Source organism: Schistocerca piceifrons, chromosome 2 (genome assembly GCF_021461385.2).
Source record: "Schistocerca piceifrons isolate TAMUIC-IGC-003096 chromosome 2, iqSchPice1.1, whole genome shotgun sequence".
Classification (NCBI taxonomy): domain Eukaryota; kingdom Metazoa; phylum Arthropoda; class Insecta; order Orthoptera; family Acrididae; genus Schistocerca; species Schistocerca piceifrons.
Window position 1 is genome coordinate 270,110,372 of NC_060139.1, and position 144,179 is coordinate 270,254,550.

At 41.9% G+C, this 144,179-nt stretch overlaps 1 protein-coding gene and 1 non-coding gene across 2 annotated transcripts; one reads left to right on the forward strand and one right to left on the reverse strand.

Annotated features, from left to right (window-relative positions):
• Nucleotides 1-10,550: 10,550 nt before the first annotated feature.
• On the reverse strand, nucleotides 10,551-86,658 carry LOC124775319. The gene is made up of 6 exons (XM_047250153.1): nucleotides 86,531-86,658; nucleotides 67,160-67,284; nucleotides 39,027-39,155; nucleotides 35,079-35,210; nucleotides 28,456-28,509; nucleotides 10,551-10,805 (listed from the first exon to the last, which is right to left on the reverse strand). Exons 1-6 carry the CDS (start codon nucleotides 86,656-86,658, stop codon nucleotides 10,666-10,668), a joined length of 708 nt encoding a protein of 235 aa, XP_047106109.1. The 3' UTR covers nucleotides 10,551-10,665.
• On the forward strand, nucleotides 15,065-15,139 carry Trnas-gga. The gene has a single exon. It is a non-coding gene; the product is annotated as a tRNA-Ser (tRNA).
• Nucleotides 86,659-144,179: the final 57,521 nt, after the last annotated feature.

Here is a 144,179-nt window from a genome sequence, read left to right on the forward strand (position 1 = left end):
ATAGCATTTGACTGGACGTTGTCCTGAAAGCTTTCAATGTCCTTAAATTGATTAATCAGTGGGTTTCATTAATTGCGATGCTGTTGCAGTATTGTCACTGTACTCCTTCTATCCATACAGGTGAGGAATACTGCGTTATAGGTAATGTGGACCATTTGTTAACTGTTCTTAGTGGTTCATAGCATTGTAGTTTGGTGAATATGACTGTTAAATGGAAACTGACTAATGGTTATGGCCGGCCGAAGTGGCCGCGCGGTTCTGGTGCTGCAGTCTGGAACCGCGAGACCTCTACGGTCGCAGGTTCGAATCCTGCCTCGGGCATGGATGTGTGTGATGTCCTTAGGTTAGTTAGGTTTAACTAGTTCTAAGTTCTAGGGGACTAATGACCTCAGCAGTTGAGTCCTATAGTGCTCAGAGCCATTTGAACCATTTAATGGTTATGACTCCCAGATACTTTAGATGATGCATGAGTTGAAGTTGTTTCCTCTTAAGGTAAATGGTAGTTTTTAACGATTCACATCGCCATTTCCTTGTGATGAGCATAGCTTTTGATTTCTGTTCGTTGAATCAGTGTTTGTTGTTATCGGCACAAGTCGCAATTTGTTGCATGATTGTGTTGCAGACGCTATCGGTTGCAAGAGCGCTATTCCCTGTAGTAAGAAGAATTACATTCAGAGCGAAAGCAAGTATGACAGAGTGCCTTGGGAAAGGCAAACTAAGTAACGAATTATACAATGTCATTCACAGATGTGGACCACAACAAGACCAATGTGGCTGTCCTCTGGTTGCTGCCCTCTCTTTTCGAAGGTTCTTGACAATTAACGTTGAAATTCTGTGGCAAAGTAGCTGCGTGTCAAGTTGTACATGTTCCCAGGACATTTAAATTTTCGCAGATTTTTAAAATTCATTTCCACCATGCGTCAAGAGCTACTTGCACATCACGACTTACCACGAATACACGCGTTGTGTGAGGCTGCTAATGACAATTATCTTCCTGCCATTAATGATTCATTCACGCCTGATTGCAGTATAAAACAGTTCTGATTGTTATGTAGAAGATCTAGCTGAAATGCGTTACACGATTCATTTAATGTTTCCCCGTATCTTCGCATCGGTGTATAAATTACGACTCCGCACTTGGTGAATTCTATGCTACGTTCTGTCTCAGTTGTAGCCATCGTTATTATTTTAGTTATCTTCCAGAGTTGTGGAAAGCAGCCGGTCTGAAGGCAACCATTGCAGACTGTCATAACAAAGTGCAGAGGTCCCTTCTTTTTTGTATCTGGTATGCGGATAGCTTTTCCTCTTATTCCGGCACGATATCCATGAAAGAGACCGGATGTAGATTGTTTCGGTTTGGTCGGGACTGCACATCTACATGCCGCAGCGCCGATATTGGTCAGTGTGCTGCTCCAATATTTGATGGAACGCTGGATCACGACGTGACGTCACGAGAGCCGTTGCAGTTAGCACAAAGGGTAGCTGGTATTTTACACGTTTGCATAGTTTCAATGTAAAGCACAAAACGTTAGTTTGTTCGGAAGGGGTGGATGACAAGTGTTTTCCAACTTTAGAACGGTCAGCGATGACAGAACCGAGGCGCACGCCCTGAAATATTTCTCAAACGATTTTGCGGTAATTATTCGTTAAAAAAATTCATTTTTGCTTTATTTATAGCTTCATATGTCATGTTTATGACAATATGCTCATCATTTCATTAATGGTCATAGTTACTTTGATATTTACATGGAAGTAAGATACTGCAGGAAAAGTGCTCGATGAAAAGTAGAAGTTGCTTTGATTTTGCGTCTGATGCATATTGCGTAATAAGTTGTTGCATATGAGATTTAGCCAATATATTGAATTTTTCTTTAGAATTGGCTGGAGGTCTCTATCTGTCGCCAATCTCGAGAAAATTAATCTGATGTAGTGCACACATCTGCGATCGCGTCGCGCCAGCGAATAAGGCCAGAGTGAAATATCCACATTTCTCATGTTTCATGAAAGGTTTGAGATATCTAAATGTGATTTTGGCAAATGATGGCACGCAAGGAGGAGAGTATTTTACAATGTGATTATTATGTAAAACTTCATTATATACCGTGTTATTCCAATAGCTACAAACTTTTTCGAAACTCTCTGGCAGATTAAAACTGTGTGCCGGACCGAGATTCGAACTCGGGACCCTTGCCTTTCGCATGCAAGTGCTCTACCATCTGAGATACCCAAGCACGATTCACGCCCCGTCCTCACAGGCAAAGGTCCCGATTTCGAATCTCGGTCCGGAACACAGTTTTAATCTGCCAGGAAGTTTCATATCAGCGCACACTCCGCAGCAGAGTGAAAATGTCATTCTGGCTACAAACTTTTTCGATGAAAGAATGTAGTTTTTAAGGACCACCGATAGCTGGTAAAACGAGAAATGCTATGGGTTTTGGGACAACATAAGTGAAGACGTTACACGTTTTTTGTGCCTAGGATGTGGTTTTTCATAAGCTGCTGACCTTGTTTTTGCTCAGTTTCTCATTTAATAAACACTGTTTCAGAACTGTGTTGCAATTCAGTCTGCATAACAGGTTAGTGAGGTGAGATTGTGTAAACTCCACTGTGTTTTGGCAAAAGAAGCTAAGTTTAACATGGCAACCAGAGAAATATGCAGCTTTTATTCAAAATTCGCCACTCATGGCACTTCTCTGAAAGTTACAAATAGTTAAGCCAGGCGAAAATGAATCGCTGCATTTTCGTGCGTCGCGGCGTGGAGTCAAAGAGCGCCTGAATTGCTGCCTGGAAATACTCTGCCACCCGGTTTGTAGGCGCGTCCACAAAGCTTCAACTGTGGCTCCAGGAGGTCCTGAACGAACAAGCTGAAGATCTACCAAATTCCAAAAAGTTTTTGTGCGTCCATCCTTCTGATTTAAGGTCTGACGGGCTTCGTTCACTTATGCAATAAAATGGAACACCTACTGCCGTCTTTTCGATGTTATTTATTATAGGCTAGCTGTTTCAGTGATTCAATACACCATCCTCAGACCTCATCTGGCGCCGAGGAGGTTAACTCCAATCGTGTACATGATTCGATCATTGACCAACATCTATGCTATGAACTGGTATCAGTAGACTGAGCAACGATATTGTATTGATGGTTGGGACACAACATCGTTGTTACGGTCTACTGAACCCAGTTCATATATGTTGGTCAATGATCGAATCATGTACATGATTGGAGGTAATCCCGTCAGCGGCGGTCAAAAGGTGAAGATAGTGTGTTGAATCACCGAAACTAGTAGCTATGTAATAAGTAACATCGAAAAGACAGCTGTAGGTGTTCCATTTTATTACGTATGTTCCAGACATTTTCGATGGGCGACACGTTAAGCGAACGGGCAGGAATCAGTGGTACCCGTCGTCCTTCGAAGAAGGCTTGCACATTCCTCGCCACATGCGGGTGGGAATTGTCCTGCTGAATATGTCCGTATGGAACGGACTGCAGGAGGAGCAGTGCCCCACTCTGTGAAACCTCCATGATGTAGCGGCAGCTGTTCAGATTGCCCTCAAGACGTAGTAAGCGAGATCGCATGTTAAAAGCAATGGCGCCGCGAACCATCCCACCTGGCGTTTGTCCGCTATGTCGGCCAGCAATAAAATTTACCCGATTACGTCCACGATGACGGTTGACGCTGTCGAGCGCATATGCTGCCATCACTGTAGGACAAGTTGAAGCAGAACTCATCCGAAAACACTGCATTTCGCCACTCAGCACTCCAGGGTCGGCGTTCACGTGCCTATTGCAATCTGTGGCGTTGGTGAGTCCTGGTCAGTGAAAGCCTATGGAACGGCTTGCGTGCCACCAGTCCATCCCACAGAAGACGGCGTCGAACCGTCGACGCAGACATTTCTATACCTGAACGGACTGAAAATGTAGTTGGTCACTAATCCATACCAATGTCACATACGGCAAGTGCAACGGCTCTTCGTGCGCAGCACGCGGTTTAACAGTACACCACATTCGGCAGATCCGTGTATTAAGGGAATCCAGTACTGTAAAAGGCAGCATGTCACTCCATAGAATATTGCCAGGCCCCATGTCATAAACTTCGATCGGTGTAAGAAACCGAACAGCCAATTGAGAACGTTGCTGCACCGTGTGGATCTTGTATGGGTACCAGTGTAAAATAGATCACAAAACTATCCGTACTGTTCAATATGGGATAGATAATTCTCTTGGCACTGCCACAAGCGCTGGCACTACATGGGGCATGTGCTGAATCGTCAGTTACAGCAACAACAACCTCGTCAAGATTCCTCTGGGATTGGACACCTTCCTGTTCCAGGTGCCACACCAAGTTCACCCGAATTTTCGAATTTCACTATCATCCTCTTTAAACCGTTTAATGACATCGGACCTCTTCTCAGACTTCTGGGTTGGCGATATTCTCCCAGTGCAGTACTTTAGTTGCTGGCGTTCACATAAAACAGTTGCACTGATAGCACATGGCTTCTCTTCTCCTTAGACATACTGTTCACACATGTTATGGCTTGTCAAATGATAACGTGGATGGCATAACGCTATACAAATACTGTACACGCCAGATTTGTGTGTATTGGCTGCAACTGGCGCTAATATGTTTTTCAGCGTAAGTCGTTTCTGCATTAATGTACTGGAACATCTTCCAGTTTTTGCTGTCATACGATAACTACATCCCACACTGGACCTAAGTGAGTAGCTGTATTTTAATTATAAACACCCGGTATTTACTTAGTTATTGAATGACGTATGTAGCAGTAACTTTTTACACAAATTTTAATGAAATTTGTACTCACAAGGTTACAGAAATTATCGACGTACAGTATGAAAGCGCTCATTCAGAAAAAAAAGTTGAGTGAAATATAAACATGTTTATTTCTGTACTCAATTAGTGTTTGAATCAAGTATTTAATTAAAGTCAGAATAGTTAATTGTGCAAGACGAAAAAATTAAATGCATGGGCAGCATGTGGTCTCTAACGTAAGCACAAATAACAGAGAATATTTAAATCGTGGGTTTTCCGTGTTGAATTACCGATTTTAAATAATTAATTTCAATTTCTCACAGTTTCATACGTAGCTTAAACTTCGTTAAAGGTACGTATGATACATATATTTGGAAAGCATCATCTGGTGCGACTACTTTCAAGAGAGCACCCAAGGATCAAAAGTTGTGTTTAGGACTGACGAAATCTCCCACCAACTATACGACGTAAATTCACAGAAATTGCAAACCGTAGCTGAATTGTAAAAGGGGGCTACCATCTTCACTTTAGGCCATTTGTGTGGGCACACTGCAAAGGGCAGTATCTATATCTCTCATCATGTGGGTTTAGTTTGCCGATTCCTTTGAATTTAGATGATTTTGCAGCAGCAGACTCTCGACCTTAGATAATTTCGAAATAGGACAGTGCAGATTTGTGTACATTGCTTACAGAACCGATATGAATTACTTAATTGTACTTGCCTTCAACTTGGGAATCTAATTCTGGCACGACATTGCTGACTTGGAATATTTTGCGTCGGTCAACAGAATAATTTCATCGATTGTCAACAGGGCTTGCATTTTTCTTCAGTAGTTCCAGTATGGACTTGGAATAATTTGCAGCGAGTTGGATGCTAACTCAGACTCACAACATTTTGTGTTTGTGCACACTCAGAACTCTCTCACCGTGAGCTGATTGGTTTTGCGTTTTACAGAGTAGTGCCGGCCTGGATTTAAAATAAGTGTGAACACTCCATCTTAAATAATTTTTCAACGTTAGAAGATTTCTTTAAAATTTATAGTGGGTTTCTAACCAGTAGTTACTCTTAGATCTACTGGTAGTTAGCTACAGCAATTAGGTTTTCACAAGTCTGCAATTTAATTTCGATTTTGTTGGAAAACGAAGAGAAAACCTATCCAAATATTTGTATCTGGAAATACGATTTGACTCTTCCCAGGAGCTAGGATCGCCTCCTGCGTCAAGAAATTATAAAGAACAATTTTTTTCTATATTTTATGACAAGCGAAAACTAACAGTCCCAGTGTAAATTTTTCTGCGAGGATCAGTGTGTCTGCCTTCTTTAACACATTCATATATTTTTCTAAAGTCGTGCTTTGCTAATGTCTCACGAATGTTGGTTTTGCGGTCTAGGTGAATATTTCATGGTACTTGCGAAAAGAATACAATGTAATGCTAACGTTTTGTTTCTTGTAAAATCACCGATCTTTTCGTTTTCCTTACCACGCTCTGAACAATTTCTGTGAGGTGTGGATGTGTGCGTGAGTGATTTCAAATGTACCAGTGAAGATCCGGAAGTTTCTTTTCCTGTGAGTATACTAACATGTACACTCCTGGAAATGGAAAAAAGAACACATTGACACCGGTGTGTCAGACCCACCATACTTGCTCCGGACACTGCGAGAGGGCTGTACAAGCAATGATCACACGCACGGCACAGCGGACACACCAGGAACCGCGGTGTTGGCCGTCAAATGGCGCTAGCTGCGCAGCATTTGTGCACCGCCGCCGTCAGTGTCAGCCAGTTTGCCGTGGCATACGGAGCTCCATCGCAGTCTTTTAACACTGGTAGCATGCCGCGACAGCGTGGACGTGAACCGTATGTGCAGTTGACGGACTTTGAGCGAGGGCGTATAGTGGGCATGCGGGAGGCCGGGTGGACGTACCGCCGAATTGCTCAACACGTGGGGCGTGAGGTCTCCACAGTACATCGATGTTGTCGCCAGTGGTCGGCGGAAGGTGCACGTGCCCGTCGACCTGGGACCGGACCGCAGCGACGCACGGATGCACGCCAAGACCGTAGGATCCTACGCAGTGCCGTAGGGGACCGCACCGCCACTTCCCAGCAAATTAGGGACACTGTTGCTCCTGGGGTATCGGCGAGGACCATTCGCAACCGTCTCCATGAAGCTGGGCTACGGTCCCGCACACCGTTAGGCCGTCTTCTGCTCACGCCCCAACATCGTGCAGCCCGCCTCCAGTGGTGTCGCGACAGGCGTGAATGGAGGGACGAATGGAGACGTGTCGTCTTCAGCGATGAGAGTCGCTTCTGCCTTGGTGCCAATGATGGTCGTATGCGTGTTTGGCGCCGTGCAGGTGAGCGCCACAATCAGGACTGCATACGACCGAGGCACACAGGGCCAACACCCGGCATCACTACACTAGCCGTACACCACTGGTGATCGTCGAGGGGACACTGAATAGTGCACGGTACATCCAAACCGTCATCGAACCCATCGTTCTACCATTCCTAGACCGGCAAGGGAACTTGCTGTTCCAACAGAACAATGCACGTCCGCATGTATCCCGTGCCACCCAACGTGCTCTAGAAGGAGTAAGTCAACTACCCTGGCCAGCAAGATCTCCGGATCTGTCTCCCATTGTGCATGTTTGGGACTGGATGAAGCGTCGTCTCACGCGGTCTGCACGTCCAGCATGAACGCTGGTCCAACTGAGGCGCCAGGTGGAAATGGCACGGCAAGCCGTTCCACAGGACTACATCCAGCATCTCTACGATCGTCTCCATGGGAGAATAGCAGCCTGCATTGCTGCGAAAGGTGGATATACACTGTACTAGTGCCGACATTGTGCATGCTCTGTTGCCTGTGTCTATGTGCCTGTGGGTCTGTCAGTGTGATCATGTGATGTATCTGACCCCAGGAATGTGTCAATAAAGTTTCCCCTTCCTGGGACAATGAATTCACGGTGCTCTTATTTCAATTTCCAGGAGTGTAGATCTTTCCTGGTCGCTACGCCCAGGCAGTGGAATCCTCCCCTACTCTGTAAAAGAAAAGGGCAAATCTCCAACGGCCATCTGTTGACTGAAACCCTGTTTTTTGAAACATGGTCTGTTTTAAGTTCAGATTGTTCTGTTTAGTCCAGAATGTGGATGGTGAAGAAGGAATCAGTGAGTGTACATCGATTCGGTAATCAGTAATGTTTTTAATGAAGACCACATTTTGTATACAGTTGCATTTGTGTTTAATGCATGAATTTATAGGTGTACTTTGTATTCAGTCCAAATCAGACCATATGCCTTCAGTGCAATCGCTTTTCATAAGATCAGCGTTTGCCCCCACGGCTAATAATTAATGTATGCGGTTTTACGGAGTAGAAGTTTGTAGTAACATGTAATATAAATCAAAACTGATCAGATGTAACAGATAGTATGTACCATGAGTGATAGGCCCCTGATTTCTAGTAGTCTACATTCCATAATAATTATTCTATAAATGAAACCCTCTGCATGTGCAGAGCTCATCGGTTCATCGTCCTTCTCCTACTATTCTCTGTCTAGGTCGACATCGGCCTTTGAGAGATACCGACTACCAGGTGTTTATGAGTATGTGATTTACTGCTAAGAAGCCTTCAGTTTCGAGTGGGCTAAATTTTTTGAATGTAACTAACCACTATCAAGATGGTAATAAATTCATGTATCAAGTTTTATTTCAGTAAATGTGTTTTTTCTGGGTTTCTCTGCTCTAATTGTCCTCACTAAGCAAAAGGACCGAAATTTATGCCGTAAAACGAAGCCCTATATGTATGATTATGTTTCGACATATCGAAATAAACTGGAATAATCTGGTATTTGTCAGGTATAATGGACATGGTTACCCAACCTTTGTAACTCCATGTAATCGAGGGAGTCTTCTTGTAGTAGTGTAGGATCCAGTAATTTCAGTTGTACCTCCTGTGTGATTGATTATTTGGTGCAATTCAAAACTATTAGTTCTTGAGCTACTCCTGAAAGTCAGTCCTTAATCATCCCGATAGGTCTTGATTAGCTTAACGACGTGTATTAATGTTTTCTGTGTGTTTGATGAACCGCATAGTATCAATATTTGTCCAAGGTATATATATACTGTGTATTGTGAAGTAGAGTTTTGTTGGGTGCATTTTGATCGTACGAGTACATGACCTACAGTTGGTCTAACTCACTCTCATGATCTGTTTTACCTTGTGATCTCCGCGGCTTTAGTAAGAAGAACCACCTACTTCATTACGTATTTTCTTGTAACAAAGAAATCCAAAGGGTTTAATTAAGTCGGTTCTGTACCGTAAATTCTCATGGAATCGATCGCCACTGTATTGCCATGGTGAGACTGTAGCGTTTTTCCCCTGCCTGCCTTAATGTTTGGCTGGGAAAATCGCCATCCCGTAACTCAGTAACTTTACCACTATTTTGTACGACATTGCATATACAATTACAATAAGAAAGAAATGAGACGACTAGAATTCCTTCCATATACTGAAAAATCAAAGTTCTCAAGCAAACCAATGTCACGGATAATGCTAAGGAAATTTAATGACCGGATAGTACCCCATACTCATTTAGCATAGACCGATTTAGTTATTATTATTAGAATAAAGATAGGGGGCGCTTTTATTTGATGAATGCTAACCTAAATTGAGAATCTGAATGCAGCATATCTCGTCTACTGTCACTCCCTATAGTTTTAAGATAACAATATGGTGTACACTAGCTCTTTTCACCGTTGATCACAACACCAGTGTAACACAGAACTACGTAAACACTACTCACGGCCATCCGAATTCTCATACTACATCTTACACATCCCTACACATCCATTGGAAGAAGGAATTGCCAACTCCTTCCTTTAGTAGATTGGCGATGCATCAATGTGGGTGTCCAAATTATTACAACGAGTAACAAGACACGGTCAGTCAGCTTATATGAAGTAAATTGTCGGTATTGTACACATGCGCCATATTTATTTATTTACATGTACACTCACTGGAAGAACCATTTTGTAGTTGCACTGAAAGCTGTACTTTACTACACCTGCATGGTACTACAGAATTTTGTCGTAGCATGAGGCGACATCAAAAGGTAAGTTATACATGTCCCACACCAAGACCATTGCACAGCTTCTGTGGCGCATTGTCAGAACATTGTACACGTTCCGATTCCCTGCAGACATCTTATTCAGTGGTACGGTTAGCATGTGCATCATCAAAGAATTCCAATCAGATGACACCGTAACTGGAAACGTTCTCTAGTAGGCCTTGTAGCTCTTCTGGGCAAAACATCTAAATTGTTCACAGATTCACATGAAATTAAAGCAGTGTATGGATCAAATGCAGGTTCACTTACAGTTGTAGTGAAATGGTTTAAACAAACTCACCAAGACAGCACAGACATTTGTTCCGCTGATCAGGAAAGAAAATCCATCGACGTCAACCACAGACAACAATGTCCACGCAGTCGAGGATCTGATCCGCAGCAGCAGCAGATTTACCAAAGACGAGGACGTTCACTCGGCTGTTCTCGAATGGCTGCAAGTAACGCATTTCTAGGAACTGGACGACCGGTAATGAGTTTGGATAATCATTTACAGAGGCTGTGTGGAATGTTAATATCGAGTATCTGAGTCACTTTGAAGTATAATGCAGTTACTGGTCCAGAATAACAATGTATACCTTCATTTCTGAAATACCTTCGTGGTACGAGGAGGGCGGAGGGAGGGATAGTAATTTACTTCAAATATACTGCTAGCAGAATGCAGTTGTTTGTTTGTTATTTATTAGATGCTTAGTTTTCTTGACATAGATAATTACATGTCTTTCTATCGTTTTTCCCTCTGAAATGTGTTTGTAATGCATGATCTCATTTACATCACTCGCATGCGGGATCTGCTCTGTGGGTGCAAGTTATGAATGGAGGAACGTCGCATCTGCATTTGACGCAGCCGTTGGTGCCGACCAGAAGCTCATCGCAAGTGTTCAGTCTGTGGTCTCCGAAAGAGCACTGGCCACCTGCAGTGTAACAGAAAGCAAAGTGTATTCCCGTTTGCCATTTATACATATGTAGTTGGTCTTGCCACATCCACACAAATGCAAACACACACACACACACACACACACACACACACACACACACACACACACACACAGGTAGCACTAGAAACATAGTCATAGATCCAAAATACTCGATACAAACTGATTATGGAAGCTGGAGATACCAACACTGCCGATGCAGCTGTCAGACGAAATTCCTTCTCCTGGATTGGGTATTCTTCTCTTTGAAACAACCAGTTTATTTAATTATTTTGTGAATAGCTAATTTCGCCCCCTTAGGCATTATAAAGCAAAATCACAGCAAAAAATTTAAGATGTTGACCACACTACCAGTATTTCCATTTTAAATAGTTAAATAGTTGCAATGTCTTGTGTGATGTCATAGTAACAAAACCGACATAACGATTGCACTGTTTTCTCATTTTACAAATCTACTCAAGGTCTGCGTTAATAAGATACACAGGTTGAGCACGTAACTACAGTACTATGGTTATACGAAACCGTTATGAGGAACGCTACCACATGATAGTCCCTCAACATGCATATGTGGAGTATATTTGCTGTATGGGTTTCAACATTTTCTTCTTACTGCGTCATAATAACAGATAATAACAATAAGAATAATAATTAATAATAATAAAATAAAGTGATTGCTTAAAAATAAAGCAAACTATCCAGGAAAATGACTTTCCTCGAGAAATTCATACCGACTGTTACCCACAGATACAGAAGACTGTTGACAGATATATTGTTGATTTTGAGTTATTTATCTTGCATGCTGTTGATTTTTATTAGTGGTGTTCACAGGATATGAAAGAAATCAGTTGTACCAAGTCTATTCTTTTGTTTAGTAATTACAAACCTGAAACGTATGCTTGACAGAGTAGGGTAGAATTTATCGATGCAGTTACAAATCACAAGGAATTTTTCATAACAGCTTTCCTCACACTGACAGATTTAAGAAATGCACAATAAATCTTTCCACTTGAAGTATGTTATGTAGGGTGTTGTAGAGCGATAGTAACTCCACCGCACTTCGATGCTGAACTGACGGCTGAAGGTCCTACATTGGCATGGGAAACACATGACATGACACATATGGGTTGACTATATGGAGGAGCAAGATCCTTTGGTAGCAGTAGTCTCATATTCAGCAATGTCAGAAAAATGTCTACATTATAAGCAACAATACTCCCACGACAAAACATTTCGGTAGTTCAGTACATCTACATCTACGTGATTAGTCTGCTATTCATAATAAAATGCCTGGCTAAGCCTTCAGGCTGTCTCTCTACCGTTCCAATCTCGAAAGGCGCACCGGAAAAACGAGCACTTAAATTTTTCTGTGCGAGCCCTCATTCCTCTTATTTTATCGCGATGATCATTTCTCCCTATGTAGGTGGGTGCTAACAGAATGTTTTCGCAATTGGAGGAGAAAACTGGTGATTGAAATTTCATGAGAAGATCCCGTCACAACGAAAAACGCCTTTGTTTTAAAAATTGCCACTCCAGTTCAAGTAGCATGTCTGTGGCACTATCTCCCCTACTTCGCAATAATACAAAACAAGCTGCCTTTTTTTTAATTTTTCGATGTGTCCGTCAGACCCATCTGGTGCGGATCCCACACCACACAGCAGTACTTCAGAATAGGGCGGACAAGCGTGGTGTAAGCAGTCTCTTTAGTAGACCTGTTGTACCTTCTAAGTGTTCTGGCAGTGAGTCCTAGTCTTTGGTTTACTTTACCCACAACATTATCTGTGTGATCGTTCCAATTCAGTAACTCGTCAGTTAATAGAATGAAACAGCCAATCACAATCTTGACTATGTTCAAACATATCTGAATGATGTACATTTTGTATACACTTCAAAAGTATCTGAACAAATGGAATTTTGCTTTATTTATTACCATGATCAGAAGTATCAGGAAAATCTGAAATTTGTATAATTTGTGCTATGTTCAACAGCATCCCAACGGCTTGAATACAATGTGTCCTGTGTCCAAACGTAGCCAAATGACCTGAAATTTGAGTAATTGGCACAATGTTCAAAAGTTTGTGTAAGCTACTGCCATGTTCATAACTATCTAAACAATCTAAATTTAGCATAAACTTTGCTTTGACATAGTGATGTATTATGTAATTTGTTAAAACGTTTCAATAAGATTGTGAAATATGGCACAGTTTGTTATAATTTCACTTAATAATGGTGATGTATTTCACACAATTTTGCTGTAACTTGTTGAAGTGGGGACAACTGCGTTACAATTTTGGTGTAACATCATGATTTATAGGCTAATGTGCTAGAATTTTGCTATTACATGAATATTTGGGCGCAGTTTTTTTTTTATAATTTTGCTGTAACGTGAATAACTATGGGACAATTTGTTATAGTTTTACTCTAATATGACTATATATGCTGGGTGATGGGTCATGTAGTCTCCACTGCACCGTTACATCAGTTAGCATTATCATCAGACGATGACAAGCTGCTGGGTGACACTCTTGCATGAAGTCACTATAGTGTGTGACTGGCTCTGATATTGGCTTTGATTGAACCAACACACGTTTTTGACAAATAATACAGACAATTTTGGTACGGGAGTAAACAGCATCATTCCCATATCTAAACTGACAGTATTGTTGTCAAAAACTTCATTTAGTTTGCTACAGAAGTCGAACTATTCTCATTGATGAACGTGAAGAATATCAGAATCCAATAATCTCAGACTGTTTAGGGTTCCAGAGCATAGAATACAGACGAATGAGTGACTGATGAATCTTGTCTGTGAGAAGCTAGGGCTGGTAGGTGACACTGCATGTCACTGACAGACGTCAGAGAGTGGGACATAACACGCTACGATCTACAAAGCCTGGACCTGTAGTAACGAAGTTTGTGTCCCAAAGCAAAACATCTGAAATCTTCAGAGAGAAGAAGAAACTCGAGAAGTCACACCTGGTGGATAGGAGAGGATCTCATCTCTCAAAGATAAACATTTTGTACAATGCAATTGCGAGATACGGGCCACAAAACGTACAGGCAAATATTCCGAAAATGGAAAAAAGATCAGTTAGTACCGCAAATAAACTCGAAAGGCTCTGAATTAGAACATAAGAAGACGTAAACTCGTTCTGCTAGAAGTTTGTATGTTTACATGGTTTTAGTAGATATTAGTTAGCCATAACTTAACTAATGTGTTAATTTTGTTTTGAACATATGTATCTACATGACTACTCTGCATCTAAAACCAGGCAGAGGGTTCTTCAGATCAGCTTCTGACTATTTATCTACTGGTCCACTCTGTAACCGAGTATGGGAAAAAGGAACACCTAAATCTTTCTATACATATCTTATTTCTCTGATTTTGATGTGATGATCATTTCTCCCTATGTGGGTTGACGACAAAAAAATATTTTTACGTTCAGAGAAGAAAGTTAAGAATTCAAATTTCGTGAAAATATCACCACAACAAAGAATGCCTATGGTTTAATTACTGCCATCCCGACTAGCTTATCAAGACCTGGCTCAAACCAAGTATTCCCTAAAGTTTGTTAATACTAAATGGCTATAGCTTTCTAAGACATGACAGACGTAACAGATTTGGGGTTGGGGTATGGGAATAAATATGCTCTAATTTATCACCTACTTTGCTACACAACTCTTACAGTAATAAAGATAAACAAATGGAATATATGTTTATAGAGATAAAATCCTTCAATCGAAAGTGTGTGATAGGAATCTTCTATACACTTCCTACTGTAGGATGGTTGACCTGCTTCGAAACTGCACTTTCATGTCTCGAGTAGACATGTGAGCATATCATTATAGCTGGTGATACTAAGATAATTTTTTTACAACAACCTCGTTCCAGTGTGCAATTTAAGCAGATGCTTTCTTCTTCAAATGTATCGCTTCTTCAGCTTGCTCTCAGTCATCATATGAACAGTAGTCACACTTTCATAGATATATTTGCATAAAAATCCTCAAAGAGAGTAATTTATAAAACTTCCTGGCAGATTAAAACTGTGTGCCCGACCGAGACTCGAACTCGGCACCTTTGCCTTTCGCGGGCAAGTGCTCTACCAACTGAGCTACCGAAGCACGACTCACGCCCGGTACTCACAGCTTTACTTCTGCCAGTACCTCGTCTCCTACCTTCCAAACTTACGAGGAGACGAGGTACTGGCAGAAGTAAAGCTGTGAGTACCGGGCGTGAGTCGTGCTTCGGTAGCTCAGTTGGTAGAGCACTTGCCCGGGAAAGGCAAAGGTCCCGAGTTCGAGTCTCGGTCGGGCACACAGTTTTAATCTGCCAGGAAGTTTCATATCAGCGCACACTCCGCTGCAGAGTGAAAATCTCATTCTAGAGTAATTTATACTTTTAAAATATCTGTGCCTGGCATGCCCTCACATTACATAGTTTTTAAGCCTTACTCATTAGAATGTCCCAGAAAGAAAGCGCGACTGAGTCCATGCCGAGACTTCCAAAGCCATAAGCCATCTGAACCTGCTACTTAGGCGCTGAAAACACAAGGGTGCTTCAAATGAAACCTTAAAAGTACTATAACAGTTAAATTGTAAAAATGAACAAAAAATTTACATGTCTTTTTTCGACGTGATGTACCTGATGTTGAATGCGCGTATTCCACGACTTCAGAAATGCGTAGATACCATGACGAAAGAATTCTTTTGTTCATGTGTGTAGCCAGTCGTGCACTGTGGTTTTCACCTCTTGGTCACTTCTGAACTGTATGGCTCCAACTGCTTTTTTGAGTGTATTGAGCAGATGAATGTCACTAGTCTCAACAGTCTTACCGGCGTTGTCATGTTGTGGCAGTACTTCTGACGACAGAAGTACTCACCGTTTACTCCTGATTGCATGACTATGTTGGTTTTTCAGCATGTTTGAATAAGAAGTGCTGGTTACTATCGTTCCCCTATCCATGTAATGCTCTGCTGTATAATTACTCCATTTGCGTCCCAGAGGAGAATGAGCATGGCTTTTCCAACAGACAGTTTCGTGTGGAATTTATTAGGTTTTCGCGATCAGCTGTGATGCCATTCCCTGCTTGACCTTTTCATTCCAGAATAGTGATGGTGGTCCCAACTCTTATCGCCAGCAACAATTTTTCCCAGTTCTGCATCACTTGCTATGTGGGAATAATGCAAAATTTCTTCACAGGCGTCGACGTGATGGTCTTTCAATTAGGCATCACCTGACACCGGTACACATTTTTCAGACAGGTTATCGGAGTGCAGTTTATCCTGAACAATATCCTACGCTGACGGTGCATGTTGACAGTGGTGTGGCCATATTGTTGAGGACGATACTACATTATCTTGCGTTTGTTGCATCACTCCTACCACATGTCCGTCACCTTCTGGACCTCCAGGAACACTACTGCCCCATCACACAACTCTCCGATATTTTATGTGACTTTTAAGGTTATCATTTGAATCGCTCTTGTAGTTTGGAGTCGTCTTCTATTTGCTTATCGACCGGAAAGAGGAACTTCATGGATTTACTAACAAACGTACTCCCCCAAAGACCGGGAAAATAAAAAGGCAACCTGCGTATTTGATAACTGGTCGATTAAAAAAGCTTATGCATCTCAGAAACGCTGCACATATGACATACAAATTATGCTATACATATGAAAATCACATTGATTATAGGCAGATGCGAAACAGAGTCAGTCCAGATACGACAAATGCGAAACTCTGGCATGCCCATACATTAACCTACAACATAAATACACTAGGTGTCCTGTGGAGGAAACCTAGAGTTGATCTTATTGTCCCGGCTGAAAAACTGAAACGGTACTTCGTATTATGTACAACCACAACTGAACCGCCAACGAAGCAGAACCTCACTGATTACTTGATGGGGATAAAGTCCGCGGCTCGTGGTCTTGCGGTAGCGTTCTCGCTTCCCGTGCACGGGGTCCCGGGTTCGATTCCCGGCGTGGTCAGGGATATTTTCTGCCTCGAGATGACTGGGTGTCTGGTATGTCTTTCATCATCATTTCATCCTCATTCACTCGCAAGTCGCCGTAGTGGCGTTAAAGAACTTGTGGAGCGGCGGCCGAACCGCCCCGCGAGGGGTCTCCCGACCACGAATTCCATACGCTCATTATTATTATTATGGGGATAAACGACTGTAACCCCGAAAAACTCTATCCAAAGCACGTTATTTGCGACATCGACAATAACGTCTTCGTGCTTATTACATCAGCATCTACTGGACAGTCGAAATGATAAAGTTTATTATTGGTTCTGACCACTATAGCAAATATCTTCAGCCACTCTTTAACCACTAGTGTTCTCCCTGAGGCCTCGAAACACGTATTACTTAAGGTGCTAAAATCTTTTCATTATACGTCAATGATGTGTCATAAATTTCGTATTACTGCTAACACCACATGTAAGCTGATGACCTCCTATTGCATCCAAGCACAAAACCAAAGTACCTAAAGACAGCTATCGAGAATCTCAGTAGTGATCTGTGTACACTACCAAAATGGGCCCAGAATTTAGGGTTAAAACTCTACTTATCCAAACCCTAAGCAGTACCGGTTGATCATTCTACGTTCATTAGCCAGAGATACAGGGAATCCTTACCATCTTTAATCCTATCAACCTATCCTGTCCGCAAAAAGACTGCGAATAATAAAAGATGAAAATCCAAACTGGATTAATGCGCAAGAAGGTATCAGCATCTCTCTCTGCCCTACAAAAGTACAAAAAGCTCTTTCGTCTTGACCTGAAAAAGAAAATTGTATAAACACTTATACTTTCAATGATCGATTGCAGCAATATTATCCTGCATGGTCTCTCAGGAATTCTTCCTGTGCCTGGAACTGGTTATGTATGTCAGTGTTTGACATACCTGTCATATTCGACTCTTTGATCATACAGGGTGGCGCACGATAAGTCACCCGATTGAATTTTGATCCTTCAAGTATACTATTGGGACATTAGCGTTCAAATTTTACGGTCAATTTCGTGCAGTTCGTAGAAATTACGCCAGATGTCGTTGCGAGTTCATCGCTTCCGTTGTGAGTCCGCCCTTTCAGTTTGCCGCGATGGCGGACAAAGGACGGTTGACCGTCGAACAAAACACGAAGACGTGTTACTTTACGCGGCGGCAAACAGCGTTACATTGACACAAGGATCCGTTCTCATTTCGGCACACGGTGGGCTCCAGCCCACAGACAATACTCAGATTACATAAAAAATTCGAAGGTACTGCATCTGTTTTGGAGTGTCAGCGGGCACATGCACGTATCGTACGTTCGCCGCAATACATTGGAGCAGTTCGAGTGGCTTTGACTCGTAGTCCGAGCAAATCAACAAGAAGAGCCAGGGCCGAATTGGGAATTTCACGCCGATCTGTACAAAGAATTATTCAACCCGACCTTCGCTTGCATCCATGCGACTGCGGCGCATAAGCTTACTGCGAGAGATAAGGAACGGAGACTGCAGTTTGCAAGGTGGGCAATCGAGCAAGACCAAGAGGCTACACAACACAAGGTTTTCTGACGAAGCTTACTTTTGCGTGTTGTGAACAAACAGAACGTTCGATTTAGGGCACGTGAACCTCCGCGAATAATCCACGCGGAAGACACCTACGGGGAGAAAGTGTGCGTGTAGGTCGCGATATCAAGGCCACGGAATCGTCGGTCCGTTCTTTTTCGATGCTAGAGTAACCGGTGAACGCTATTTACACATGCGGCGAAACCAGTTCTTTCCTCAACTCACGGCCTCATGTCTTCCATTGCAGACACAATGGTTCCTTCAGCATGGAGCGCTCCCCATACTTCCAACGTTTTGTTTGATTTCCTACACAAGAAACTTGGTTAAGGTTTTGTCAAACAGATTTCCAGAGCGTTATGCAGGAGGAGGAATGTGGCCGCCCCACAGTCCGGACATTAAGCCATGTGACTTATTCCTTTCGGGGTTCCATAAAGAGAAGGTGTACCACAGAAAACCCAAAAATGCAGTGCAACTTAGGACCATCATTGTGGAGTTATGCCACGCCATTCAAGAAGATTTGTAACGGAGAGTCAACACAAATACACATGTGCGACTTGAAGAAGTTGTAAACTAAAACGGCAGTCATTTTGAATATGTGATTCATTAGGTTGTATTTCCAAGCTGTATTCCTTACTTCTGCATCAATAAATTACAAATCACGTCAACAACAAATGTGTAATGCATGGTCACTTATCGTGCGCCACCCCGTATTTCACCAACACAATCGCTGCTACCCTGGCTGCATACAGAGAAGTGCAGAGATATCGATACCCTTTATCTTTGCTACTATCTTACCAACGTAAAAGTTGTTCCTCACATCTTTCCTCGACCTTAACCTTGTTGTCTGAACAACACGGGATAAGCACCCATTACCGTCAGAGCAAAATCCTTTCTGTCCCACTCCATCGTCCAGCCACTTTCTCGAAGTACTTCTCAGCAGAGGGGACGTGACTCGGAAATAACCTACCGCATTGTATCAGAGGTGGATAATATCCTCATCTTCGGAAAACATTTAATGAAGTATCTAATGAAGCAACAATAAGGATTACCGTTGTGCTTGTACACATTCAGTACGCCCGTACAGACTTCTTTTCATTCAGATCTCCATCATTTGCCAGTATTCGTAGGTGGTGCAGTCTCATTAAATTTTGTTCCCCCAGGATTCGTTGTATGAGAAAGCATCTTTTTCTTCACCTATAAATTCTTATTTATATTTACCACTTTTATTATTGTCACTATTGTCTTTATTATTATTATTATTATTATCAGTATTACTGGCAACAACGACAGTAGGAGAAGTACTGCCAACATTAAGTGTATTACTAGACAGCCAGTGCTATTTATACGCACTGTTTCTACAGACAGTCAATTTATTTTACACCGAAGCGCCAAGGAACTGGTATAGGGATGCGTATTAAAATACAGAGATACGTTAACAGGCAGAATACAGGGCTCCGGTCGGCAACGCCTATATAAGGCAACAAGTGACTGGCGCAGTTGTTAGGTCAGTTACTGCTGCCACAATAGCAGGTTATCAAGATTTAAGTGAGCTTGAACGTGGTGTTATAGTCGGCGCACGAGCGTTGGGACCAAGCATCTCGGAGGTAGCGATGAAGTGGGGATTTTCCCGTACGACCACTCATGAGTGTACCGTCAATATCATGGAACCTGGTAAAACAACAAATCTACAACATCGCTGCCACCAGAAAAGGATTTGGCAAGAATGAGAACAACGACGACTGAAGAGAATCGTTCAACGTGACAAAAGTGCAACTCTTCCACAAATTGCTGCAGATTTCAATGCTGGGCCATCAACAAGTGTGAGCGTGCGAACCATTCAATGAAGCATCATCGATATGAGGTTTCGGAGCCGAAGGATCACTCGTGTACCGTTGATGACGGCACGACACAAACCTTTACGCCTCGCCTGAGCTCGTCAACACAGACAGTGGACTGTTTCTGACTGGAAACAGGTTGCCTGATCCGACGAGTCGCGTTTCAAATTGTATCGAGCAGATGGACGTATACGAGTATGGAGACAACCTCACGAAACCATGGACCTTGCATCTCAGTAGGGAACTGTAAAACTGGCGGCGGCCCTTTAATGGCGTGGGGCGTGTGCAGTTGGAGTCATATGGGCCCCTGATACGTCTAGATACTACTGTGACAGGTGAGATGTCACTAAGCATCCTGTCTGATCACCTGCATCCATTCATGTCCTTTGTGCATTCCGACGTGTTTGGGCACTTCCAGGAGGACAGTGTGACACCCCACACGTCCATAATTTCTACAGAGTGGCTCCAGAAACACTCTTCCAAGTTTAAACACTTCCACTGGTCACCAAACTCCGTAGAAATGGACATTATTGAGCATATCTGGGATGCATTGCAACGTGCTGTTCAGAAGGGGTCTCCACCCCCTCGTTCTCTTACGCCACCGCCAGACCACTTTTTTTTATTCATTTTGTTCGATATTGTTCGTTGCATTTGGTCTGGGCGGACGTCACTAGACATCAGTTCAAGTTGATCGCCGATCTCTGACTCAGTTTTTTTACTACACAGAGCATGCAGCCCTCTGACCGAACACGCTGAGCTACCGTGCCGGCAGACCACGAGCTACGGACGTTGTGTCTACACGCACAGTTGTTGAGGCATTGCACGCGCTTTCGGGCGCACATCGGTTCATATCTCCGTCCAGTCATTTACAAGTAAGTTTCTTTGGTAGTCCCAAATCGCTTAAGGTGAATGACAGGAAGGCTACTTCATAAAGAGTTACCAGTCATCCATGTCTGAGAGTAGGTCACTGCACAGGATAATCTAAACAGTCTTGTAGTTCTACACACAAACCGTGTATGTTCACTGGAAGTTCTTTGGAGGCTTTACTATTCATTTAGTCTTCTCAGAGAGATTGCAACACTACAATGGCACCTCGTGTATTTTACAGCCACTTTATTCAATGACTTTAAATCCATTTTTTTTGTAACTATGTGTACTTAGTAGTCTCGTCAGGATTTAGTGTTTATGAAATTGTAATATGATGCTAGAAGAAAAGGTAGTAATAAATTATGTCAAAGGTTTGTAGTACACGCACTGGTGATGTCAGGGAAATCTATAGTCTACGGAGACCAAAGAACATCTTTTAACGTAGCAATAGCATCGTTGGCACGGCGTGCGCAGTCGTAGTAGGGAAGGCGAATTAGAGTGTTGTGAATCATCTCTGGTGGAATACTAACGTGAAGTGTTGGCGCGCTAATGCCAAATGGACAGTTCTCTAGAGTCGGGTTCGTAAAATGTGGGAAGGCAAAATATATAAATGAGTGAGCACGTGTATGAGCGCAGTACATGGTTATAACAAGATCTGATAATTAAAGAAGATTATTGTGTCGCCCACATTTATTCAAGTTGCTTGCTAACTGAAGAGCCGTATGACAATAACAGATACCATAAAAAGCGTTTTATCGCACGAGAAATAACACATTGTATTGTAAGATCAAACCAGTTACCTTGTAGTTCAGAATAAGGCTTGCCGGTGTAGTTAATTTTTTTAACATTGTAATATAGTTTAGTCAAATCATAAACATAGTGACTGAAGCTAATTGACCCAAGTCATTAACCATCAGCAGCGTCCCATCCTCTTAAGAAAACTTTCGAGAAAATCACAAGTTAAAGGAGTAATTGAAAGAAGATAACGTCAATAAATTTTGCAGTTAACATTCATTCAGATAATTATTGGATTCAGAGGCAGTAGTAATTATAGTTCTTCTTGCAGTGTTGCACTACTGCTATAGACAATATGTTGTTGTTGTGGTCTTCAGTCCTGAGACTGGTTTGATGCAGCTCTCCATGCTACTCTACCCTGTGCAAGTTTCTTCATCTCCCAGTACTTACTGCAACCTACATCCTTCTGAATCTGCTTAGTGTATTCATCTCTTGGTCTCCCTCTACGATTTTTACCCTCCACGCTGCCCTCCAAAGCATTCAACGAATTCGAACATAAAACATTGGCAAACAATCTAAACAAGAACCCTAAAAAGTTTTGGTCATATGTAAAATCGGTAAGCGGATCTAAATCCCCTATTCAGTCACTCGTTGACCACGATGGCACCGAAACAGAGGACGACCGAAGAAAGGCAGAAATACTGAATTCAGTGTTCCGAAACTGTTTCACTGCGGAAAATCGTAACACGGTCCCTGACTTCAGCCGTCGCACGGACGCCAAAATGGAAAATATTGAAATAAACGATATCGGAATTGAAAAACAACTGCTATCACTTAGTAGCGGAAAAGCATCCGGACCAGACGAGATACCCTTAAGATTCTACAGTGATTATGCTAAAGAACTTGCCCCCTTTCTGTCAGCAATTTATCGTAGATCGCTGGAAGAACGTAAAGTACCTAGCGACTGGAAGAAAGCGCAGGTCGTTCCCATTTTCAAGAAGGGTCATAAATCAGATGTGAATAATTATAGGCCTATTTCGCTTACGTCAATCTGTTGTAGAATAATGGAACATGTTTTGTGTTCTCGTATTATGACGTTCTTAGATAATACAAATCTCCTTCATCATAACCAATATGGATTCCGCAAACAGAGATCATGTGAAACTCAGCTCGCCCTATTTGCCCAAGAAATTCACAGTGCCGTAGACACTGGCGAGCAGATTGATGCCGTATTCCTGGACTTCAGGAAGGCATTTGATACGGTTCCGCACTTACGTTTAGTGAAAAAAATACGAGCTTACGGAATATCGGACCAGGTTTGTGATTGGATTCAGGATTTCCTAGAAGAAAGAACACAACATGTCGTTCTTAACGGTTCAAAATCTGCAGATGTAGAGGTAATTTCGGGAGTACCGCAAGGAAGCGTGATAGGACCTTTATTGTTTACAATATACATAAATGACTTAGTTGACAACATCGGTAGCTCCGTGAGGCTATTTGCAGATGACACGGTTGTCTACAAGAAAGTAGCAACATCAGAAGACTCGTACGTACTCCAGGAAGACCTGCAGAGGATTAATGCATGGTGCGACAGCTGGCAGCTTTCCCTAAACGTAGATAAATGTAATATAATGCGCATACATAGGGGCAGAAATCCATTCCAGTACGATTATGCCATAGGTGGTAAATCATTGGAAGCGGTAACGACCGTAAAATACTTAGGAGTTACTATCCGGAGCGATCTGAAGTGGAATGATCACATAAAACAAATAGTGGGAAAAGCAGGCGCCAGGTTGAGATTCATAGGAAGAATTCTAAGAAAATGTGACTCATCGACAAAAGAAGTAGCTTACAAAACGCTTGTTCGTCCGATTCTTGAGTATTGCTCATCAGTATGGGACCCTTACCAGGTTGGATTAATAGAAGAGATAGACATGATCCAGCGAAAAGCAGCGCGATTCGTCATGGGGACATTTAGTCAGCGCGAGAGCGTTACGGAGATGCTGAACAAGCTCCAGTGGCGGACACTTCAAGAAAGGCGTTACGCAATACGGAGAGGTTTATTATCGAAATTACGAGAGAGCACATTCCGGGAAGAGATGGGCAACATATTACTACCGCCCACATATATCTCGCGTAATGATCACAACGAAAAGATCCGAGAAATTAGAGCAAATACGGAGACTTACAAGCAGTCGTTCTTCCCACGCACAATTCGTGAATGGAACAGGCAAGGGGGGATCAGATAGTGGTACAATAAGTACCCTCCGCCACACACCGTAAGGTGGCTCGCGGAGTATAGATGTAGATGTAGATGTAGATGTAAATTTGTGATCCCTTGATGCCTCAGAACATGTCCTACCAAACGGTCCCTTCTTCTTGTCAAGTTGTGCCACAAACTCCTCCCCAATTCTATTCAATACCTCCTCATTAGTTATGTGATCTACCCATCTAATCTTCAGCATTCTTCTGTAGCACTACATTTCGAAAGCTTCTATTCTCTTCTTGTCCAAACTATTTACCGTCCTTGTTTCACTTCCATACATGGCTACACTCCATACAAATACTTTCAGAAACGACTTCCTGACACTTAAATCTATGCTCGACGTTAACAAATTTCTCTTCTTCAGAAAAGCTTTCCTTGCCATTGCCAGTATACATTTTATATCCTCTCTACTTCGACCATCATCAGTTATTTTGCTCCCCAAATAGCAAAACTCATTTACCACTTTAAGTGTCTCATTTCCTAAATTAATTCTCTCTGCATCACCCGACTTAATTCGACTACATTCCATTATCCTCGTTTTGCTGCCATTTGGTTTCTGTATAAATTATAAATAGCCTTTCGCTCCCTGTGTTTTACCCATGCCACATTTTGAATTTGAATAAGTCAAACCGAAAGTTAGTTAAACGCGATTTATATTTCATTGACAAAAGTATGTTAACGCTTTTGTAGCCACAGTAATTTTATGTTCTGTTCCACAATTAATTGGATGTGCTTATATCTTCGTAACATTGACATTGCCAGAACGTTTTTGCTGTACATGAAATCATTTACGATTTTAATTTGAGAAGTAGCTATTAAGGAACAGCATTAAATGCTTTTGCAAATTTTCATACAGAGAGCATTCCCGTGAGTTCTGTAATTCAGTAAACTTAAAAACAAAGCATTGCTGATCATTACCTGTAACTGCTGTTCATAACTATAAATAGTATCAGTGTATTTATCAAATTAAAATAATTTTGTTCATATTAGACATGGGTTTAACATCGAAGTTCCTGCGAGTGTATTTTGTTCAGTTGCTTCATTGTTAATCAATCGCAGTTATCACGTGATTTCTAACTCACGTCAGTCATTACCCAAATTTAGCTTTTGCTCGTTTTTGTGATGGCTACCATAATTTTCTGCAATCTAAATCTATTCAATCATTTGATTATACAAAATTATTACTATTTTCTGTGAATAATTAACTTATTAACATTTCTATATTTCGATCGTTCTTGTACTTAATAGAAACCTTTGCGGTAACGATAGGGATATAAATATCTGTATTTGTGCGTTACAAAATCTTCTTCTGACGTAATTGCCAACATTCATGTACATGCGTTATAAAATCTTTTATACATCGGAGAGTAAAGGAACGTTATAGATCCTTCGAGTGTTATAGAGTGCGGAAATAAACAGCACAAATTTCATCTGGTGGATGGGCCATTAGTGCGCCATGATTGAATATTAAGCACTAACTTCAGGATCCAACTGGTGTATTCCAAAAGGAAAGTCTTAGTTGAAAGTGTAGACGTGGCTACTGAGTTCAGCATTTAGTGATTACTAGTTGTAGTGGCAAAGAGAAGTGATGCACTGAAACAGTAACGTAAAACACGACATACGTTCATAGGTGACGTTTCGCCATCTTTTGCTCAAATTCACACTGATTACTTTGCCGTTTCTGTTCATTGTTAGCATTGTGCACGCAAGATTGCGGTATTTCGCGAAGTGGGAGCTGGTTAGCTGCAGCTAGTGGTGTAACCAGTCGTCCCACCTCTGATGAGTGGGGACCAGCGACATAAACATCTCTTTAGTTGCCATCCACAGCATGCTAGTCATTTGTCCGAGAACTTCGTGGGTGAGTTTTTGCTGACGCAACATCGTGGCCATTAGCCTTTATCGTTGGAAAGAGCGAGGGTAAACGATTGGATTTTAGGAAGGTAGCGTGCAGCGGACTCTTGCAGCTGCCATCTGCCTTTCAGAGAATGGGGTAATGTTGCTGCGTTTTTACGAAAGCAGCTTTCGTTTTCACAAAGCTCAGTGGTTTTTTAATGTCGCGGCCACGAGAGTTTACTTATTATATTTAATTTGGATTCGTATTCTGGATATGGGTTCTCGAGGTAGCACATGTCTCATGGACAAGTGCTACCAGTTGTAACTGTGTAAGCCGTCAAGACAGTGACAACTATCCCTCCAACCGTTTTACCCCACATTAACGTAATTCTAAATTGGTTATCGATAAATAGACTTTGTATTACAGAATGAGATTTACACTCTGCAGCGGAGTGTGCGCTGATATGAAACTTCCTGGCAGATCAAAACTGTGTGCCCGACCGAGACTCGAACTCGGGACCTTTGCCTTTCGCGGGCAAGTTGAAATACGGTACTTGTGGGCCCACGGGGTAAAGACTAGGTTTTCTTTCCTCGAGAATCCGATAACTCATTTCCTGAACTATAGCATCGCCAATTTGCTTTGAGAATATACACTCCTGGAAATTGAAATAAGAACACCGTGAATTCATTGTCCCAGGAAGGGGAAACTTTACTGACACATTCCTGGGGTCAGATACATCACATGATCACACTGACAGAACCACAGGCACATAGACACAGGCAACAGAGCATGCACAATGTCGGCACTAGTACAGTGTATATCCACTTTTCGCAGCAATGCAGGCTGCTATTCTCCCATGGAGACGATCGTAGAGATGCTGGATGTAGTCCTGTGGAACGGCTTGCCATGCCATTTCCACCTGGCGCCTCAGTTGGACCAGCGTTCGTGCTGGACGTGCAGACCGCGTGAGACGACGCTTCATCCAGTCCCAAACATGCTCAATGGGGGACAGATCCGGAGATCTTGCTGGCCAGGGTAGTTGACTTACACCTTCTAGAGCACGTTGGGTGGCACGGGATACATGCGGACGTGCATTGTCCTGTTGGAACAGCAAGTTCCCTTGCCGGTCTAGGAATGGTAGAACGATGGGTTCGATGACGGTTTGGATGTACCGTGCACTATTCAGTGTCCCCTCGAAGATCACCAGTGGTGTACGGCCAGTGTAGGAGATCGCTCCCCACACCACGATGCCGGGTGTTGGCCCTGTGTGCCTCGGTCGTATGCAGTCCTGATTGTGGCGCTCACCTGCACGGCGCCAAACACGCATACGACCATCATTGGCACCAAGGCAGAAGCGACTCTCATCGCTGAAGACGACACGTCTCCATTCGTCCCTCCATTCACGCCTGTCGCGACACCACTGGAGGCGGGCTGCACGATGTTGGGGCGTGAGCGGAAGACGGCCTAACGGTGTGCGGGACCGTAGCCCAGCTTCATGGAGACGGTTGCGAATGGTCCTCGCCGATACCCCAGGAGCAACAGTGTCCCTAATTTGCTGGGAAGTGGCGGTGCGGTCCCCTACGGCACTGCGTAGGATCCTACGGTCTTGGCGTGCATCCGTGCGTCGCTGCGGTCCGGTCCCAGGTCGACGGGCACGTGCACCTTCCGCCGACCACTGGCGACAACATCGATGTACTGTGGAGACCTCACGCCCCACGTGCTGAGCAATTCGGCGGTACGTCCACCCGGCCTCCCGCATGCCCACTATACGCCCTCGCTCAAAGTCCGTCAACTGCACATACGGTTCACGTCCACGCTGTCGCGGCATGCTACCAGTGTTAAAGACTGCGATGGAGCTTCGTATGCCACGGCAAACTGGCTGACACTGACGGCGGCGGTGCACAAATGCTGCGCAGCTAGCGCCATTCGACGGCCAACACCGCGGTTCCTGGTGTGTCCGCTGTACCGTACGTGTGATCATTGCTTGTACAGCCCTCTCGCAGTGTCCGGAGCAAGTATGGTGGGTCCGACACACCGGTGTCAATGTGTTCTTGTTTCCATTTCCAGGAGTGTATATGCAATTATAGACAGGCTACTGAGATTGTCTTTTTTATGAGTACTGATGTTGAAGATACTTCTAAAATGATCCAATGAAATAAATGTATATTTTAAACAGTGATAATGTGTTCCGTTTTGCCCAATATTATCGTGTATTTCCAAGGGGTACAAAAACATAGAAGCGCACTAAGAGGTCAGAAAGTGTGCTGTGTTTAGGTATTGGAACTAGTGCCTGATGAAATTCATTGCTATGAAAATACAAGTTGTCACATGATTAGACTAGGTACTAATAGGGTTCTTATAATACTTCATTGAGTCCGTATCACATTATACTTTGGCCTAGTTTAATTAGAATCAGTATTACAGTCACATTGCTTGAATAATTCATGCAACACTCTATTATGCCCTCCACCAAATGTTATACAAATACTACAAAAGCACGATTCGAAGCATTACGGTCAGTGTTAAAAGAGGGGGACTGACCTTCATCCTCTGTTGTAGTCTCCGAATGTCTCACCACGCTGTCATCGGCTGAAGCTGTAAAAAAGAAGAGCCAATAATAAATTTAATACACTGACACATATAAGAATGGTTTTCGATAGAGCTCTAAATTTTAATTAAACGAATTTGGGTTACTGATGAAACTGTTCGTTCTGAATTGAAAAAGAAAAATTGAAGCTGATTACCTAAAGTTCTGGCATGATGTCTGCATTTTTTCTTTTGCTTTCTCATCGAAAGTTCATACATGCGCTATGATCCACATGACTACAGAAATATGCTGGATACATCAGCTCACTTTTGACGCTCGATGGGAGTTACAGGATTGTTCTCATAAGAATCAAGTATACAATCCGACGTCGCAAGCAGAAGATGGAGAGATAGAACGGGTAATTCAGTACCCAAAGGGAGACGAAAATCTAATAGTAATGGGGTCTGCAATGCGTTTGTAGGGGAGTAAGTACAGAAACGAATTACGGAAAATATGGGCTTGGTAGGAGGATTGATACGGGAGAAAGACTAACAGATTTCTGCAATAAATTTCAGCTAGTAGAGGCAACATTCTGTTCAAGAATCGAAGGGGAGAATGTATAGTTTGAAAGGGCCAGACATAAAGGGGGACATAAAAAGTATACTAGCACAGACAAAGGGGACATGCCGACCAAGGGAAATCCATCGGTATGAAACATAGCCCTTCATTTGAGGAAGAAATTTCTGAGAATCAACGTTTACAGCACAGCATTGTATGGTAGTGAAATTTGGATTGCGGGGAAACCGAAACGAAAGAGAATCGAAGCATGTGAGATGTGGTGCTACAGAATAACGTTGAGAATTAGCTGAACTGATAAAATAATGAATGAGGAGGCTCTGCGCAGAATCGGCGAGGAAAAGAAAATATGGATGATAGTGTCAAGAAAAAGCTAAAGGACGACAGGACATTTGTTAAGGCCTCAGGGAATAACTTCGATGGTTCTAGAGGGAGCTGTAGAGGGTAAAATCCGTAGACAAAGACAGAGATTGGAATACAACCAGCAAACAACTGAGGATGTAGGTTACAATTGCTACTCTGAGGTGAAAAGGAAAATGCTGGCAACGAAGTGGAATTCCTGGCGAACCGCTCAAACCAGTTAGAAAACTGATGATTAAAAAAAAATACGACAGTTATAATCTTTTGAAGAATGGCAATATATCCCTGAAATCGACAACGAAATAAAATTTATTTTGTGCAACTGGTGGCTTATGTAAGACGTAGGTTTCATGTTGTAAGCACGTTTCCTGCTACACAGTTGTTTCCACATATTTGATAGACGTTTCTCACTATCATTGGGCATACGCAACATTAACCCTGAAGAATAATTGAGCATATTACATTCATTAGAATGGTGCTTAAAACAAAATAGTTTTTGTTTTACGGAGAACTATTACAAGAAATCAGATTGTCGGACAAACGACTCATCGCTAATAGCTTGCTAGCACAAATTTCCTATACAAGTGATGATCTGAATTTCGTAGAACTGAACCACTGGAAAAACACGTAATGTATTGGTACATATATATTCAAGACATCTTTCGTATGTGAAAAAGTGTCTGTTAGGTAGCTCCCGAAGTTCTCGGATATTATGGGCCAGTGGTGGCATGAGATGAAGACCAGTATCGAGTTAGGAGGTTCCACCTTTAATTTCCTAGATATCAATCTGCAGATACAAAGCAGGAAACACAAATCTAAAATTTACAGTAAATTCTCCTGTACTGACACTTTCGAAGCAGCTTCTTCTCCACATGCAGTGACTTACAAACATGCTACATTACACCACACTAAAGCCTTTTTCCTTTCTAACCCCGTACCCCAAGGAGACTATGGCCAGGACCATATCAAAACAAAAACAATAGCTACAAGCACTGAACTGAAATCCCAGATTACTGACAATATTCTGAATAAAAGACAAGAATCAAGCCTGATTCCTACGGTACCCAGTGATACTGACATAGCAAAACGAAAATGGTGCGATTTACTTTTTATACGTAATATTTCTGATACGACAAAAAACTACTTTAAGGAAAAATATTTGTGCTTTTATGTGTCCATCGGACATTAGGTAGATGTTTTTCAGTTCAAAGTTAAATACCCTACCATCGTTTAAAGTGGGGTTTATAAAATGACACGCCAAGAGTGTGATATATGACAGACTAGGCGGTCAGTCTGTAGCATGCTCGTGAAACCCCACAGGAGCTGGAAATTAAGGAATCTTCATCCATTGTTAAAGATAACGTTGGTCAAAAACACAAGAATTTAATAAATGTAGAAATCCTAGACATAGGAGGAAAGGATGAAAAGTTGACTATCTCAGAAAGTAAAAAACAGATGCATGTATCCCGGCACTTATTACTGAAGGAGTACACTCATTTCAGTTATTCAATCCTTTTATACAACGGTGCAAATTTTAGAAAGTAGATTTAGAAAATGGTAACATCATTAATTACAAGATACTATCTGCTGTGAACATAATTCTATTCCAGCCTATGTTCGGCAGTAGTGACGCCTGATGAACGTCATTTGGCTGCAGAAAATTGATTTCTCTGTTTTGTAAGAAAATTGGTCAACAGAGACCCCTTTCATTGTGGAAGTCCTGAAGCAATATATTGATGAGTGCTTGGGTCCCACCTTTTGAATCAGTAACGTACTGGAAAACGGGCTTAAAATATGAAATCTGTGTCGTACGAAATTAAGTTTTGTGAAACAAGGTGAAATGTGTTTCGTTTACTTCATGAAATATCTACATTTAATCATAAGTTTTTTTGGAAATTTATGGTAAGGTCATCGGTCCCTAAGCTTACAAACTACTTAATCTAACTTCAGCTAATTTATGCTAAGGAGAACACACACCCATGCCCGAGGGAGGACTCGAGCCTCCGACGGGGGGAGCTGCGCGAACCGTGACAACGCGCCCTAGACCACTCGATTACCCGGCGCAGCGATCAGAAGTTTACAAGTTATTTAACAGAAATTATATGTGTGAAAAGGTTTGAGAACTTCTTTCACTATAGGGGCAATTCATCACTTGTAACTCTAGAATATACAGTACGGTTGCAAATTTGCTCACTGATCTTTCAGGAGAAATCAGGCAGATCTCTTACGAAATGTGGAACTCGTTTTATGCTAGCAGTTTATACTCTCATATTAAGTGGAGTGAAGCAACAAGGTGCTGCTACGCAGTATCGACGCGGACCGGAGTATGTGAAAAACACTGACTAGAAGAAGGAACAGGGTGACAAGTCATGTGTTACAACGTGAAAGAATAACTTCCCTGGTTCTAGAGGTAGGTGTTGACCGTAAAAATTATATGGGAGAATATCGAGTAGAGAATACATCATACGGTTAATTGTGGACATTGGGTGCAAGAGGTACTCTGAGATGAAGAGATGAGTACAGGAGACAAGCTGTGGCGGCCCGCATCAAGCCAGTCCAAGACTGAAGCCAAAATACCAGACCTTTTCAGTTAATGAGAGTGATATATATAGAAATCGACTTCGATTCTGCAGACAACAATGATATTGTAAAATTGTTTGTGAGTGACGCTATTACGCCTAAGAAAGAAGTAACATCAGAAAATTATAATTAAATGGAAGGACACATGTAGGCGATCGACAGTTGCTGCAGGGCCTAACAAGCCACGGCATGAATAAATATGTTGCAATGTGTAGACATAGACGTAAGTAACAATTACTGTCACATCACTCAGTTTGAGATCTGTCGCTAGATACATTAACAACCGCAATATACTTTAAATGGTGTCACAAATAAAATTAGTTATCGCGAAATCAACCGTCAGTCAGAGAATATTGATGGGCCTCTACGGAAACGCAACTCCCAACAAAGAAAAAGCCTAAAATGAACACTCGAGTGACTTATTGATGAACAGAACTACTGCTTCTTTACCAAGATGGGCTAACAGAAAAACTATGCTTTTCGACACGAGTTCATTTAGTAAGTACGAGAGCATCACGGAAATGTTGACTGAATTATGAAGTGTAGACTCTACAATAGCGTAATTGTACATTATGAAGAGGTCTATTGTTAACATTCATAGTACTTATGTTCCAAGAAGAGGCCAGTAACTGCAAAACGTTCATGAGAGGGAAAGTCGGAAAAATCTGAGCTCATATGCAGTGTTACGTACATCCGGAAAAAGGAATCATCATTCGAGAACATGACAGGAGAGCGAGAAAAGGGTTGTATATCAAATGTACTTTGCTCCGTATAAAGTAAGATAGCTCATATAAGTCTAGGTGTATCCCACATCTACCTCTTCCGACTTATCTCCACAGAGAATGTTAAGGTTGATAAGCTGTATAGCGGTTCTGGCGCTGCAGTCCGGAACCGCGGGACTGCTACGGTCGCAGGTTCGAATCCTGCCTCGGGCATGGGTGTTTGTGATGTCCTTAGGTTAGTTAGGTTTAAGTAGTTCTAAGTTCTAGGGGACTTATGACCTAAGATGTTGAGTCCCATAGTGCTCAGAGCCATTTGATAAGCTGTAGTTTTATCTTGGAATATAGCTGTTGTCTCACATACGTGCCACGTTATTAGGCTACACATTGGGCCAGGACATTATAACGGCAGATTCAAGACCACCATCCTCTCTGAGTCTTAATAGTGTTATATCGTCCAATAATGTATTTGAACATTAAAACTTTTTACGTGATTTTATATTACAGTTAAAAAATAAGACTTATCGTGATGTTAATACTGCTGTGGTGTAATAATGGTGCTGACGGTGCATGAAAATGATTATGATGGAGGTGTAATGGAAAGTATAGCTATGCAGTTCCATGGAACATGAGGTGGCGACTGAAGGTCATTGAGCCACAGGGAGGAAAGTTGAAAGGTGCAGTGAGGTGGAATGTTGCAATTAGGACTGGAAGAAAGGGTATATTTCGGGACGAAATTCGTTGTTGGATACTGACAGCTGGTTCATGAAGGAACACGGATGTGCTGGTACAGCAGGACTCTGGGAATGGTGCTTAGTGCATGGGATACTACGTGCCGGAAATGACTTTTTCCGAATGTGCTCCAACAAAAGAAGGTGTAGAAAGTCGATGAGGTGGAATAGGATGCGCTTTGGGGAAGGTAGGCGGATGTGGAAGGCGAGGTGGAGTGCAAGCATTTGCTCGATTTGAAGGGGTATGTGGGATTTAGAGAAGGTGGAGATCCAGGCAGTGTTAGCATAAGCTAGGATGCGAAGAATGAGTAATTTACAGGTGAAGATAATGGCAGAAGTATTTAAACGTCAAGTACAGTGTGTTAGTAATTTTAGTCGGTTTTGTGCTTTTCTGTTGGCTGACAAGAAGTGTACTTTCGATGTTAGCTTTTTAAGTAGGTTTATACCTAATTAACTTCGTGTTAGTCATTGCGAAAGGTTGGTTGTTGATGGAGAAGTATGAAACTGGACAAGGGAAAGCAGAGTGGTGCGACCAAACATGGTGGCAGAGCTATTCTGTGCATTTACTTAAATCGTATTACGTGACTCGATCATGAGACTCAAGTGGCGTTGGAGGAAGAAATGAGAGTGGTAAGGGGTGGTGAGTAACAAGGTAACGGGTGTTGTCAGAGTATTGCAGGAGGTACGAGGGAGGGGTGGGGGGAAGGGGGGAGGCTTCTGGGAATACCTGCGGTGTACAGCACAGTCTGAGGTGGGGGCGGAGGGGTGGGAATGAGTGGCTTTTGGCACATGTACAGTAGGGTGAAAGATGTACTAGCAGCTGTGGTTGATAACGAAGACCTACCCCGTCCCACAGTTGATTAATGCACTACATATACACCATGCATGCGTAAAGATCATGGTGACACACAGACCGTGACAACAGGTGGGAAATGACATCACTGGTGGAATGTAATCTCAGCTGTCCTTAGAGCTTCAGCTGTGGCCATCAATGTATTGCCATATACGTTCACAGTGATTCGTGGAAATAAGGTTCTACGGATTATGCAACAAATAAAAGAAAAGCTAGGGATTTTGAGGGCGTATTCTGTTCTTTATCGACTACCTGGAGTTCGGCTTTTGCTGACGGTGCCCAGTTTATATGCTCTGTGGTATATTCGTTTTTCTACGGACACTTTCCTTAGGTGAGCAAGTTCTTAAGGAAAATTACCTGCATCCGAGAATTTGTGAGCCAACCCAACTAACTGAAAAATAAGGAATGCAACCACGAATCAAAGATAACAGTAGGTAAACTTGGTAATCCGCTATAGTGGGTTCACACGCTCAAGTATAGCAAACAATTTGACACAGTCCTTTCATTGGATAGTTGCTGCCCTCTGCAACACTGAACTGATTGGTTCCAAAAGTTTTGTGTCAACACTGTGGAGACCGATGATTTTGAATTTGTTTGTCTGTCACCACCAAAACGTTGGATACACCTAAATTTTCATATCAAAATAACTGCGAAACATTTTCAGTGATCATTCTATCATACAGATATATTGCCACATTTATCATCACTGACTCATTAAACAAGGAATCTTATGTCCAAACGAATATTAAGTGGCACTTTAATCTTATTGGTTAGTTTTTAGTTGAAGTAATTACGGTAAACTGAGTAGTAATACTTACGACAGTGAAATCTGAAAGCACAACAGTTATCGCCCTCACGGAATACCGGCGCACATCCCCTTAGTTCAGAAGCTGTGTGAGCCAGGGAGTACTCACACGTCTGTCTCTTGCACCATGGTCCATCCAAGGTTCCTGCAAAAGTGGAGCGTCCGTAAAACTGTTGCAAATGCAATGGCAAAGAAAAAAAAATTTAAACTGAAAGACTTTCCTTATTAGCAATAAATGCAAGTTCAACTCACTTCCTTCTGAAATTCCTCATGTTGATTTCATCTGTTGTGAAAGTTTATTTGAGTAAAGACATGCTCAGATAATTTAGTTAGGAAATTAAAGTTTTTGTATTGGTACAATTATGTTTAGTTTTCGCCGTTCACAATCACTGAATTCCGTGATGCAGAAATTACTATTCCCTTTTTGACTTTAGCTGAATATTCTGCTGTTTACGGAATTCAGCCACACTCTACACAGCTGTTAGGTAGTGCTTACTAAACTTTGAAATGATGCATTCTTCTTCTTCTTCTGCGCCCTACATCTCATGATGAGACTTTGCCTCTTCAACTATCTCCTTCCGTTTATCATGGTCTCTTGCACATTTTGCAGTTACTGTAGCGCGTCTTCCGACGGTCTTCTATGATTCCGTCCTCCCATCTAGTTTTCAATCTGCCACGTCCTCTCTGTCCTCTGGCTTTCCTTGTAAACCGTTTCTTGGTGTTTCTGTATCACTCGTCAGTGGCACGCACCAAACCCACCTCAGCCTAGATGACTTCGCAGTTCTTCTAATAGGCTGCTCTTTGTTGATGGCTTTCAACGCATGGTTGTATCTCCTCCTCCATCTTTGTCTTTCGGAAATTGGGTCTATGATTCTCCTGATTATCTTTCTCTCGAATGGATCCAGCGATTCAGAATTCTTTGCTGTTAGAGCCCAGGTTTTGGAGGTGTGTTTAAGCACTAATCTGATCAGTGTTTTATACATTGTTAGTTTAGTGGTACTAGTCAGGATCCTTGAAGGCAGAGAAGCTTTGTTAAGGCGAAATGAGCTTTATTGGCTGCAATTAGTCTCTGCTTTATTTTATATGAGGTATAATTTAGCCTGATTACAATCGAACCCAGGTTCTTGAAATGACTGACTCTCTCAAATGTATAAATGACTACCCATCGTTATTTCGGCTGGCATTTTCTCCCTGTAAGTTTCCCCAGGAGCTAGGTATTTTGTTTTCTGCTGAAAATGAAATGAAATGTCGTGTGGAGAGGGCCTCCCGGAGTGTAGACCTGATCGCCTGGTGCAAGTCTTCTGTTTTGAGGAGACGCCACTTCTGCGACTTGCGCGTCGATGAGGATGAAATGATGACGAGGAAGACGACACAGACACCCATGCCTTAAGCGGAGACAATCTCCAACCCAGCCAGGAGTCGTACCTGGGCCCCCCGGCATGACAAGCTGGAGCGCTGTCCACTCAGCTACGGTGGCAGACTGTTTTCTACTGATTGATATTTAGTCCTATATTCCTGCCAGCCTGTTCAAGTACAGTGAATGTTTCTTCCATTCCCTTGCTACCATGTCGCTTAGGCCAGTATCTGCACAGATTTATAAAAAATCGTTCCCTTATTCAAGATATTTGCTTCTCTCATCACCTTCTCCAAGGCGGCGTTGAATAGGAGGCATGCTAGCTAATCACCTTGCTGTACTCCGTTTTGACTTTCCAAATTATTTTGTACATTTTCCCAGTTGTTATGCAACTTTGCATTTCTCTCATTGTCTTCTTTACTACCTTTATCAGTACTTTTGGAATGCCCAATTCACCTTGAGTATGATATAGTTGCTCTCTGTCTTAGGGTAAATATCTGGTTGATAGTTGACTTACTGGGGATAAATCCACATTTGTACGGCCTCGTTTCCCTCACCGTTATTGGGAGCAGTCCATCGTACAGTATGTTAGAGAGGATTTTATATCCCAGATTAAGCAGTGTGATTCCCCTACATTTATCGCATTTCATCTGGTCTCCTTTCTCATACATAGGGTATATAATTGCCTCTTTGGAAGTTTGAGGCATTTCCTTTTCTTTCCATATTAGATTAACCAGTTTCAGGTTGTTCATCTCCAATTCAGTGTCTTCTTGCTTAAAAAGTTCTACCGGAATGCCTTCCGTTCCTGTCGTCTTGTTGTTCTTTAATTTCCTCATTGCTGTTCTCACATCTTCTAAGTTAAGTATGTCAGTACCGTTCTTCCTCCTGTACTTCTGTTGAGTTCCTTGGTAGTACTGGTCTCGGACTAAGCAGTTTATCAAAGTAGCGACGGCACCTCTCACATATCTCCTTCTCTTCACTTATAATTTCGCTGTTCTCATCTTTTATTAAACTTGTTCTGCCTCCAAAAGGTTTCCATGCCTTATTCACCTTTCTATAAAATTTCCTTGCCTCGTTTGCACTTCTCAGAAGCTCCATTTCTTCAGTATTTGCTTTAATCTACTCACTCTATTTCCTTTGGTGGGTCCTATATTTAATTCGTTTTTCTTTATAGCCTTCCACTGTTTTCTTCGTTCAGTGTGGTTGTAATGTACTTCTGTGTGCTTAATGTTTTTTTTCATTTGTTACTGTTTCACATTAGATATCGAACTACGAAGTTCTTGTTTGCCTTACGCTTGCTACTGTCTGAACTGTCTTTTTTATCTTTTCCCATTGATCCTCAATGTTGTTAAATTCTCCAGCGTTTTCAAGGTTCAAAAATTGTTCAAATGGGACTTAACTGCTGAGGTCATCAGTCCCCTCGAACTTAGAACTACTTAAACCTAACTAACCTAAGGACATCACACACATCCATGCCCGAGGCAGGATTCGAACCTGTGACCGTAGCGGTCGTGCGGATCCAGACTGTAGCGCCTAGAACCGTTCTTCCACAACGGCCGGCGCGTTTCCAAGGGCCTGAATTATTCTCTCCTGGTATCGTTCCCTTGCTTCCTGTGAATCTAAAGCTGCGATGTCATATTTCTGTGTCTTGGGCCAGGTTCCTTTCACTGCGTTAGGTATTGCTGCTCTCATCCATGTACAAACTAGGAAGTGATCCGTGTCTCTATCTAAGCCTCTTAAACTCCCTACATCCAGTAAGTCTGACTTGTACCTTGCATCAATTAGTATATGGTCATTCTGATGTATTGTGTTTCCATCTGGTGCTACCCGTGCTCCCTTATGTATTTCCTTGTGTGGGAACAAACACAAATTTTCATACATTTATGTTCAAAAATGCTCGCCTAATGAAATATTTCCATAAAACTTTTCATCCCCTGTCTCACCATCATAGAGGCTGAATTTCCAAAAACTGTGAATCACGTATTTTTTGTGGTAACCGAGAAGTCAAATACCGAATTTCTAGATATAGTTTTAAAAATGCCTTAGTACTTCTTTAATAATGGTTTATTTTAAAAAATAAAAAAAAATTGTACCCAATACTTCACCACAATTCAGGTTAAATTTCTAAAAACGCTGACACGTGTATTTCTTTATTTCTTACAGGGAGACGAAATACCAATTCCCGTAATCCTACCTTCTAAACTGCCTTAATAGTGACGTATTTTCAAAGCACGTTTCATTTCCTATTTCGCCCCATTTGGGTATAATTTTGAAACATCTCTTCTTCAACAACCCTTACAGTAGAACATAAACACAAATTGCACTATACAACTATACTATATACTATAACGAGTAATTTTTAAATTGAATTACTAACGTGTATGCAGATAAAACTTGTCAAAAAAGCATAATTTTGTGAGAAGAATCTGGCTACCAACAAAGAGGAAGACAAACTCTTATAGAACTTCTTGAAACAAAATCAACATTCAACATCCACAGCACACACTGTTGTACCATTTATATATGGACTGGCTACATCTAATTAATCTGTAGATCATCGATACCATTGTGGATGGCACGTCTGTCGGAAGGCGGTCATTCACTTACCGTCAAATCCTTCTTTGCAGACGCATTTCTTGCACTCAAAATAAGTTCCATCTATACGTTGGTCTTCGCGGTATGTCTTCTCTTTATATGGACACTCGGCCAAATCCCGGGGATTCTCGACATCGTTTACTGTAAAAGTAATTATTATTTATTTTAAGACAAAAATACAGTAATGTTTCTCAGTGGAATGAAAGGAAACCAAATTTTCGTGGTGTGTGGTTACGAGCACAGTCTAACCCACTCAGGCGAGACACTCCAGCTTGTATTTGTTATCCACAGTGACAACAGCGCAACCAGCACTTTGCGAGTTACACTGTTGTGTTCTTTGTCAGGTAAATGTGAATTGTGTAGTTTATACTGCATAGTACCATCATTTTAACAATGGGACCTTCTTTATCGCAATAAATTATAACACCAATGCAGCACATTAGTTTCGCTAAGGAGCCAGACAGGACACTCCGTTCGATAAATCCAATATGAAACAGTGGTAAGCAACAAAATTCTGCATAATCTCATAAACTACATAAACATCAACGATATTAATACCAAGGAAAGAGAAACAACAGCTGCTTGATTAACAATAAGGTCAAATATTTTTCCATCTCATTTATACAAATAATTCTGTGGCACATCTATTTAATTTATCGACATTAAATGTTTATTTATGCTTAGTATGACATAGTCGGGGTACACGGAAATAGCCTCCTGGTAGATTGTTCAGTTAATGTCATGAAAAACCAAACGATCGGGCGTACCCTGGGCAAAGCTGGAAGATATTCCAGCGGCAAATCTTTCCACCACCAGAACACTATGTTCTGGACACGAGTAAATAAATAAAATGACATGGGCAAGAGATCACCCTCTTAATATGTTGAAGTTGGCTTTTAAGTACATAAGGCCAAAAATATCGAGTACAATATTTTTTTCATAACACTACCAATCACTATTAATGTTACATTTATTATACTTAAAATAGTTATTTTGCTGTTATATATTCGGGTCCCATTTCGCCTGTGTCACATACTTCTACTCGCAATAATACACTGAAGTAAACGAGATTTTAAGTAGTACATCTATCAGCACACAGGTGCAACTAGTCAAAAACTTTTATACAACACATCGAGAAAATCAATGAGCAGGGCAATATCACTGAACGCATTACGTAATCTTGTCCCACTACACGGCCCTCCACCTAACCACCCCTCCTTCTCCCCCATCCCCTATTCTGCCTTCCATCTCTCCTCCCGTTCCCTCGGCCGCCCGCCTCTCCACCGCCAGGGTAATCCCAGCGTACTATTTTAGCGGTCAATAATATGAAATTAAAAATTAAGCAGTCAATCACAGCCTACAGTTACAGACGACTTTAAAAAGTAGCAGCCATCTACAGCGTAACTGCCAAATTAGGTAACCTGAAATTAGATAAAGTGGAATTGCATAAAAATGGTGTTATGTTAAAAGATAAACACTATTATCATACAGAAAATTACGTAACCTTCACTTACAATGTAAAAAAATGGTGCCATATTCAAACATATTGGCTGAGACTACAGTATTCCTATACCAAAATATTACTTCAAGTTCACTTGAATTGTGGAAATTAGGCGTCATGATCAAAGTACTAATTTTCAAGCGGAGAATTATCCAACCTTCATCTAAACTGTCATCATGTTCAAATATGTTTGGAAATACTGCAGTATTTCCATGTAGAAAAAATACGTAATCTTCACTCGATTTAGCAGCATGAGAAAAGATGTTGGCAAGCTTTCTGGCATTGAGTGTGTAATTTGGCGCCATTTGTCACCCATCCACTCACCCACCCACTCAACCCCCCCCCCCCCCCACCACCACCACCACACACACACACACACACACACACACACACACACACACACACACACACACACACACACACACAGAGAGAGAGAGAGAGAGAGAGAGAGAGAGAGAGAGAGAAAGAGAGAGAGAGACAGAGAGAGGGAGAGGTGTAGAGAGAGAGAACGGTGAAACAAAAAATGGACTTCCTATTTCTATGAAATTACATAAGTTTCAGCCAAATTGCGTAAACTACCGCTGAGCTAATAAAGAGAAATAAGAAAGAGAAATAGATTGGTTATCAGCAAGACAAGACTGTCATAAAAGTCAAAATGTTCAGTCAGCGTATTCCGTCCCTCAGATGCCTTGTGAAACGTTGACAATCATCATAGAATAATTTAGCTTTGGAGGCTCCACTGTGCCTTATACCATCTTAATTTGCGTGTCTGCATGTGAAGCTTAATGTAAATTTTGTGGTTGTATACTTTCGAATAAGGTGCTAAACGTTCAGAGCGTTCAGATACATTTGAGCATCCTGTAAAGTACTTTGAAATACCGAAAGCTTTACGTAATTTTATGGATGCATAACTTTCAACGTGACGTAAAAAATAAATCTGTCTTTCAGGTAGTTTTCAGCACAGCTGGAAATTTATGTTGACGAGGCAAAATTTTGCTGACAAAGCAGAACTTTTGCTAAAAGCCTCCTGTGATCGAATTGTGTCTTTTGGATGGTGCTCTTGCAGAGCAGTGGAAAGTGGATGGTTGGGTGACCTCCAAGTGTAGTCGAAACTAGGACGTTGAAATCATAGCAACGATCGATTTGTACCTATATGAAGCTTGTGGAAATAATGTATTGTCAATGGATACTTTCGAACACGACACAAAAACGAAGACATTCGCGCACGCTGTTTTGTGTGTGTGTGTGTGTGTGTGTGTGTGGGTGTTCAAAAATGTTCAAATGTGTGTGAAATCTTATGGGACTTAGCTGCGAAGGTCATCAGTCCCTAAGTTTACACACTACTTAACCTAAATTATCCTAAGGGCAAACACACGCGCGCGCACGCGCGCGCGCTTGTGTGTGTGTGTTTGTGTGTGCTGAATGGCTTCAGTTTACACACTTAAAGTGAAATAGCTTGGCTGTCAATGTCAGGACGCTTGGTAATGTCTTTTTTCATGCCACCAGTTCAAGTGAAGCTTACGTATATTTTCTACTCGAAAATATTGCAGTATTTGCAAATGTATTTGAATATTATGGCATTTTTACACTATTCGAGTCAAATTTTGGTATTTTTTATACGTAGAATTGCCAAATACAAGGATAGAACAGAAACAGTGATAATAGCGTAGTATTGACAAATAAAGCGACAGTTAAACTGGTATAGAAATTAGTATTCAAATAAATAGATATGTAAACGGGCAGAATACGGCACTTCGGTTGGCAACGCCTATATAAGACAACAAGTGTCAGGCGCAGTTGTTAGATCGGTTACTGCTGTTATAATGGCAGGCTATCGAGATTTAAGTGTGTTTGAACGTGGTGTTATAGTCGGCGCACGAGCGATGGGACACAGTATCTCCGAGGTAGCGCTGAAGTGGGGATTTCCCGTACGACAATTTAACGAATCTGCCACGAATATCAGAAATCCGGTAAAACATCAAAGCTGCAGCATCGCTGCGGCCGAAAAAAGATCCTGCAAGAACAGGAACAACGACAACTGATGAGAGTTGTTCAACATGACAAAAGTGTAACCCTTCCTAAGATTGCTCCAGATTTCAATGCAGGGCCATCAATAAATATGAGGGTGCAAACCATTCAACGAAACATCATCGATATGGGCTTTCGGAGCCGAAGACCTACTCGTGTATCTTTGATGACTGCACGGCACAAAGCTTTACGCCTAGCCTGGGCTCGTCAACACCGACATGTGACTGTTGATGACTGGAAACGTGTTGCCTGGTGAGACGAGTCTCGTTTCAAATTGTATCTAGTGGATAAACGTGTACAGGTATGGAGCCTCCATGTCAGCAGCGGACAGGTCAAGCTGGTGGAGGCTCTGTAATGGTGTGGGGCGTGTGCAGTTAGTGATATGGGATTTCTGACACATCTAGGAACAACCCTGACAGGTGACACGTACTTGAGCATCCTGTCTGATCAAGTGCATCCATTCATGTCCATTGTGTATTACGACGGACTTAAGCAATTCCTGCAGTACAACGCGACACCTCACACGGCGGGAATTGCCACAGAGTGTCTCTAGGAACACCCTTCTGAGTTTAAACACTTCTGCCGGCCACCAAACTCCCCAGACATGAGCATTATTGAGCCTGTCTGGAATGCCTTGCAACGTTCTGTTCAGAAGACATCTCCATCCCCTCGCAGTCTTACGGGCTTATGGACAGCCCTGCAGGATTCACGGTGTCAGTTCTCTGCAGCACTAACTCAGACATTAGTCGAGTCCATGGTACGTCGTCTTGCGACATGTCTGCGTGTTCGGGGGTCCTACACGATATCACGCAGGTGTATTAATTTCTTCGGCTCTTTACCGTAAAATGGTCGGACAGAAATATGGAAACAGTGTATTAATGCATGCTTCAACATAAAGGCGCTTTTGTATTTGGCTATGAATGACACCTGTGCAGTTTGCTAAGTAGGTTTCAAATGTTGGTCGTGGGCAGAGCAGTGCTCCCACTGTTTTGTGTAGTTGTGAGTGTATAATGTGGGAGTTAAGTGACGTCGAACAGGGCCGAATTGTTGGTGCTCGTATGGTGCTTCCTTAACCTAGGTAGCCAAAGTGTTTGGTGTTTCAAGAGGTACTATATCGAAGATATACATCTATAAAGGGAAGGGGGGCAAACACCTTCTGCTTAGTTATAACGCGGACGAAACTGCGTTAAGTGATCGTGACAGAGGATTACTGAAGACAACTGTGACGAAAAATCGTAGGACGACAGCTACAAAAGTCATTTCAGAACTAAATGTCGCACTCACGAGTCTTGTCAGCACTAGAATGAACCGAAGGGAGCTACAGAAGCAAGGAATTGCAGTTTGAGCTGGACTTCCAAAACCAGTGGTGTAAATGCCAAACAGGAAAACGTGGAACCAAGTTCACTATACCTGAACAGTAGAGCAATGGGAGACAGTCATTCAGAGGGATGTGTCAGGTTTCACAGTTCACAACTAGTGGCCACGTTTACGTCCCAAAGATGGAATTTGGCTGGGGATTGGTGATGATTTTTACAGCGATATCGTAGTATTACATGTGCCCCGTGGTTACTCTTGCAAGAACACGTTAGTGCCAAGGATTATGTGACCATTTTGCCTTATCAAGTCCACAGTACAATGTTGTTCCCAAATGTGATTCTGTGGTCCCAGATAAGCAGGTGTTTGTTCACATAGCTCACGTTGTCTAAGACTGATTTTGTGAGCACAATGAGCAATAATGAATTTTCACACCTCCTCTGGCCTCAGTCATCATATCTCCGTATCAAAAGCCAGAGTATAATTGAATGTCTGAGGATGTCCTGGAATTCCAAAACAAACTGAAGTCTCCTTTAGAGAGAAAGTTGAATGAGTGCTGTCCACATCTGTCATCGTTACCTGAACCTGACACGATTTTGCTGTAAGAAAGGTATAATATGCCCTCGGAAACAATCCAGGATCTGTATTAATCCATTCTGAGACAACTGGAACCTGTTATAAATTCCATCAGTTTTCCTACACCATATTAGACATTGGTAATGTGTACTGTTTTTGATATTTCTCTATTTTTGTCCAACTCATCCTATCTTCTGATATGATGGGAATTCAACTGAAAGTTACACTTTTTTTTTTTACAAGACAGCACTGTATAATTGGCAAATAACATTTAAAAATAGTACCATATTTATACAATTAAATTAAAATTAGCGTACTTTGCAACATGGAAATACGGTATTATTGGCAAATATATTTGAATTTTTACGTATTCCAAGTGAAGGTTGCTTAATTTGACAGCTACATTGTGACTGGGTGATTCATTTTAAAGCTCATCAGAATACTGTATTGGGTGTAATGGCTGTTTCATTTTAATGACAGATAAAATGATAAGCTGTGATTGGCTTTTGGGTGATCAGAGAGTGGTGGTAGAGGGGAGGGTGTGGAGAGGGGTGCTAGAGGTGGTCTGGGGACAGGTCAATGATTACATGACGCTTTCAAGGTCGTTGCTCTGGCAACCTGATATTTTTTCAATGTTACAATTTATTAAAAGGTTTTGGTTATATCCACCGGAATAATTATACTAATTTTAGGTTTACATTCATCAGGCTTCATTTCACAAAATACATTCTTGAAGGATTGAGATATCTGCGCACCAAGTTTTTCGTAACTAAAAACTAATTTTTTCATTTCCGACTGTTTTAACAGCTGGGAAGCTTATGCTGAGTCACACTGAATAAAATCGGGACCATGCTTCAAACTTGTTTCACGCCTTTCTCAGCTGCAGCTTCCCTTTCACTTTCTTCGACTCGAAACTAAAATTTGGTTTCTGTACAAGATAACCTTTCGTTACCAGTCTTTATATATATGAGCTTGAGGTTTTTACTGGATCCCAGTCAACGTTGTCAAAACCTTTCCATAAATCTATTGATGATGTAAATGTAGATTAGACTTTCATCATCGACAGTATTTTGTGCTTTCTGTGGCACATTTTTTAAATTTGAAATCAACTGCTATACAGAACGCAAGGATGAAAACAACCTTTGCATGATCTGCCGCTCTCAAGTAAAATAGCTCAATGAAACTTGGACCATGTATAGAAAGAGCTGCTACACTATAGTATCAAAGGTAACTGAAAGAAATACCCAACAAGGGGAACATAAATGGCACTTTTATATCAAAACAATAGTTGCACTGCAGTCAAAGCATTTCATGGTGGTCACCTAGGCATTACTAAAAGTGAGACAGGGTCCTTTACTAGCTGTGTGTTCACAAGAGACGGCAGTGCATAATTGCATCGTGCTCCTATGCTATCCAGCAAGTTGGTATGGAGTTCTTGTGATAGGCCGTTCCGTTCATCCTCCAGCATAGGTGCCAACTGCTGAATGGTGTACGTGGGGACGCAGCACTATGTCTGCCCTATGCATCCCACATGTGCTCGATGGGATTTAAGTCGGGGGAACGGTCAGGCCAGCCATTCGATGCACGCGTTCCAAGAATTCCTCCGCCTGATCCGTTAGACGCGGTCGCCAATTGTCATCCACAAAAACGAAGTCAGGACTGAATGCAACACTGACAAGAGGCACATGAGGAAGGATTAGTCTCAGAACACCGTTGAATAATGTGTGTACCATCTTAAGGATTTCTAGATTAGTAAGCCAGTGCAAAATTGTGCCTTCCCACACCATAATATCAAGCCCACCATAGCGCTCATATTTAAGGATGCTACACTACTGGCCATTGAAATTGCTAAACCAAGAAGAAATGCAGATGATAAACGGGTATTCGTTGGACAAATATATTATACTAGAACTGGCATGTGATTACATTTTCACGCAATTTGGGTGCATAGATCCTGAGAAATCATCACCCAGAACAACCACCTCTGGTCTTAATATCGGCATTGATACGCTAGGCATTGAGTCAAACAGAGCTTGGATGGCGTGTACAGGTACAGCTACCCATGCAGCTTCAACACGATACCACAGTTCATCAAGAGTAGTGGCTGGCGTATTGTGACGAGCCAGTTGCTCGGCCACCATTGACCAGATGTTTTCAGTTGGTGAGAGATCTGGAGTATGTGCTGGCCAGGGCAGCAGTCGAACATTTTCTGTATCCAGAAAGACCCATACAGGACCTGCAACATGCGGTCGTGCATTATGCTGCTGAAATGTAGGGTTTCGCAGGAATCGAATGAAAGGTAGAGCCACGGGACGTAACACATCTGAAATGTAACGTCCACTGTTCAAAGTGCCGTCAATGCGAACAAGAGGTGACCGAGACGTGTAACCAATGGCACCCCATACCATAACGCCGGGTGATAAGCCAGTATGGCGATGACGAATACACGCTTGTGCGAATACACAACGTGCGTTCACCGCGATGTCACCAAACACGGATGCGACCATCATGATGCTGTAAACAGAACCTGGATTAGTGCGAAAAAATAGTCCATATTGCTGAAAACGTCGTCAAACTGTTGGTGCACATGGGTGTTGTCTTGTAAATTTCCCCATTGTTGACTCAGGGATCGAGACGTGGCTGCACGATCCGTTACAGCTATGCGGATAAGATGCCTGTCATCTCGACTGCTTGTGATGCGAGGCTGTTGGGATCCAACACGGCGTTCCGTATTACCCTCCTGAACCCACCGATTCCATATTCCGCTATCAGTCATTGGATCTCGACCAACGCGAGCAGCAATGTCGCGATATGATAAACCGCAATCGCGATAGGCTAATATCCGACCTTTATCAAAGTCGGAAACGTGATGGTACGCATTTCTCCTACTAACACTAGGCATCACAACAACGTTTCACCAGGCAATGCCGGTCAAATGCTGTTTGTGTATGAGAAATCGGTTGGAAACTTCCCTCATGTCAGCACGTTGTAGGTTCGCCACGAGCGCCAACCTTGTGTGAATGCTCTGAAAAGCTAATCATTTGCATATCACAGCATCTTCTTCCTGTTGGTTAAATTTCGGGTCTGTAGCACGTCAACTTCGTGGTGTAGCAATTTTAATGGCCAGTAGTGTAGATGTACCGGCATACGGCGACAAGTGGCAACACGTAATGCACCCAGCAACACAGTCGAACATGATCGTTTTCGTGGTCCATGTGTTGTCGTGTGGCTGCACGAACACGCGCTGGACGCGTTGAGGGGGCCTACTGCAGCGCGCCAGCGTCCTCCTGTGATCATGCAGCAGTTGCAAACCGAGCTGCTGGCGGAACACAATGCCTTATGATAAGAACTTACCGTCCTTGTGGGAGCATGTTGCAGAGCGTGCATTACCGTCCTTGTGTATTGGGAATCGTCTCCCGACTTTAGTAATGTACAGAGGACGATCATAAGTCGCGGTGACTTCAGTGTAATAATTATCTTTGAATAAAAGTGTCATTTCCTTACGGCTCATTGCGTATTTCTTTCAGTTACCTTCTGAACTATACTGTAGCAGTTCCTTCCGTGTCCGGTCCAAGTATCATCGAGCTTTTTTTACTTTGCAGTGGCACATGATGCGAAGATTATTTTCGTTCTTAACCTTCTCCACGCCAGTATAATTTCCTTGTACGTTCTTACATTCCTCCACAACCCAAACTTACATTCTCCGAGGTCGGCATCCAGAAGATTTCCAATTCTGTTCTAAATAAATTATGTCAGTATTTTGAAGCCATGACCATATTAAAACGCCTTGTTTCGAATATGAGTTAATTACATCCTCCTTGAAATCTGGGGGTATTTCGCCAGTCTGATAAATTTTGCACAACAGGTGGCTGTACAAAGGATCGCAATGATTTGTGGCAATGTAGTCTATTTCCGTACTTTGTTTCAGTTTTTAGAGCTCTATCACCCTCTTCTCACGTACATCTAGTTCACCTTATTTTAATTTGATTATTTATTTTTTAACCTTGTCTTGAAGTTCATTTCTCTTTTATGTATCTTCTATATATTACTTCCATCTTTCGGCTTTCCCTTCTTTGCTTAGTACTGGTTTCTCTCGTCAGCTCCTCATATTCGTGCAATTTCTCTTTTATTCAAAAGTCTGTTTCATATCCCTACAGACATTATCCATCTTCCCCTGCAACGAAACCTTACTACCGGTGGTACAGGTAAAACTTGACCTGGTAGGAAGATTACCGTCGCTTATCATGTCCTACAGCTTCTGCAAGTTACTCTCTGTAGTACCGGTTTAACAAATTCGTGTGGTGCACGAGATTACAGGCCCCTGCTGGTTACTGCTGGGGTATTAATAATTTCTATCGAATGGGTTTAACCAACATGAAAAAATTTAATGGCAACGGGTAATGCAATCTTTAGAACCACTACAGAAGGCACCTAGCAGGGTTTACTAGGAAGCGTAGATGTTTTATTTACTTTCATTTGTTGACCCAGCATGAGACTGAATTAGTGACTAACTTTAGATTTCACCTAATCTTTATGATGGAGAATATAGATTAATCGAGATTTATTTAATATCTATGGCATTTCAACAAAGAAGCCGTGTATGTGTTGGATTAGTTACTGCCCATTCTTATGCAACAGCAGGGGTTCTCATTGTTGTTGTTGTTGTGGGCTTCAGTCCTGAGACTGGTTTGATGCAGCTCTCCATGCTACTCTATCCTGTGCAAGCTTCTTCATCTCCCAGTACCTACTGCAACCTACATCCTTCTGAATCTGCTTAGTGTATTGATCTCTTGGTCTCCCTCTGCGATTTTTACCCTCCACGCTGCCCTCCAATGCTAAATTTGTGATCCCTTGATGCCTCAAAACATGTCCTACCAACCGATCCCTTCTTCTAGTCAAGTTGTGCCACAAACTTCTCTTCTCCCCAATCCTATTCAATACCTCCTCATTAGTTACGTGATCTACCCACCTTATCTTCAGCATTCTTCTGTAGCACCACATTTCGAAAGCTTCTATTCTCTTCTTGTCCAAACCGGTTATCGTCCATGTTTCACTTCCATACATGGCTACACTCCATACAAATACTTTCAGAAACGACTTCCTGACACTTAAATCTATACTCGATGTTAACAAATTTCTCTTCTTTAGAAACGCTTTCCTTGCCATTGCCAGTCTACATTTTATATCCTCTCTACTTCGACCATCATCAGTTATTTTGCTCCCTAAATAGCAAAACTCCTTTACTACTTTAAGTCTCTCATTTCCTAATCTAATCCCCTCAGCATCACCCGATTTAATTTGACTACATTCCATTATCCTCGTTTTGCTTTTGTTGATGTTCATCTTATATCCTCCTTTCAAGACACTGTCCATTCCGTTCAACTGCTCTTCCAAGTCCTTTGCTGTCTCTGACAGAATTACAATGTCATCGGCGAACCTCAAAGTTTTTACTTCTTCTCCATGAATTTTAATACCTACTCCGAATTTTTCTTTTGTTTCCTTTACTGCTTGCTCAATATACAGATTGAATAACATCGGGGAGAGGCTACAACCCTGTCTCACTCCTTTCCCAACCACTGCTTCCCTTTCATGCCCCTCGACTCTTATAACTGCCATCTGGTTTCTGTACAAATTGTAAATAGCCTTTCGCTCCCTGTATTTTACCCCTGCCACCTTCAGAATTTGAAAGAGAGTATTCCAGTTAACGTTGTCAAAAGCTTTCTTTAAGTCTACAAATGCTAGAAACGTAGGTTTGCCTTTTCTTAATCTTTCTTCTAAGATAAGTCGTAAGGTTTCTCATATTATACATAATCACAACTGGTCTCTCTATTTAAGATGATTTTCTTTTGCCACGTAATTATGGAAAGGGAGAGGGTAGCGCAGACCTGGCTTCAGTGGAATTTTATGCAGGCACACAATTACACTTAAACTCATGCCTTCTATTGAAGTTGTTGTTGTTGTTGTTGTTGTTGTGGTCTTCAGTCCTGAGACTGGTTTGATGCAGCTCTCCATGCTGCTCTATCCTGTACAAGCTTCTTCATCTCCCAGTACCTACTGCAACCTACATCTTTCTGAATCTGCTTAGTGTATTCATCTCTTGGTCTGTCTCTACGATTTTTACCCTCCACGCTGCCCTCCAATACTAAATTGGTGATCCCTTGATGCCCAGAACATGTCCTACCAACCGATCCCTTATTCTGGTCAAGTTGTGCCACAAACTTCTCTTTTCCGCAATCCTATTCAATACTTCCTCATTAGTTATATGATCTACCCATCTAATCTTCAGCATTCTTCTATAGCACCACATTTCGAAAACTTCTATTCTCTTCTTGTCCAAACTATTTATTGTCCATGTTTCACTTCCATACATGGCTACACTCCATACAAATACTTTCAGAAATGACTTCCTGACACTTAAATCTATACTCGATGTTAACAAATTTCTCTTCTTCAGAAACGCTTTCCTTGCCATTGCCAGTCTACATTTTATATCCTCTCTACTTCGACCATCATCAGTTATTTTGCTCCCCAAATAGCAAAACTCCTTTACTACTTTAAGTCTCTCATTTCCTAATCTAATTCCCTCAGCATCACCCGACTTAATTCGACTACTTTCCATTATCCTCGTTTTGCTTTTGTTGATGTTCATCTTATATCCTCCTTCCAAGACCCAATCCATTCCGTCTAACTGCTCTTCCAAGTCCTCTGCTGTCTCTGACAGAATTAGAATGTCATGGGCGAACCTCAAAGTTTTTATTTCTTCTCCATGGATTTTAATACGTATTCTGAATTTTTCTTTTGTTTCCTTCACTGCTTGCTCAATATACAGATTGAATAACATCGGGGAGAGACTACAACCCTGTCTCACTCCCTTCCCAACCACTGCTTCCCTTTCATATCCCTCTACACCCACATACATTTATACTCCGCAAGCCACCCAACGGTGTGTGGCGGAGGGCACTTTACGTGCCACGGTCATTACCTCCCTTTTCTGTTCCAGTCGCGTATGGTTCGCGGGAAGAACGACTGTCTGAAAGCCTCCGTACGCGCTCGAATCTCTCTAGTTATACATTCGTGATCTCCTCGGGAGCTATAAGTAGGGGGAAGCAATATATTCGATACCTCATCCAGAAACGCACCCTCCCGAAACCTGGCGAGTAAGCTACACCGCGATGCAGAGCGCTTCTCTTGCAGAGCTTGCCACTTGAGTTTGCTAAACACCTCCGTAACGCTATCACGGTTACCAAATAACCCCGTGACGAAACGCGCCGCTCTTCTTTGGATCTTCTCTATCTCCTCCGTCAACCCGATCTGGTACGGATCCCACACTGATGAGCAATACTCAAGTATAGGTCGAACGAGTGTTTTGTAAGCCACCTCCTTTGTTGATGGACTACATTATCTAAGGACTCTCCCAATGAATCTCAACCTTGCACCCGCCTTACCAACAATTAATTTTATATGATCATTCCACTTCAAATCGTCCCGCACGCATACTCCCAGATATTTTACAGAAGTAACTGCTACCAGTGTTTATTCCGCTATCATATAATCATACAATAAAGGATCCTTCCTTCTATGTATTCGCAATACATTACATTTGTCTATGTTAAGGGTCAGTTGCCACTCCCTGCACCAAGTGCCTATCCGCTGCAGATCTTCCTGCATTTCTCTGTATACTACAGCATCATCCGCGAAAAGCCGCATGGAACTTCCGACACTATCTACTAGGTCATTTATATATATTGTGAAAAGCAATGGTCCCACAACACTCCCCTGTGGCAGGCCAGAGGTTACTTTAACGTCTGTAGACGTCTCCCCATTGATAACAACATGCTGTGTTCTGTTTGCTAAAAACTCTTCAATCCAGCCACACAGCTGGTCTGATATTCCGTAGGCTCTTATTTTGTTTATCAGGCGACAGTGCGGAACTGTATCGAACGCCTTCTGGAAGTAAAGGAAAATAGCATCTACCTGGGAGCCTGTATCTAATATTTTCTGGGTCTCATGAACAAATAAAGCCAGTTGGGTCTCACACGATCGCTGTTTCCGGCATCCATATTGATTCCTACAGAGTAGATTCTGGGTTTCCAAAAACGACATGATACGCAAGCAAAAAACATCTTCTGAACATTCAACAACAGATCGACGTCAGAGACATTGGTCTATAGTTTTTCGCATCTGCTCGACGACCCTTCTTGAAGAATGGGACTACCTGTGCTCCTTTCCAATCATTTGGAACCTTCCGTTCCTCTAGAGACTTGCGGTACACGGCTGTTAGAAGGGGGGCAAGTTCTTTCGCGTACTCTGTGTAGAATCGAATTGGTATCCCGTCAGGTCCAGTGGACTTTCCTCTGTTGAGTGATTCCAGTTGCTTTTCTATTCCTTGGACACTTATTTCGATGTCAGCCATTTTTTCGTTTGTGCGAGGATTCAGAGAAGGAACTGCAGTGCGGTCTTCCTCTGTGAAACAGTTTTGGAGAAAGATGTTTAGTATTTCAGCTTTAGGCGTGTCATCCTCTGTTTAAATGCCATCATCATCCCGCAGTGTCTGGATGTGCTGTTTCGAACCACTTACTGGTTTAACGTAAGACCAGAACTTCCTAGGATTTTCTGTCAAGTCGGTACATAGAATTTTACTTTCGAATTCACTGAACGCTTCACGCATAGCCCTCCTTACGCTAACTTTGACATCGTTCAGCTTCTGTTTGTCTGAGAGGTTTTGGCTGCGTTTACACTTGGAGTGAAGCTCTCTTTGCTTTTTCAGTAGTTTCCTAACTTTGTTGTTGAACCACGGTGGGTTTTTCCCGTCCCTCACAGTCTTACTCCGCACGTACCTGTCTAAAACGCATTTTACGATTGCCTTGAACTTTTTCCATAAACACTCAACATTGTCAGTGTCGGAACAGAAATTTTCGTTTTGATCTGTTAGGTAGTCTGAAATCTGCCTTCTATTACTCTTGCTAAACAGATAAACCTTCCTCCCTTTTTTTATATTCCTATTAACTTCCATATTCAGGGATGCTGCTGTAACCTCCCCCTCACTTATCGACCTTAATGACAGTGAAAAATTAAACCGCGTGTACCTAATGGAAATTTGGGAAAAGCAATCGTCACCGAAGTTAATCTATCGGTAAAGAGGGAGGAAAGGGTTACATCTAAATGAAAGGAAAAATGCAAATGAAACTGGTGGAAATTAATTTTGAAAAGGGGTAAAGTTAATAAAGGAAGTAAATGTGCGGCCGTTACGTTAACAATTAACTAGCGGTAATTAGATATTTGAGATTTGGGGGAAATCACGGTCGCCAGTCCTAAGGACAATTACTATAGTAACTGAAAAAGAAAGGTTATTACACATATAATTAACACTAGAAGCGTGGCAACTGAAGGTTGACACGTGTAGTGTGAAAACTGAAAGTTTGTCAGAAGTAATAAATTTCGCTACACTCTGACTTAATTTAGCAAAAGAATTAATAAAACCGGAAAATCGAAAGTTAATTTAGTGACTGAAGTTAATAGTGAGCTTTCTTTCTGAAGCACATCGGAATCCAGTAAAATACGGTTAGTCTTGGACTACCCCAACAATCATTTCAAAAGCAACTTGACTCTACGCAATTTAGAAACAAGAGATTTTACTTTGAACTTGAATTAAATGATTCTGAACTATTAACAATAGTAAAATTTAGTACGTACCAAGCTGAGCTGCAGTCACAGGTAAGCTAAAATACGGTAACAAAACTCGCACTCTTAATTTGTGCTTGTGTAATCTAACTATTGTAGCCAGCTAATGCTTGAATTGAACTTTGAAATTAAAGCAGTGAAATGGAATTATGCTGGCGTTTGAATTTCAACGACACTCGGGTTCATTTCGGAAAAGGAAGGGACCCTGCTTGGCAATGCAATTGGGACAATGAGCAACAAAGGTTCATGCTAAGTTGCTGTAATTTTGCGAGGCAAATGGAACAATTTGAAAAGCTGAGGTCTGCCATACAGTTCTGAAACTTTACGTGCTTTTAGTCTTCCTTGTTGGTTGATTGAAGGTTTGAAGCCGTCGATCGAGGAGGTGGCGACAGCCACTCATTGTCGGCCGTCGCTGTTGCAGAAGCTGGATGTTGGCGCGCCTTCTTCTCCACACGGTCACCAGGCGAAACGGGCTCTTGATGTGCGCCAGCTAATGCTTCCCGTCCGCGACACCATGTCAGAAACTATCATCGCGAGTCGAGCGCAATTACATGCTGCCAAACCCCGAAAGCGCGGCAACTCGCGGGAGCGTCACACAACACCTGCTCCACTCGCTACTCCCGCCAGACCCTCACTGCTCTGCCCGCGCTCCACGCGGCAGAGTTAACACTACCAAAGATCCTACACACTTTGATTCTTCACACGACCCATCGATGTAATCGTTCGATAGCAGTTTTCCCTAGGCAAGACCCAGCGTAAAAATACAAATAATATTTACGAAACAAACCAATTATACATCGACATAAGTGCATAAATATATATATACAAACAGTAAAACAATTACAATATATAAAGAGACAGAAATGTCATATCTTGAGGTAACAAAACAAGGAAAAAAAATAATAGTACAATAGATGGAAATAGGAGTATATGCATTTCCGGCGTTACACGTGCCCCACATTGTCTGAGGATGTTCGTGTAACGTAAACAGACTCAGAAAATGTCCCAAAAAAGAAACAGCGGAAATGCATATGCTCAAAACATCAACAAAATTTAGCATTCGTCTAATTAATCATAAATCAATTTTTAGACCATAATAACTGAGTGGAGACACTCCTAATCTTATTCCACTCTGTCATCTTGCACAAAATAAAACAGGTTGACAACATATTAAGATTCATAGAAGATATAGAAAATGGTTTAGCTAATCCAAAATCGTCAAAATCCGTAACACTATCATGAAATGGAATACTATTTACAAAATTAATCAGAGTACATGGTCATCAAAACAGGTAGATCAAAATACGCAAATTAATTGTTAATTACATAGAATACACATTTTATATAACCTTTTCGTAATTAATACGCTTGCCATGAGAGTCCACTTAATGCTAAACAAGAAAATAACACACATCAGATCGAAAAAAACATAAATATTGACAGTAGAATTCTTTCAGCTGTCCAGGAAGAAAAAACAATTCCGCCTTTCGTACTCGCAAGTACAAAGAATGCCGACAGCGGCCCAAGAGCCGACAGCGGCACCGCCTCGCCAGTATTGTTGCGCCCGCCTGTGCGGCACGCTTGATCTCACTCGCCTGTGTAACGGCATTTCCAGAACGTCCGTTTCACTGAATTCTTTAGGAAAAACTCACTCCCGAGTAATCTCAAGGAGTCCCTTAATACTATCACAGTGGATAACTCAACACTGTCCATCATCACACGCATGTACTAGCCTGAAACTTAAAACAGCGTCTAAGTACATCGGCAATGACTAGTAAAACACATATTCATGAAATCTTACAGCTAGTTACAAACCATATTTACATTGCTTAATCTACTGTGACTCAGCTGAAAACTTAAACTAGCAGCTTGGATTTTTAAATTGATTAATATTCAGTAACTCTTAAATCATTTAATCAACATAAATTACTTATTAATTACAAGTTCTTTAATGACCTCTAGGTCAGGCAAAAGCATCGCCACATGGCACATCCTTAAATCTTCTAACTCGCTCGATTTCTCATGAGCTTTTACAAGTACTAAGTCTCCGATTGCAAACTTAGCAAAACGCGCTTTAGCGTCATGACGACGTATGCGAGCATCGGCTTTAAGCTTCATTACTTCTCGCAAACGATCTTTTTTCACACCAATACTAATGTTAATTCGTGGAGGGAATTTGATTATCTCTTCCAATTCACTTTCTACACTTTTGTCAATGCCGAAATTCCTCATGTTACGGCAGTTCAGATTCATACCTACGTCAATACCATTCGGCCAGTTAACAATGTGTATAGGCTGGTATTGCCTATGCACACCGTCTCCTGCCTCGTCAAAGCTAACTACTATCGTTTTATCTAGTGACATACATGTCAAAGTTTTGCTTTCGCAGTTAATCACTGCACGGTACTTTAATAGCCAATCCAACCCGATAATTACTTCCGTAGTTAAGTCTGGCACGACGACAAACTCTTGCTCAAATCGTGCCCCACATATCTCGAAGTTGACAAAAATCTGTTTTGTGACCGGTTTACTGGCCTTCCCAGTAACACCGATAATTTTCACTCCTGTTACTGGCATAACTACGATGCCGGGTCTGTCTTTCAGTAACTCAAATATTTTCCCAGATACAGCACTCAATTCTGCACCGGTGTCAATCAACACGTTTAGTTGTAGGTCGTGCATATTAACAGACACTACTATCTGTCTACACTTGTCCTCGACTGTTTCATTATTTTCCCACAGTAAATCCTCGTCTATATCCAGGTCATTCCGGAAAAAACCATCCGGCTTTGACCCTAAATCCGGTTTATCTGGCGGCTTTTTCAGCCTCTGTTCACATACAGTTTTAATTTCAACACGTTTGTCCTGAGGCATAGTCTGTAGCGTCGCCTCCAATACCGAAACCTTTTCCTGTAACTCGTCAACTAGCGAGTGTTGCTTTGCTATCAATTCACTAATTGTCACCTTCGTTGATTCCTCTTTAGCCAGATTGATCTCATCTGCCAATCTACCTGGAGAAATGTGCCCAGTAGTATCTGCAATTACTTCCTCTAGATCCGCGCAACCCACACTGTTATCGTCTGACCGTATAACGTCAGCTCTAACCTCATACACACTGTAATCTACCTGGTTTTCTACCAATCGTGTCCGGCTATCACTAAAATTTTCGCAATCTTTCTCCTTAATACTTTCGCAATGTTTAAACTGGAGGTTTGCGTCGGATGGGTCGGCTACTTCTACCACTGAAACTTTCGGTAAAGTCTGCCGGTTAGGGCCAGAACTTTCCGTTACTACTTCAACATCCAACTCTTGCGGGACGAAACACGACGCATCTTGCTCGTGCTCCCCGTTAACATCAACTATTTCTAGTAAAGTCTGCCGGTTAGGGCCAGAACTTTCCATCACTTCACAATCACTATCTTCCTGCGGGACGAGACGCGGCAAATCCTGCCCGTGCTCCCCATAAACACTTCTCCCGTACAGGCCCCTATAATCTCTTAGTTCGTCGTATAAGCGACCGAACTGCCTTAACCAGACCTCATCCCTCTCTGCATCCCCTCGCTCGATGACGGACGTTTTATCCGACATCTGATCTTCTTTCAACACTTGCGAATCATTCTTAAACTCAATCTCCAGTTCCGCTGTGGGTATTACAGCTGCCACTTTATAGTCGATTTCCGGAACACTACTTAAATTGTTCTCACTGACAGTGAATGTATTTTCTACTGCCGTGTCTACAGCTGATCTACTACTTGTGGGCGCACTCCTTTCTCCTAATACTGGCACACTCTCCCGCCGTTGATTATTCCATACGGAATTTTCATAACGACGACACCTGGGTTTTCTCCTGTTATTGGGCCGCCAAAATTTCTCCACGCCCGGTCGGCCCCTCACCGGCGCGGCTAATGGTTTCCCTGTCTCGTCCCAGCAGATACGCTCCCCGGATACTGCTGAGGCGGCTGGTCACACCCTCTGGCGTTATTACTATTCTGCGCAGCCCGTATCATGCTAGTATGATACTGGTTTCCGTCATTCCGGTTATTATTTGCATTGTACCGATTGTCATTACGGCCCGAACCATTATTGTTATTGCTGCCAAGATTGCGGTATGCATTATTCCCATAGTTATCGTTGTTGTGGTTCCTGTTGTTGTTACCACGGCCTCCACCACTGTCGCGATTATTGCGCCAATTGTCCTCGTCCTCAACTCTTTCCAGGAAATCATTGATTGTCCTGTAATTGCTTCCTACGTAGCGTTTTGTATCATCTGGAAGCTTCTTGTAGAGTTCCCAGACTATTTCGGATTCCGTGCGGCGATCACGCAAATATTCCAACTTGCGGATCCAGCCCTCACAAAACTCCTTCATCGAAACGCGCGAATTCGCATCGAAAGGCCTCGATACGACAAATTCGCGCCAGACACCTTGCTGTTTCTGCTCTGACCAGTATTCAGCCAGAAACAAATTTTTAAACTCGTCAAAAGTCAGGTTCGTAATGTTGAGGTTTAAGCCCCAACGCTTGGCATCACCAGCCAACACATCAATAACCGCATTAATTTTTCTCTCATTAGTCCATGATCTGGGTAAAACTCTTTCACAATTTTTAATGAAATCCGTCGGGTGTATACCGCCTTTTTTCAAGGGGTCGAACCGCTCCTCTTTCGTCAACAACTCCGAACTATGTGCACAGATTGGCACATAGCTCTGTTTTTCGTCAAGTTTCCTTTCTAATTCCGACACCCTCGTAATCACTTGGCAAGTGGTTGTCGCAAGCGTTTCCACTTCCCTCTTTTTCTCTTCGCAGGTATTAGCCTGCTTCGTCACTTTGGTATCTACTTCGGATACTAAAGCCTTTAAAGTTTCCACCTTCTGATGATCCTCTTTTCTCACTAATTGAATTTGTTCCGTCACCTTATTCTCGATGATCGGAGCAACTGCGTCTCCTACACTTTTCTCGATTCTGCTAATTTCGGAATCAAAACGAGTATTTATGCTCGCAATTTCCGCCTGAACGCCTATCATTTCCTGTTTAAGATTACCGATTTCGGTATTAATTACAACAATATCTTCTTTGATTTTATCAACTTTTGTGTTAACAACTCCAACATTGTTGATAACAACGTTAATAGCTTTGTTCTGATTGTCTAGCATCCGTTCAAATTTTTCAGACTGAGCTTCTTGCTTGGCAGCCTGAGCTTCTTGTTTGGCAGCCTGATCTTCTTGCTTGGCCGATTGACTCTTGATTTCGTTAATCAAAACATTCAATAAATCAGTTAAATTCCCGGAAACTACCGGTTTTACTTCCGTAGCGGCTTCCTCTTTAATTGTCCCCCCGTATTCGTCATCAAGGGATTCAAATTTGATTTTCACTTCTGATTCCGAAACATTTTCTAAACTTTGGAATTCCATTTCTGCTCTTTGTTGCGTTTCGGCGGTCGCGTCTTTCATGCTAGCCGCCTGCCCCTGAACAATGGGTACCGCGGCGCGCGTTTCCCACTGTTCGACCGATTGTTCCGTATCCAAGTCTACCAAATCTTGGCAATTGTTGCCTTCACTCATTTTAATAATTTTCAATATAACTGCCAAATCTCAAATATAATTAGGATTACTCCCACTACTTATTCTCGCTGACGTAACGGCCTGTACGTAACCAGTACTTTGTTACGAGATTTGCAACATACAAAATTCGTGTCCAGAACAACCTCAAATCCGAAGATTGTCCTGTCACCAGGTCGCCACGTGTAACCTCCCCCTCACTTATCGACCTTAATGACAGTGAAAAATTAAACCGCGTGTACCTAATGGAAATTTGGGAAAAGCAATCGTCACCGAAGTTAATCTATCGGTAAAGAGGGAGGAAAGGGTTACATCTAAATGAAAGGAAAAATGCAAATGAAACTGGTGGAAATTAATTTTGAAAAGGGGTAAAGTTAATAAAGGAAGTAAATGTGCGGCCGTTACGTTAACAATTAACTAGCGGTAATTAGATATTTGAGATTTGGGGGAAATCACGGTCGCCAGTCCTAAGGACAATTACTATAGTAACTGAAAAAGAAAGGTTATTACACATATAATTAACACTAGAAGCGTGGCAACTGAAGGTTGACACGTGTAGTGTGAAAACTGAAAGTTTGTCAGAAGTAATAAATTTCGCTACACTCTGACTTAATTTAGCAAAAGAATTAATAAAACCGGAAAATCGAAAGTTAATTTAGTGACTGAAGTTAATAGTGAGCTTTCTTTCTGAAGCACATCGGAATCCAGTAAAATACGGTTAGTCTTGGACTACCCCAACAATCATTTCAAAAGCAACTTGACTCTACGCAATTTAGAAACAAGAGATTTTACTTTGAACTTGAATTAAATGATTCTGAACTATTAACAATAGTAAAATTTAGTACGTACCAAGCTGAGCTGCAGTCACAGGTAAGCTAAAATACGGTAACAAAACTCGCACTCTTAATTTGTGCTTGTGTAATCTAACTATTGTAGCCAGCTAATGCTTGAATTGAACTTTGAAATTAAAGCAGTGAAATGGAATTATGCTGGCGTTTGAATTTCAACGACACTCGGGTTCATTTCGGAAAAGGAAGGGACCCTGCTTGGCAATGCAATTGGGACAATGAGCAACAAAGGTTCATGCTAAGTTGCTGTAATTTTGCGAGGCAAATGGAACAATTTGAAAAGCTGAGGTCTGCCATACAGTTCTGAAACTTTACGTGCTTTTAGTCTTCCTTGTTGGTTGATTGAAGGTTTGAAGCCGTCGATCGAGGAGGTGGCGACAGCCACTCATTGTCGGCCGTCGCTGTTGCAGAAGCTGGATGTTGGCGCGCCTTCTTCTCCACACGGTCACCAGGCGAAACGGGCTCTTGATGTGCGCCAGCTAATGCTTCCCGTCCGCGACACCATGTCAGAAACTATCATCGCGAGTCGAGCGCAATTACATGCTGCCAAACCCCGAAAGCGCGGCAACTCGCGGGAGCGTCACACAACACCTGCTCCACTCGCTACTCCCGCCAGACCCTCACTGCTCTGCCCGCGCTCCACGCGGCAGAGTTAACACTACCAAAGATCCTACACACTTTGATTCTTCACACGACCCATCGATGTAATCGTTCGATAGCAGTTTTCCCTAGGCAAGACCCAGCGTAAAAATACAAATAATATTTACGAAACAAACCAATTATACATCGACATAAGTGCATAAATATATATATACAAACAGTAAAACAATTACAATATATAAAGAGACAGAAATGTCATATCTTGAGGTAACAAAACAAGGAAAAAAAATAATAGTACAATAGATGGAAATAGGAGTATATGCATTTCCGGCGTTACACTGCAACGGCCTTGTGATCACTGATTCCCTGTTCTGCACTTACAGAGTCGAAATGTTCGGGTGTTTGTTATCAGTAGGTCCAAGATGTTATCTCCACGAGTCGGTTCTCTGTTTAATTGCTCGAGGTAATTTTCGGATAGTGCATTCAGTATAATGTCACTCGATGCTCTGTCCCTACCACCCGCCCTAAACATTTGAGTGTCCCAGTCTAAATCTGGTAAATTGAAATCTCCACCTAAGACTATAACATGCTGAGAAAATTTATGTGAAATGTATTCCAAATTTTCTCTCAGTTGTTCTGCCACTAATGCTGCTGAGTCGGGAGGATGGTAAAAGTAGCCAACTATTAACCTAGCTCGGTTGTTGAGCGTAACCTCCACCAATAATAATTCACAGGAACTACCCACTTCTACTTCACTAGAGGATAAACTACTACTAACAGCGACAAACACGCCACCACCGGTTGCATGCACTCTATCCTTTCTAAACACCGTCTGTGCCTTTGTAAAAATTTCGGCAGAATTTATCTCTGGATTCAGCCAGCTTTCTGTACCGATAACGATTTCAGCTTCGGTGCTTTCTATCAGCGCTTGAAGTTCCGGTACTTTACCAATGCAGCTTCGACAGTTTACAATTACAATACCGATTACTGCTTGGTCCCCGCATGTCCTGATTTTGCCCCGCACCCTTTGAGGCTGCTGCCCTTTCTGTACTTGCCCGAGGCCTTCTAACCTAAAAAACCGCCCAGTCCACGCCACACAAGCCCTGCTACCCGTGTAGCCGCTTGCTGCGTCTAGTGGACTCCTGACCTATCCAGCGGAACCCGAAACCCCACCACCCTATGGCGCAAGTCGAGAAATCTGCAGCCCACACGATCGCAGAACCGTCTCAGCCTCTGATTCAGACCCTCCACTCGGCTCTGTACCAAAGGTCCGCAGTCAGTCCTGTCGACGATGCTGCAGATGGTGAGCTCTGCTTTCATCCCGCTAGCGAGACTGGCAGTCTTCACCAGATCAGATAGCCGCCGGAAGCCAGAGATGATTTCCTCCGATCCATAGCGACACACATCATTGATGCTGACATGAGCGACCACCAACAGATGGGTGCACCCTGTACCCTTCATGGCATCCGGAAGGACCCTTTCCACATCTGGAATGACTCCCCCCGGTATGCACACGGAGTGCACATTGGTTTTCTTCCCCTCTCTTGCTGCCATATCCCTAAGGGGCCCCATTACGCGCCTGACGTTAGAGCTCCCAACTACCAGTAAGCCCACCCTCTGCGACCGCCCGGGTCTTATAACTGCCATCTGGTTTCTGTACAAATTGTAAATAGCCTTTCGCTCCCTGTATTTTACCCCTTCAACCTTCAGAATTTGAAAGAGATTATTCCAGTCAACATTGTCAAAAGCTTTCTCTAAGTCTACAAATGCTAGTAACGTAGGTTTGCCCTTCCTTAATCTAGCTTCTAAGATAAGTCGTGGGGTCAGCATTGCCTCACGTGTTCCAACATTTCTACGGAATCCAAACTGATCTTCCCCGAGGTCGGCTGCTACTAGTTTTTCCATTCGTCTGTAAAGAATTCGCGTTAGTATTTTGCAGCTGTGAATTGTTAAACTGACAGTTCGGTAATTTTCACATCTGTCAACACCTGCTTTCTTTGGGATTGGAATTATTATATTCTTCTTGAAGTCTGAGGGTATTTTCATATATCTTGCTCACCAGATGGTAGAGTTTTGTCAGGACTGGCTCTCCCAAGGCCATCAGTAGTTCCAATGGAATGTTGTCTACTCCGGGAGCCTTGTTTCGACTCAGGTCTTTCAGTGCTCCGTCAAACTCTTCATGCAGTATTGTATCTCCCATTTCATCTTCATCTACATCCTCTTCCATTTCCATAATATTGTCCTCAAGTACATCGCCCTTGTATAGACCCTCTATATACTCCTTCCACCTTTCTGCATTCCCTTCTTTGCTTAGAACTGGGTTTCCATCTGAGTTCTTGATGTTCATACAAGTGGTTCTCTTATCTCCAAAGGTCTCTTTAATTTTCCTGTAGGCAGTATCTATCTTACCCCTAGTGAGATAAGCCTCTATATCCTTACATTTGCCCTCTAGCCATCCCTGCTTAGCCATTTTGCACTTCCTGTCGATCTCATTTTTGAGACGTTTGCATTCCTTTTTGCCTGCTTCATTTACTGCATTTTTATATTTTCTCCTTTCATCAATTAAATTCAATATTTCTTCTGTTACCCAAGGATTTCTACTAGCCCTCGTCTTTTTACCTACTTGATCCTCTGCTGCCTTCACTACTTCATCCCTCAAAGCTACCCATTCTTCTTCTACTGTAGTTCTTTCCCCAATTCCTGTCAGTTGTTCCCTTATGGTCTCCCAGAAACTCTGTACTACCTCTGGTTCTTTCAGTTTATCCAGGTCCCATGTCCTTAAATTCCCACCTTTTTGCAGTTTCTTCAGTTTTAATCTACAGGTCATAACCAATAGATTGTGGTCAGAGGCCACATCTGCCCCTGGAAATGTCTTACAATTTAAAACCTGGTTCCTAAAGCTCTGTCTTACCATTGTATAATCTATCTGAAACCTGTCAGTATCTCCAGGTTTCTTCCATGTACACAACCTTCTTTTATGATTCTTGAACCAAGTGTTAGCTATGATTAAGTTGTGCTCTGTGCAAAATTCGACCAGGCGGCTTCCTCTTTCATTTCTTAGCCCCAATCCATATTCACCTACTACGTTTCCTTCTCTCCCTTTTCCTACTACCGAATTCCAGTCACCCATTGCTATTAAATTTGCGTCACGCTTCACTGTCTGAATAATTTATTTTATTTCATCATACATTCCTTCAATTTCATCGTTATCTGCGGAGCTAGTTGGCATATAAACTTGTACTGCTGTAGTAGGTGTGGGTTTCGTATCTATCTTGGCCACAATAATGCGTTCACTATGCTGTTTGTAGTAGCTTACCCGAGTTCCTATTTTTTTATTCATTATTAAACCTACTCCTGCATTACCCCTATTTGATTTTGTTTTTGTAACCCTGTAGTCACCTGACCAGAAGTCTTGTTCCTCCTGCCACCGAACTTCACTAATTCCCACTATATCTAACTTTAACCTATCCATTTCCCTTTTTAAATTTTCTAACCTACTTGCCCGATTAAGGGATCTGAAATTCCACGCTTCGATCTGTAGAACACCAGTTTTCTTTCTCCTGACAACGACATCCTCTTGAGTAGTCCCGGAGATCCGAATGGAATATTTTACCCAAGAGAACGCCATCATCATTTAATTATACAGTAAAGCTGCATGCCCTCGGGAAAAAATACGGCCGTAGTTTCCCCTTGCTTTCAGCCGTTCGCAGTACCAGCACAGCCAGGCCGTTTTGGTTAGTGTTACAAGGCCAGATCAGTCAATCATCCAGACTGTTGCCCCTGCAACTACTGAAAAGGCTGCTGCCCCTCTTCAGGAAGCATACGTTTGTCTGGCCTCTCAACAGATACCCCTCCGTTGTGGTTGCACCTACGGTACGGCTATCTGTATCGCTGAGGCACGCAAGCCTCCCCACCAACGGCAAGGTCCATGGTTCATGGGGGGCGGCTTCTATTGATATTACGTTTATTTAGTACTGGTCACGCAGAACAAGTTCAGCAAAGATAATGCAAGCGAACTCAGTCAAGGCGGAAGAGTATCTGCGTAAATATTTCAATTTTCAGTAAAACGTACAGTGAAAAGTGGGTAGCAAATGATGCACTTGACTATCAGTGTCAGATTTGGTTTAATCCTGCGTTCCGAAACAACACCACGTTACTGAGCTGAGGAGAAGAACAATTACTATCATATGGCGGGAAAAGTTTGCAAGTCTGTATTCCATCAATGGACGTTAAAATCTGAACTTTTCCTAGATACAAGAGTTTAAACCGTATATTTTACGTAACGCACTTCATTGTACGCAAATAAAGTAGTTATGCGGGGGGGGGGGGGGGGGCACAAGAAACATTTACTAATTATCACCTTGATACTATTACACACACGTGGCCAACAGAAATTCAAAAACACCGACACACAAGATTATTCCTTCCCTATCTTACACGCACACACTACCGTATAGTTATTCACTCCCCTACTGTTCATTTTCAGACCGAAACTGCACTTTACAAATGTGGCAGTTGCTCCAACCGACCACGTGGTGGGAAGCAAAGTACACAAAGAAAACATATGAGAAATAAAAAAATCCCCCACAATATTACTGTGAAAGAAACGCCACATTAAAATGTTAAACAGAGAGCAATAATACGACCGTGAGCTTAAGGGCCATGGTGCGTGCCTGACCAAGGCACAAACGGGAAGTTCTTACTGCAATTTGACCAAATTACGAAAAAAACTCTCATTTGAGGATTTTGTGGTAATCTCACACCTGATTGCAACACCTGGACCTTAGTAACGAACAGATTTGAAACACTGTAATACCTTTGTTATCATTACTCTAGGTCGAGGGCTACGCCTCCACGTCTGCGCAGCGGCGCTACCCAGCAAGCAGTGGACCTGTGGCCACATCGTCTAACCGTTGCTCGTTGAAAAAGTGGTGCAGGGGGTGATTCGCCAACCTGACAGAGCCTATACTCGTGCCTTCGCGACCTCTCTGACCTTACTTGCACAATTTCTTTGCTAAACATGTTCGCGTTTGGGAGTAGATACTATCCTGCCACAGAACCACTCCACTCATACAATGCCACACCCTCTGACTAAAGCTTTCTGCTACTTCACATAATTTATCATTCATACAGCCCAGGTCGCACAAGGAAACGTGGCACAAACGTAATAAAATCAATCAATCAATAAATCAACACCGTTTGGTACATTCTGTCCTGCTTGTTACCCACTGATATATTTCTGCCGAGTAAAAACACTCTCGCTATAATTCTCCTGTACCGGAATTTATTGAAAAAAATATGGAACGGGACAACAAGTTCCGTTTCACCCCAAGTCATGCATGCATATACAGCCTTGCATACATCCTCTGGCAATTCCTGCTGGGCCATTTTACAGTTTGTCGATTTTTTTTTTAATTAGTCTTCACTTTTGCCTGCTTCATCTGCTGTATCTTAAACTTTCTCCTTTTCCGATTGAGTTCAGTCGGTCATACGTCGTTATTTCTTCAAGGATTTCTATTGGTCTTTTTTTTTAAATTGATCATCTGCTTCCTTCAGTATCCCTCAAACTTACCCATTCGATTTCTGTTGTATTCCTCTCCCCTGTTTCAGTCAATCAGTGCATAATGCTTAGTTCGAACCTCTCAACAGCCTTTACATCTTTCAATTTATCCAGGCCCCACCTCCTTAATTTCCTACCTTTCTGCAATGTATTCAGCTATAATTTGCGTTTCATAACAAATACGTAAGTTCAAATGGTAGTCGACACAAACATAACAAGGTCTGTTTTTGCATGATCCTTTCTGCATAGTTATTGTGGTACGAAAACATGTAGCAGGATTTTCCTAAAATCTTTCCTAGAAGACGATTGAGAGGTTGGCTTATAGCGTCAAGAACTTGTGTAGAAATCCCTAGCATTAATATTATGTTTTTGTGTGTAGCCTTATAAATAATATGTTGTGCAAACAGTGTATTGTAGACCTACTTATTTAACCCCAATCTTTGTAATGAGCACAAAGAATCTATTTAGTTGTAGTTACTCACCACAGCGCACTCCAGTGGGGCAACACGCATCCAGAGCGTCTGTGACGTAACAGATATCCTCTTGATCTCGAGGAACGGCGTATACCACACAGTCAGTAAGGGGGCATCTGAAAGCAGCTTCTCCCCTGTTATGTAAATGAATCCACATTTTAGGCAGTTTAATGTGTTTCGTTACTAAGCAGCTACTTCTGGATAAATTTTAAGGAAGTAGGTTTTATATTTATTGATATGTATCAATTTCAAAGATATAGGCTGAAGTTGTAGTGTGAAATATGAGTTACAATCAACACTAATGAAACCGTAAACCTAAAGCAGATAATGAATCAGACTTCTGAATGGAATGTAAGAATTTTGTTAATTCCTGTCTTTCCTCATTTTGGTAATTTATTTCTTTAGTGCTTGAAATAATCTTTCCTTCTTTTCTCAAATACTGAGCGAATGTAGCTGAATGGTAACATTATGGAAGTTTTATTATAATTACATTTTTTCAAAATACCACAACTTATTTGCAATTCATACAGTAGACGGTAAGACAGTACTATACATTTGTTTTCTGTATTAACATATCAACAATTTTTACAGGGTAATGGCATTATTTGCTGCTGGCTAAGGAAGCGTCGAGTATGAAACCCATGTTAAACCATCACTCTGAGATTTTCCACAAGATGGAAAACACTGGGAACATGTTCGTAAGTGAATGAAAGGAATGTGCACTGAAACATTTAAAGAATTCAATTAACATAGATAAAAGAAAACGTATTTAAATGTAGCAGATCGTTATTGTTTTTAAGGGTGACAGTGGCTATTACGTACAATAATTGAGAGCAATACCTCGTAAAGAAGGAATATTCCCGTGAATCGTTCATCCTGTTATGAGGCTCTAATAAAGTAATGCTACTTCGTTTCCAGTAAGGCAAACGGTCATTATTACTTATTTACGGATTTACACTCACAGACAATCAGCTAAATAAGTAAAAAAGTAATCAGTAATTTTTAGTGATGTCAAGTTGATATTAACTATAATGTAGCGTTGATGGCTGTAGAGAATTCATCTTCTGAATATATCATATTCTTTAAAATACCTTTCCGATTTGCAAACTGGTCCACAAACAAAATGTAGCAGTTTCATTCTGAAAGCTCTTTATGGTAAAAAAAATCTCTTATCAAAACTAACTTTTCAATTTTTGTTGAAAGTTATCACCTGTTAATCACGTTATATTGGGTTCATATACCTTCACGAATAGTTTCGATAAACCTTCGGAAATCGAAAAAGCATACAGTGCTCAATGAAAAAAGTAATACATGTAAAATTGGGAACCTTATTCCAATATCGTCAACTACATCTCTTTTTTGTTTCGAAACAGTTACCGTCATAACTCTGTATTCCATCACCTTCCTGAAAGGCTGAAATTTAACAAGTGTTCTGCTCTTCAGTACGCCTTATAACTGACCTCTCAAGCACTCCAGTCCTTATCCTTCGAAAATCTGAGAAGCCATTTACCTTCGCAGCTTGCCAGACCATAGTTTTTCTTTTACTGATTGTTTTCGTGGATCTCCAAGTCATCGAGTCACCAAAGCCCAGGAACGTCTCCTTCCACATTACGGATCTCATAACTGCTTTAACCCATCAGCCCATTACATCCTTCATTTCCCAGTACATCAACTCACAAATTAACAAACAATCATTTCACATAACAACAAGGTCTTCAACACCTACGATCTGAGGTTCAAAGCCATTAATTGCCTCACATGCACTATTACTAGTCTCTAGGCCTCTTTTATCTCCATCAGTATCTTATCTTCTTCACAAAACTTTTACTTTTCCACCCTACAACTTTGTAGGTTATATCCTCAATCTTTAGGTGGTCGGTCTGCCTTTTCCAAAGCACGAGAGAAAGCCATTCATATATTCGTCAAACAATTAACTTGTCCTCACACCACAGATTATTCTATGGCGCCTCTCACGGACGTGGAAAAGCGCTAGTTGCTGTTACGTCCATCCATACAAAGAGAGAGTGCAGATTCAATAAATTAATTTTAAATCCAATCGCAGAATCAGAGAGAAGAGGAAACGAGGAGTCCAAAGACCACAGTAACAGGTCTACTGCGTACGTATTAAGTGAGCTGAAGAGAGTAATGTGCGTATTTCCCGTGTTAATACAATTTTTTTTCGAGATTCCACACCCAGCGATGTTCTGCAAAACGTAATGGATCATGTTGATAAGTTAAGATTAAATTTGTGATACCTGTGAAGCATCTTATTAAGAAAATTCCTGAACAAAAGAAAAATCACGTGGTCCAAATTTGCTACGTGGCCATGCTGTCACAGAACGAACACGTTGTTTATCGGCGGACTCGGGTTGGTGCCGCAATAAAATACCCAACCGTAAAGCTTCGAGAACGTCACCGCCTCACCGCAAAGATGCATCGGGACAGAGCAGCTGGGCCTCCCCCGCAAAAATGGTGGTGAGAAGTATGTTTTAACGGTAAAGACTCACCACTTTGGAAGTAAAAACAGAGGAGGCTCGATATCCATCCCCATCTTCTGTAGTCTCTCGTCCGTCTGGTTGGAGTTGATCGTTCACGAAGATCGGCGTCTAAGCCTACCGCCAACTTACCTTACACTATGTTCTAGCCTCCATCACCTTGGAGTCACACTTGCTGTTTAGTCGCGGTAGCAATGGAGCAGTGTCCCCAGATACGTATTCGGTGTCGTTATCACACGCGCCAGCGTATCTGCGGTGCGGTTTTTTTCTCAGACTGATGCTACACATCTTTTGTTCATTTACTCTAGGGGATGGCACGAACCTGTTCATCATTTCCACTCTTCTTTATATAAATTCTCTTTTCTGTGGAAAAGCACACTGTCGCCTTGGAAAATCCGAGATTGTGGATTGCTAGCTTTGCCACAATGAAAAGTCTGCCTCACATTTATTTTTTCCAGTTGAGGTAGTATACCGAAATTAGTTGCATTTCCGGCTTTCTGCTGCTTGTTTGATACTTCTTTCCTCTCCCTACTTTCTCATGCACTTTCTCCGTTGAAACACCTGCTACAGATTCCAATATTTCCGATGCTGTCACTGTCTGGGAGACAGGAAGGTCGTTCCCAGGAAGCAAATACTTACGTGAAGATGGAGGGAGGAGAAGACGTTAGAGCAATTGATCATATTATCACCTTCACTTGTATTGCGCCAATGGGATTCAGCCATTTCTTTTAATATCGTTGTTGGTCGTACTGAGTCTATCGCACTTCCACTTCATTTATTAAATGCAGCATAAGGTACAAGACTGGATGGCGAGTGTTCATACGTACAGGCTACAGCCACGCAAGATCAGCTTTACATCACGCATGTCCTCGTTTGTCAACTACTTAAATGTCAGCATCAGACTGTTTTATTTAGGTGGACTTGAATGCAAGCCCTATCACAATAAATTTTTTATATCTTTCTCAAATTAAATGACATAAAAATTTTGATTTTTGACAGGCAATGTTAACGTAATCCGTATGTGGTTTTATTTGACTTTTTTACATCTCTGTTTTCTTAACTTCTGCAACTTCTGCTTCAGTTTCACTCCACAATTGGTCATACTGAAGCGACGCAGACTATTGCATACAGGAAGTTCGGAGATTCCCGATACACAATTATAGAAGTTGTAGAGGGGAGTGAATAGATAATATTTTGAATGGGAACCAGTATCCCAAAACGTACCGCTTCCGTGCTAAAGCATTTGAGAACATGTTGGTAAAGCGACCACTTTAATTGTTTAGGCGTAATCCAGCACATCAGTTGCTCGTGTACTAGTTGACGTGTTGTCTACAACGTGATTCAGTTCGGCTTCTTCCAATTCGAGTGTGTAGCATCTCGTTGGAACCTGCTGAGGGACCCTTTCTCGTTACTTACGTGTGGTGAAAAGGGTATGCGATGGAAACGGACGCTGTGGAGAAAGATCTTGATAAAGGCGACGAGCAGCTCTTCCATTACCTTGAGCTTCGCCGTTCAGGAGAGTCATGCCGATGTATTCTACAAAGCTGTACTCAGCCATGTCGCTCAAACACTCACAGATATGTGATGAGGCTCGAACCAGGTCAGAGAGGTAGTATGGATGCCGATCCGTCATAACCGCTCCCCACTATGACTACCCTGTTACATATCTACCCGGAAAATATGTTTTCAAACAGTTGTAGCACGATAAAGGTATATTATGAACTCAATCTCCTTACGAGTGCTAGAAGCTTGTAATGGGAATTTATGAATAACCTGTATGGAGTATTACTACTTATTGCAAGAGTGAACGAAATAATACCACAATAAATATGAACTACACCTTTTTATGGAATACGGAGATTCATAAGCATAGGGTGCATATAATTCTGTATCAACAGCGCTTGAGAAATAAAGATGTGACTCGTGTGGTAGTTTACTAAAGAGTATATTCAGTGTTGTACTTTACGTATGTTTTATCAGCACTATGAGTAATTAACCACTGAGAGAAGAGCTACACAAGGAGTTCAATGCCAGCAAAATAATGATCAACGATCATAAACGAAATTAAACTATGTGAGGGAAAAGAATTTCGTCTTAATGGAATTTACCTAAACCACTTTCACTTATTGATCCCCATTGTGTCGCTTACCTCTAGTTTCAAGAAACAAGTTTTAAAATAAGACTGAAATCAAATATTCTACAAGCAACATACGGAAAATTATACAAAGTGACAGTTAAGCCATAGAACAGGTGGATGACTGTCTTCAGGGCAGGTGAGGACACTGCGAACGAAATAAACAGGAGAGTGAACACGGCCATGCAGTGCATTGGGTAAAATGAATAGGTTCTATGTAAACAGGTTATATGTGAAGCAGAAAGTTCAAGTTAATGAGCATTAACTAGTTTTGATTTTGGTGGAGAAATACAAAATTCAAAATCTTAGGGCTGTCCAGCTGTAAATAAAGAGAAGAAAGTTGGCAATTATTAGGAGGGAGAGTAAAATAAATAAATGGATCAGGAACAGAATATGTTATAATGACATTATTACAACGAAGTGGAGTTGAGTGCCACACTAAAGAGCCAAAGGAACTGGTAGACCTGTCTAATATCGTAAAGGATCCCCACGAGCTCGCAGAAGTGCAGCAACACGACTTTTCATGCTCTCGACTAATATCTGAAGTATTGCTGGAGGGAATAAACACCATGAATCCTGCAGGGCTGTCCATAAATGTATAAGAGTACCCCCAAGGAGTGGAGATCTCTTCTGAACAGTACGTTGCATGGTATCCCAGATATGTTCAACAATGTTCATGTATGGGAAGTTTGAGGCCAGCGGGAGTCTTTAAACTCAGAAGACTGTTCCTGGAGTCAATCTGTAGAAATTCTGGACGTGTGGGAAGTCGCGTTGTCCTGCTGGAATTACCAAAGTCCATCGCAATGCACAATGGACATGAATGGATGCAGGTGATCAGAGAGTCGTATCTAGACGTACCAGGGGTCCCTTATCACTCCAACTGTACGCTTTCCACGCTATTACAGAGCCCCCACCACCTTCAACAGTCCCCTGCTGACATGCAGGATCCATGGATTCATGAGGTTGTCTCCATACCTGTACACGTCCATCCGCTCCATACAATTTGAACCGAAACTCGTCCGACCAGGCAACATGTTTCCACTCATCAACAGTCCCATGTCAGTGTTGACGAGCCCAGACGAGGCGTAAAGCTTTGTGTCATGCAGTCATCAAAGATACACGACTAGGCCTTCAGCTCCAATAGCTAAGCCAATATCGATGATGTTTCGTTGAATGGTTCGCACGTTGATACTTGTTGATGGCCCTGCACTGAAATATGCAGCAATTTGCGGAAGGATTGCACTTTTGTCATGTTCAGTGACGCCAGCCGCAGTGTCCGAGCGGTTCTAGGCGCTACAGTCTGGAACCGCGCGATCGCTATGGTCGCAGGTTCGAATCCTGCCTCGGGCATGGATGTGTGTGATGTCCTTGGGTTAGTTAAGTTTAAGTAATTCTAAGTTCTAGGGGACTGATGACCTCAGAAGTTAAGTCCCATAGTGCTCAGAGCCATTTGAACCATTTTTGTTCAGTGACTCTATTCAGTTGTCATTGGTCCCGTTCTTGCAGGATCTTTTTCCGGCCGCAGCGATGTGGGAGATTTGATGTTTTAGCGGATTCCTGATATGAACGGTACACTCGTGAAATGGTCATACGAGAAACTCCCCACTTCATCGTTACCTTGGAGATGCTACGTTGCATCGCTCGTGCGCCAACACCACTTTCATACTCAATTAAATCTTGATAACCTGGCACTGCAGCAGCAGTAAGCGATTTAACAACTGCGTCAGACACTTGTTGTATTATATAGGCGTTACCGACCTCAGCACCGTGTACTCCATGTTTTCATATCTGTAAATACGCATGCCTTTACATTTCTTTGGAGCTTCAGTTAAAATACGAAGTATTTGTTGATTCCAAGAGAGAAAAAAAGTGATCGAGATAACAACCAAATCCACTAATATGATGTAGCTGTGATAACAGCAGGTTGCAAAAGCTCAATGTCAGTGAGACGTAAATGGGTGTGTGCAAAAACCTCCTACGCAGGGAAACCTAGAACGGGAACCCATTGCTGGAAGTTCCACTGTGGGTCACACAACTCGAACATAAAGGACGCATGACACCTGGAATTTAGACTTTCTTCTACAAGTCCATTTTTAAGCGTGCTATGGTTGTCAGTCTTTGTAGGATTTAAATCAGGGGCTGCCAAGACTTCAGCTCCCGAACTTTGATCTGGCCCGAGTGGCACAAAGATCTGTGGCACTTCACAGTTCCACCATCACCACGGCGCGCTATCCGAGCACTTGGCGGGGTTAGGGGGGAGGTGTGGGACACCAAGGGACATTGAGAACGTACCATATTTAAATGCGAATACAATGGCACTGCTTATGACTTTGTTCTGTATTTCACACATCTCAACGACGTACATAAAAAACGAACCCAATTTTCGGCATTGTTTAATTATTTTTAGCGCTTTGAAAATATATTTGGTACTAACTGTCGGCATAAGCACAGACACAGAACATTTCACAGATTTTTGCACTCAGATTGCCATGTAAATGTGAATTACTCGGTTGCATAATCATAAAAAGGTCTTTCAAACAAATATGTCGATCGAAATATTGTAGCACTTGTGCAACCACATTATGGAGATGTGGAATCTCCATCTGAGGAAATCAATGTAGACGTCATCGATATTTTTAAAGTAAAAGGATTTGTCATTAAAAGCGGGAATTACCTTGCAGGTCAACCAGTTAATTCAGCACTTGCGTAGGGGTGCTTTCAACTTAAATGGGAATCGGCCTCGAAAACAGATGTAAGACTGACAGTATCCTCAAAACAAACTATCCTTATAATTCTTTCAAGGCCCCACTGAATTCTTCAAACGTTCGTTTGCTTTAATGTTAGTGAGCTTAGGGAACAGAACGGTGTTTATCTGAATACTTTCGTTCTATAAAAAGAATTTCTTTTTATGTGTATCCCATCAAATCAGAAAGTAGTTGTTTACAACTTCTTACTGTGGGCACCTGGGCAGCCAAGTCCACTTAAGATGCGAGGTTTACAATTGATTCAGGATGTTCTAATATTCGTTTCTGCATCTCTCTTTCCTTCATAAATTAATCAATACCGAGTATTATACCGAAAAATCGTTCCAGTGATGTCCCTTGACGTAAGTTACACACTTTTCGGTAATATATAATGTCTCCACACTCTTCCGTGAATTGCAACTGACAGTGGAATAATGCATGCGATCTCATAAATTGTACTATTCATGTCACCAATACCTTCACGTGCTGCATGCCTGAAAATTTTGCCTAAAGTGCTCCTTGATTTACTAAACAATTAACGTCGTCAGTCGACTGTTGTACCTTTTTGCTGTTTCATTGTCAACTACATGTTTAAATTCTTTCTGCTTGATATTGTAATGTCGTTTCATAGGAAATTTGCAGTACCCGTCGTTAATGCGACTGCGTAATAGGTATTGACAGATCTCATCCCTCTCATCTGTCTTTCCTACTCATTTTTAAAGGCTTCTGACGATAGAACGTTGGACTGCCCCCTTTTGTGGAAACATCCACTGGACCTGTGAAAGTTCATCATACAACGAGCAAATTGCGAATAGAAAATAGCGCTGTTACCAGGATTTGGCCGAGCTGAAGAGATTGTGCCGACCGAAAAATGCCACACCGTAATACTGTACTCCGTTCATTGTAAGAATAAACCTCATTTATACATTATACTACGTATTCTTCCGCCTTTCCTGGAACTTCGTTGGATATCGTTTCAAGAGGAGCGGAAGGCAAGCTGTCTCCAGTACAGTCAATTACGATAATGAGGACACGTTTTATGATGTGCGTTACGTGTACATCTACTCAGCGATAATACGGGGCAACAGCTTTATCGGTGCATGTAACTTGGACAGTACCGATCGGGCAAGTGATCCGACCAACCCGCAGTGACTTGAACAGTTGCAGTAAAGTCGTAAAAAGTGACGAGCAGAGAACAGCTTTGAATGTCATTTAATTTTTAAACGGAAGAAAATGGTATGTGGTAAAACTCAGGCGATTTGCTTCTTAGGTGACGGGACGGAAAACATAACATGCTCTCGATCTAAACAAGAGTGATGACAATTCCTGACTTTAGCAAGGGTAATTTTTTTGCACAGGCTATGTGTGGCGTAAAAGAGCACTGCTGGGATTTCACCAGGTAGTTAAATATTGAAATCACTGAATGGATTACAGTCAGTCGTCCGCTAATTCCTCAACTCCTTCCATATCGGGCTCTGAGAAATACATTTCAGTACCCCTGAGTTGATAATGAGGCGTTCAACAACAGAATCCACAACCACCAAGAAATCGACGTTTCCTCCTCCTTTATGACGGGCTGTTCCGTATTTCGCCATCGTTCGGCAGTGACGTGTCACAAAGCTTCGTGTATTAGGTCCAGTACATTTGACAGCTTAAATGTCTTGCTGTATCTAGTGACAAATCCCTTAACTTGGCTGCAGATCTATTTTGTTGGCTTCAAATTGCAGTGTTAAGGCGACAACTGTAAAAATTCATCATCTCTACGGTCTGATTTCCGTGTATCTACGACGCTTATCACTGTGGCTCGTGTAAGACTACATCTGTCCTACAAAACCATAGGCATATTCAATCAAAGAGTGTTAGATTATTTTTTTCCAAAAAATTTAATTGTGTAATGTTTTCTTAACTTCAACAATCTTTTATAAAATATTGACTATTAAGTATGTGTATTTCCAATGAAAAACAGAATTTCGCATGCGCTACATAATAAGGAACTAGAAGACGTGCGTTTTTCTTGAAAAGTAATGGTTAACTGTGAGTTGATTACCATACATTTCATGAATTGCATATTTAAATGGTTTAGGTATTCTAACAACAAAAAATTGTAGGTAACAGGGCGATTTGAACCACTACTTTCCAGTAATCTACGACGCTACCAATTACGCTTCAAATTCTTTATGAATTTGGTTTCTTATTTTTAGTACATAATGTTTCTCGAAAATAGTTAAAGCAGATTTTCTTGTGTAATCTTGTGAGAAACATTAACAACAACTTGCTTCTCGCCACTAACGATGTTTCGCTTGCTTGTTTCACTACGAAGCAGGAAGCAGTGTCATCCATTTTGACGGTACGTGAGAACTGCGAGACAATCACAGCACAAGTAGCTTATACAGAGACTGTGACGACACGATTTTTTAAATGAAAATTACATAGTTGAAGCGTGATTAAGAATATACCAGAATGTCTTAAAGTTTCATTTACAGTGATATAGTAGTAAGATATCTAATGCATAAGTTGGACCTACTTCCAAGAGCGGAATAATACCAGTGTATGACAGCTACTGCTGCTGACAAGGGAACCTCCCCATCGCACCCCCCTCAGATTTAGTTATAAGTTGGCACAGTGGATAGGCCTTGAAAAACTGAACACAGATCAATCGAGAAAACAGGAAGAAGTTGTGTGGAACTATGAAAAAAATTAAAAGTAAAATATACAAACTGAGTAGTCCATACGAAGATAAGCAACATCAAGGATAATGGGTGCCTAGGGGCGCGGTGGTCCTGTGGTTAGCGAGAGCAGCTGCAGAACGAAAGGTCCTAGATTCAAGTCTTCCCTCGAGTGAAAAGTTTAATTTTTTATTTTCAGTTTATGTGACAAACTCTTATGTTTTCATCACTTTTTGCGAGTGATTATCACATCCACAAGAAAATCTAAATCGGGCAAGGTAGAAGAATCTTTTTACCCATGTACAAGTTAGGTGGGTCGACAACATATTCCTGTCATGTGACGCACATGCCGTCACCAGTGTCGTATAGAATATATCAGACGTGTTTTCCTGTGGAGGAATCGGTTGACCTATGACCTTGCGATCAAATGTTTTCGGTTCCCATTGGAGAGGCACGTCCTTTCGTCTACTAATCGCACGGTTTTGCGGTGCGGTCGCAAAACACAGACACTAAACTTACTGCAGTGAACAGAGACGTCAATGAACGAATGGACAGATCATAGCTTTGAGAAAATAAAGAAAGTAAAATTTTCAGTCGTGGGTAAGACTTGAACCAAGGACCTCTCGCTCCGCAGCTACGCACGCTAACCACGGGACCACGGCACTCCTCATGTCTCCTTACCTTGATGTTGCGTATCCTGGCATGGACTACTCAGTTTGTATATTTTACTAATTTTTTTCATAGTTCCACACAACTTCTTCCTGTTTTCTCGATTGATCTGTGTTCAGTTTTTCAAGGCCTATCCACTGTGCCAACTTATAACTAAATCTGAGGGGGGTGCGATGGGGAGGTTCCCTTGTGAGCAATCATCGCGTTTGTGTTTGTTTACGCCAGGTTTATTCTCATGACGGCCTCACCTCAGCAGTCACCTGTGAGCTGGGATGAAGACCTGACAGCCGAAGACTGGCAAGCGGGAGTCCGTGGTTCGAGTTCGGGACACTGGCCTTGCCCCGCCGCGCCGCTCCGCTGGTCGACGCACAACACACGCGGCCGCTTAGAGAAGAGAAACACTGGGACGCCACATCCAAGGTATCACCATCCGATGCACGACTTCGCTCGCAATAATTAAACGGGCCACCTCGCGCTGCGCGTCTCCAGTCAACTGGGCGAGACGGCGACACGAGATACACACCGCTACGCGTAATCAGACGCCGCCGCCGCCGCCGCTGCCGCAGCAGAAGACTTCACAAACGACACAGCTGCCGCTCTCCGAACCAGAACATCCCGTAAGACACAGTTGTACAAATCTTCAATAAAAGTTATCTTCTGTAAAAATGATGTTTCATTCGACCTCATACCCGAGCCAAGGAAGAACCCACCCTGCCCACATGTTGTTAAAAGTTAATTTATTTAATATTTTCACCCTGACCGAATGCTTTAGAATGCTCAGCCTGTTAATTAACAGCATCAAAAGAGAAAACCCAGTTACATTGAGTGACGGAAGTGTCACATTTAGTAACACAACTGTTACAATTGGTCACACTATCAGGACCGTGGAGGACCGATGTACTGAGCATCAACGGCACACACGATTACAGCAGCCAAATAGATCTGCTATTGCCGAACGTTGCTTGGCTAGTGGTCACCCTGTGTTATATAACAATACCGAGATATTGGCGTGCACGTCCAGTTGTTGGGACAGTGTTATTAAGGATGCAGTTGAGATTAAATTAGCGAGCAACCTTGCAAACAGTTATGGAGGTTTTTGTTTGAACTCTGCTAGGAATGCCGCTCTCTCCCTTGTCAAAAAACAGAGGGGAAAAGTCAATGTTACCCCATCTGCTAGTTCGTAGTATCACTATCGATATCTCTGAGTTTGGCCATCTTTGGCGGCATTAGTGCTCAGTGTGAATGTGTTACCTTTCCTGAGTTATTTAAAGAACCGAGGTTTTTAATTTGCCTGTCCGTTGTAGTTTGTGCGTTGAAAACGGCGGGATGTAATCCCGCCGAAATATCGACGGTCGCTGTAAATTTTACCTGGCTGAAGTCTCGTGAGTTGTTCGAAAAGTGTATCCGCCAGGAGAAACTTTTGTCCGTTCCATTGACAGAAGTACTTGCCAATATTTCCATGGTAATACAATGTCTGTACTACCTTTAAGTACATACAATGCCGCATTTTAATCAGAAATGATGTGACAGGTAGTTCATCATTTTAGGAGAGTATGACCACAAATTTACACAAAATGATACAGACTTGTCGAAGAAAAGATTGCCCAAACAGTCGCTCAATACACGGCGCACGTCACTCTTGCGGCAATGCAGGCGTGTATTTTCGCATGCAAACAATCGGATAGGTGCCAAATGGCATCTTGCGATAGAGTGTCCTCCCAAGCATTTTGCGCCTTTTGTTGCAATTTGGCAATCGTTGTTGCAGGCTCTGGAGAACGGAGAGGTTCCCACTTAGTCACGCCCCATGCGTGCTCAACCGGCGAGGGATCTGGTGAACTTGTTGGCCAGCGCAGTTGTTTTACACAACGAAGAGCAGATTGGCTCTTCTGCTGAAGAAGAAAGTCGCCTTTCTATCGAAGATACACAACAACCTGCGCAATGTAGCGGGTACTTGTTACTTTACCCCGCAGGCTCGTCAAATGTGACTGCTAGTTGTTGTAGCAGGATCTAATAAAAATCTAATTATATTGTTATAAATGAGTAATGAACAGATGTTATTTGATTATGTAAATGAGAGTATACGTCTATACTTGTAAGTTGTGATACCTGTGGATACAGCCGGCCGGAGTGGCCGTGCGGTTCTAGGCGCTCCAGTCTGGAACCGAGCGACCGCTACGGTCGCAGGTTCGAATCCTGCCTCGGGGATGGATGTGTGTGATGTCCTTAGGTTAGTTAGGTTTAAATAGTTCTAAGTTCTAGGCGACTGATGACCTCAGAAGTTAAGTCGCATAGTGCTCAGAGCCATTTTTAAACCTGTGGATACAGTCTTACAGAAGTGTTCCCTATTGTTTTAAGTTCAACTCATCAGTTGCGACAGTGCCTTGATATCTTACTTTGCCTAAGAGACGGCGACGTATGAAATTTTCGTCGGATCCTGTGTAGACGTTCGGTCGCCTTGCAGTTATATGGACTTCATTGCCTTGTTTCAGAATTCCTTTTCTGTAAGAGTCTTTTTGGACACAACTTGACTTAATTTCTGATACGGTTTTTTCTCTTCTGTAACTCGCTTATTATTAACTCTAATGCGAACGCACAATTGCATTTGTACGTAATACGATGCAACGTTGCCTACCATTCCCACAATGCTTCACTAACTGACGACTCACGACTTGCAGTCCATGACGTCTGCCTGATCTCAACAACAACAAGAAGAGCTGCTCAGGGATGTACCCATCTTATTCAAACACTTCTCGTAACTCGTTCTTAATCCGTGACAGTACGGTTTTCTCAGGCGTCCTCACACTCCAGTTAAATATTTCTGTATACTGTTTCAGATTATTTAATTTAATTACATTTCCTTGAGAAAATAAACGTACAGAAAAGATGAATTGCGTACATAATTTGTCCTTCAGGTCCAGATAATTATTTCTTGTCATGAAGACCTGACGTGCGTCTTCGTTGTGACCGATGACACCCGACACCATGAAGCCTGGGATGGGACCTGGTTGTCGTTGGCGGACGCACTCTGCAGTAGGCCGCTAACTAGGCTCGCCCCACGTACGTGTACGCCCATCACTCTCACACAGACAGGAAGTACTCTCATTACCCTAGATAACAGAGCGCCATTCCACTCTCTTTAACGACACCAAACCATTCATTCTTGGCGGCATCGTGGTATCAGTAATAGCCTGTCGAAAGGCACACACGATCTTAATCTTGCTGCAAGCAGACGATTCCCAGTGGCTCATGGTAACCCAGGAGATGCAGCATGTGCCCGGATTTCTTCCATAGCCGACGTTTCTTCAGCCAACGTTGCTCACACAATGCTTCGTTCGTGAAGTGCTTCTGCTCTGGGGGGGGGGGGGACGCCCAGAACCTGTTCTAACTGCATGGAAATGGTACACAAATCATCTACATCTACGTGATTACTCTGCTATTCACAATAAAGTGCCTGGCGGAGGGTTCAATGAACCACTTTCAAGCTGTCTCTTTACCGTTCCACTTTCGAGCGGCACGCGGGTAGAACGGGCACTTAAATTTTTCTGAGCGAGCCCTGATTTCTCTTACTTTATAGTGATGATCATTTCTCCCTATGTAGGTGGTTGCCAACAGAATGTTTTCGCAATCGGAGGAGAAAACTGGCGATCGAAGTTTCATGAGAAGATCCCGTCGCAACGAAAAACGCCTTTGTTTTAATGATTGCCACTCCAATTCACGTATCATGTCTGTGACACTATCTCCCCTATTTCGCCATAATACAAAAGGAGCTGCCCTTCTTTGTACTTTTTCGATGTCATCCGTCAGTCCCACCTGATGCGGATCCCACACCGCACAGCAATACTCCAGAATACGGCGGACAAGCGTGGTGTAAGCAGTCTCTTTAGTAGACCTGTTGCACCTTCTAAGTGTTCTGCCAATGAATCGCAGTGTTTGGTTTGCTCTATCCACAGTATTACCTATGTGATCGTTCCAGTTCAGGTTATTTGTAATTGTAATCCGTAAGTATTTAGTTGAATTTACAGACTTCAGATTTGTGTGACTTACCGCGTAATCGAAATTTAGCTGATTTCTTTTAGTACTCATATGAATAACTTCTCACTTTTCCTTATTCAGGGTCAATTGCCACTTTTCGCACCATACAGATATCTTATCTAAGTCATTTTGCGAGTCGTTTTGATCATCTGATGAGTTTAAAAGACGGTAAATGACAGCATCATTTGCAAACAGTCTAAGACAGTTACTCAGATTGTCTCCTATGTCGTTAATATAGATCAGGAACAATAGAGGGGCTATAACACTTCCTTAGGGAACGCCGGATACTACTTCTGTTTTACACGATAACTTTCCGTCTATTACTACGAACTGTGACCTTTCTGACAGGACATCACGAATCCAGTCGCACAACTGAGGCGATACTCCGTAGGCACGCAGTTTGGTTGGAAGACGCTTGTAAGGAGTGGTGTCGAAAGCCTTCTGGAAATCTAAAAATATGGAATCAATTTAACATCCCCTGTCGATAGCACTTATTACTTCATGAGTATAAAGAACTAGTTGTGTTTTCACAAGAACGATATTTTCTGAAACCCTGCTGACAATGTGTCAATAAACAGTTTTCTTCGAGGTAATTCACAATGTTCGAATACAGTCAATGTTCCAAAGCCCTACCACAAATCAACGTTAGTGATATAGGCCTGTAATTCAGAGGATTATTCCTACTTCCATTTTTAGGTATAGGTGTGACTTGAGCAATTTTCCAGTCTTTAGGTACGGATCTTTCTGTGAGCAAGTGGTTGTATATACACTCCTGGAAATGGAAAAAAGAACACATTGACACCGGTGTGTCAGACCCACCATACTTGCTCCGGACACTGCGAGAGGGCTGTACAAGCAATGATCACACGCACGGCACAGCGGACACACCAGGAACCGCGGTGTTGGCCGTCGAATGGCGCTAGCTGCGCAGCATTTGTGCACCGCCGTCGTCAGTGTCAGCCGGTTTGCCGTGGCATACGGAGCTCCATCGCAGTCTTTAACACTGGTAGCATGCCGCGACAGCGTGGACGTGAACCGTATGTGCAGTTGACGGACTTTGAGCGAGGGCGTATAGTGGGCATGCGGGAGGCCGGGTGGACGTACCGCCGAATTGCTCAACACGTGGGGCGTGAGGTCTCCACAGTACATCGATGTTGTCGCCAGTGGTCGGCGGAAGGTGCACGTGCCCGTCGACCTGGGACCGGACCGCAGCGACGCACGGATGCACGCCAAGACCGTAGGATCCTACGCAGTGCCGTAGGGGACCGCACCGCCACTTCCCAGCAAATTAGGGACACTGTTGCTCCTGGGGTATCGACGAGGACCATTCGCAACCGTCTCCATGAAGCTGGGCTACGGTCCCGCACACCGTTAGGCCGTCTTCCGCTCACGCCCCAACATCGTGCAGCCCGCCGCCAGTGGTGTCGCGACAGGCGTGAATGGAGGGACGAACGGAGACGTGTCGTATTCAGCGATGAGAGTCGCTTCTGCCTTGGTGCCAATGATGGTCGTATGCGTGTTTGGCGCCGTGCAGGTGAGCGCCCCAATCAGGACTGCATACGACCGAGGCACACAGGGCCAACACCCGGCATCATGGTGTGGGGAGCGATCTCCTACACTGGCCGTACACCACTGGTGATCGTCGAGGGGACACTGAATAGTGCACGGTACATCCAAACCGTCATCGAACCCATCGTTCTACCATTCCTAGACCGGCAAGGGAACTTGCTGTTCCAACAGGACAATGCACGTCCGCATGTATCCCGTGCCACCCAACATGCTCTAGAAGGTGTAAGTCAACTACCCTGGCCAGCAAGATCTCCGGATCTGTCCCCCATTGAGCATGTTTGGGACTGGATGAAGCGTCGTCTCACGCGGTCTGCACGTCCAGCACGAACGCTGGTCCAACTGAGGCGCCAGGTGGAAATAGCATGGCAAGCCGTTCCACAGGACTACATCCAGCATCTCTACGATCGTCTCCATGGGAGAATAGCAGCCTGCATTGCTGCGAAAGGTGGATATACACTGTACTAGTGCCGACATTGTGCATGCTCTGTTGCCTGTGTCTATGTGCCTGTGGTTCTGTCAGTGTGATTATGTGATGTATCTGACCCCAGGAATGTGTCAATAAAGTTTCCCCTTCATGGGACAATGAATTCACGGTGTTCTTATTTCAATTTCCAGGAGTGTGTGTATATATATTCCTAGCCACCACCTTTTAGACATTACAAACATAGAAATTGTTCTACGGAATAGAAGCCGTTGTCAAGGGGAGACGTTTATATCGCTGGGTAAGTGGCCAAGTGGCGTGAAATCGAAAGACCTGCACCTGGCGAACGGTCTACCCGACGGGAGGCCCTAGCCACACGACATTTCATCTGCACATAAACTGTTGGGTGGAATATACCATTCAACATGACAGGGGTCTCATCTATATCTTTCACAATAAGTTGGAATACTATGTGACGGCAACTGCATTGTATTTTCAGTTACTAGGTGAGAAAATTGTCTACGGTCGCAGGTTCGAATCCTGCCTCGGGCATGGATGTGTGTGATGTCCTTAGGTTAGTTAGGTTTAAGTAGTTCGAAGTTCTAGGGGACTGATGACCACCGATGTTAAGTCCCATAGTGCTCAGAGCCATTTGAACCATTTTTTGAGAAAATTGTGATAGTGGGAAGGTATTAAGGAAACAATGTATCACTATAAGAATCGTTCTTCAGGTAGGCAAAAGAAAGCTTTAGAACAGGAGTAAAAGACCATGTTTCTAACAGTATCAAAGCACCTGTACCCATAGTTCTAAACTCTGACACAGAGTTAAGCAAAGGTATCGGGATAAATTATTAGTGTTGTTGGTCTTGTAGAGATGCCTGGAAAAGAGGAGAAATACAAGACGTTGTTATGGAAAGATAAACGATTAAATTCATCATTGCAACGCATTCAGAGAATGTATCCGTTCCATACATCTTTCGGCAGTCAGTATCGTGCAAGTGAAAAAGAAACTTTTTATAATTTTGTTTCCTATTTTAAAGGAGTTAAAAAATGTTAGGCTTATGTATTGGAAGGACGCTTAAAGAACCAAAGACATATGTACTAAAACATAAGGAATGTCCAGTGCAAAACGACGTTTAACAAAACAAGTATTAGCATTGAGTTTTCAAAATGTGTGAATCAAGTTACGGGTTTTTGAAGAGATCTCAGACAGCGAGAGGCGTGCAAAGGTTCCCTAAGAAATTTTGGAGCCGGGACTGTAGAGTATGGTAATGGCTATCTTGTGCTGAATGTATCAATGGCTGTGCCGTAATAAAAAGCCACATTTGTAGACTGCCGTAAATAAAGATGCAGCACTCTCAGGGACTGTGTTCAGTGGCACCGGAGAGTAAAATATGTGCATACGGAGGGATTGTGGTGTTAGTGAATCATTTGTCTTTGTCATTGGCGATCAGATGGCGCACAGCATCTTGTCTGTTCACCCTCTGTTTCCACTCTATAGACAGTAACTGTGCTGACTTTATGGGTGAACAGTGCAGCATTCATTGAAGGGTAAAAATCATGCCCACGAGCAAGTGCATACGCCTGTTGAATAGCTTCAGCCATTTGAATAGGGTAGCATTGTGGGCGTGCAGGAAGCTGGATAGACGTACTGACGGATTGCTGATATGTTGGGCACAGTGTATTGATGGTGGGTCGCTGCCTTCTACAGCCGTCTGTAGAACATTACCACATATGTGTACGACGTAGTACAGACACACGTCAAGATCTAACGTCACTCACGGGAGAAATCTGACACATGTTCCACCTGCTGTGTCATCAGGGGCTATTGGGAATCGTCTGTTTGGAATAGGACTAAGAACACCTGTGAATCTGCTCAGGCTACCATTCCCACCATGAACTGCCAACCACGTGTACTCTGGCGTCGTAAAAGGCTTGATCGGAGAGTAGAATGGCACTCTGCTGCCTTCAGTGATGAGAGTGGATTCTCTCTGTATCCGGGTGATGGATATTCAGCTATGTAGCAAAACTGAAGAGCTGCCTATTCCAGTATACATTACATCACCACCGACAAATCACCTACTAGACTTCATGGAGGGGCGTGGGGCCACCTTTCGCAAGTCCGGTCATGTCTGGTGCTTCTGCAGGGTAAAATAACAAGTCCCCGCTACATTGCATAGGCTATTATCCCAAAGCTACGGCCGTTTCTGTGCTTTTTCAGCAGGACACTGCACATCCTCACACAACTGCTGCGACACAACGCGCTCTTGGTGGAGTACACCAAGTGCACTGATCAAAAAAATCACCAGTTGAACATGTACTTACTCGCCCTCCTGGTCCAGCATGAACCATTGCCGAATTGCAAGAAAAGTCGCAAGTTGCTGGTGAAATTCCATCGCAGGATGCCATTCGGTACATGTGTGATCGTTTGCATACAAGAATACGCACCTTCGTGGCCCCAGAGATGGACCGAGGGGGAGGGGGGGAAGGGGCGGGGTTATGCAGAGTGTAATGGCGCGGCTTTTCAGGTACCCATTACTATGACGGTGTGTTTCACTTGGTCTTGTTATGATGTTCTCCTATAGTGTCACCTCAATCGACAATAGAACGAACTTTTCGTGGTTGTATTTTTTTCTGGTAGTGTGTTTACTGACTATTTTTGTCTTGGTATACAACAATCTCGTCAAACATGACACAGTACTCACCGGCAGTGGCAGTGACGACAACCACCAGCAGCAGCAGCAGGGAGACGGCAGACACACAGCGGGCGCCGTCCATGTTGGTGTCGAGTCGCTACTGGAGTGGACACCAGACGCCGTCCGCGCTGTTTATAATGGCACCAGGGAAGCGAGATGAGCGGTAGAATACCTGCAGCGGAAATAACTGTGACATTAGGTGGGCGGTAGGGGGGGGGGGGGAGGTAGGAGGGAGGGACGAACCAAGGTCAACAGCTGCGCGACGACGCCTCCTACCATTACCTAACGCTGCCGCTCGCAAAAGTTGTAATTAACGCTGTTGAGCTCTGTCTGTTTGTCCACGAACTACTGATAAAAATCTCACACGGTTTGTACCGGGTGCAACGGCCACAAAGTGACACACCTTGTGACTGCAGTACTGTCCCATCGGGTCGTTACTACGGATGCGCGATGTTGGCACATCATCGATGTTGATTTCGATTACATCATCGACATCTCATGATCACTGGCTGATAATAATCGACACTAAAACATCGATATTTTTAACATCAGTGTTATATGATGAAACATAGAAACAAACAAATATATACAATATCTTGTTTACTAATCAGTAAATATAGTAACATTAACTTTACACACCCATAACTTTGTATCTTCAGACTGTAAAAACAATATTTATCACAGAAACAGCTGAAGCATTGTTGGCGGAAATGCTGGAGATCAGACTCTACAACTCAAATATTGAATTACAGTTCTGGTAGATATGGAAAGGATGTACTGATGACGTAATTACATATTTCTAATTCGTCTTATTTTAGATCTAGAAAGCACTCTATCAGATAATAACTCAACTGTGATGGGAAGTCCATCCCAGTTCTACTTTGCGTTTACTCTTTTCTCGCTCTATTTTATAATGTCCGCTCCATAAACTGTTTGTGATTAAATATTCTGTTTTCCAACAATGTATATTTTCACGGACAGTTATTTGCACTTTATGGTTTTCATTGCCTTCGTACATGGTAAACCATCTTGAATCTAGGATCTAGCAATCTTGAGATGGCTGTTATGTTAACGCGTTCAGCCGACTGCAATCGCTTTTTGGTTACTGTTATGATTTTAATCTTCAGACTCTCTCCAAAAGTCATAATTGATTCTGTGCTTGGCATTTAGATATTCCGCGTACTAGTTACTGGTATTACTTTACTGCTATCAACGTACTTTTCTACTCAAGTTTCACGAGCACACCGCAGAATGTCACAGCCATGCTCCAGACCTGTAATATCTGCGGCTGTTAGCATAGATGGTGCTATATAACGCCAATTAACGATATTACTAATCAGTAAATGGACCTATAACAATCTGTCAGTTATGTCGAACGCTGAATTCGATTTAGTGGATACTTCTTGAATTAGTTTGAGACCTGGTTCTTTTCTTAGCTTATCTTTCTCTACTGCACTTTGTTTAAACCACATTACAGTCAATTTCTCTCAGCAAATTTATCAGGCTTTGCAGTAAAATATTTTGCTGCCGAATTGAGTATGGTGTCCAAATTCGACTTACGATTTTTTCTTCCAAATTCCGTTTCTGTCACTATAACCTAATGTAGTTATTAGACATGTCCATAAAAAGACGTAACATCTCCTGTCGTTCCACATACATTTACATTTAGTGTATTCGCAATTTTGAATATGGACAACCGTCAGCTGTTTAATGGAATGGCGACAAAGAAAATTTGTCGAAAACTGGGACTCGAACCCAGAGTTCCAGCTCATCGCAAGCACTTGCCCTGGCTATCCGTGCACGACTCACCGCCAGTCCCAAACTTCCATATGTAGTCAACCATGCGTCTACAGCCTGTACTCGTACATCCAGTATGTATATTCACGTACATGGGAGACATTTCACTTGACAGTCGTTTGCTCGGTGTCTTCGGATAAATACGATATTGCGGTGCCGGTGTTTTTCTGTATTACGAATCAGTGCCTGTTCCTTTGCACACGCACACAGCTTCAAAGGAAGTTTGCATCGTGATTCAGAATAACACAGGCACTGCAATATCGTATTCCGCATACGTAGACCACGTTCAATGCTTTTTTATTCCAGTCTCTGATCCCAATATGAATTCTTTAGACGATGACCGGTTTCAGTCTGTAATGACCATCCACAGATCTAAAATATATCATGTCATATAGACATTTTATCTTTCATAAGCAATTTATAGGTTGCCACAGGCAATGTGTTACGCTATATTAACTGTTGACCGTAAAGTCACCATAAAAAGGGTCAGACCTATACTCTTCATATATTTCCTTTTAATGATTTTACATGGGTAACAGCATTCATCTTTTAATATTTCACAATTAGTTTCTATGATAGTCATCAATTTTAATAAGTCTGCTACATACATTTTATCTAATCTGCTTTTATCAGATTATGTTTTTGCGTAAATGACGACTACATATAAGCAAGCCCACAGTAGCGACATGTAGGGAGGGTGTAGGCAAACAGGTTTCTGGTTGCTACTGTACTTCAGGAGATAGTTGCAATAATCACTAAGTGGACGATGTGGCCTATTCTACACCTTATTTTAGATCTATGTGACGATGCTATGCTGATTATATTTATATGTTTTGAAGATGCTATTATGGCCGTATCACTTTAGGACATGGTGTAAATAAGGTACGTTATACTATATTTTAGTTGTACATTTCCCTGGTTGTATGACAGTATATTGTGATACGTATTGCTGTTTTATGTTAAAAGGCACACTGCTCACTAGATGTATATATTTATATATTTTAGATCTGAGGATGGTCATTACAGACTCAAACCGGTCATCGTCTAAAGAATTCATATTGTGATCAGAGACTGGAATAAAAAAGCATTTTACACTATTGGATCACTGTTTGTATACACGATTATGTCGCAGTTAGTGAGACCACGTTCAGTTGGTGTCAAAGAAAGATCCCGTGTACTGTGTCTCACTTGACCTTTCAGGACTCATCTGTTGAATACAACGGAAGTACTATGATACAAATAGTCGCACAGTTGCATATCACGTGCCACTAAACAATTGCTTCAAGTTCCTCTAAACAACTGCTCAAGAGGAATGTAATTTTCATACTAATATTTAGAAGGCTTAGTGTTAAACATAATGCATTCGGCCTTACTAGTGTTGGGCATGATATAAACTAGTAATGAGGAATTCATTCCTTTTAAAAATACAGCACGGTGGAATAATGTCTTTCATCAGATTTGTCGAGACCCGCCAGGGTAGCCGAGGGCGCTAACGCGCTGCTTCCTGGACTCGGGTAGGCGCGCCGGCCCCGGATCGAAACAGCGCGGCGGATTAACGACGAGGGCTGGTGTGCTGGCCAGCGTGATTAGGTTTTAAGGCGGTTTTCCACATCCCACTAAGTGGATACCGGGCTGGTCCCCACGTCCCGCCTCAGTTACACGACTCGCAGACATTTGCAAAACGTCCGCACTATCCCATGGCTTACACTAGAAGCAGACAGCTGGGGTACTCTGATTCCGTCCTGGGGGTTACGTGGTGTCAGCAGGAAGGGCATCCGGCCACTCTCGAACACTGACATCGCCGCGTCGGGCATCCGGCCACTCTCGAACACTGACATCGCCGCGTCCACAGTAACAAGGCAGATCTCGCGTTGAAGTGGGACAAAGGCCCAAAGCAAATGATGATCGGATTTATCGAGGCTGTGGTGGCCACATCGAAATATGTGATTCACAAGGAGCAGGATACAGAGAGTGATTCTAACACGTGTGAACCAGTACAACAGTCGCCATGACATCATACCAGAGAGAGTGATTAGAAACGACAGGTTTCACCCTCATATTCGTTCACTGTTGACTCAGCAACTTACTTCCTACACTATTGATACAAAGAAATGTGCGTCTTCAACCGAGTTGTTGTTTCCAGTTAACTGAACTAAGCTGAACACACAGAAGCACATCACTAACCTCCCTTTTTGTTTTGTTGGCTGTAGTCTTCCTTTCTTTTCTATAGCCGTAATGAACCTAGAAATGAACCTAGATTACTGGAGAAATTCTTTATAAGAAAGGAAATTTGATCAGAAACTCGAAACACATCATCAGCTTCGTCCATTACCATTACGGCCTGTTATGTTGCGTTCTATGATTACACAACTGCTCACTGTATCGACTGTGCCAACTGTTGTTACGATTTTCTTTCGTTTAAAGGTGAACGGATAAGCTCAAATGAATGCATTCCGAGAAAATTAGTAATAAACAATTAGTATCTCAAATTTGAGGTGCTATTACAACGGACAGAAGAACATTTCAATGAAGCCAAGTTTCAGAATAATACGTCAAATTTCAATAAACATTTAGTTAACATATCAGCTAGCAACTCTAAGGGCACCAGGAAACAACCATTGAGCAAATATAGAAACGACGTAAAATATAACGTTTACATAGATCGTATGAAGATTGTTTAAACTGTCTTTAAAGTGCCCGAGATTAAGAACAAGTACCCATACAAAGCATTGGGTAGAATACAAATCTAAGTCAAGAGAAATGTACAAATGTACGTAGGTTGACTTTAAATTGTGTTAGCTCAGTACAGTTGCATGAAAGAATAGATAAATAAAATTTGAACGACAACGGCCACATGTATTAAAGTAAAACTGTAGGTAGTAAATTTGAACTCTATCAATCCTGCATACAAAACAAATTTCTCATAAGCAGCACGTATAATTTTCATTAATTACCATCATTGACTCAAACGTTACAGCTAGGAAGCTAGGAGCTAGATAGCCTACACAGAATCACTGTGACACAAAAAAATTTTAGCAATGTAAGCTAGCCAACCTAGGAACCAGTACACTCTTTAAATAAAATCGGGCTAGCTCAAACCTAAAACAACGTAACACACGTATGGTAACCAAATTTACGGCACAGAATGTAACAATGAATAACTATTCCGACAATCTACCGATATGATTGTTTTGTAGTTTGATATGATACACGGCGTAAGGCGCCTACCAAACACACCAACAAGCACCGACCACTACGGGTACTAATCATACTTTTCCCGCGGATGTTGCAGGCACCAATAGCAGACAAATTTCCAAGACCGTCTTCCACAAAATTGGAGTGATGTGCTTCCCACGAATGTACATTTGTAGGATAGATAATTACATACCAGCTCAACGTCAAACTGAACTTCGCATAATGATCATAGCAGTTCACGTGCCACATAACTGGTATATCTTGTCCTTGGTAACGACAGTGTGCCCATGTGAAATGTCGGTCAGTCAGTGCAGTGGAGAGCGCGAATGCACCCGGCGGTACACGAAGCCACACCACGCTTTTGAGTTTATATCGAAGGAGCGTACGTTTCAGTATTCAGATTCAGTTGTACATACTAATTATGTATCCACGACAGTTATTTCGAAAAATAAACTTACAAATAAATAAGCTCAAAATGCAAATTTCAAGCTAATGGACTGGAAATGCCTAGAAGTGAAGACTTAAGACAAATATTTCCTTGAAAAAGTGTCAAGCAGATATTTTGCATACAAATTTAGAGGCAACAAAGAAAATAATAACTGCAGTCAGATGTATGAATCAATAGAGAATTCAAGAAGGAAACAAAGTGATCTACAGAAAATAGACCGTCGCAAGGTTGTTGTCATCAACAGAAGGAGCAAGAGCCATTTTACAACGGCTCATAGATAGGCGGGAAGACCTATAACTGTTTCATAACACTAATGTTACATAATATTGCTGAACAATCACTGGAAAGAGTCACATCTATTAAGTATCTGGGAATATGCATTGGAACGATTTTAAGTGGAATGGGCACAAAAACGAAGCGTGGGAAAGGCAGCTGCCAGACTGAAATTTATTGTAAGAAACCTCAGGAAATGTAGTTCACATATGAAGGAGTTAGCTCGTTCTACTGAAACTTCAGTAACGCCATAGTCTGTAACCCTTACAGGAATGAATTGATAGAACAAATTGGGAAGTTCCAAAGAAGAGAAGCGCATTTCGTAACGTATTCAATTAGTAAGAGTAAAAACGTCATCAAAACCTACAGCCAGGCATTATCTTTGAGGCGTTTGGCTTAACAGAGTGGTTTAATTGAAAAATAATAAGAAATTTCGGCCCAAAGAGAGTTAACCAACATACTCTTTCTTCCAACATATATTTCGTCAAGAGGCCATGAAGGCAACATTACATTCGATGTCCCACGGAGGCTGACCACAGCTTCGCTTGATGATGATGGGTACGAAACTCTTCGAAACGCTGCGACGAGACGAATCCACAATTCCGGAGATCACCCGATACGATTTCATCGTTGACGAATAGCCGTTTCTCCTCAGTACCACTCACGAATGGAACAGAAAAGGAGAAAGTAACTGGCAGGGAAATGTCCCAGCGCCACACACGCATACCGCAGCGTCACATTTTCTAGTGTAATCGACCAGTTCTCCAGTTGCATTTTGACAAGTCGACTATCGCGAAAACCCTGGAGGTATTTTTCTCAATAGACTGGAGAAACCTGTGAAGAACAGGTTAACGGTGAACGCCACAGTATTCTAAGTATTAAATGAAGAAGAGTATTAATTAAAATCCGGATTTTGGGACATATGTCAGTTCTTCAACGTGTTGAAAACAAGGAACGGTCCAGGTATCTTTAATTAATGTACAAGGTTAATTTAAAAATTATAATAATACGTTCGTTACTACATTAAGTTCTTCGACCACATGACACGGGTGTAACATTTGCCAGTATGTTCACCTCAGTCTCATATGAGTTACGGGGTAACGACAGTGCCAAGAAAACGAAAGAGTGTAACTGACCAACTGTCACGTGAATCAAATATATGTTTTGGCTATATGCAATTTATTCTGTTTCCAGTGTAATTATTTAATATCAAATGTCTAACCACGGATCGAAAACAAGTATTTTAACACTATGAAGTCCGGTAGCACCACGTTGATGTTATGCAAAACTATCGGACAAAAGCCAGTGTCAAAACGTTTGTGTCGTGTGCATAACTATGAGGCAGATGCCGCTGACGCCATGTTTGTGTCGTGTGCATAACAACCAGGAAAGCGCTTTGACATCACTGTGGTGCCGTGGACAAAGCTATCGAACGCCAATATTGCGTCTGTTCTGTATTAAGGAACAATAAGGTGCAGACATATTAGCAAGTTGCTTGATTCTACAAAATCTCGTGCCCTTTGATAGTGGTAAACGAAGGAGAAGACACAGTTATACGTGATGAATGCGAGAACAGGTTGTCTGATTATTTGCATTGCGAATGAATAGAGCCCATTACATCACCAGAAAAATAAAGTGAAGCAGAATCTTCGGATGACTTTGAAACACGTACACGGAGAATTCGGCGAACGCTACTGTTGCCAAGTCATATGGAAGAATTAAACAAAGATTACACAGTAAAATGGTTCAAATGGCTCTAAGTATTATGAGACTTAACATCTGAAGTCATCAGTCCCCTCAACTTAGAATTAATTAAACCTAACTAACCTATGGACATCACACACATCCATGCCCGTGGCATGATGTGATACAACTAAGAACTGAGAGCTTCCCTCACAAAGTAATCGCAAAATGACAGATCAGGTGAATTTGGTGGCCAGCTACGGCCGCGAGCAAACTGATCTCTGCTAAGAACTCTGTCAGGCGTAAATATTGCGTAAATGTGGTCCAAGCATCGCCCGGCTGTATGGGGAGTTGCTCCATCCTGTTGGAAGTCACTGTAGGTCTTGTTCTCCTCCATTAATCCTGTCAAAAACTCACACCCAATCGCAACCACTCGTCCGGGTCACTTTTATTTGCCCCACACTGTACAATCAGAATTCAAACAGGAGTCAGCGAGAAATTTGGAAAATTTTTCGACGTGAAAGCAGTGGAACTTAGATAATGGATTGGTCTTGTTTTTTAGAGGAATCGTAAAAATAAGGATGGACGATTGTTGGTCAACGAATCCCTTATTGGAAACACCAATATTTCGTAAAACAATCTCTCGTAGTAAATTTCGACAAATATATATCTTTCGATAGCAATAATTAACTGTATAACGCTGACCAACTCTTTTAGATGCAAGCTATATTTCATTATTTCTCTAAAAAGTTTCAAGTAAATTTTAATCTTGGTAAAAATATTTCGATCGATGAAGGAATGAAACCATGGCGTGGATGATAACGTTTTAAAGTTTATAAACTATCGAAAATTACAAAATATGGTACACTCGTCTGGTTGCTGTGCGTTTCCTTAACAGGTTATATTTCCTCTTTCAAAATACACTCTGGCGTTGGACAGCATCTGAAGGATACAGTAATACAACTAGTGACACATGTTTGTGGAAAATGGAAAAATATAAAAATGAATTATTACTACATCGGTGTAGAACTTGTGGGGAATTTGCTTACAAAGAAATTTCGGGTTGTGGGACGCTGCGACAAAACAAAGGATTTCCGGCAAAGTTAAGAAACGCAAAAGTAAATGTATTGGAAACAGGGAAAATGTGAAGTACTCCAAAAATTATAGAGAGCATCGAAGACTAAAATAATACGAACAATTTCTACCACACATAATGCCAATTTAGTTAACACACGAAAAATATATAGAGAAACCAATTGCACGATTCAGAAACCTGAAAGTGTGTTGGAATATAATAAACACACGAAGGGAGATCAGGTTCACCAATTCCTTAGTTACTACCCTATAGGCAGGAAAACTATAAAATGAGCGTGAAAAGTGGTGTTATGACTGTTTAATTACACTTTGTATAATACGTCCATCCTGCGTCAACATTACAATGCGGGATGCAAATATCTCCGCTTTCATGTTTTTTATTGAAAATATGCAAAGCTTGGATCAATAATCATTTACCTGAAACCGAAGAGAATTTGGAGGTCGCTACTATATCGCGTGTTTACAGTGATTCAATCAACAGTGTTTCCGGGCAGTTGACGCTACACTAGGTAACACACATTTGCGAAACCGACAAACAACAACGACAAAGATGCCATGTATGTTAAAAAACAAAAAATATAGAGCAACAAATTTAATATATAAGTCTTGTGGAGTCGCTTTACACCACGCAGATTGTCTTCTTTCCAATCATTTAAAGGAAACGTCAAAAAACAAATATATAAAGCAAACCAATCTTTGATTTGATTGTATACAGTCATACCGGTTTCCGTGCGGTAGATTGGAATTCCATAAACAACAACCGATAAAAAATGTGTATAAACATATACAACCAATAATTATTTACAATACAGTAAGGGAATTTGTAATGCGCTAGAGACAGATGGCATAAAAATTGCACAAAATAAGTAGCACAAAGGATCGTAGAAAAGAATCGCTCTAAAAAGGATTTGATTGTATATCCTCCAAGTTTCAGCACAACAAAGGACAGGACTGAGATCTCATGGTAACTGACGACGAGATTAGTAAGACTGAAGGATGTATGATCTCCCGATGACCTCGACGAACCGCCGGGGACAAGCGACATGATCAGAGAAAGTCCCAACAGCGCAAAACAAAATAATCCCGATTAGACGTGCGGACCACATAGTGTTACGACTAAAAATTCATATGGTGTATAATATCATAATATATATTAATGGAACGTGTACAGTACAGGACACCCATCGTGCTAATCACAATCGGAGCAGGATTAAAAGTGTAGAATGGGGCAAGCGACTAGAGGATCTGCGCTCTAACATTGTCAAAAAATAAAAAAAGGGGCAAGAGGAACATCTGGTGAGAGAAATGTAGCGAGTACGGCACAGTATATTTGAATAAACGACGTATGCTGTCTAGGTGAAGTAAAATCTTGTTTCGGGAACGAAACGCTAATATCAGAAGCGCTAAGAGGGTATCAGTGTTACGTACCTAGAACAAAGCAAGCAGGCTATATCGGCAAGTAGTGAAATGGAGATGAGCATATTGTCGACAAGGGAGACGTGATGCAATATGGGAAGAATTTGCACCAGAGTGAAGATACTGAGGGTTATCCCTGTGCAGTATTTCTGGAGTCATACGTATCAGGAGAAACACAACTGGCTTTCTAAGGAAACGAGAATGGAATATTAGATCTCTTAATCAGGCAGGTAGGCTAGAAAATTTAGAAAGGGAAACGGATAAGTCAAAGGTCGATATAGTGGGAATTATTGAAGTTGGATAGTAGGAGGAACGAGACTTCTGGTCGGGTGAATACAGGTTTAGAAATACAAAGTCAAATAGGGGTAATGCAGGAGTGGGTTTAATAATGAATAAGAAAATAGGAATGTGGTTAATCTACTATTAACAGTATAGTGAACACATTAACGTAGCCAAGATGGAGACGAAGCCCACGTGTCCCACAGTAGTCTATATGCCAACCAGGTCCGCATAAGATGAAGACATTGAAGAAATGTATGATCAGATTAAAGAAATTACTGAGATAGTTAAAGGAGACGAAAATTTAAATCTGACGGCGGACTGGAATTCGATATTAGAAAATGAAGAGACAGAAAAGTATTAGGTGATAATGGATTTGGGGGAAAGGAATAAAAGAGGCAGCCAATGAAAGAGTCAATCAACGGGTATAATTTTTAGCAGAGCATAAGTTAGTCATCGCTAACTCTTGGTTTAAGAATCATAAAGGAAGACTGTATGCGTGGAAGAGATCTGGAGACAATGGAAGGTTTAAAATTGGTTATGTAATGGTTAGACACGTGAAATACCCTGAGACTTCAAGAAGACTGTCGCAATTCCAGTTTCAAAGAAAGCATTTGCTGATAAAAGTGAAAATTACCAAACAATAAGTTTAACAAGTCATGGTTGCAAACTACTGGCATGAAGAATGGATAAAAAGGTAGAAGCCGACCTCGGGGAACATCACTTTGGATTCCGGAGACATGACGGAACACGCGAGGTGATACTGACCCTATGAATTCTCTTAGAAAACTGGTTAAGGAAAGACAAACCTACTCTTATAACGTTTGTAGATTTAGAGAAAGCTTTTGACAGCGTTGAATACAATAGTCTCTTTGAAATTCTTAAGGTTTAGGGGGTAAAATACAAGGAGCAAAAGTCTATTTACAAATTATGCGAAAACCTGACGGCAATTATAAGAATCGAGGGACATGAAACGGAAGCAGTGGTTGAGAAGGGAGTGAAACAGGGTTGTAACCTATCCCCGATGTTATTCAATATCCACATTGAACAAGCTGTAAAGAAAATCTAAGAAAAATTTGGAGTAGGTATTAAATTTCAATGAGGAGAAATAAAGACATTAAGGTTTGCCGATGACACTGCAATTCCCTCAGAGACAACAAACGACTTGGAAGAGCAGTTGAACGAAATGGCCAGAGTCTTGACAGGAAGACACAAGACGAACATAAACAAAAGCAAAACAAGAATAATCGAATGTAGTCGAATTAAATCAGGTTATGCTAAGTGAATTAGATCGACACACGAGACACTTAAAATAGTAGGTAAGTTTTGCCATTTGGGGAGCAAAATAACAGATGATGGTCGAAGTAGAGAGGATATAAAATGTAGACTGGCAATCGAAAGGAAAGCGTTTCTGAAGAAGAAAAGTTCTTTAAAGTAGGATATACATTTAAGCGTTGGAAAGCTTTTTCTGAAGGTACCTGTCTGCAGTGTAGCCATGGACGATAAACAGTTTAGGCAGAAAGAGAATAGAAACATCCGAAATGTGGTGCTAGAGAAGAACGTTGAAGATTGGATGGGTCGATCTCGAAACTAATGGAGAGGTCCTGAAGAGAATTGAGGATACAAGAAATTTTCGTCACAACTTGACCAAAAGAAGGGATCGGTTGGTAGGACACTTTGTGAGACACCAAGGGATCACCGATTTAGTATAGGCGGGAAGGACGGGGGTAAAAATCGTACAGGGAGACCAAGTGGTGAATACACTTAGCAGATTGAGAAGGATGTAGGTTGCAGTAATTACTCGGAGACGAAGAGGCTCGCACTGGTTAGAGCAGCATGGAGAGCTGCATCAAACCGGACTGAAGACCGCAACAGCAACATATCAGGGCGAAGCGGGGATTTACCCAGATTCCGGAGCGAACGAATGGGTTTGCAGATGTAGGTCGGAAGGAAAAGAGTGTACACTAGAGCAGTAGCGTGACAATAAATAAAAAAACAACAACAAGAATTGTGAGTAGGTTTCAGAGAGTATAAAAGGTACTATTTGTAGCAGGAATCCAGAGAAAATGGGATAGAGGTGCAGAGTAAAGAAAAGTAGAGGAACGCACAAAACCCCGGAAGACAGCTGGTGTGAAAGAAAAGGAAAAAAAGAGTATCGAGAGTTCCAATGCAATTATAAAACGTCCTGGGATCCTCTCAAGCGTCGCGATCTTTTTTATTTTCCTCTCCTCAGTGGAGACGTGTCGGACAATAAAATTCTGACGAGGCGTCGTAATCCTCGCTTTTCACACGGAGTACTTTTCACAAAAGTTTTCGTGGGCTCTGCTGTCGGAATTTTAATCTCTTTCCACCGCTTTATGTGACAATTCGTTTCACTGGATTCTTTGCATACCGCTCTCACGGTCATCTGTGACCCACATTTTGCTCATTTATTTATGACTCCACCAGCTGTATGGCTTTCCAACACATTTCTTGCCGATTGTCATTTGCTTCTTAAGCGCGAACGAAGCTCTCTGATAACTATTAGAATGAATATTGTTAATCTACTGCAGTATTCCAAGTTCTTTGACAGTTATTGCCGCTTGTGTCGCTAATTGTAATAGTTATTTTCGATTGTGAAAAACATCTCATTCACGTTTCAAGATAGGTTTAAACCGTTTTCTTTCCGACGTATAGTTTATTTCATCAGTTGCGGGTAGATAGCGTGGGCGAATGGAGATACTGTGGTCGTCAGAGTTATTTTGTCTGGCACTACACAAAGAAACAACAAAATATTTGCAGTGGTGCTTTTGTTATGTTCGACGGCAGGAAGTTCTTTTATCGCCAAGCTAGAAACTGTTTATATAGCTCTGTTCCTACGCTAGTTCATTACAAATTTAATTTCGCTCGTCAACTGGTAAACGATTCAGGTCGTTTCTAGGACTACGATCTGTTAGTATCTAATATTAGAGAATAATAATTTTTACGACATGCATCCGACCGATGAGAATAATAATAATAATAATAATAATTTAAAGTTATTCTCCCTTTCCGAGTCTGCATCTACTTCCCATATTCAGCATGCCACATGACAGTGCGGGATGAATGTACTTGTGGTACCAATATCCGATTCTCCCTTACATTTTCTATTCGCTAGTGGCTCATTGTAAGAATGTCGGTAAACCTCAGTATTCGCTTCAGTTACTCGAAATTTGTCCTTGTGATCATTTCACGAGACTTACGAAGGTGGAAATAATATGTCGCCCGGCTGTTTCCGGAACCTCATCTCTTGGGAATTCGATACTAAACGTCTCTGTGATAAAACGAATCTCCTTTTAAACGCTGCCGATGGAGTTTTTTGAGCATTTCTGTAACGACCTCGCACCGTCTAAACGATACCGTAACGAAACGTACCCCTCTTCGTTGTATCTTCTTAACTCTTCTATTAATTCGACCAGCTAAAATCCGAAGACTCTATGGAGAATCAGTCGAACGAGTGACACTAGATTACAGGAAGAACTTCAATTGCTTAAGATTCTTCCCAAGACTTACTACCTGGCAATTGTCTTTCTAGCCATTTGTTTCGAGTGTACATTCCACTTAAGTTTGCTTTGCATGCTTAAGACTAGATAGTTTACAGTAATTTCTGTTTCTAACAGTTTGACGTCAATTGCCTAGTCGTGCAGTGGTGGATTTCTTCTCTTAAGTATGCACGTTATGTTACATTCATTCTCGTTCCGAGTCAACTGCGAGAGTCTCTGCAGGTCTTCGCACAGATCGTTAGTGTCTCCTGACGTTGTTGCTTTCTTACAAACAACCGCATCATCTGCAGACACCATCATCGTTATTCACTAGATAATTTCTATGGGGAGCCTAGTATCAATGTAGGACATATGCCACCGTGTTCGAAAATTACCCAAAAGCTGATTCTAGTACAGTTTTCGATGAGCTAATTGCCTCTTAAGGTAGTATGTGTCTAAAACGGCCAGAAAGCACTCGTTTTAGCATACGAAATGTTATATCTGTATCATAAGCGGACATTTCTTATACCGTTTCGTTTCAGTTGCGACATAAACTTTACAGCCGATCAGGAGCTTCGTCAAAATTTTCAATAAGGCTACGGATGTGCTGATGCTATAGCTGTTCAAACCGCGTTCTACGTTGTTTTTTTCAATGTTGTTTGTCGTCGTTACTCGATCGTACACTCTCTCTCGTTCATTCTCCACCTACCTCAGTACGGCTTCCTTAACTACCACACAGGGGCCGTGTATCTCAGGTTGAGAATCAGTTCCTGTAAGTTCATTTTAACAAATTTCGGATCGTGGGTAAATGCAGTTTACCTGCAATAAGCCTTCGGAAATTTTAGTAAACTGGTTTTATTCTTAAGAAAGCACATAAATTTGCTATCAATTTCGAATTTATTATTTTAACTGCTCTACTATTCCCATCTCACAGTCTGTACAAAATGTTCTCACATGAAAAAAAAGCAGCCAGAATATCTACCAGTCCGACCCACTTAATGTTCCACCTGACATTTACTGACCCACTAATATAGCCACAGGGCTACACGGCTGCGTGCTATACTGCACTGAATGTTAGCCCGTAATAACTTGCTACGTTACATAGGCTCCTCATATATAGAGCCTATTGTAATCAGTAATGGTCCTATCACGCCTCTATGGAATAGTATTGAAACTAGTTTTACATCTGTCGATTTCGTTCCGCTAAAGGTAACTTTTGAGTTCTGTTTTCAAGGAAGTCTTGAATCCAGTCAGAAATCACGTCCGATTCTCGGAAAGGTAGTTTTTTTTCACCAAACGACAGTGTGAGACTGTATCAAGCCTATGTTTAGAGCGCTGTGACTCTCATAGAGGGAAAAGTGAGCTGATTTTCGGAAGATGTCAGTTTGCGGATTCCATGTTGATTTTTATAAAGGAGATCTGCGTTCTCCTACAGCGTCGTAGTACATGAGCTTAAAACTTGTTCCACAGATCGGCAACAGATTGACGTCAGCGATGTGGGCATATTATGTGCATCGGTCCTAAGACCCTTCTTGAAAACAACAATGTTCTGCGTATTGTTTTCCTCACTGATTAGGTATCCTTTATTCCTCCAGTGACCCACTACGAACTGCTACTAGAAGGGTATTAATTTCTTTCGCGTAATCTCTGTTGGACTTTACGGCTGTTTCATATGGTTCAAATGATACAAAACTAAGCGAATGTGGTTGCTATAGTACTGTACGATGACTTACTTCAACAGCTGCCATTTCGGCGTACGTGTGGTGATTGTAAGGAGACATCGTATTACGATTTTTCGTGGTTAAGCGGTTTCGGAAAACTGAATTTAGCACTTTCTCTGTAACATGTTCCGTTTTGGTGCCAGTAGAGTAGCTGAGGGACTCATTAGTGATTTTGATAAGCTTATTGATTTTTCATAACACCATAACTTCTTAGGACCTTTCATCAGATGGGTTGGCACAATTTTACTTTCAGGGGTATAGAACACTCCAACCACTACTCTCCTTATTCTCTTTCTCTCTTTGTTGAGCTTTTGTTTGTCATATCCTAATAAGAGAGCGCAATCGTCGCTGCAGTTTCAAATATTTAGGATGGAAACTAAGTCTGTCAGAGGCTGTTTCAACGAGCTTTTGTACACGATAGCACAGAAACGGAATTGGTACTTTCCTCCTCTGCCAATTCTTGGCATACATCATACTGAACTTCACGCGCCGTCAGTTTTCCGCTAATATATGTTTCTGGTTGTGAAGAAGGGTGTACTGTAGATAACAATGAATTGGATATTTAGTAGTGAAAATCCAAGATTTTGAATACTTAGAAAACAATTTTTTAAATGTAGCTTTAATGAGAACGTCTGTGCTATCTATAACATTTAGTGAGTAAAATGAGTAATTGTTTCTAGAGATACGTATATTCGAATCAGATTAATTATAGGCTAGAAGCATAGTGTCTTTAGTTTATCCAGTGCGCATTTAGAGGATTTGATACATATACTTTTGTCTTAGTTTCCCGGCGCTGGGTCACTCACTTGGTAACACACAGAGCAAACAATCTACCGCATTTTCGAAATCTCATAATTCTCTTACATTGCACTCCATACGTTTCAAATTTGGCTCGAAGTAGTCTACAGCCTTCCTCTGTAATTGTGCAAACCGTGGCGCCGTGCGACCATAGAAGTTAATATGAGGGAAAGTTGGGTTAGTTGGCAACTCTTTCGAAACCCCTTAGGTGGGATTGCCTGGTCTCAGCCGCTAGAGCACCCATGAAGCCGCACTTAGTTGAATGGGTGTCGAAGTCTGAGGCAGGTACATTTGTAGCGTTCTGAACGAAGGTGCGTGGATGACACACAGCATGTTGCCGAGCTGGGGCGACTTCAGAGGAACCCTTCACCGTCTTATTCAAGCACATATCAATGTTGCACCCCCACTTCCCGTGATCACGCCAGTGGAGGGCCCTAAACAGAAGCGCTGAAAAAAAAGGAAAACTCTCTTTGTTACTTCAGATCACGTTCGAATTTGGTCAAATGGTTTTGAACCTGTCCCTAGTCGTTCTATCCCATGTACTAGAGCAAAACTACGGTCGCACTCCACTCCAAAGGTTCCTGTAATTCAATCTTCCATAAATGGAAGACCGGGATCGCGGCACTTCGATGACTTGCAGACAACCGCTCTCCAGCGGCCGTAAATATAAGGAATAATTGTATTATGCTACTAGTTGCGATGCGTTATTGCCACTATCTTCAAGTTTCTATACACGAAATGGACTGAACCATCCAGTCGTTTGTGCCTACTAAAGGAGTCACTACATAACACTGGTTTCCGCACGTATCTCCACAGCAGACGTAAACGCTGCACACATCTAGTGACAACTGATGTCATTGTGTTGTCAATAGTACAGAATGCAGCCTTAAATATGACGTACTGGATTTCTTCTGTGTCGTGCAGCAGTCTCTATGTATAGTGAGCTTCTGTTTCACGACGCAGGATCTGTGGGCCACTAACGTGACTGTCGCCGCAACAAACCACGCTGTAGTACGAAGGTAAACTCTCCGCCTGTAGCAAAACTCTAGATCCGACTCTTACTCCTCCGATGCTTAACGGTATTCAGTACGTCCCCCTTGTCACAGCTTACGCATTGACTCGTTCAGAGCATAGTATTTATTTTTAGCAGGATTTCTATGTCTGTAAAATATTTTGCATGACAGCCGAGATAGATTGTTTGATTGTTTGTTACCGTCCTCACGTATGTTGCTGCTCTGGGATCGATCCGCGGTCCCAGTATTGCTGTTCAACCATGCCAGTAGATGGGGCCCACGCCTTTTCACCATTTCTTGTTCGGTCTGTGGTGTCACCGCCAGACACCACACTTGCTAGGTGGTAGATTAAATCGGCCGCGGTCCATTTAGTACATGTCGGACCCGCGTGTCGCCACTGTGTGATCGCAGACCTAGCGCCACCACAAGGCAGGTCTCGTGATACGTACAAGCACTCGCCCCAGTTGTACGACGACATTGCTTGCGACAATACGGACGAAGCCTTCCTCTCATTTGCCGAGAGACAGTTAGAATAGCCTTCTGCTAAGTCCATGGCTACAACCTAGCAAGGCGCCAATTGTAACAGTGCGTGTATCTTACGAGTCGCATTTGTATAGTCAAGAGAGATGTATCACAAGGCATCATTAAAGTTAAGTATAAAGCAGCTACGTACTTTTCTTGCTACCATTCAATAGTTATCCTGTTCCAGAATTAACGCCCGTCAGCGTGTGTGTACGCGTGTCTTTCTGTCGGCTACCTCAAGTGGCGTAACAGTCTTGTTACGTCACTACACGGTCAATGTGAACCATTGCTCTTTCAAAGGAATCGATAAATAACACTAATCTGCCGATGGCAGCTGATGCTATTTTTTCAACTAGCCATATAGGTACGATCTGTAGAAGCAATCAGTGAAAAAAGGGGAATTAATCAATATCAGGCTGATACCTAGAGAGGTAGTAGTTAGTCTTGAGTCCTTCATGGCTCATTGGGATCCGATGAGGGCACGTATGAATCTTAAGCTAGGTAGACACCGGAGCTAACACAAGTGAACATGCTTCAGCGAGCGAGCGTTCTGTCGGGTGCAAACGGCAGCCAAGCGCGACTGGACAGCATTCGCTCGTGTTGGGTTGGCATTCGGTAGAGTTCGCTCGTGTTCCACTGGTCGTTTGGCTCTCTGCAAAGCGTCGTAAGGAGTTCACGTCCTCTGCCATTCTACGATAGCAGTATAGAAAATTCTATCTGGAAATTTCTCTGCTGTAATAGCTGATATGAGTAGCGTCAGCGATGGAGTCACTTAAAGATAATTTAATGTTGCAGACAGAAGCTTTTTCTCCTTTCTTTTATCTTTTTCTGGAAAAACTTACTCCCAATCTATGCACTATGTAGTACTAACACCTAACCTTATATCTGACAAAGGGTGGCCACGACGTTGAGAACAAGCACTGACTTCAAACTTTGTGGAGCCTTAGTAGGTCACTAAAACAACATAATGGGCAAGTAGTAAGATGCATTACTCCAGCATTTCCGAGAAAATCACAAGACAAGTTTTATGCGTGTGTTCTATAACCGCCGTATCTGTACGTAGGTGCCTGACGATGGAGGTCGTGGAGGTGAAGTGATAGCCGGTACGGTAACTCAGCGTGTTCCGTCAGAGAGTTGGCTGCCCTCATAAAAAACTGAGTGAATGGATCAGCGATGAACTTGAACGGATGATATGGGACGTCTGCCTCGAATAAATTAAACGAATAATAAGGTACAAAATGAGATTAAAAAAAGAAAAGTGTTTAGCGTTAGAGATTCTTAAGACGAATGTCTAAGAGACGATTGTTCGACTCCCGCTCTAACCGCAACTTTTTGGGTACAACTGTAGTACCGTGATATTCAAGAAATTTCCACGTACACTATTCTTTCTTGCTACATTAGCAATGTCTCACCGCCACGCGGGTTAACTGCCATTCGGAGCCCGCCTCTGTGCCTACAGGTGCAACGTAGTTCCGGATACGTTACCAGGTTCCAAGTGTTGCATTTCTTCATTTACTTGTCCATACTTATAAACACGTATACTTTTTATTAGATTTTACTGAAAACAGTAAGTAGTCAAATAATATAAAATTAATTAAAACTTTATGCAAATACAAGTAACTTTTTAAAATTATATGACGTCTCAAATATCATATAAATGAAATTATATGACCAGTGATGAAAACATATAGATTAAAAATCAAGTTTGAGTAGGAGTTGAACCACCGCCTTTTACGCGGTCTTCTTACGAAGCTCGAACGCTAACTACGTGACCAGCATGTACTCTGAAGTCATTCACCTACGCACAGATCCATCAGTTACTTAATGTACGCGTAAACCTGCTCGTGCGACTTTCTCGCAATTGCCAGAGCAGTGCACTTTACTACTTGCACATTGTGCTGTTTTAATAGCCTACTAAAGAGGTACTAAGTCTGAAGTAAATCTATGATCCCAACGTCGTGGCCACGTCGTGTGAGGTCATCTCTCTCCTTATAGAGGGTGCTGACTCAGTCTTTCAGGCTGGAAAACGGGAAGTTGCGGTACACAAATCCGTCCTGAAGTCAGCTGGTAGTGTGTGTAGTGTTATGAACCAATGTGTGTGTAGTGTGTTCTGGTATTGAGAGTGAAAATTGAATGGAATCACCCTTTAATGAGGGCGTTTTGAAAAGTAATGCCTTCAAAATTTGTGTGTGAAAAGTCTTAACTATTTTTAAATAAAAGAAACGTTATCAACAGTTTATATGTTTATTCTTCGTGTCTGCATATTTATTTCTGAATGTGGTCACCATGGCGACAAATACTGTTCTCTCAACAAGAGTCCAGTTTCTTGGTTTTATTGACGAAGCCACAACGTCACCTCTGCCTGCACCGCTTCATCACAATGAAAGTGAAGTCCTCTAAAGTGTTCTTTAATTTTTGGGAATAGATGATAACTGGTGGGGCCAACTCGAAACTGGAGGACGATCTACAACGGCGAACCCAAAAGCGTCGGATTGTTGCAGATGTCGCAGCGCTCATGTGGAGTCCGATGTTGCCATGCTGAAGGACAGGGTGCTCCATGTCTGGACGAATTCTTGGAATTTGCGCTTTCAGTTTTTTCTGAGGGCCTCGCAGTACTCCAACCTCTGTTACACAATTTGAGGTTTGTACCACTGTTTGCTTCACTACGAGCCCAAACAACCAAGCCCCACGCATCAGTGATTTCGATACAGTCATCACCATACACAGTTTTCGTTCTTCTGTGCATTTCAATACAAGGCACATTTTTTGCTGTTAGAAGCTCTATTAGAGCAGGCTGTTTATCATGCACCGACCTTACAAACCGCCTTGTCAGCAGAGGGTTGCAACTTGCCTCATCGAAGCAGGAAGTCGAGCGAGTAATGTGCATGACATGTGATACCCCAACCGATATTGAGAACGGAATAAAATGTGTGTGGCATTACTTTGCAGCATGTCCTCGTACATATCACACGTACTTCATTGACTCCAGTGATCCACTGCAGAAATGCCAAGTAAAAAGATATATGTTTATCAGGTTACCTTCCATTCAGAAGGCTGTCAGTATTCAATGAACTGAGGATAAGGCCCGACCAGCAGGCATTACATGCATTGATCACAAATGATAGTGCACTGAGAATGGCTAGTTTCTAGCCAAATTTAGAACTGCCAATAAAAAATTTAAAAAGGACGATTGATAGTTGAAATCTGTTATTTACAAGAAATATATTTGATAGAAAATTCCTGAAGCACCTGAAGGTCCTTTTGGGGGTTGGGGGTTGTAATAAAGGTGATAAATTCATTAGGTAGGAGTAAGGTGAATAAACAGTGCTTTCTATTTCGCTTCATTAAACAGGAAAAGCACAATAAATTTCCGTGAAAGTAAAGAATCGCGAATATATATCTGTTACGTTGATTAAAAGGTTGAAAACGTACGGAAGACTTGAATAATAGTCGTCGATAATTAATGTTCTGCTTTTAAATTTTCTCCCCAACTGTAATGAGAAATGAGCGAAAATTGTCAAGCGACAGCGTAATTTTGAATAATGCTATGGAGAGCAGCAGCAGAAATTCAGGGTTCCGTGCACTACCTTCCAATAATTTCACGCTTACGGTGAAATCCAGACACCTCAACCTCCTTTCCCACGCCATTTCACCTCCTTTGTCAAAAATAATGAGCTCGCGATGCAAAATATTCCTCTTTGAATAAATGATAATTAATCGAAACCCTCAGCTGCCAACAGGTGTTGTTGATATGCCTCAATGGGGACAGCTGAAAATATGTGCCCCGACCGGGTCTCGAACCCAGGATCTCCTGCTTACATGGCAGACGCTCTATCCACCTGTGCCACTTTTCTTATCTCATTTTGTTCCATATTGTTCGTTGAATTTGTTCGGGGCGGACGTCCGATGAAACCCGTTCAGGTTAATCGTTGATCCGTTCACTCAGTTTTTTTTATTTTATTTTATTTTTTTTATTTTTTTTTTATTTTATTTCTTTTTAATTACAGAGAATAGCTCTGACAGAACACGTTGAGCTACCGTGCCGGCTCACCGAGGGGACACAGGATAGCGCGACTGCAGGGACTTATCCCATTGCACGCTTCCCGCGAGACCCACATTCCCAACTGTCCACAACCTACATTTGTAATGTTCCTAAAGGATATTTGCCCATTCACTCATTACTCTTTGAATAGTATCTACTTCGATTCGCTCTGTTGTAAGATGGCGTTGGAGGCGTGGTGACTGTCTGCCTGCAGCGAGGTGCGGCCTAGCAAGTACATGCCGCCCGCAGCACACGACACTCGTCAGTCTTCCTGTACTCCTGCGTCATCAAGAGGTCGTTGCTCACGAAACGCTTCCGCGAACCAGTGCGCCCTACTGCCTGGCGCAGTGGCTGTGCGTCACGACACCGGATCTCTTTCTCTCTCTCCCACCCTTTTTTTTTTATAATTGTGACCTAAGGGCAGCCGCTGGCTGGTAACTGCTCCTGGCAACGGACAGTGGCCTGCTCTGCTCCGCACGGTTTTAAATAGCCTTCCAGCCTCCCTCCCTCAGACCCCCATTTGCTGAATAGTCATCTTCCTATGGGCGTCAAACATTTTCCTGGAATCTGTAATCGAACAGGTCGGTGGTACACGGTCACTCTGTAGTAGCGAAGACGATACACTCGTATAACTCACATAGAAATTCAATAAAATTTCTCACACACTATCAATATTTTTATAATCCAGATATTATTCCCGTGACATTTATGTATGTACCAATATACTGAAAAATGCATACAAGGAGAAGATGAATGAAACTTGCGAAATACCCTCACACTTCGAGAAGAATGTAATACCAAAGTAAGCGAGTGCTGATAGGTATGTGTATTACCGAACTATTTATTCAATAAGTCATTGTTGTAAAATACTAACACTAATTATTTACAGAAGAATGGAAAAACTGGCAGATGGATGCAGGAACGCGTGAGGCAATACTGACCGTAAAAATACCTTCAGAAAAGACAAGGACAGGTTAAGGAAAGGCAAACATACGTTTATAGCATATGTACAAACAGAGAAAGTTTTTGACTATGTTGACTTGAATACACTCTTAAATTCTAAAGATGACAGGCATCAAATACAAGGACCGAACGGCTATCTCACCTTGTACAGAAACTAGAGTGGAGGGACATGAAAGGGAAGCAGTGGTTGAGAAGGGAGTCAGAGGGTTGTAGCCTATCGCCGATGTGATTCAATCTGTACATTGAGCAGACAGGCAAGAAAAGAGATGAATAATTGGAGAAAGTATTAAAGTTCAAAGAGACAAATAAGAACATTGAGGTTTGCCGTTAACACTGTAATGCTGTCAGAGATAGCAAAGGACTTGGAAGAGGAGTTGAAATGAATTGTTAGTATCTTGAAAAGAGGACAAAGGTGAAGATCAAGAAAATAGAAACAAAAAGAAAAGCATTTCTAAAGAAGAGAAATCAGTTGACATCTAACATAAATTTCAATGTTACGAAATATTTTCTGAAGGTAGTGAAACATGGACGATAAACAGTTTAGACGGATAGATCACGTAACGTATGAGAAGGTACTGAATAGAGCTGGGAGACGTGAAATTTGTTGGATAATTTGACTAAAAGAAGGGATCGATTTATAGAATACATTCTGAGATATCAAGGGAGGACCAATTTAGTATTTCGGGGTAGTGTGGAAGGTAAAAATCGCACAGGGGGACCAAAAGATGAATACAGCAAGCAGATTCAGAACGATGAAAGTAGCCGTAGTTATTCGGAGATGAAGAGGCATGCACAGGATAGATATTTTGTATGTTCGACTAACTAGAAACCTTCTATATTACTGTTATTACTATTATGACTATTAATATCATCCGTTGAAAAATTAAACAAAAAATATGCCGTAAGTACAGACTTATGAGTTGCTTTTGTTTACAGCTTAATTGTAGCATATGAGATGTAAGACCGTTGGACGTTATTAGCACTTTGGAGGGAAGTCGTTAGTTACAATCAGGCATGTTTTGGAAGTAGCTATTTGTGGAACATAATAGTGTGATGCGTTATTGTGACTGCGATTATGAGTGATGATCATCTTACTGCGTCTAGTCCTTAAGTGGAAACGAAAGGGAAACGCACTGTTAAATTTCATAGTGTTTATAGAACAACATTTTTGCCCTAAATCGTACTTGGGAAAGAGAAAAATACCACTAGATGCAATATGCCAACAACAGCAACGAACTGGGGATAATGAAAAAGAGGTAGAAGTATAACAAAAAACTAACTTAAAAATACTAACGAAAATTGTCATGTTAACTGTTAACGCGTTTTTCAGGTCACTGCGGGGTAATGATGCTATCAGGCCACTGTGGGAGTTATGGAGGCTTGCAAAGTGTTTCTATTACTATTTCGATTATTTCTGCAATGCACTAATATCAGTAGGACAGAAACCCAACATTTTGCAAAAATAGGAATCAACAGTTACTTGAAGTGCTAGAGCAGCAGATAAGAAGTACAAAAACAACAAAAATAATCAAAGGTGTGACACAGAATTACACTACTGCCAGAGTTGCGCCAACAAATGAGAACTCCAGTATCACACATTTAAAACGGTACATGAAGGGGCGTCAAATAGAGAAGCCTAAGACATCTACATCTACAGCTAGCAACCCCCATATGGCATGTGACTGAGGGTACTTCGCGATCTACTGTAAATTCCATTTCTCCTCTTCCAGTCACGAATGGTGTGCGAGATCTCTCGGAATTTTAACAGTATACGTTACCATGATGCGTCACTCTTTTGTTTAGCGTCTGCCATTCGTATTGTCTGAGCGTCTTTGTAACGCTTTCGCGCATATAAACAAAATAGTGAGGAAACACGCTGCTCTTCTTTTTATTACCTGAGTTTGTGATGTCCTATCTGGTAAGGATCCCAGATTGTGGAGCAGTGCTTCTATATCGGTCGGCAGTAGCTTGTGTAAGCTGTTCGTGGGTGGACCACGCGTCCTGAGGATTTCCCCCAGTGAAGAATCAGCCATCTGCCGTACACAAGCTTAGTTTTACATGTTACTTATATTTTAAATATCGCCGTAAACATACTACCAGACATTTAATACATAATTTATGTGGTAATTAATGTGTGCTAAAGTAGGACTGAAAGTGAAACATTTGAAGTGAAAATAAAAAATTAACTTGAAGAAGAGTAATAGTTATAGTTACGCCCTCGGCACACACAACCCCTACTTTCTAAGCACTGTGGTGGAAATACGTCTCATATGCGGACCACTTTTTATCTGACGGTCCAAAACGGTTTGTTCATAGATTTATGGTTATGTATCTCAGTTTAAAGTCGTTGGTTACTATACCCGGTTAGTTTCAATTCCCATTTACGAAAACGGATAACTAGTTTTCTTAATTTTCATAATTCCCAAGCAAGGAAAAGCCCCTTCACGTCACACTTCCAGATACTAAGCTGACAGGGAGTCATTATCTGCTTTTCCTAAAATTTTTTGGTACTTCCCATGATTTGAGATCCGCCAAACTGCAGAGGTCTGTTCTTTCCAGCCAAATCGCAGGGGACTCTGAGAGGAGTGGAGGTGAAGCCAAGTGGAGTGTTAAAATGCAATTTCCAGGTCCAGCATTTGTCCTACGTTTAAGGAAAACCTCTCAGAAACATTGGTTAGAACGGGGAGGTAAGATTTGAATTTATTTTACTTCTGGTATAATATGTCTAATTAAAAAGTACCAACCCCTAATGCAGTTTGGAGCATCAGATTAAATGCATGACCAGTCTTCGTCCTAAGGTCTTTGGAACGAACGTCCTCGAAGCTCGCATTAATTTAAGTGATTAATATTGAAATAACAGCTAATTTAGTTAATATTACATTTTGGGCTAGTGCATTTACTTCTTCTCTAAGCTACCTATTAAGATGTCGCTTTTCTGAGGGTATTTAGATCGAAAATAAAGTATTTCGTAAAAGCTGGAAGTCATTAGCGTTGTTTACATTTTAGGCATAAATTTCGTGCCAGTGTAGATCCTTATTTTTAACTAGACTAAGTGGTTCAAAGTTAAATTAATTAGTGTTTGTCATATAGAGTTTAGGTAGTTAATTAAAGCTTTCGATGGTAAGTTTGTTTGTTTACATTATCGTTTACTTACGTATTAGTACAGGTTACTGTGCTCTCGTACCAATTTCTTCTCTGTTTTTGTGTAAATTTTTCTATAGAACAATGTGTGATAAATGTTTTAGTTGCCGTGGAAATGTGGGGGAGGTGTTCTGTAAAGACTACAGGTTATGGTTTCGTTGTGGTGAATGTAGCGGCGGGAAATCGGGAATAGATAATGAGGCCCTTCCATGGCAATGTAGATTATGTAGTAAGGACAGAATAATCGCTGAACAGGAGGCAAAAATTTGTGCCCTTAAGGCTTAATTAGGCAACGCGAATTGGAATTACGTAGGCTAAGGGAGGAAAAAAGAGACGGGGTGTTGGGAAAAGGTAGGAAGCAAAGGAATAGAAAGGCAAACTTTTGAAAAAACTTTCAAAATTCAGTTAGTAAATCAGTTTGGCTTGCTATCAGAAGTAGAGGGGGAAGGTCGCCATTCAGATGTAGTTGAATGTAGGTTGAAGTGAAATATTAGCTTAAAGAGAAAAGACAGTTCGGGATCAAATCAAAATAGTAAAAGAAGAATCCTGCTTCAAGGTATCAGTCACGGGACAGGTGTAGACCAGCAGCTTTAGAGAAATTTGGTGCAGGGTACAAGGTCACAGGTTTTGTGAAACCTAGTGCTAGCTTTAGCCAGGTGACAGAAAACTTAGGCCAGCTATGCAGGCAGATTGAGAAAGAAGATCAGGTAATTATAGTTGGGGGAGCCGGATACAGCCTGATTATGAATCCAAGATATACACTCCTGGAAATGGAAAAAAGAACACATTGACACCGGTGTGTCAGACCCACCATACTTGCTCCGGACACTGCGAGAGGGCTGTACAAGCAATGATCACACGCACGGCACAGCGGACACACCAGGAACCGCGGTGTTGGCCGTCGAATGGCGCTAGCTGCGCAGCATTTGTGCACCGCCGCCGTCAGTGTCAGCCAGTTTGCCGTGGCATACGGAGCTCCATCGCAGTCTTTAACACTGGTAGCATGCCGCGACAGCGTGGACGTGAACCGTATGTGCAGTTGACGGACTTTGAGCGAGGGCGTATAGTGGGCATGCGGGAGGCCGGGTGGACGTACCGCCGAATTGCTCAACACGTGGGGCGTGAGGTCCCCACAGTACATCGATGTTGTCGCCAGTAGTCGGCGGAAGGTGCACGTGCCCGTCGACCTGGGACCGGACCGCAGCGACGCACGGATGCACGCCAAGACCGTAGGATCCTACGCAGTGCCGTAGGGGACCGCACCGCCACTTCCCAGCAAATTAGGGACACTGTTGCTCCTGCTGTATCGGCGAGGACCATTCGCAACCGTCTCCATGAAGCTGGGCTACGGTCCCGCACACCGTTAGGCCGTCTTCCGCTCACGCCCCAACATCGTGCAGCCCGCCTCCAGTGGTGTCGCGACAGGCGTGAATGGAGGGACGAATGGAGACGTGTCGTCTTCAGCGATGAGAGTCGCTTCTGCCTTGGTGCCAATGATGGTCGTATGCGTGTTTGGCGCCGTGCAGGTGAGCGCCACAATCAGGACTGCATACGACCGAGGCACACAGGGCCAACACCCGGCATCATGGTGTGGGGAGCGATCTCCTACACTGGCCGTACACCACTGGTGATCGTCGAGGGGACACTGAATAGTGCACGGTACATCCAAACCGTCATCGAAGCCATCGTTCTACCATTCCTAGACCGGCAAGGGAACTTGCTGTTCCAACAGGACAATGCACGTCCGCATGTATCCCGTGCCACCCAACGTGCTCTAGAAGGTGTAAGTCAACTACCCTGGCCAGCAAGATCTCCGGATCTGTCCCCCATTGAGCATGTTTGGGACTGGATGAAGCGTCGTCTCACGCGGTCTGCACGTCCAGCACGAACGCTGGTCCAACTGAGGCGCCAGGTGGAAATGGCATGGCAAGCCGTTCCACAGGACTACATCCAGCATCTCTACGATCGTCTCCATGGGAGAATAGCAGCCTGCATTGCTGCGAAAGGTGGATATACACTGTACTAGTGCCGACATTGTGCATGCTCTGTTGCCTGTGTCTATGTGCCTGTGGTTCTGTCAGTGTGATCATGTGATGTATCTGACCCCAGGAATGTGTCAATAAAGTTTCCCCTTCCTGGGACAATGAATTCACGGTGTTCTTATTTCAATTTCCAGGAGTGTAGAATTAGGAGTGACCTGGATAAAATAGGGGAGAAACTGGGCACACGAATGTGGGGTTTGTGGAGGTCTTTCAGAGCCATGATCGGCTCTGGGTAAACACTACTGTAAGGCATGTTAAAACTGAGATGAACAGGAAGCACCAGACACCGCAGAATCTCACATAAATGTTGCTCCAGATGATGCTATTGGTAACTGGGGATACACTACACATGGCCTGCACCTAAATGGGAAGGAGAAAGATAAGTTAGCAGCTGTATTAGCAGATACTGTAAGAGTGGCTACAGTCATACAAGGGATGATCCCTGTGGGTAATAGGTAGACAGGTTTTTTAGGTTAAAACCAAACTTCAGACAGACAACAATAAAGAAAAATAAAATAAAAGAAGATTCATGTACGGTAAATAGGGATAAAGCTAAGGGTAGTACCAACTTACTTCATCAAAATATCAGGGGAATAAAAAATAAAGTAGATGAGATATGGTTATTTTGTGTTTCCTATCATATTTAAGAATGGGTAATTATATAAACTCTCATCCGTTTTTCTTACTTAGTCCTTATTATAGTTAATATAGCGTCTATTTTTTTATTTAAGCAGCCTTTATCACTTTTCTCTACCTCTGCTATCAGGTGGAGACGTGTCAGTCGTGCTCTACATGCAGGAATTGGCTGCTATCGTAACGGAGTAAGTGTGGTGTGCACATCGGTGTGTTTTAGGTAGGACCCGCGCTCACATTGGGATCAGAGATAAATACCTTGCCGAAATCGGAGGAACATCAGCCACACTACTCTCAGAGACTTCTCGTTCTCAAAGATCCGAAAAAGAAGAGGTTTATATGGTATTACTAAACAGTTAGAACATTCATGCCAATCTCCCAGAATTAGGATAGGTTGTTTAACGTTATAATGCCCTGATAGTGTAAGGAACAGAAAGCTGCTTGAAACCAGAAGTGAACAGCACTGAAATCCTAAAATCAGATTACAACTTTTATCTTAAGGATGGGTTGGACGTCAAAGATGATGACGTACATATTGCAGCATGGAATTCGATAATATCTGTTAAGAGATTATCATGGATTCCGAGTGTGAACTGATCTGGGTGAATTTAAGCACCATAGGTGGGTCAAAAGTGGTAATCGGTCTATAAAAGCTTATACACCGCCTGCATTAGGAGCTGTAGATGTAGCTCGCTTCACAGGGAGCTTGCAGAGTTTCGTGAAGCAGTTTCCTGATCATCCTGATCATGCCATTGTAATAAGGAGTGACAGGTGTTGAATGTGAGAGTCATGCCAGTAGACGTAGAAGAAACTCATCAAGACGACGTATTAAACGCCCTAGTTACGAAGATATCTAAAAATTTCGAACCAGTTAACGCAGAGAGAGGTATCAGTGATGATAAGGCAGCGACAGCTTCTGTTCGTCTGTGATCAGAAAGGTAGGAAAATATTTTTACTTTGTAGAAGTGACAAGATAGTAATTTCTAAATATCTGAAGTCAACATCATTTTTTGAGTACTGAGGTTGAAGATGTAGAGCACAAATGGAAAAAAACTCAATCGTATTGTTCAGTATTTCTTAGATGAGTATATACTCTGCAAGATCATAAGGGAAGGGAATGACTCACCGCGTTTTGAATGACCGTTCCAAGAAACTACGGGAACGAAGAGAGTTACATCCCAGACTCGAGAGAAGCCAAAGCCAAACTGGCAAACCAAAATCGGCGGAAGCGAAAGAAAGCGCAAGAAGAATAGTCAGAGATAACCGTTCAATCACTCTGAAAATTTTCCTCAACCCTTCCGACTAAAAACCGTAAGAGGTGTTTGTCTTAGGTAAAAACAGTAAGTAGCCTGTCTCACTCAGTGACTATACTGGCACCAAACGAGGATGATAAAGGCCGATATACTGAATTCGTTTTTCCGAAATCGCTTCACGGCGGAAAACTGGAAAGTCGGAATACAATCCCTTCTTCGTATCGACGTACGATCATCGAAACGGCAGGTATTGAGATAAATGTGTGGTAACTGATATCGGAATAGGAATGCAACTGCAATCGCTGAGTAGTGGAAAGGCATCAGGACCCGACAAGACACCTATAAGATTCTACGGGGTTTCTGCAAAAAAACTCGCTTCCCTACTTGCAGCAGCTTATCGTAGGTCATTGGGGGAACGCAGGGTACCTAGCGATTGGAAAAACAACGCGGGTCATTCCCGTTTTCAAGACGGGTTATATCGCTTACGTCAGTCTGTTGTAAAATACTGGAAAATGTTTCAAGCTCACGTGTCACGACTGTTTTGAAGAACGAAAATCTCCTCCGTCCATTAGAGCCAAGTGCTGTAGCATCAACGTTCTAGCTGATGTCGTCTTTTCCGCGTTCCTAGTTTCACTCCTGTCTAGTGAGAAAAATACGAGCTATCGTACTAGATCTGCGAATGGATTCAAGGCTTTCTTGGAGAGAGATCTGAACATTGGTTGGTGTGCTGATTAGGGGGAGGGGACCAAAAAGCGAGGTCATTCGTCCTATCTGATTAGAGACGGATGGGGAAGAAAGGAGGCCGTGTCGTTTCATAGGAACCATCTGAAGCGATTTAGGGAAATTACAGACAACCTAAATGAGGAAGGCCGGACGCGGGCTTGAACCATTGTCCACCTGAACGCGAGTCCAGTGTGATAACCACTGCGCCACCTCGCTCGGTGCCGCTCTTAAACGAAACTAAATCGGCAGACATAAAGGTAATATCCGGAGTACTACAGGGAAGTGTGATGAGACCGTTACGCTTCACAGTACATTTGAATGATACAATAGAAAATATTGTAAACACAATAGGGCTATTCGGTTGTCTAAAAGAAGAGAGTAATGGCAGAAGATTGTTGCGACTTGAAAAAAAGACCTGGAGATGATTGATAAATAATGCAGGGACTGGCAGCTGATCCTGAACGTAGATAAATGAAACACATTGCGCATACATAGGAGGAGAAATCCTCTGCTTTACACTATTGATGAAGAATTGGTGGCAACACGATCTGTCGTAAAGAATGTAGGAGTGAGCCTTCTGGAGCGACCTTAAGTAGAATAATCAAATAAAACAAAAGCAGGAAGAGTAGATAGTAGATTGAGATTCATAAGAAGAACCTTAAGGAATTGCAACTCATCGACGAAAGAAGTGTCTTACAAAACACTGCGACCTTTATCAGGTAGGATAGTCAAGCACCCAGGTTGTCGGTAACAAATACAAAAGCCGTGTAATTGATGCTTTTGTCCGAGTAGCACTATGTAATTCATGCATTTGTCCGAGTAGCACATATCATCGGGCATGTCAACAAGAAAAAATCTCGACATGCGTGAAGACTGCTCTTGTTCTGAGGTTTCTGTACGAACTTAATTATGTATAAAATGTATCATCTGTAGGTTTTGATGAGTGACGTAACTGGTCGTAAGTTTAGATTGAATTAACTTCGAAAGTTAAATTCCTTACAACACCAAGGCACTGTAGACCTTAGTAGTTGATATAGATTACACCACGATACTCTAAACGTTCCTGAGAAACTTGGGTCTTAACAGACGAAAACAAAGAGTAAGAAAGTTAAACACTTACAGACGTCATTACAATGTTATTTATTGTGTAGCTACCAGTTTCGGCGCTTCAGTGTACCATTTTCAGTGTTGATGCTGAAGGGATTATCACGAACCATATACACGATGTACCAGTCGCCAACATAAATGGTTTACGCAGACTACCTGTAACCGTGATGTTACTCCAACTATCCACCACACATGGACCGTCATAACCCTGTCAGCGTCAACTAAGGCCTGAAGATACTACATTTAAGAGCCGAAACCGATTGTTACACAATAAATAGCATCGTAAGGACGGCTTTAGGTATTTCATATTCAATCAGTGAACAGCCGTGGTCTCCTAGGCCTCCGGTCAAATGAATGGACATACAGAAATAAAGTGACCGTGTTTCTACTGATTGACATACGGAACGCTAAAAAGATAGATTTTCAGTTGGTAATAAACAAAAACCAGGAAACATGTGTAACTTTGACAGACGTGCAGCGTTTACTGCACTAATATTTACGTAATCAACTGATTTTTCACTGGTTGATCGACAACGACGCAAGGTACCATGGCGTAAAGGCACTGTTTAGGGAGAAAACAGATGCATAATAATATGTAATTAAAAACGAGTTGAATACTGTAAGACAAGTTTTGTGAAATCTCAGTGCCTTGGTGTGAGGCTGCACGTGTTCATGTACAAACCTTCCAAGAGAAGCCAGAGGCAGCACAGTTTTCACGGCTTGTCCTTGACATTCACCTCCGCGAGTAATGTACTGTGATTGACGGCAGAGGTCCACGTCCCGGCCTCATGCCAACCCAGCTGCCAGAACCAGCAGTCACCTGTTAGTCACAGCAGATTTCAGAGCTGCCGCCAGGGAGCGGGTAGCCCGTAATGAGGCTCGCAGTTCACTCAGTGTGTGAGCCGAGGCGCTCCACCAGAGTGCTGCTATTTGCAGCTCGGCCTTGACGTTCAGCGGCCTTCCAATGACGCCGGCGCAACACCGCAGACATGTGAGTTCTCGGAAACTGTGTGGTCTATAAAACCAACCGCAGCTCTCGCTGACCTTGTCACACCGCAAGAGGCAGACCCTGAGGGCTGGCGGAGCAACGACCTCTCTACTTTTTCACCTAATATTTCTTGCTCGAACACAACTAATCGAGGCAAGAGTCGCAAGCCACATTAAACGTCAAATCATCAGAGTGCAGTTTGAATGTGTCTGTAGATTCCTCATTGTCACCAACATTGGTTTACATACAAAATCTGGTAAGACAAGAGCTATGAAACTCCATCACTTGGTTATGGCATCGGACTACTTCAGTACTGAAGAATTCCGTTCTTACGTCGGATCGATCCACTGCAGAAAAATCTATCTTCTTTTTTATTTTTCTTCCCAGCCATCACAATTCTGGCTGATTTCTCTTGTGGCAAACACATCTCAATGTAGCAATTACAGCCATCGTCCTCAATTATTTGCTGGATGTATTTAGATGTCTGCCTTCCTTTACAGGTTTTCCCCCTGCAGCTTCCAGTAGTACCCAGGACCTTATTCCATGATGCCTCCTGTCCTTCTCTGGGTCACTGTTGTATTACGTCTCCTTAACAACCGCTTCTGCAGAGAATCTCCTCATTCCTTATCAGTCCACCTAATTTTTAACATTCTTCTACAGAACCACATTTAAAATGCTTCGTTGCTCTTTTCCGGTTTTCCAACAGCCCATTATTCACTACAAGACAATGCTGTGCTCCAAACATACATTCTCAGAACCTTCTTCCTCAAAATGAAGGCTATGTTTGGTACTGGTAGACTTCTCTTAACCAGGAACACGCTTTTTGCCTGTGGCAGCCTGCTTTTTGTATCCTTCCTGTATCGCCCATCATATGTAATTTTGGTTCTAAGATAGCAGAATTCTTTAACTTCCTCTACTTGACAATGCCCAATTTTAAGTTTAATAGTACAGCAAATATCACTTTAGTATGTCCTCACTGCTTTCGCCTTTCTTGACTTTATTCTCAATACATATTTGGTACTAATCAGAATGTTTCTTCATATCAACATGTCCTGCAGTTCTCTTTCACTTTCATTGAGGAGTAAAGTTTTATGTGCCATTGTTCTCATTAATGCTACTCGTGACCTTTTTTTCTGTTATTGCTTCTCTGCTGTACGGATTGAATCGTAGAAGCGAAAGACTACAGGAGTCTTAGAACCTTTCAATACGAACACTTCGTTCTTCGTCTTCCATTTTTATTGTTCACTCTTGGTTCTTGTACACGTTGTGTATTATGAGCTTTTGCCTTTAACTTGCTCCTATTTTTCTCAGAACTGTAAACATGTTTCACCAGTTTACATTGTCGAACGCTGTTTGCAGTTCGACAAATCTTATGAATATGTCTTGACCTGTCTTCAGCCTTGCAATGACATAACGGTAATTTAGTTGACCAAGACATTGATTCCGTACTACCCAATTCGTAAAACATTGTTACGTTTAAATATGCTAACACAGCACTAGCAAATAATTTAAGAAGTAATGCTTCCTTATCAAGTCTGCCATCGAAAGCCTTGAGGCCTGCTGTTTGCTTCATTATTACGGTATTCATCCTTATACGAAAATTTCTCACAGAGCACTTCACCTAAAACATTCACCTAATGTATCTGGAAAGATACAATTATTTCCTCTTTCAGAAGTCGCATGACGGACTGCTGTCGAAGAGTACACGAATCCAGCACTGTACCCGAGGCATCTCTGATTGCATCGCTGTTCGCCCACCCGTATACAACCACACACACCCACACACAAACACACACACACACTCCCACAGTCACATTAAGTGTCTCGTCCAAATCTGAATTTTGTCCGCCATCCATTATGTTTCATATGTTGCGTAATTTCTTGCAGACATGTCCGAATAACAGACACCGCATGTACAGGCATTACGTTAGTTAGTGTGTGGATAAGGTGAGAAATTGGGTGATATAGGAGGCGTGCTAGGATAGTCCATCCAGTCGCACAGTATTTATCTAGAGAGCAGGAGGCCCAGGATCGAATCCCGATCTGGCATAAATGCCTACTAGCAGCTAAAATGTCATTAATTCCTTTTTGTATTGATTACGTTTTCTCCCATTTCCCAATCAGTACATGATTATCTTTGGACTACGCTTATTCGCAATGGTCTGGAATTAACTTGCAGTTTTCAGCCTATCGAGGCCACCTGTCCATTGTCAGAGCTGCCAGGACGCCTCTTCGCTGGGCCTCTTGGAATTTCTACAAGCCCTCTATCTACCAGACATTGTCGGAACAGCCCTCACTTACCCATTTCAGGTCGTTTCCTCATCCACCAGACATATCTGTTTTGAATTCTGAAGCCCCCAAATACTTCATGTCTGATACACAAAACGCAAAATTACAGCTGGTTCCGAAAATGTCCATTACAGGTTGGCTCTCCTGAATTCAGCAGAAAAGTGCGCTTCTTTTTTCTTTGGTGGCTCACCTACGGCCGTCTTAGTAATATTACTTACGTACAAGTACTCAAAGTAGATACGAAATATCAAAATCTAGACAATCGTAAGCTGTGAATATATACAGGGAGTCAAATGATAACGACCCAGATGGAAGAAAAGTAAGAATACTATTTATTATTTCAAAAATAATAGCCATAGTTGTTAATAAATTTATCCAGCAGTTATACAAGATGGTCAATGTCTTCATGGAACAATGCTTTCGGCGGCCTACTAAGACATGACTGCGCCCAGGCAAATCTACGGTCACGAATGTCTTTCTTGATATGGAAACAGCATCACCAGAATCGGAACTATATGGGAAACTTGTCCACGTGGACACTGTGTAAAAACCGAAACTAGCCATCAAGGCCAAACACCCACGAATGTTAACAGACACCATCATTCTTTTGCAGGAGAATGACCTTCCACATGTCGTCAAGGTTCTTTCGACAACGCCCGAGAATTTCCGCTGGATAGCCCTTACACATACCAATGTAGTCCCAACCTCTCTCCAAGTTATTTTCATACTTTTGCATCCCTGAAGAAAAACATTCGTGGGCGCCGATTAGCTTCGCACGAAGAAATGCTTTCGTAGGCAAAAGCCAACAGATTTGCATGAAGGCAAAAGTAATAACAGTATTGGCTATTACTTACTTTCTTCCATATCTCTCTTTCCCATTTGACTACCCGTCATAAATGATCGGCAGCCTTATGTCACGGAAAGTGGAAGTTACATCCAAGTTCAGTTGCTATCTTAATGGACGATTTTAGCACAGTGTAATTTAGCACAAACTTTTATCTCAATTAAGATACTTCAAAACTAATAGTTACTTCATTTGCAAAACGTTGATCAAGATCGACAGATGAGGAATTTCGTACCACTTCATTTGCACACATTTCAGTATCACCGCTTTGAGAGAACTGGAAGTTCAGAGGAAATAGATCCACATTACATACGTCGTCGCTGTTAAAACGTGACTGCAGTGTAGCTCTGTTTCTGTTACCGTCTCGTATTACGAAGCTGACCGTCTAAGTAATCTCAACGGGGAAAATGTTAGTCATCCCTGTGCGCACACGCAGATGAATCGTTAAGCCTTTACAGATGGCGCAGTGGTCGAGTCACGTGCTAAAGAGCGCGCCTCTACGTGAACATAAAGCAGTAGGAATCAGGGAGACATTTGTGTTTGCAGCGGACGTTGCTCGTAAACTTGGGTAAATGTAAGGCCGTGACAGAGTAGCAAAAAAAGAGAATCGTGTTTGGCCGTGCTCAGTGTGAAGTGCTGAGTTTGTCGGTGCCTTGCGGCGAACTATTCAATGTGTCTACAAACAGTGGTAAATCACACATTGCCACGTTTGATTGGGAGCTGTTCTTGAAGTAACCGATTTGTAACAGTTTGTTGCGTAACAGGGGCGCCAGCTTCTGCTCATATTGCCTGCTGCAGATGCAGTACGATGCGCCAGAGCCATACGCCGAACACAACGGTCTACCCTCTCGGTAGTGCCACGTGGCCGTCCAGAGCTCGGTCTTCTTGAGAGAGTACAGTACTGTGTCCACTGCTGCCAGCAGTCATGCGCAGTGACTACCTACCTGCCAGATCTGCAGTATCTTAGAAGGAACCTCCAGCTTCTCATAGCCCCATTACACGACCACGATCAAACTCTGTTTAGGTGTTGATAATGGTGTCTTTGCCACCTTGAAGGCGTTCTTGGCTAGCATCAGTTCACCATGTCCAGTATTTACATCTACATCGTACTCCGCAAGCCAAACGAAACTAACGCTCACAACCGTCACAGAGTGTATTTAAAGCAACCTTGACTTGCTCTAACAGTCCCACACTTAAGCACCTGACGTGAAATTTGACGTTGTCTTTCTGATGTAGGAACACTCCTACCAACTTTCTTTTATGTCCGCACAACTCATTTTTTTTTTTTTGTCAGTGTCCTTATTTATCAACATAGTAAGCCTGGCGACTAACTCATTTCTGTCAACGAGAGACCAGTTTGTTGATACCGTCACTGTAGAATGTTTGACTCTGTTGGCGGAGCCCCAGTCTCACCTGCACCGCCTCATCACTATTAATGTGAAGTCCGGAAAGGTGTTTTTAAGTTCTAGAAACAGATGAAAATGGGATGGAACGAAGTCAAGACTGTGTGGGGAATGATCTATGACAGTGAACCCAAGGCGTCGGTTTGCTGCAGATGACGCAGCGCTCGTGTGTGGTGTGGCACTGTCATGCCGAAGGAGATGGTGACCCATGTATGGAAGTACTCTTCAGGGATTAGAAACTCGATTACAGCACACTGTTTCTCACACATCGACATAGTTAAGTTACAAACTGCCGTGTTACATTCTACATTTCGGAACCTGTCATATACATGACATGTCGTACCTCAACCGATATTGCGAAGAAAGTAAAAAATTTGGGGACACTACTTTTCAGCACGTCCTCATATGAAAGAAAATGAAATGCCGATACTATCGCTGAGAACGAAACGCTTATTATGGAATGGTTACTCAACGAAATGGTCTCTCTCTCTCTCTCAAACACACGCACACACATGCACTGACGTACTAATGTTTTGGATGTCGATTTGCATTGGAGGTGTAGTTAGTGATATCGGATAACCGTGCCTTGCCTTCACTGCTAGCCAGGAGGACCTGACCATGGGGCTTAGGACGAGAGCCTAAGGGATTCCCTGTGGTCTGGGAGGCGTAAATCAGCTAATCCCCTACTCTCAGCCCTTGCCTCAAGGGGGGCCGTGGGTGCCTCTGACGGCCGGAGAGCGAAACACCCGCTGTAAGCTTAAGTCTCTACTCCGCCGCGTACAGGCGACTCACGGGGGAAGTGAGACTTCACATCAAAATATATACACTGATACCAATGTGAAAAGCTCGGCGAAGGTACTTTCCATTCGACGACGTATTAGGTACACTTCCCGTGCATTCACGTACAGAGCGTAAGAAAAATGCCTTCTTAAAAGACTCTGTGCGAGCTGCAGTTTCACTAATCTTGACTTCGCAACCGTTACAGGAGTGACACTCCTCAGGTTGTAGCATATTCTGCGAATTTCCGCGTAATACTGGTGTCTGAGGCTTCGCAATTACGATTTCGGATAGTAGCAGTCTCCTAATTCAAGTGTCTCATAATGCTCGTTTTTGAACATTCCCATAACCCTATCTCGTGTGCAGTGGCGGCTGCTGTCGAAGAGTAAAAGAGCACGTGATCTCCCTGTTTTTTGACACCTTGCGGATTTATTGGTTATTTTTCTTTGAATACTATTAAATGTGACATAGAAGCGGTAATCTTAAAGAAACGGCATTTAAATCTACGATGGTACGCTACATCGCTACTCCTCCAGAATCCGTGAAACTTCGTATCACGGACTCGAGCACACCTTCAGTTGTGCACGTTTTAAGGAGCTTATGCGCATGCACAACTGGCGTGACGGATTTGCCTTACAGGCCAAATGCAAACGGTTTTGATAAACAACGTGCACGTTTTCACGATGCGCACAGGAAGCCTTTGCCACTCAACTGCAAGTTTATGTCAGTACCACCAGGTGGTAGCACACTGCGGCAGAGTTTTATCCCTCGTTGGTAGACTTAATTCCCGCTAGATGACAGCACATTCCTCAGATAGGGCAATTCACTCACAATATTGTAAAATTAGATCAGATGTCAGTATATGCAATAGTCATACCGATTGAAATAACAAAATCTATTTTGTGGGTTTCGTTATGTGTTATACTATATTAAGTTTTGGATTTAATCGTACAGTAATCCTGTTGTTTCTCAACAGCGAAAAGGATAAAACGATTTCCTCGAACCACAGTGATGGAGAAATGGCTATCGGCTATGGCAATGTTTGCAATTCAGAAAAAGATTGTGAATGATAGTAAAGACATCAGTCATAGCGTGGTCGATATATGTGTGCGATTTAAAAACAGATGCATGGCTTCTCTTTGTCAGTAGGCAGTGTAGATCATGCTGCAGTATAGTCTTCTCTACTTCATGTGTACCTGCAGTGCAGTATAACGTTTATTAACATTTACATAGACTACATGCTACATGAAAGGACAAGACATTTCATAAGAGGTAATTATGTGGTTTTACTGCTTCAGAAAATTAGAATTGAAGAGTGATAATGCTTTAGTCACACTGTATTGATATTTGGCAGACGAAATTGAGATTACCTAAAGCATACACATTATGTCGTTCTTGCCCTCAACTGTACTTAGTAATGTATGAGGGTAAGTCAATTATTATCCGCAATTTAATTATATTTTTATTTACTTTGGTAGTACTGTCGTTTTACGTTGATGGCGCATGCTTTGTTTCAGGCTGATAGGTTAGTTTCGTTATCGCTACGGTGCTGTTAATCATGGCTGCTCCGCTGTCTATTTGCACCAAAGAAGAGCAACTTTCAGTGATGCGTTTTTTGTGGTCGGAAGGCGTATCAGGGGCCGAAATTCATCGAAGACTTTCGATACAGTACGGGAACAGTGTTTTGCCACGACAGACTGTCTACAAATGGATTGAAAAATTCCGAAATCTTGTCACAAGTGTTACTCATGATGAAGGAGCCGGACGTCTGTTTACCGCCACAAACGAAGAAACCATTGAGTGTTCACGTGATCCTTTTAGACAGACGATTAACTATTGACGAAGTGGCACATCGTTTCCAAATTAGTCATCGTTCTCCCTACGAAATCATCCACAACAGACTTGGGTTTCATAAAGTTTCATCAAGATGTGCAAAAACAACTCACACGGCTTCAAAAACAAACGCTCTTGGACAACTGTAAAAACATTTGGATCGCTGTTGTAACGAAGAGGACAACTTCTGAGACAGGATCACTACTGGTGACGAAACATGGATCCATCATTACGAGCCGGAGAGTAAACGGCAGAGTATGGAATGGAAACCTCAACATTTAGCGTGCAAGGCAAAGTTCGAGACCCAACCGTCCGCAGGAAAACTGATGCTTACGGTTCTTTAGGTCGTACAAGGTAGAGTGCTGGAACATTATGGGGAAAGGAGCACAACAATAAACAGTGTATGTTACAGTGGGGTGCTTACTGCCAGGCTAAAGCCTGTAATTCGAAGCAAACGCCCAGGTCTGCGGTCGAAAGCATGATAATGCCCGTCCACATAATGCTGCCCGCACTGCAGAAACGCTCCAGAAACTCAAATTTGAAATACTGGATCATCCTCCATACAGTCCCGTCGTTGCCCCTTTTGACTATCATTTGTTTGGTCCACTCAAACAGACATTAAGGGGCCGTAGATTTGCCTCGGACGAAGCAGCGAAGGAAGCGGTGCATTCCTGGCTCGCAACTCAACCGAGAACGTTCTTTTATGAGGGCATCAGGAAGCTTGTACAACGATGGACCAAGTAAGTGCTTTGAAACGCAAGCAGTCTATGTCGAAAAATGATGTTCTTGTAAGATTCTTATTGGATTACAATGAAATTTTTTAACTACTTTGCGAATAATAACTGACTTACCCTCATAAAAACAATAAAATTCCACGGAAACAGTGCTTTTCTTTATCAGACAAGATATGCATATTATTATTATTCTTGGTGGTTGATTTGTAAAAGAAAAAAAAAAGAAAGAAAGGTTCCGGCACTGTGACATTCCAGAGGCTTTTCAAAATGAAGACGCCTTTAAACGTTGATTTAACACCTTTCTGTCAGAGGTGAAACTACGGCGTAGCGCCACATGCCGTCACAAATAAACACTGTTATTACTTTTGCTATTGTCATCATTATTATTATTATTTTTATTGGCAGTGGCTGCAGTTGTAAATAACTGTTATACAACGGATGCTATCTCACACTTTGAAGTTTATCTGGTTGTAAAACTTTGTCAACACCCATAATGTATAGTCATGAGACGCCGTAGTTCGTGAAGTAAACAGACCAGTCGTTGGTTGCGATCTCGAATATCACTTATACATCTGGTGCCGATCACATTCACGTGAACGATATTCTATGATGATAAGATCTAGCGTCTTCTGAGTTACCTTTCTTGTATCCTAAGTGGATTTTCCAACTGTCCTGACAATGAACCGATGTCTGCCAGCTGCTTTACACACGGCTGGGGCTACGTGATTGGCCTACTTCATATCCCATAATACAGTGGCTATCAAACTTTTCTGCTCGAGAGCCAACACAACTGTGTAGGGCGGCACCTGATAGACTAGATTCAGGGCAAGAAATTTGGCGGCTGGTCCCCAAGTTCAGATCGTTAAAAGTCGTCACCATTCGGGACACTGCGTGTCGACTGCTTTCTGCTGCAGACAGCCACCACTCTCAGCAACGTCAGACCTGTGATACTTTAAACGCCTGACGAAGTGGTGTTCTGTCGACTGTGTGAGCGGATGATCAATTGATTAATAACTTTAACTCTGTGTATATTGAAATACATTCTGCAATATGATTCAGGATCACAAATATTTAATAAATCTCATGACTTTTGAATGTCATTTTTCTTCTACTCATTCCGTTGTATTAGAACAGCTATAATTTCATGCAGCCATTTTGAAGGTGACTGTGTCTGTAATGAGCATGCAGCAATCCACGTTACTTCCTTGTCGAAATATGTACCATGTCAGCTGATAGGTATGAGTCGTATACGACAGAGAGTTGCCAGTAGTGGAAGATAAACAGTACAACATTTCCCTTTCGTTGCCTCTGACGCCACAGTGGCCGAGTTACGAGTACTTACCCCTCTGATCCTTACACATGGAGCCACATTACTTGGGCCTAGGCCGAATTCACCATAGTCAATAAAAATTAAAGCACATCTTAAAACATTGCTACCTCCGTTATAATTTTAGTTTGTTACTGGTTAGGAAAACTACACGCATCAGAAGCCCTTAACTTTAGTTGATGTTTTTGGATTCGTCTGTGAGTTGCCGTACGCACGTTGTTATAAAACACGGCTGAGAACCGCTGGCTGCAGTGTGACGACCACTGCCACAATGTGTTGCAACCAGGCATTTATATCAGCTGACCGATATCATCCGTGATCATCCTGGTACCGGTAAGAAAGAACCTGTTTTCAGATTACCTCAGCAGTCAACGTCATTCATCTGTAAATGTTGCGTGTAAATGGTGTAAGTTCAAGAGTAGTGTGCAGCAGGCCTTACACGGGTATGTGCCGAGGAAAGCAGCACTCACTCGCGGCAGCACTCACTCGCCATGGGTCGACCGCCTTGTTAGGCAGCCGCACCGAAAGCAAAAGGAACTTCACTGCACATAAAAGAGCTGTCAAATCCTCGTGGCCAGAAACTGCAAAAAGTCGAAATTAGCTGAAAGAGAGCCATGCATGAAGTGTTTAACGAATTGGAATGTACAGTTCTGTTTACTGACTTGAGAGAAAATCGAATATCTTTTGGTCGATCAGTAAACGGATCGAAATCAAATATCCAGACATTACGCAACCAACAGTAGCATCGAACCGAAGGATTTCCGAAGGAAAGAAGAAATATTAATTTCCCTTTTCTAAAACTGTTTCACTGATGAAGATCATACTGAGGTTTCTCTCCCAAATCGTCGATAGAATATCAGAATGACAGTTACCGAAATAAGTGGCCACAAAAATCAACTTAAATTGATCAAGAGACGAAAGGCCAGTGAACTTGAAGGGATGCTTATTTTTTACACAAAGTAATCCAAAAAAAAAAATGCTCCATTAGCAGTGTACCATAGATCACGGGAAAACATCATTGTCATTCTCCTTCCCAAAAAAAGTCGTCGGCACACGCACATAACTACAGAACGTGCCCATAAAGATGACGTCAGTCTACTGTACTCCTGTACTATTGGCATATGTTTTACTCTCACGCCTTACTATCTTTCTGGAGACCGACCTTCTCTGAATTAATCAACATGGATTTCACAAATAACGAACGTTTGAAATTCAGCTCGCTTTGTTTATTCAGTAGGTCTTAAGACAGAGATACTGGCCCCCAGGAGACCTTTTCACGAAATATCAACCACCAACTCTCTCCACCGAATGCCAAATTATTTTGTTGACTGCCACATAAATAAGAAATAATGAAAAACATTCCGAAATAAGTGCAGGCAGAGCTCGGACGGTCATAAATATTTATGTTCAAGCTTTCCACGTCATTTCCGAAAGCGGAACGGTTGCGTAATAGTACCAAAGTGGTTCTGTGAACCCTCTACCAGACACTTCAGTGTGAATTGCAGAGTAATCATGGAGATGTGTATATAGATAAAATAAGAACCCCTAACAAATAGAATGTAGCAAGACACCATTAACAGAGACAAATCTTCACAAGCAGAAGTATATAGCTCAGTGTATAGCGTCCGACCATCCATGTGGCTGTTCGCAGATGACTGTATTATATAAGAGATGTCGCAAACCTGAAAATAGTAGCGAAATGCAGAAAGACCAGAAGAGGCTCGCTGCTTGGTGCAGGGATTGGCAATTGACCATCAGCATACACAGACTCAGCGTACAGCGTATAAATGTAGGGAAAGACCCATTACCGTCGATGTACAGGGTGTAAATTTTAAGTTGACAAAACAGAATAATTTGAAAAATAAGCTTCACGCGAATAAATGTGTAGAATATTTGGGTCAACATTTGTAAAACTGTAATTCCTCTCTCTCAAACCCAACCCTATGGGGAGTGAGGGAGAGTTTTAATATTAGATAATCAAAATTTACGAAGTAAATAAGTATTTTTTATTTATCAGTTACCTTTTCCCACTCAAAAATGAGAACATGGATTTTCTTGAGTTACAGCGCCAACTACCAAGAGCAAAAAGAAATGTTTAACACAAAATGTACGTAGTTTTTTTATGTAGAATCTGATTCTGCAATAAAAAATTGGGTTTCCCATTTAAAATTTTATAGTTACCTCCCGTCCCACCCCCAGGGGGCTGCGGTGGCGGACTAATTTTAGCACCAGCAGATGTCTCCCTCGAAAATAATCGACTTTGGATTCTACACATTTTTTCGTGTGAAGCTTAATTTTCGAATTATTCAGGTTTGTCAACTTAAAATTTACAACCTGTATAACTGCCAAACAAGCACTGGAAGGAATCACATGCATTAAATCTCTGTCAGTATGCATACGGAGCTATTTAATGTGGAACGACCACATAAAACTATCATGACTTAACAACTGATAATTGCATCAATATGACACTTATACTGGATAATGTCAAGCAATAAACTTACCAACACTTTCAGAAATATGACAAATGATCCGACGTGCAATGATACAGGATCCTCGAAACATTTAACTCAGCCGTTTGTAAAACTATAAAAACGTCACTACAACATTTCAAACTGTTTGTTACACATTCACCTTGTCAGACGTGAAAACGATAATCATTGGATTATTATTGAGTATTCCGTAGAAACCATTTTTTACTTCATGGCCTATTATTTTAATGTTTTGCTTTTAACATTGTACTAGGCAGTGGTGTGAAGTAACATGTCGCCCTGCAATACAGATAGCAATATAAATTAATGATCTAAGATGTAAGTGCTTATCTCGTAATTTTATAACAGTCTGCACCTAATATTTTTTTATGTTACTTCAATTTCTCATTTTTTTTTTTACTTTACGTCTTAATATTTGCTTATTCTTTCTTTGAGCTTTCTTCTCGATAATGGTGTGAAAATGGAAATCTAAATTCCATACAGGAAATATACAAAGATGTACAGTCAAATGGTTGTGTATTCCTTCGAGAACTACAGTATGACTGTGGTGCAGTACCGCAGAAAACATTTTCAGTCTGTCCTTCGTCGAAATCGGTTCTGTCAGTGGATTTCCCCATTTGCGGTCCGTAATGTACCAGAGCGATACCCATTCACCTCTGTTCCACTTACACACTTTCCTAACCGCGTCACGTGTACGCAACGACACGAGACAGCACTGAGTATCGCGGTGAACTGTGATCATAATGTTTGGTTTTTCTGACGAGCGTCACGGATAGCATTCCAGCTACTCCTTCCGGGAAATGTCATCCTGTGTGCGTGATTCACTGAATCCATTGAATGTCTTTTGTTTTTAGTCGTGTTATGCTAGTTACCTGCACCGCAGGTCTAGATCAGAATGAGAATGGTTCAAATGGCTCTGAGCACTATGCGACTTAACTTCTGAGGTCATCAGTCGCCTAGAACTTAGAACTAATTAAACCTAACCAACCTAAGGACATCACACACATCCATGCCCGAGGCAGGTTTTGAACCTGCGACCGTAGCGGTCGCTCGGCTCCAGACTGCAGCGCCTAGGACCGCACGGCCACTCAGGCCGGCTGAATGAGAATTATAAGTCTGCACACAGTAAGTCTAGTGTTTGTAAGAAGCGGGCAAATGAAAACGAGGCAGATGGAAAAAAAGTAAACTCTTTACTATTGCGAAAATAATCACCATGGCTGTTCATACACTGCTTGACAATTGCCTAGGAACATCCGACACTTGCTAAGGAATAACTGTCAATTGCTGTGGAACAACCGACGGTTGCAACGGTACAATGGACCAGCGACAGCAAAAGTAAATGATGAGGTTGGGACGTGTAGAGTGCTGCGAAACCTGTGCAAGAACCCTTTGTATACATTCGACAGTCCGTGCAGCACTGTGTCTGACGAATATTGTTATCGAACTGAATAGTGCGTTATTCCATGTGCTACCGCAACATGCCTACAAGATATCATCTGAATGCTTATGATCGGGGACGAGCAGCTGGACGGCTAGAAGCCGATAAAAGTGTCAATAAATCGGCCAAAGTAATGGGTAGGTCCGAAAATGTCATCTCGCAATTAAAAAATCTCGCCGAAGGTGAGATTGCTATCCGAGAACACCGCATGAGGATCGATATCTAAAGCTAGCGATGAAAAGGAACACATACTTCACTCCTAGACAAATCGCTGCAGAGCCTGAAACCGCGACCAGTACACGTGTCTCTACTAGAACCATTTCGCTGCCATTAATTAAGGTTGGTTTGTACGCTCGAAGTACTGACACGTGCATCCGACCTAAACCTTGCCAAAGTTGAGAAGGTGTTCGTTGTTGTAGGGAGCATGTTGGTTGGGGTCGATGACAGTGGTCCAGAGTGATGTTCTCTGACGAATCCCACTTCACTGTGGGAAATGATTCTGGCCATCAGTTAGTGTGGAGAGGGAGGGTAACACGTTAAACACCTCAGAATGTTCATGAACGTCACCGTCATAGCCTAGGTTTTATGGTGTGGGCAGGAAATGTGCACAATGGCCGAACACCACTGTATATCTTTGCTAGAGTTACCGTTCGAGCGCAGTGCTATTGGATGGACATTTTTTTGAATCATATCCGTCTGTTTAGGGGTGCGGATGGTCCCGACTTCCTCTTAAAGTACAACAGTGCTCGCCCACACCCAAGACCGTTGAAAGTGAATGTATTGAACACATGAAATTGCCTGCGTACTCGCCTTTTCTAAACCGTATAGAGCATGCTATGGATGCTGTTCGCAGACGTGTTTCTCAACAAACTCCCCCTCCCAGATCTGTGTAAGAACACAGAACTGCCAAGTGAGAGGAGTATAACAATATCGCTCAAGGACTCCTGAAAAGTTTAGTAGCAAGCATGAATAAAAGGGGCAAAATACGTGTTAGTGCCCTATGAGATCATACTTATTGAGAGTCCGATATCGACCTTTCTGTTGCGAGGCTGACCTGAGTGAAACATAAACGTTATTTATGTCTTTTATCTTGCTTTCAAATATTCTAAAATCTGTGCCATTTTCGGCTACATATTTTACCACTCCATCAAAAAAATGCCTCTGAGCACTATGGGACTTAACATTTGAGGTCATCAGTCCCCTAGAACTTAGAACTTGTAATATTAGTAATTTTCGCCTCACAAACATTAATATACGCTCAATAGTAAACACCTGATGGCCTAATGTTATCGAACAACTGTAAAGTAAAAGAAATGAACCATCGCATAGCAACGACAGAATCTATTATTCTTAATCTTTGCCGTTCTTGCGCGGTGCCAGTAAATCTCTATGTACATGTATCGATTAATGGTATAAAAAAGAATTCTGTTGTTTCAAGACAAATGAGGCTTTTGGCGCCTCACCTTTACTGTTTGTATTCCATGAGAGGCGGACGCGGACTTGCTGCGTCCCGCAACTGTATTTTATATTCTATGTGTAAATATTGAGTGAAAATGCTAAATGTTATTTCTTTTTCAATCAGAAAGCATGTAGTTTCTGGTAACTGATTACGAACAGACAGCATCAAGAGGACATTTTGACTGTTATGTATAAAGTATTTAACCACTATGGTCATCTATTGTAATTTAATATGAAAAGGTACGTAGCATTAAAAAAAAAGTGTGTTAAAGATAAGTGTGCTTATTTTCGTAAATTAACCTTGATGATTCCATCTTCTTATTTAACTGAATGATAATTATTTTTGTGTTACTTCATCATCAGAAATTACGGTCACGCTGATGGGCCGAACGCAGCATGAGGCAGAAGGAACATTATCGTTTTCCTATTATTTCTGAACCAACTTTTTCGTGTAGTGTTGCATTTCTTTTAAAGTCTATAAATCTTCTGGTCCCTTAGTGTTGATCCGGGTATGACTACATCGCGACTGTAAAAAATGCACAGAAATGATAATGTTTCTTCCGAGCGATCTCAAATATATATATCAATATGCTGCTCTTATTCAGGGATTTAATGGTCAACGTATGTTATTATAATAGCGTAATAAATCCCTTATTCTGTTGCCAAGTGGCCCACCAAAAATATTCACCTTTTCGACATTAAAAAAAAGTAACAATTCTTTCTATTTTTGTCCCCCAAGAGCAACGCTACACTTGGCGCCCGAACAGGGACTTGATCAAAAAATCATTTCGTGTATGTGTTTAAAAATTTTTCAGTGCTTGTTCTAGTAATTGTTTCATTTTTTCATGTTGATGCAATTCAACCGAGAAAGAGAAGTGGGAAAACCTTTAATTAATTCAGAAGAACGATTGATGAAATTACCAAAAAACGCGAGTATTCATCCGTATCACCATCAAGACAGCCATAGTAAGTCAAATTTTTATACGCAGTAGCCAAGCTTTCGTAGTGACGTAGCGTCTTTAGAGTTGATCAGAACGTAAACCTGTCTTTCCTTGCCTTGAAACAGCTTTATTTCAATTTGTCCATAGTCCATTCTTATGTAGGCCTAGTTAAATTCAGTGAAAGTGTACCATTGTTGTCAGTGCATAAAAAAAATTACGACATGGCGGATAACTACGCTCAAAACTGGTAAAACGTGTCATATATTATTTGTTTGTAATTAGTAGGAACCATCTTGTCTTCTTGGCGTACATGAACGTCAGTTGTTACCCAGAGTTAAAATTTCATCTTAGGTCCCAGTAAGCCATAGCACTACGTCACAGACAAACAACTGACAGCAGTGACAAACAGTATCTGTAGCATTTTGACGTTTGACAAATAATTCATGAACATGGCTGACGGTAAACAGCGCACACAAACAAAACCAGACGACAGCGGTGATGCGAATGGACCTCACTGTCCATTACGATCACGCGCGATACGTACACGAGCGGAGGCAGAAGCAGCCTAGACCGAAGTTTTAGAAGCTGGTCCTAGTGTGCAAACTATTCCCGCTTTTGAAAAGAATGACTTGGCAGCAATGATCGAAGCAATAACGCAACGCAACTTCGAAAGTCAAAGATAGAGAGAAGCGCAAAGTCAGGAACGTGAAAAGCAGGAAAAATTAGATGAAAAGGACCGCGCAGAAAAAGGGAAGGCCGAAAGACGGCACAATAAAAATCAGGTCCTTACAAATCTGTGCAACTCAGTAAAAACAGACATAAATTCAGTAAAAACAGACATAAATTCGGTAAAAACAGATCTGCAAACGGAGATAAATGACCCAAATACACGGTTAAATTCGGTAAAGGCCGAAATAAAGGCAGACATAACAGCTGATTTAAATACCCTGTTGGGTAATGTCCAAAGCCAAATCAGTAGTCAGATCACGACCATGAGGCTAGAAATTGACACACAAGTAGAGTAAAAAATAGAGGATATTTCAAAACGGTTAGATGAAAAAATCGAAGCAGCCAAGGGAGAAATAAATTCAAAATTGAATGTTGTTGATGATCTTTCCAAACAGATTGAGACTCTTAATGTAGAGGATCAAATAAAGAATACTGTTAAGGCACATGCTGAAGCATTGTCCGACCACTACCAAGAGTGCATTAAAAACAAAAACGGATTCATAGAAAACACGGTCAAGAACGAACTCAGGGAAACGGTCAAAAACGTGACCTTTGAAATATTGGCAGCCCCTGGAAAAACAAGAGACTCGGTAATGTCAGAATTAGGCCAGGTAAGACGAACATTAGCTCAAGATTTACCTGAATGGCGTCAACAGATAATTGATGAAGTTCGTACACTAAAATTGCAAGTTGAAAATTCCCCACCTTACGTATCAGGAGACTGGAATAATTCACCACGAAGTAATGAACAACAGCAGGTACATTACCGTTCACCATTTGATAACGCTCAAACTCATAGTTCTATAGAAGCACAAGTTAATCAGAGTACCAGCCCACCCACTTTTGTCAGTTTGATGCAGGAGGAAAGCGTGATCAAACATCGTATTTTTCCGACCTTTCACCCACAGAAAAGAGAAATTCATCCTATAGTGTTCCGTCGAAATTTTTCAGGAATTTTCCCGAATAGCTGGAGTGACCGCCAGCGAATTCAATATGTTAGTGGATTTATCGTAGGCGATGCTGCCTTATGGGGAACCGAAATGGTCGACTCTTGTAAAAGTTACAAAGACTTTGAACAGATGTTTTTAGCTAAATTCTGGAGTTCTGGTGTGCAGCAGCGCCTGAGAAAAGAGGTTTACAACGCCGAAGTGTTTAACAGTAAGCGCGGTAGTTTGAGAAGATATTTTGAAAAATATTTAGCGACAATCAAGTTCTGGGATTCGCCGATCACCGCCAAAGACGTTATTATGATTCTAAAAACTAAGTTACCGATTGCGATCAGAGGAAAGTTAGTAAACGTGTCAGAGGACGATACGGACACTTTCCTATCTGTGTTAGACTCGTTAGATCAGATTTACGAGGACGCTAGAGTTGATGTTGGCAACGCCCACTTCAGTGCAGGCGGCCAGCACAATACAGAATACGCAGGCAACAATGGTGGCCGAGCGAAAGCGCGTCACAGCGACAGCCAGTACCAACCCCACAACGGTTTCAAAAATAAACACACTACGTACTCCAACAGCAAATTCAAAAATAAGTACAATAACGGCCAGAGATACAATCCAATATATAATTCGTCACCACCTCAGTACGAAAATGCACATTGTAACACACAGCCCCAGCAATATGGAAACACGCAACCGATCAACGGTAATTATCAAAACGATCAGTCTTACGATTCAAATCGTCAGTGGCAAAGAAATAAATGGCATAATCAAGGTGGAGACCAATGTACACCTTTCAGTACCGGTTACAATCAGCAAAATATCTTTCAGCCACAAAATATACACTTCACGCAACAAGCGTACGGACCTTCGGGAAGTCTGAAGCTTAAACGCCCGCATAATACGCAAATTTATTATGCGCAAGCGAATACGCCAAGACAACAAGATCCATTTCCAACCGAGTTCGTACCACAAAACCAACACCAGTTCCAGACGGAAGAAACATTGAGAAATATAAATCAGCAGGAAAGTAAGCGTCGAGCGGAAAATTAAAAGCAGCGCCTTTGAGCCTCCTAGAGGATGCTGCAGGTTTGAATGGGGGCACCCTGTCCCTTAGTCCACACGAAATTAAAGCAATTAGGTATGACAAAGAGACAATATTACGGGATGATCTAGTAGCAGACACTGAGACGAAAGACAATGATGACGTATGGGACGAACAAGTTCAAGCTTCCATAAGAGTATCAATTGCCAACATACCAGTAACAGCCATTGTAGATACAGGAGCTAATATAAATGTCTTATCTTTATGTTTATTTAAGCAAATATCCTCTGTATGCAAAGTTTTATCACTTCCAATTCAAGGTTGCACCGTATCGGGAGCAATTGGCCCACTAACACAACGTGTAAATCCAGATAGAGTCTATTTCAGCAACGTGCATTTTTATTATTGTTAAAAACCTATCAGTGCCATGTATCCTGAGTATGGAATTCTTGAGGCAGACGAAAGCTAAAATTGACATCGAGTGTGGAATCTGTACTCTAGTAGCGAGCCAGCAACAAGTAACTGTAAATTTGTTAAGAAGTAAGGTGAAGACAGACTTTGGGGTGCTTCAAATAACAGTACGGCCATGGACTAAAAGACAACAGTACAGTCAGACAGAAGACATGACAGATCTTGAAAGTGTTAATGACGATGAGTATAAAGACCTAATTCCCGGTCAGAATGAATTATACGGTAAAGCTAGTGAGTCCATTGAATTATCCAAACAACAGAAGAATGAGCTTTACAGCTTGTTAACAGGGTACGTTCAAGTATTTTCTAAGAAACCTGGACTAATAAAAGGCTTTGAATATCGAATGGATGTCCTGCCCCATTCAACCTACTGTAGAACAAGCTATTCCATTCCATATGCGAGACGCGAAGCTGTCAAGTGCGAGATCAGGAAAATGTTACGCTGGAATGTGATAGAAGTATCTCATTCACCTTATTCGAGTCCTTTATTGTCTGTGCTAAAATCAGATGGTAGCGTAAGGCTAGTCCTAGATGCAAGATTAATCAATAAAATTATAGTACCCATAAGAACGAGACCAGAGGCTCTTGAAGAGCATCTGCAGAAGTTTCATGGAGTTAAGTATTTGAGCACCCTTGATTTGAAAAGCAGCTACTGGCAAGCAAAACTTGCGCAGGAGTCTAGGAAGTACACTGCGTTTATATTTGCAGGTAGATCTTACCATTTCAAAGTTGTACCGTTTGGACTAAATGTGAGTTCCGGAATTTTTATTTCTGCCCTTGACTATGTACTAGGTCCTGAACTTTTAGGTGAGGTAACAGTCTATGTGGATGACGTTCTTGTAGCATCGAAAAATTGGGAAGATCATGTGGCCCTTCTGCAAAAGATATTTCAGCGATTCAGAGAGTATGGTGTTACAGCAAATCTTAAGAAATCCAAGTTTGGAAAAAGTGAAATTAAATTTTTAGGACACATCATCACCCCTGAAGGAATTAAACCCGACCCGGAAAAATTGTCTGCTATAAAAAACTTTCCAACCCCTGTTACAGAAAGGCAACTGAGAGGATTTATCGGTCTTACGTCATTTTTCAGACGTTTTGTTCCCAATCAGGTATTGAACAGTCCCGCTCTTCAGAACCTTTTAAAAAAGAATTCACATTGGAATTGGACGCCGGAATGCCAAGACGGATTTAAGAAAATTAAAGACAGTCTGGTTAACAGTAACATTCTCCATCATCCTCAGATGGATAAGGAATTTTGTATTACTGCAGACGCTTCCTTTGTGGGTATCGGCGCTTGTCTTTTCCAGATTCAATTAGTAAATGGACACGAGCAAATCCAAGTGATTAGCTTTGCGAGTCGAGTGTTATCAGAGTGTGAGAAGTCTTATTCGGTTACGGAGTTGGAGGCACTTGCCGTAATATGGGCTTTTAGGCGATTTAACTATTATATCTATGGAAGAAAAATTAAAGTCTATTCAGACCATCAAGCCTTATCATTCCTCCTTACATGCAAGTTGCAACACCCTCGTCTTACTTGATGGTGCTTATTCCTGCAGGAATATGACTTTGACATTGTATATATAAAAGGTAAATATAATGTTACAGCAGACGCACTTTCTCGCTCACCTGAGGGCTTACCAGAAACCAGCGAACTGGTGGAACAAATGTCTAATTATAAAGTTTTGTTAATGAAAGATCCAATTCACAGAAAGCATTTTCTTCAGTTATGTAGGCAGATTCAGATTCTTCAAAATACAGATCCAAAATGGAAAAAGGTTAGACAAATTCTTCACGAAAATCCAGCCCACAAGTTGTCCAAGTTTTATAAAGTTCATAACCAAGTGCTATTTCATAAGACGTCTGAGTCATCTGAGAGGTGGTGTGTTTGCATCCCTCGAAATTTCATTGAACATCTTCTGTGGTACACTCACGTTTCATGGGGTCACTACGGACCAGAAAAATGTAAAAGGAAAATCTCGACTTACTGTTATGTTCCAAATCTACACCAGAGAATCCATAAATTATTGAGAAACTTTGTCATCTGTCAAAAGGCAAAATCCTTAAACATTTCCACTTCAATCCCACTAAATCCAATAATTGCTGAAAGGCCAAACCAGCTTCCTAGTATTGATTTAGCAGGTCCACTACCCACCGGTAGGGGAGGCGCTAAATACTTAGTAGCAATCCTGGACAATTTTTCTAAGCACATAAGACTGTACGCAGTAAAATCTTCTTGTGCAAATCCAATAATTCGCCGCATTGAAAATGATTATTTCCCACGATTTGGGGTTCCAGAATCAATCTTGTCTGATAATGCTTCAAATTTCACATCACGCCCGTGGCGTGCATTTCTTGCTCGCCATGGAATCAAACAAATTTTGATATCCCTGTTTCGACCGCAATCGAATCCGACAGAAGAATCTTCAAAGAATTTAACAGATTTATAAGGACATACATTCCGAATAAGCAATCTAAGTGGGTAGACTTCGTAACACCTTTCAAAGAGATTGTAAACCACCTTCCTCATCTGTCGACCGGATTCACGCCACATGAGTTAATGTCAAGATCAAAAGAAAGGAATGAATGGATAGACCCCCTTCCAAAGTTACAAGACAACGAATTGGACCTAGACGCAAAAATCAGGCAAGCTCTCATATCATTGACAACGTATGCTAACCTCCGAAAAAATGCATTTGATAAGAAGGTAAACAGAGTTATAGATTTCAAAGAAGGAGAAAAGGTATTAGTCAGGACTCACTCTAAACCATCCCTGTTGTTAAAGAAGAATCGTAAGTGACAACACATTTATGAAGGTCCCTTTGTGATAAGGAGGAAACCACACATTGGTTGCTATTTGTTATCTGACCCTGCCACGAATAAAATCAAAGGATTGTTCCACCATCATGATTTAAGAAAATTTTATAACGCCAGGAATTGAGTTAATTTAAGCTGTAAGAAAATTCTAAGGTATTGGAGATCAGGATTAACCAATGAGTAACAAGAACGGAACTGTTAACCGGTGCTAAAAGGAAACCTTATGTATTAAAACAACGCGTCTGGAAAATAAAATACAGAATAAGTTGTAGACAAGTATTTACACGAATAATCTTTATGTAAACAGGAGGACATGTCCTAGAGGCGATTTTCAATTTTAGTTATAAGTTAATATGTAAGAAAAATGATGTACTCGAGAGGTATTAATTAGCACCGAGGTACTAAAATGAGGAAAGAGGAAGGAGCGAATAATGCACTTCTCTCGCTAAATAGTAATTTGAGAATGAGCAGGAAGGAGCGAATAATGCACTTCTCTCACTAAATAGTAATATGAAAATGATGATTATATATGCTTAGTAATAGTAAGTGAAATTTAATCGAGGACAAATTAATGACCTGTTTTAAAAAGAAATACTTAAACGTCCAGACAAAAGAGGAAAGTTGTGTGAAAAGATTCTATTCCATGAGGTTATTCCCTATTTTCAAATGTGACGTAAATAAGGCACCACCTGTTAGCGCAAAACAGTCGGTGGATTTGACTTGTAAGTTCCAGCACAGTAGTAAACAGATATCTAGGATTAAGCATGAACAGATTGATAACGCAGTGCAATTGTTCTAAAAAGGCCTGACGTTAACCTTAAGTAAAAGCGTGATGGAATAAAAAGGAAGTTTATTATATAACTCAAAGTAAGATGAGTCCAGACTATAAACAAGCTGAGTAAAAGAACATATGAGTAACATGGTTTATTATGGCAACTTCACGGTACTATTGAGCATTAGCGATACTGCAAATTCACAAGCTAGCAGCAAATAGAATAAGGATCTCACCCAAGCTTCACAGGTCGCGACAGCAGCAAACAACAACACTCTAGTGAGAGTCTTATATATACAAATGATAATTAATACCCAAATGCGTAATGCATAAACTTGACTTAGTCTAAGAAATGAGCAAAGAGTAGTAAGCAAGCTGCAGCAAGATACATATTAGATATACATGCTTGAAGTGATAGATTTTATTTTAAGTGCGCATTGCAATATTTATTGTTTTCTCTGTGATTATTGAATCCCTTTCCTAAGTGCAAATCCTTTAAGATCGTTGATCCTATCCACTTCTCAGGATCAACTTGTAAAGATGCACGTGTGCTTAGGAAGTGAGGCACTACATATAAAAATGAGTAGGTTCGCGACGCGCATATTGCTTTTGTAATGCGTAATGTAAATTAAATTTTCGACCTGGTTGAGGAGTAATTTAAATTCTGTCGACGATCCGCGAGTAGGCCCGCTTTTCCCACTTTTCTTTTTCGACTGTTTGCATTTCTACACGAAATCCAGAGGCGGATTTGCTATTTTCAAATCTGTCCTCGAACTTTCTTTAAAGACAAGCACATACGAGAAAAACTTTTGACATAAATGAAGCTCCCCTCACAAGTCACTAAATAAGACTAGCACTAAAAAAATGTATTGGGCCTACAAAATGAATAAGCAAGCGTGATAAAGATTACTATGAATGAAATTAATCTCTAAAGGAGATTGGAATGGATTTGGTCAAAGAAAAAGGACTTATAATAGCCTACCTGTGACCGTAGGCATAAATAAAAAAAAAGACTAATTAAGAAACAATTATTTTGATTCAAAGCGGTCAATTAGATTATCTCTCGATTTAAATGAACTCTTGTAAATATTAGTATGTAAATCAACTTGTAAACACCGTGTGATGTTATGAAGCGAAAATTTCTCTTAATACACCGTTCACGCAGAAGCTCACCACAGTGCAAGTGAAGTTTTTAAAGTTCGACGATTTTCAGTGGCAGTATTCTACTGCACCATATGTGTGAAAAGTTCGTTTATGTGTGCAGTGTGTAATAATCAGTATCATTCCACACATGCAGTTGCAGCGGTAGCTACCACTTACCTGTGAATCCCTAACTGGATAGTGGACAGGAAGTGATGTGAGGCAGTCTCGGTGGCAGAAGCTCCCTCCAGCAATCTAAAAAGCACAAAGCCAAGATCCGCCGAACAAAAGCGACGCACGGCACCTCAAGCGCGAAATCAACGCTCTGCAAGAAAGCTCCGGTCACGTGCGCGCGCACAGACTGAATTTCAAGATTGCTCGCAACAGTGGAGGCGGACAGCTACCACGTGACGAAATAATTTAAACGTTCAACCGCCAACACAGTTGCTATGCGCTACATTCTGTAGCAAAAACATTCACACCCAGTACTAAGGACATTTTGTATGTATCATAAACCTTCCGAGAGACTCTAAGATAGAGAAGTTAACGTAATTATTATAATGACTGATTGTACACAGAGACAAGTCACAAGGTCACCTCTGAACACTGTTGAAATGTAAACTTTAATGAGAGGTCACGATACGAATGAAAATAAGTACACGAAAATACGTCAAAGGATCCGATCCTTCCTATATCCCCTCCCACATGTATATAAAATTAGTTTTGTAAGCTATTATAAGATATTTTATCTGTTTCATATGTGAAATAATTCGGAGAGCCACACTCGAGCCCTGAAAGTGAAAGATATGGACTTCCTTGTCGAAGCCATCACCAGTGGCCGCTCTACAATCCAAGTCTATCATAAATAGTGTATGTGCGACGAAAATAAATGTATAATTAAGTGCGACGACGGACAAGGCAATCAATCGACAAGACGATGACAATATAATGAATACTGTCATAACAGAAAGTTGTGTACCAGTTGTGATAGTCAAATTACTTTTGCAACGATGAAAAATGAAGTGTGACTCCATTTCCTTATAAATTTTGTAAATATGTGTACTTATAGCCTTAATTTTAAGCATCATCAAAAAAGACTGATCCAGGCAAACACTGACAGAAAAACAGAACAAATTCACAATGATCCACCGTCAGTAATTACAAATTGAAACGTTAATTCTTTTATTATGGAATGAATATGAAATGAAACTTTTAATAACCTGTATGTTACACCCGAAAATTACTAATATTACACTGCCTCCCATGAGGATGAAAGTAATACCTTCGGTATTCCTTCCCTCCTCATAGGGGGCAGTGTAATATTAGTAATTTTCGCCTCACAAACATTAATATACGCTCAATAGTAAACGCCTGATGGCCTAAAGTTATCGAACAATTGTAAAATAAAAGAAATGAACCATCGCATAGCAGCGACGGAATCTATTATTCTTTATCTTTGCCGTTCTTGCTTGGTGCCAGTAAATCTCTATGTACATGTATCGATTAATGGTATAAAAAAG

Excerpts from the sequence above, each read along its gene's own strand:
- LOC124775319 (XM_047250153.1), bottom strand. The coding sequence starts at position 86,658 with ATGGACGGCGCCCGCTGTGTGTCTGCCGTCTCCCTGCTGCTGCTGCTG. Across the intron at positions 35,211-39,026 it reads CTGCAAAGAAGGATTTGACG|GAACCTTGGATGGACCATGG; the intron begins GTAAGTGAATGA and ends CCACTTTTGCAG. Across the intron at positions 28,510-35,078 it reads TGCTTTCAGATTTCACTGTC|CTTCAGCCGATGACAGCGTG; the intron begins GTAAGTATTACT and ends TCTTTTTTACAG.